This window comes from Hermetia illucens, chromosome 2 (genome assembly GCF_905115235.1).
Source record: "Hermetia illucens chromosome 2, iHerIll2.2.curated.20191125, whole genome shotgun sequence".
Classification (NCBI taxonomy): Eukaryota; Metazoa; Arthropoda; class Insecta; order Diptera; family Stratiomyidae; genus Hermetia; species Hermetia illucens.
In genome coordinates, this window is record NC_051850.1 from 135,098,779 (window position 1) to 135,223,674 (window position 124,896).

General features: G+C 41.7%; 2 protein-coding genes across 13 annotated transcripts; both read left to right on the plus strand.

Moving 5' to 3' along the window:
* Positions 1-48,313: 48,313 nt before the first annotated feature.
* LOC119649078 (signal recognition particle 9 kDa protein) lies at positions 48,314-48,816 on the plus strand. Its single transcript, XM_038051074.1, has 2 exons — positions 48,314-48,560; positions 48,629-48,816. Exons 1-2 carry the CDS (start codon positions 48,420-48,422, stop codon positions 48,719-48,721), a joined length of 234 nt encoding a protein of 77 aa, XP_037907002.1. The 5' UTR covers positions 48,314-48,419; the 3' UTR covers positions 48,722-48,816.
* A 147-nt stretch (positions 48,817-48,963) lies between these two features.
* Positions 48,964-113,573, plus strand: LOC119650443 (JNK-interacting protein 3). Of its 12 annotated transcripts, none has more exons than XM_038053291.1 (21): positions 48,964-49,550; positions 65,401-65,501; positions 79,168-79,408; positions 79,483-79,638; positions 79,905-80,062; positions 86,890-87,128; positions 87,313-87,414; positions 87,580-87,615; positions 87,970-87,987; positions 93,608-93,665; positions 93,734-93,912; positions 93,972-94,069; positions 94,317-94,450; positions 94,522-95,500; positions 95,562-95,816; positions 95,886-96,217; positions 104,621-104,781; positions 104,845-104,901; positions 104,975-105,178; positions 105,425-105,488; positions 112,766-113,573. In XM_038053291.1, exons 1-21 carry the CDS (start codon positions 49,455-49,457, stop codon positions 112,773-112,775), a joined length of 3,678 nt encoding a protein of 1,225 aa, XP_037909219.1. In that variant the 5' UTR covers positions 48,964-49,454; the 3' UTR covers positions 112,776-113,573. The 12 variants fall into 12 exon arrangements, with proteins under 12 accessions (XP_037909219.1, XP_037909220.1, XP_037909214.1 ...); XM_038053292.1 differs by having other exon boundaries at positions 105,428-105,488; XM_038053286.1 differs by lacking the exon at positions 105,425-105,488.
* Positions 113,574-124,896: the final 11,323 nt, after the last annotated feature.

A 124,896-nucleotide genomic window follows, 5' to 3' on the forward strand; every position in this document is an offset into this window, starting at 1 on the left:
GACTACAGGCTTGTCTGTCAGAACATTTTCCTCCGCCTCTATCAGGAAAAACGGGAGAAAGGAAAGCTGGTGATGTGGATGCAACTGGTTTAATTCCGGTATGTAGGTCTTTCAGCGGACGACAATGAAAGGCACTGCGAAAGAAGATGAAGCTTATTAGGAATGAGGATATGGTCGTTGTTACACCACCAAGTGTGGCGATATCCAAAGATATCAGACGCAAGAAAGCGGAAATTTCAGCGAAAGGTGAGGACAAGCTAATAACTCCGGTGAGATCCACACTGAACACAGCAGGCTTTCCAGTTAGCGGCGACTTTCATATTAGACTAAACTTATGTCTATAAACATAAGATTTAAACAAATGAACCTGCAGCATGCCAAAGCCTCTTTCAATCTACTGGCAGCAAGGCTGGCAAAGTTGCAGGACTGGTTCAAAAGCCAGGGGTTCGTTTTAACAAATTCTGTGATATTGGATCAGTCAAGGAGACTTGGACCTTATTCGATGAAAGCTTACTTACCCTATGATCCTTTGCGTCCTCCACCCTACGCAGGAAGGAGAGAAGCTGTTTGATTTTATCACTGCAGTTGGTCTGATGACATAGGGGCGTACCCTACGTTCGTGAGACCCACCCTACGCTTGTGAGACTAAGAAGAACGGAAGTAATTGACCTAACAATCTGCACTTCAATGTTGTTAGAGTTGATTAGAGACTATTGAGTGCTAGATGAAGTCTCACTCTCAGATCACCGTTACCTAGAATTTAGTCTGGATCAATGCAAAGATGGAATCCTAGGAAAACGGATTGGACAAAGCTCATTGAACTTCTTGGCAACAAAGTGGAGCTTCCTAGGCAACTAAGGACTGCTTTGGCGATAGAGGACCAATTGCCAATTCTGAATCGCACACTATTAGGATGCTTTGAAGAGGCTTGTCCTATTTCCCAAGGCCAACGGTTCCATGGTGGAACCGAGAACTGCAAAGATTCAAAGACGACTTCAAAATCGTGCTTGCAAAAGCAATAAGGATGAAGACTGGTTAAACCTTCCGGAACTCACAGCATGAATAGAAGAGGCTCGTAAGACCTTCGAAACGAGACTCCTTTAGGGCATACAGTGAGAAACTAGAAGGTGAAAGGGAGACTTCCAGGTTGTGCGGAGTTCTTAATAAGGATGACTCGACCAGGTTGGACTCTCTTAAAAAATCTGATGATACTTTCACTCTAGAGTTTAGTTTATACAGACTCTCTTGGAAGTACATCACCCGGGAGAACAGGTCTCAGAAGTGGGAGGAAGAGAAATGACGGTTTCTGCTAACCTTTCAACACGAAGGTGTTGCAAGGGGAATTGGGACATTGCGAGAGTTTTTGTTACCAATGAAAAGGCGAGAGGTGCTATACTATCATTTGAACACTTCAAAGCACCTGGCATGAATGGCATCTATCCAGCCATGATAAAGGAAGGTATAGAGCACTTAGAGCAATTTCTAAGAAATATTTTTGGAGGGTGTCTTACTCTGGGCTACGTGTCTTCCTCTTTGTAGAAGGTTAAGGTAGTCTTCATGCCTAAGTCTGGGAAAGATGACTATTCAAATCAAAAGAACTTGAAGCAATGGGGGTGTTCGTGAACACTGAAGGGGCGTTTGACTTACGTCTTTCAAAAAGCTCTGTGAAGCCTCCAGAGAGCGTGGTGTTGATGAAGCTTTAACTAAGTGAATCTATGCCATGCTAACGCGGAGATTGTTATGTGTTGAAGTGGGTGTCGATCGCTACCTAACAATGGAAGCAACGATAGGCTGCCTTCAATACACGCTCAATCTTATGCCGGCGACGTGGCTGTGTTATTTGTTGATCTCGGAACGGAAATTAACAACAAACTTTGAATAAATCCAAATAAAACCAGGATGGTATTATTTACAAAAAGGAATAAACTGAATGATCCTTGCCATTCAGAGATGATGTAGATGTAAAGATGAAACGAGCTCTCACAGCTTATGGGCTGTATAGGCGCCTCGACATGGGACTTAGACCTCAGGTAGTAATGTGGATATATATTGCTATCATTAGGCCGATGTTCGCTTATGCATCCATAGTATGGTGGCCTAAGGCGAAATAAAAGAATTTCCGCTGTAAACTAGCCACACTGCAAAGAACTGAGTATCTGGACATCACCGGTGTCATGAGCACGGCATCCGGCGCAACTCTGAATGCATTACTTAATTGCAGCCTTTGGATTTGTTTATTTAGAGCACTGCAATGAGAGCAGCTCGTAGACAAATTCGATTCAATCTATGGGGAAACAATTGTTTGGTAGAAGATATGATGTATCTTGAACCGGAGGAAAACTGAGATGCCAAGATATGCTGACGTTATCTACACGAATGGCTCGAAATCACAACAGGGTTCTGGAGCAGGAGTCTATCTCTTGAATAAAAATGGAAAATGGGCTTTTACCTTGGGAAAATATAATACGGTCTTTCAGGCTGAAGCATATAGCGCCGGTCGGCAGCCTGGATGATTAACGAACGGTTGAAATGTAGACGCATCGCAATCTGTAGCGATAGCCAAGCTGCATTGAGGGAGTTGGATAGTCCTTTGGTCACTTTAAAAATTGTTCAGGAATCGATTGAACTCTGTTTCTAGATTCAATGCAGTAGAACTACTCTGGTAACCGGGTCATTGTAATGTAGAGGGAAATGAAACCCTGGATGCTTTAGCAAAAAAGGGTTCAGTTTCACTCATACCCGGAACGGAACAACGAATTGGGGTGACAGTATCATTAGCTCATGCTGTTATCAAAAACTGGAAACAAGTTCCCCATAATGACAGGTGGCTGAGCCTTAATACTGTTAAACGCACCAGAGATCCTAACCGAGACCCTAAACTCTGTAGTGAAATTCCTCGGGTCGTATTTACACCATGTGCCAGCCAACCGTGAACATTTTATAGTATCCCAATCTATGCCAGAGCCTGTCCAGTTCTTCAAGCTGTTTATGGCTCGTTCGTTAACGTACACAAAATCCATGCCAGGGATAGTAGCATGCGAGGTGCCTTTGGCGATAATCCACTTAGCATGCTAGGAGAGAGTGATCCCCAAAATCCACCCTAATGTTTTTTCGCTTCTGTCACCAAAAGCTAAATTGTCTGAATTATGTACTGAGATTCATTGAGTGATCTGAAAAGGCTCCGCTGACAGACAGCTCCCGCAGACCTTAAATTTTTATTTCTCCGTACTTTATGGTGGTGCATTTTATACCTGACTGATAGGTGCCAGATGTCGTAATAACATCATCCGCGAGTAAGCTGCAACACCACAACGCCCTCGCCCGTTCCTCACCTACCCCATGGAGCGCGGTGGTCATACACAATGAAGCTATCTACCCCTGCTACTTTCACAAACGGACTTGAGTTCGGTTACAGCGGAGTTATTATTATTACAAATTATTCTTACAGAAAAGAAGAACGTAGTCGACTTTTGCTTACTTTCCTCTTTGAGCACTACGAAAAATGTCTTGATATTTATTTGTATTAGATATATAGATAGTAACCTGAATTTAAAAGAGATTTACTTCCTTACACAGAACAATGAAGTCCACATTTTTTGGTAAAAAATTTAAAATTTTTCATATTTTGTGGAAAATTAACTGTGTCAATTGATTGATTCGGGTGAGTCCAAGGACAGGTTTTTCAAAGGTATGCTGAGGTAAATAATACAAGATAACATTTCCCACCCTCCTTCTCCACCTGGACAGTTCAAAAAGTTGCCGGATATGACAATTCCCGGAACGATTTATCACAGATTCCTCAAATAAACAGAAATTATTCCCAAGTGTTGCACAGAAGCCATGAAAACCTGCAAAAATTTAATGGCATTTAATTAAAATTTCGCGGCGCCACATAGTAAAATCGCTGAATAAATTTGTGGAGCTCAAACACTGCGGATTACTTAGATCTACGGATAGAAGGCTGGGCGAGTGCTTTGCAGCTTCTCCAATGTACAGCCGCAATGATGGTAATGGCACCAATGATAGCAGGGAAGATTCGGAGACTAGCTTCCATTTGGTATGGCGTTGTAATCCACCGAGTAAACAAGGTTGAACCCACAACCGCGCTGCCACCGTTTTACGATTAATTTGCCTTCATTCGTTTGCCGTAGGCACCTCTAGCTTTTTGGCATTTAGGCTTTTTGGTGGAGCTCGTATTGTTTTGTATTTGCTAAGTTTATACTTGAGAAATGCGATACTAAAATAATGTCTAATACGTAAACACAGCATTGTTTTATGACCATTTCAGGTGGATCTCCAAATATGACTATGGAATTTTAATTAAAGGGTATTTCGGGAAGCTTCATTGCCTATTTAAGAAATTCTGATTTTCGAAAGCCGCTGAAAGCTGACGTAAATGACTTTTTGTGGGAAATTTTCGGGAGTTGAATATTTACTAATCGATTTACGAATTTCGTAATAAACTTCTGTTGGTAAATTTAAAATGAGGCTGATGAATAACAGACATATGTGATGCATTGATGTTAAGTTAGGTCTATTTTATGTTACGGGGTTTTATCGTATTGACAGCTAATGTTCCTCCTGGCATCGCTGAACATGCGATTTTTATGAATGCAAAAGCCTACATCTTTTTCGACTGCGCTTCGCCAATATAAATCTAGAGATATTTACTCATCAACTTTTCTTGAACAGTAGGTTTCAGTGTATGCCATAGCTAACTATAGAATTGACTTCCACTACCTTTCTGTATATTGGTATTTGTCCCGAATGATTCTTCGTCAAAAGTAATAAAAATTCGTTGAGTCAGAGTTCAAGGAAGATCAATCAGATAATCCACAGAACTTCTGCATGGTAGGTTTATTTATGTAAGTATATAAGCTCGGGTTAAGCTCTATTCATGCGAATTAGCAGCTAGCGTGTCCAGCACCTAACGTATCAAACACAAAAGAATTATTCCATACATTTACTATGAGAGTATTCACATAATCCAACAACAGCTGGAAGGTATTCCTCATGTCATTGATTTTGGCGGATGGGAGGGGGGAGGGGGAGAGTTGATAGGATGTGATTCTACTTCTACTAGTTGATAGGATGTGATTCTACTTCAAAACATTCCCCCGCGAAAAGACAAGTATCTAAGCAATCCACTTCCTCCACCACTGCACCCTTCATACCCAGAACCACAATTTCGAAACCATCCAAACTACTGGAAGAACATCCCGCCTATCTATTTTGTCACGCCGAACATAGTCACGGCATCAATCATGTCTAAAAACAAGAAAATCAGTGGGTCCCACCAAAATCCCTTCCTTCCCCCTTCCACCAAATCCCCTTCCTCAGCGCCGGTTGTTCCCGTTCATCGTCATCATCAACGACGCAACAACCGGTATCCGGTCTAGGCCTGCATTAATATGGAACTCCAGACATCCCGGTTTTGCGACGAGGTCCACCAATTCCATATCCCTAAAAGCTGTCTGACGTCCTGACCTACGCCATTGCTCCATCTAAAGCAAGGTCTGCCTCGTCTTCTTTTTCTACCATAGATATTGCCCTTATAGACTTTCCGGGCTGGATCATCCTCATCCATACGGATTAAAAGACCCACCCACCGTAACCTATTGAGCCGGATTTTATCCACAACCTGACGGTCATGGTATCGCTCATAGATTTCGTCATTGTGTAGGCTACGGAATCGTCCATCCTCATGTAGGGGCCAAAAATTCTTCGGAGGATTCTTCTCCCGAACGCGGCCAAGAGTTCGCAATTCTTCTTGCTAACAACCCAAGTCTCCGAGGAATACATGAGGACTGGCAAGATCATTGTCTTCTACAGTAAGAGCTTTGACCCTATGATGAGACGTTTCGAGCGGAACAGTCATTGTAAGCTGAAATTGGCTCTGTTGGCTGACAACAACCGTGCGCGGATTTCATCATCGTAGCTGTTATCGGTTGTGATTTTCGACCCTAGATAGGAGAAATTATCAACGGTCTCAAAGTTGTAGTCTCCTATCTTTATTCTTCCCGTTTGACGAGTACGGTTTGATGTTATTGGTTGGTTGGTTTTTGATGCTGACGTTGCCATCATATACTTTGTTTTGCCTTCATCGATATGCAGCCCAAGATCTCGCCCCTATTGTCGCCTGCTGGATCTGGATGAAGGCAGTTGGTACGTCTCGGGTCGTTCTTCCCATGATGTCAACATCGTCAGCGTAGGCCAGTAGTTGGGTGGACTTGAAGAGGATCGTACCTTTCGCATTTACCTCAGCATCACGGATCGCTTTCTCTAGGGCCAGGTTAAAGACGATGCATGATAGGGCACCCCCTTGTCGTAGACCGTTGTTGATGTCGAATGGTCTTGAGAGTGATCCTGCTGGTTTTATCTGGCCTCGCACATTGGTCAGGGTCAGCCTAGTCAGTCTTATCAATTTCGTCGGGATACCGAATTCTCTCATGACCGTATACAGTTTTACCATGGCTATGCTATCATAGGCGGCTTCAAAGTCGATGAGTAGATGGTCCAACTGATGTCTATATTCCAACAGTTTTTCCACTGCTTGCCGGAGGGAGAAAATCCAATGGTATTCTAGGCGTATGGAGCTATCCAGCTTAGCAAGATAGAGGAGAATATCTTATAGATGGTACTCAGCAACGTGATAACTCTATAATTGATGCACTGTGTGATATCTCCCTTTTTATGTATGAGGCAGATAATGCCTCTTTGCCAGTCATCAGGCATTGATTCGCTCTCCCATACCTTGAGCACAAGTTGATGAACCACTTGGTGTAATTAGCCGCCTCCATATCTAACCAAATCGACTGAAATTCCATCGGCTCCTGGCGACTTTTGCTTTTTAAGCCGATGAATTGCACGGATTGTTTCTTCTATACTTGGTGGTGGCAGTATTTGTCCGCCGTTTTTAGTTGGCGGAATCTCCAACTTGCCGATGTTTTGGTTGTTCAGTAGTTCATCAAAGTACTCAACCCATCGCTCCATTGTGCCCATTCTGTCGGAAATCAGATTTCCCTGTTTGTCTCACCAGGATGAACATCGAGGTATGTAAGGCTTCATCCTGCGGATTTGTTGGAAAAACTTCCGCGCTCGGTGCGGTTGCTGCCTGTACTTTTCGAGTTCACAGACCTGTTGGTTCTCCCAGGCTTCCTTTTTCCGTCTATGAAGTCGCTTCTCCGCTCGCCGGAGTTCGTAATAAGTCTCTGCGCGTGCCCGCGTCCTTTAAGAATGCGTTCTTCCGTTGCGTTGCTGGCTTACATTCATCGTCGAACCAGCCGTTGCGACTCCTTTTGCGGCTGGGGCCAAGTATGTTTGTGACCGTATTTATGATAACGTTTTTCAGGTGATTGTAAAGATCATTTGTTGATCCTTAATCTGCAGGATCTCTGTTGACTGCGATGCGGAGGGCTGATTGTCAGAGGGGATCGTAGGTGGTGTTGTTATTCGAGCTCCGAGCACCATGCCAACGAGGTAGTGATCCGAATCTATATTGGCCGCCCTATATGTTCTGACATTCATCAAGGCTGAGAGGTGGCGGCGTTCGATCAACACGTGGTCAATTTGGTTGAAAGTGGTCCCGTCTGGAGAGGCCCATGTATGTTTGTGGACCGCTTTCCGCACAAACCAGGTACTTCCAACAACCATTTCGTGTGACACTGCTAATTGAATAATCCGCAGTCCGTTATCATTTGTATTTTAATGTAAGCTATGAGAGCCAACGTAGCCTACTTGGCCGTTAAAATCCCCAAGTTTGATTTTGATACCATATCTGGGACAGGCTTCTAAGCTTCTACTGCCTCGTAGAAGGCATCCTTCTCCACTCTGCAGTCTCCTCTGTTGGGGCGTGAACGTTAATGAGGTTTATATTTCTAAATTTGCCTCGCAAGCTCAGAGTGCATAGCCGTTCGCTTATGTTTTCAAAGCCGATAACAGCAGGTTTCATTTTTTGGCTGACTAAGAAACCTACTCCGAGCACATGGTTTACTGGATGACCGCTATAATATATGGTGTAGCGGCTCTTCTCCAGGAAACCGGTCCATGTCCAACGCATCTCCTTTAACGCTGTTACATCAGCCCTATATTGGAACAGGGTATCGGCTAGCTGCTTAGAAGCTTCATATCTGTACAGGGATCGCACGTTCCTTGAGAAAATGCGCAAATCGTTATTCCTTTGTCGTTGCCGGGTTCGTTGTTGTGTAATCCGTCCAGTCCGAGGCTCCTGTTGTGGTTTCGTAACAAGTTGTTTTCCGTGTAGGGTTGTCAGCTCTACAGAACCCCCAATCTGGAGGACCAGTTGGTACAATTTGTTGTTTATTCCCATTCATAATCCTAAAAAGGTGTGCTCCAAGCATTTTCGCATTTCTTTCCTCAATTATTTACCACTATCAACTGAATACCCATTGTCCTTCCAATTGGTAAAACTGCTCATATAACATCCTTACGAAAAAGAAAGTGCTCTTGATCTTGATAGGTAATGGCCCATCTTCATCCTATCTTCCTCCGCCAAGATCTTCCACTGAATGATTAAGTATATTATCAACGGGCACTGTGACTTTTCTTGCACACTTCCCGATTTCCGCTTCACCAATCATCTTAAACATTCGGTGAAGGACGCGCTTGTTTTTCTTAAAACAGACATTTTTCTCGGTATCAATCGAAAGACTAGAATAATAGCCTGTCTCCTAGATAGCATAAAACATTTCTACTACGTATGGCAATAGGGACCCATTTTTAAGTTTTCTGAAATCCTTAACTTCTATCCACACTGCAAACTAGTCCTTAGCTTCCAAGGATCAGTCCTTTCAGCTACCCTATTTTCCCTGTTCAACGCTGACCTTCCCAAGCTGAATCCTAACCATGATCCTAATATGCAAATGATCTGATCCTTTACACCTCCACTAAAAACATTCCTCTCGACAATGCGGAGGAATACCACTATTGTTTCACTAAAAATCGACGGTACGTCTAAAATCTGGAAATGCCGTTATCTCAACACGAATATCAAGTTGAGATTGCGATAGTGTTCTTTCCGTGTTGCTATAGCACATGGAAAGTGAACCCCACTGTTACTCAAAAGTTCCAAAGTTTCATCAATACCTGTCTGCGCCGTGTCATCAGAGTACACTGGCCTGATACTATCACAAACGGAAAACTTGGTCGGCACACAGGCCTGGCACAAGAATGCACTGTGATCGGAAAGCGGAAGTGGCAGTAGATAGGTCACAAATTAAGGCGGGCAACAATTGTGTTGCTGACTACGCTATGCGGTGGAATCCAAGGGCAAAAGTAGTGCCAGCGTCTGGGGAAGTCGTAGGGGGAGCTGAAAGGCATTTCAGGTAATCGCAAACGATGGCTTAAAGGCGTTTAAAATTTTCGATAAGAAACGCCCGAAATTTCCTTATAAAAAAGCTATGTAGTTTTGTTTGAGTAACGGCTTTGGCCAACTCGGAAAATATAACTTCGAGGAAAACCTTTTCAAAGTTTCGTTATGTATCCGATAGGATTCAGAGAGGATATACCAAAATTCGAAATAAAAAGTATTAATATTTTCCCCACCTCAATCCTTTGAATATGTTATTCTTAGTGAACATTTTCTCAGTGTAAAAACAAAAGATCGATTTTTTGAAGTTTCTGCAGTGTGCGCTCCTTATGAATGCACAAAGGTGGTGTAAGAATGTTGTTCATTGAATATAGACATGCTGAGTAATAAATGAAAGATTTATATTAGTCCTTTCTGAAACAGGCCTTGGTTTTGGCATCAATTATAAGTTCATCGCCATGGAAACTTGCGGTAATGTAGACTCCGATATTGACCACCATTTTATAATAATAATCGTTGGCTCAACAATCCATATTGGATCAGGGCCTTGAAGTGTGTTAGAGCATTTCATTCAAGACCATAACGGTACACTAGAGTACACTGTAGGAGGCAATGTGGTCAGCATTGCACTCGCCCGAGATTATTACCCTGATTTGACTCAGGTACTCATTCACAGCTGAGTCGACTAGTATCCGACGTCAAATCACGATACAAAACCCACTGACACAAGTGAGATTTGAACCTCGACCTTCCGTATGACAGCCTAGTGCTCTAACCACCATTTTGGTTTGGTTAAAGGCCTAGTATTATTCACAAAAGTGTACTAAATCATAGTTGCCTGTTTTGAGTGAAATAACCGCATGTTAATGCCTAAAATGTCAGTACCATATTAAAGAGAGCAGTTCGGTGCACTGAATTAATATACATTACGAGCTCACATGTTGCATAATAAATCCACAAAACCTTGTATACCTATAACGCCGATCTTCCGGTTGTTTACTTGTTTTCTTTATACATTTAGTATTACAATGCTATCAACTTTTCTATGCTAGGGTGCAATTAGGTGCGTGTCTAGCAATCGGATCGATGCAGACAATGGGAACACATTTGGGTGTTTCATGTTTTGAAGCTGCGAATGCACGCGGCAACATTTGCAAAAGACAAAGGCACCCTGGGGTTTTGTTGTATGCGAGAGTGGCAATATTCTTTGTTTCGCATGATTGAATTAGAGGCGGCCGATAATGCAAATAAATGGTCTGCTTGTCGAGTCCCTCATTGGTAAACTTGATGCCAATGTCGGACATGGCTACGATGGTCTTCCAAACCTCCTTTTTCTCAAAACTGGTAAGTCCATTTCTGTTGCCCTATCTATTCTTTTCAACAAAGGCCTCGAAGAGAATCATTTTCCCGGCTTGTAGAAAGAGGCTCTCATCATCCACATACATAAATGTGGCGTTGGTACGCTTGCCGAAAATTACCAACCCATTTCCCTCCTCTCCTCCTGTTCCAAAATCCTGGAAGAATCTGCCAGCGACTGGTTGTTCGCTCACTTTGGCCGCTACATAGTGAAACACGGCTTTGTTAAGCGTAGGTCCACTGCTTCCAACTTGCTTGACTTTACCAACTTTGTCGCCAAATGTCTAAATTCACGGCAAGAAGTACATACCATTTATACTGATTTCGCTAAAGCCTTCGACACTGTAAATCGCAAGATAATAATAATAATCGTTGGCGCAACAACCCATATTGGATCAGGGCCTTGAAGTGTGTTAGCGCACTTCATTCAAGACCGTAATGGTACACTACAGTAACACTGTAGAAGACAATGTGGTTAGCATTGCGCTCGCCCGAGTTTATTACCCTGATTTGACTCACGTTCTCATTCACAGCTGAGCCGACTGGTGTGCAACGTCAAATCACTATACAAATCCTACTGACACCAGTGGGATTCGAACCGCGACCTTCCGTACGATAGCTTTGTGCTCTAACCACTCAGCTATCCGAAATCACAAGATACTTCTATTCAAACTCTCGCCTCAAAACGTTCCCATACCACTTGTTTTATGACTTTCCTCTTACCTTTCTTCCTGCCGTGTCTCTTTTGACGGTTGCGCTTCCCGCTCCTTCTTTCCCTCCTCTGGGGTCCCACAGGTATTTATTCTGGGCCCCCCCCCCACCGTTACTTGTCCCTGTTTGCTCTATGCCGATGACCTTAAGCTGTTTCCCACTACATTGTGTATCCCTTCAATATAACTTAGACACTTTGGTTCGTTGGTGCTCGACTAATGGTTTAGCGCTAAATGTCAGAAAGTGGCACTCTAGGTGCTACTCCCTAAAATCCTCACCCACTTCTTCCTTCTTCTCTCTTAACGGGCATTCCTTATCCTGCTTAAAATCCACTCAAGACCTCGGAGTCACTTTTGACAATAAGCTCCGCTTTGACATCCATTGCCTCGAAGTCACCAATCGAGCAGCAAAATTTTCAGGCTTTATACTTCGCCCCTCTTTTGATTTTGACTGGATACCCTCGAGTATTGCTCCGTGATCTGATCACCTTCCCGTAACTGTGATTATCTTGCCCTTGAAAATATGCAACGTAAATTCATACGTTCCCCCTTCTTTAAGAAAAGCTTCACTCGTGTGGGCTACCCCTCCCGCCTTCGCTTTCTGAACCTTTCCTTCCTACTACAGCGTAGATCCTATCTGGGTATATGCGCATTTTTTAAACTTTCCTCGGGTCTGATGGACTCCTCCGCCGCGGCATCACCTGCCGTCCTGCGTCTTATGACACGCGTAACGCAGACATTTTCAACGTGCCCTTATCAGAGTTTGAAGTCTACTTTCATTCCCCGATTCATAGGCTTGGCCGAAATTACAACATACAACAGCTTGGTCCTTTTAACTTCTCTACTTTAAGTAGTTTTAAGCATAAGATAAAATTATTGTTTTTCCTCCTCCAGACGACAGTAAGTAATTGGAGCTTACTCTGTTTGTTGTCCGTTAAATTAAATAAATAAATATATAAATATTTTTCGTGGGTGCTGCATAAAAAGGGGATTCTTCCAAAAACCTCACTATTTTTCTTTCCTTCGTGATTTTTTTTGTTGAAATTTTGAAGAGGCAAAAACGATCAAGGCAGTATTGGAATCAGGTATCAACGGCCGCTCCGCCAATTGCTGTAGGAATGGCAAGGGGGGCAGTATTCAGCGGGCTCAAATCTTCAGAGCCCACAGCGTTTTAAAGTTCCCCTTCAGCTCCCCAAAGAATTGTTTACCTAGTGTCTGCGGCCCGGCTCCCTAGTTAGAGCTAGCCTAAAAGTTCTCTCGGGCCTTGTTATAGGAGAGCCAAATCCTCCTTGACTATTCGCAAGTCGTGAACCTCCGCTATCTGAAATCAACTGGTAAACCAATATATTTTTTTCAGGCCTGGAAATGCCGAGGAGGCAGGATGGAAATTCAAGAAAGCCTTGCTTGAGAGGTTAAATGGCAGCTTATGATATATAGGAGATCGATCGTTCACTCTATTTTATTAATCTGTAGCGGCAAATAAGAGGGCACCCTATGTGATAGAATGCGAACTGGAGAGAGAATTACTAGTATCTGGTGGAGCAGCAGAATTTAGACATCCGAACAAATACCTGACGACTGGAGAAAAAGTCTAATTTGCCCACTGTACAAAAAGAGGGATCGCGAGAGAGTATACAGACAACATCATCGAGGAATACCAAGGTGGCTTCAGATTCGAACAATCGACAATGAGCCAGATATTCGGTGCAGGTGCTTCAAAGTGATGGGAATATGACATCGATGTGCACCAACTATTCGTAGACTTCCCTCAAGCGTACGAATTATGATCGAGCTAAAAATTCGACCAAAGCTAGTCCGGCTGGCGAAAGCCACAATTCACAACGAGGCCAGGTAAAAATCTAAAATGAACTGACACTAAGCTTTCCGGCAGTGTCAGGACTTAAAAAAGGGGATTGTCTTGCCCCACCCTCTTTAACTTGGTGCTCAAATAAGTCGTCAGGAAGGTGGCCTCAGTTGTTACCAAAGGTAAGTTGCTGGTAAAAAGGATGTTCTTGCCCGAGCCATGCTTTGTGCGAAGGAAATGTTTGAGTAGTTCGACTCAGGAGCGAGTGAAGTGGGGATCAAGGTTAATGAATTCAAAATGAAATACATAACCCAGAATAGATAGACGGGTGCTAATATGCAAACCATTGCAATGGGCAGACATAATTTAGAACAGATGAACCAATTCGTCTACTTAGGAGCCCTACTCTCAAAGGACGGAAACGAAAACCACGAACTCCAAAAATCGATAACGACTGCTCGTAAAGCATTTTATGCGGTCCTCCCCAAAACGCACTCGAGAATTGTACACAGATACAATAGACTACGCATCTTGAAGATATTAATTTGCCCCGGACTGCTGTATGGATGGGAGACGTTGACCTTGGCGCAAATGTCGAAAAAACAGATCGATATCTTTGAGAGAAAAGTCCTCCGAAAGATTTTCGGAGCAGTAAAGGAAGGTTGCCTGGCGAATCAAATACAATCTTGAATTGTATGAATTATTTGACAACCCACCAGCATCGACACTAATCAAATTCTGGAAATTGCAATGGGCTGGTCACATCGAACGAATGCAAAAGGAATGGATTCCAAAACAAACGCTGAAAGACAGAGTCGATAAGAGCTCAAAGTCAAAAGGAAATATTAGGAGGACGCAGTGGACAGAGATTGCAGATCAATTCTAGGATTTTCTAACTGAAGGTCGCGGTCTTTTGATGGAAATAATTGGAGGCGATACATCCGGTATTCCAAGGCTCGACTTTGGCTGTAGTGCCATCGAAGAAGTACCTGGTGCAAGAGGGCGAGCCAAGGCTACCATGGTACTATTAACTAGTAAACGTGCGCTTGATCGGCTGAGAACCATTAGACTACATAAGTCAGGACGCGTGTTGGGAACATCTGTCGGTAAGCTCCAAATACTTTGATGATTTGAACGTCCATAGCAGGAAAGAAATGGGGATAGAGCACAAAAGTATTACGCTAGATAAACGTAAGTAGTAAGGCCAATGATTACACATGAGGCGGTAATCAGGTAGATAGAACCAAACTCAGCACAATTGCCAGAAAGTTACACAAGCTTCAAAGACGGGCTTGTGTGTCACTGGGGCAATGAGGACGTGTCCAACGGCATCCTTGGAAGTTCAGATACAGGTAAGAAGGGAAATATTCAGAATGTTCTTGGGTATCAGCGAAGTGGGGAGCTGCTAAATCGGAGTATTGGAGTTAGAAGACAAGGAGGCAGTGGGTAAGCTGGCCAGGAAAGTAGCAGGAGCGCAGCTACACGGATCACAACCTCTTTGTGGAACCGAAAAAGGAAATGAATGGGAATGGTTGAGAGAACTATACTGGACGAGCTAGTCAGGAACGGAAGAGCCCAGGGTGATCACGTTGGTTAAAACCTTGTCAAGAAGAGCATAATAGGAATACTTGCGGATGACTGCAAACTAAATTGCCACCTGGGGAAGCTAGGATTATCTGCGAACACTATCTGCACATTCCGTGAAGAGAGTGATGAAACGTTCATACATATTCTGGGTCTTGTGGAAAGTAGGTTAAAACAGCCAATACCTAGAAGCAGAGATCATCTTAAAACTCCTGTCGGCCATGGATTTGACCGACATATTATACTATACTTATAAAGTACTACAACCATTAAAGAAGCACTATATCTTTTCTAAGACGCTGCATAACTTCCCTTAAGACTTATTTACTTATAATAGGTAGAATAGGTCATCCTCGTTAGGAAATTCTCTTCGTCATTGTAGTTATCTAGAAACATTGTAAAAAATAATGACCGTGTTTTATCCGTAAACATTAATTCGAATAGTAAAGTCATAATATGGTATGATCATTTCTAAAAATTGGAAACGAGATTACTCGCTGACAAAAATGAGGAAAGTTGATTTTCACCAAATCGGTATTTCTGAACAAATGACTTATGTATGTATGTCTTATCACAGCACCCTCTGCACCTTACATATTACCTTTTTATAAATTTTCAAAAAAATACCTCAAAATTATCGATCAATAGGCGATTAAGTTGTGATTTTGATATCGAACCACTGAGGATTAGTTCGATAATTAATTGCTAACATTATTTTCCACAGAAAGATAACTAAAGCTGTTTAACAGCAACATCACTTACTCACCTCATTACAAATAAATTCTTTGGTCCAATAAATCAAATTTCTGAAATTGTTCAGAAGCTAATTTTGCAATCAGAGTTCATAAGTCATTCAGTTTCTGCGTAAGTGATGTCACCTTCTGACTTTGAATTTTTGAAACGTTTCCAAATTATGTCATTTAACTTTAAAAAATAGCACCGATAACTGTAGTAATTACTTGTTGATTCAAGTCATGATTATTTCACTGGTAACGTTAATTGCAAACCATCAACCGATTTGCTCGATTTTTGACATATTTACAAAAAGATATCAACCTAATAATATCTCACATCGCTTATACTATATATAAATTGACGAAACCGTTCCTTTCTTTCTGAAAAATTGATTCCAAATCATGTTTTCTTCCCTGTCAGTGGCTGGACAACTCATACTTTATCGGTCATCTTGAGCTGATAACGTCCCAATTAGTAGACCCCATGCCCACTTTTGATGTAAACGAGCCTGGCGTGGCCCATTGAGAGGCCTCATAAAAGTCAAGCAGTCCCATTGAGCTGTAGTTTCCTCCCTGGCCTGCTGATTGTAAGATACATAAAATGTTCAAACTCGTATCCCATTTATCTTGGATTAACACGTACCTTGTTCCTGATAAAGCTCCCTTGTCAGCCTGTGACTTGTAAGTATACCAAGGCATTCCAGTACACGTTGATTTCGATCAAATCAATAATCAGAGATTTCTTTATTCCACCTTTTTTCTCTGGCAGAAATCGTTCCAAGTGATAAGAATTTAATAAAGTAGCGAATGATGATAAGGCTTTACTTCTAATTGACATTTGATTGGTAATAAACAATCAATTTCAATTCATCAAGAATGTTCCATTTATATCGTTTTTCCACTGCCCTGAGAGGTATTCGTGGCAGATAGTAAAGAACCGATTATTATATTTGCTCTGTGAGCAATGCCTTCATGTACATTTATTTCTACGCAGAAGTGTTTGATAAGAAAGTACATACACTGATGGTTCATAGGAAATTACTATGTCGACTGTTCGGAAAAGTCAACAAAATCCATTTTAACCTTTGAAGATTAGATTTCCTTCCCATTTAAAACAACAGTCACGTACTATAAAAGCAACAGGTAATTGGCATTGATTTGATGTTTGTAAGGGTCTTTGAGTGCCACTTGCTTTCCTACAACTTCAGATAACTCAAAAATTTTAGAAAACCATGAACAAGTGTTATATGATTCCCAATACTGTCCAAGATTTGTCTATGTACTTATTTTTGTTTCTACTGTCTGGAAGGTGAAATGCTTGATACACCATCAATTAAGTCATGACCTGGTCGGTGTGTTGGATCCCTTCCAACAATTTTACCTTCGTATTACTTCCCGGTGATTTCGCTTTAATACACCAATCATGCCTTTAACTTCTAATCGGACAAACGTATTTAAACATCAACTTAAAAATAGCAGAATTCAAAATAATAGGCAAAAATACTGTCATCGTCATCAGCAACAACCGGTGGTCAGTTTAGGCTTTCCTTAGTGAAGAACTCCAAAAATCCCGGTTTTACGCCGCGGTATATCAATTCGATATTCCTAAAAGCTCTCTCGCCATCGCTCCATCTCATGCAAAGTCTGCCACGTCTTTTACCATAGGTATCACCCTTATAGGCTTCCCGGGTTGGATCATTCTCATTTGGATTAAGCTCTATTCATATGATCCGATCACGCAGCAATTCAGCGTATAGTGTGTCCAATACTGCATATTTCAGGTACAAAGGTATTTTAAAAAAACAAAAGGTTGACTGACGGTTTCGTCCAGGGAAAAGGCAACTCATCAGACGCTGCCTCACCTCTGCTCTGGGAGCAGCGTGACAGAAAGTGGCGACATTTATTTATAATCGCCAATACGACACGAGTGCGAATTATATTGAAGTGAAATCGGTCGTATGTTATGACTTAAACTAGGCCGAAGTGAATTTTTTGTTGAGGATGCAGAGAGTCCTGAGTCCGCATTCACTTGTGTTTAGCTCAAAACGACGGGTCCGTGGAGTCCACGGCGTGGACCACAAGAGAGGAAGTAAGTTGCTTCCCAAGTGGTCCGTCATCAAGTGGATGTGGACTCAGGACTCCCTGCATCCTCAACAAAACAAAAGTATTGTTCCTTACATTTACTATGAGACTATTCATAAGATCCAACAGCAAGCAACTCAGAATTCTTACAAAGAATATTTTTCTCCGTGCTGGAAGGTGTGGAGGTGAGTGGGGAAATGAAAAGCTACTCCATTGCGCATGAGATTTTTTAAGAATTGTTCTGTCGGATCAATCAAAATGTATCTCTCAAGGATTTAAGCATAATTTTTGCAAATATAAAGTGGTTCCATGTATTAGATTGTTGCACATGAAATGACCGATTTGGTACTAAAATTTGAAACGACTGTAAAGCTTACAAAAATTTATTGAATTAATCAAAATAGGTGCCAGTCGATTCAAAATACTTCTCCCAGCGAGATACAAGACCATGTATGCCAGTAGACGTCCAATTTTCGGGTGTTGATAAACTCGTCGAAGGCAATTTTGACAACCTCTTCATTCCTAAATTGTTTTTTCCGCCAAAAAATGATCCAAATGCTTAAAAAAGTGATAGTCCGGTGAATATGGTCGATAAGGCAGAGTCTCATACTGCAATTCGTTCAACATGAGGTGGTGCATTGTCGTGAAGGAATATCACACCATCTCTGTTGACTAATCTCGGCGGTTGAATACTGAATTTGTGGTGCATTTCCTCGAGTGGTGCACAGTATTTCTGTGCATTTATCGTTTCTCCAGGTGCCAAAGAAAATAGTGGATAACTCCAGCTGTAGACCACCAAACAGTCACCATTACCTTCTTCGGATGGAGGCTCGGTTTCGGCATATGCTTCGGTGGCTCATCAGCATCTAGCCATTGTGCTGATCGTATACTATCCAGTTTTCGTATACTATCCACTTTTCATCACATGTCACTATTCTGTGCAAAAAGGGATCACTTCTGTTGCTGGAGAGTGAAGAACTGCAAATTTCCATCCGAAGCGCCATGTTTTGCTCCATAAGGGAATGCGGAACCCATTTGTCGAGTTTTTTCACCTTTCCAGGTTGTTGCAAGTGGCGGTTTCTCTGCAATGTCTCTCACATACTGACGTGTGTCGGATTCGACTAGCAAACGCAGCTCGTCCTTGTCAATCGATAGTCCTGGATGTCCACGTGGCTCACTTTGAAGGTAAACGTCTACGTCGCCTGGCCGGAATTTTTCGAACCACCGCCGTGTGGTTCGTTCGCTTACCGTATCAGCTCCAAATGCGCTGTAAATGTTCCTGGTTGACTCCGCTGCTTTGTGACCGAATTTGAACTCATGCATCTCCTTTTTATTCACTGTTATCACAACGGTGGTCAAAACTGAAATGACTCCTTGATTAAATTTAGGAGTATTTATACTTCATTATCCGACACCAACAGCGCCAACTGGTGGAAGTTTGATACAGCAAAATCGCAACTAACTTTACTTGATTCCCAAATCGGCCATTTCATGTGCAATAACCTAATATATTTGATGTGATCTGTAATTTCACGAAGATAGCAGTGTTGTGTCCAATTCGTTAATTTTCAGCCGTGTATTTATCATCAGCTTGGATAAACTAACGAATAATTACAATGGGATGCAGAAAGAACGGTAGTTGGATTTGTCAATATTAATTTTATATGCATTCAATCCTCATTAGCTTGCATTAATGAAATCATTGCTGAAAGAATGACACGCTCCTTGCTGGATCTGTAACGCCTGCTGCTAGAGCGCATGAATATTTACGTCTCTGCTATGCTAGACACGCTAGTTACTGGATCCTACGAATAGAGCTTCGGGTGGTCCACCCACCGTAGCCTATTGAACCGAATTTTATCCACAACCAGACGATAGTGGTATCACTCGGTCGCTGCGGAGTCGTTCATCCTCCTATAGAAGTTAAAAATTTTCTGGAAGATTCTCCTCTCGAACGCTGTAGTTTGCAGTTTTTTTTTACTAAAAGCCCAAGTCTACATCTGCTGGCTCCCAAAATAACGGTGCACGCATTTCATTGTCATAGCTGTTATCGGTTAATAGTTTCGAGAACATATTTCGCTTTATAGTTTCCAGCTGTCCAGTGCTATCTGATGTTGTTGGCGCTTTTGTTTTTAGTGCTGACATTGTCACCATGTATTGTGCAGCCAAAGATCTGGCGCCAATCACCGCCTGCTCGATCAGGATGTAGGCAGTTTGTACATCTCGGATTGTTCTTTCAGTTATGTCAATACTGTCAACATAGGATAGCGGGAACTGAAGACATCAGCATCACTGATCACTTTCTCCAGGGCCAGGTTAAAATAATAATCCCTCGAGAGACAATCCAATTGGATTTGGACCTTGAAGTGTGTTAGAACACTTCATTCAAAACTGTAACGATGCACTACAGAAAGTAAACTGTCCGAGCCAATGTGATCAGCATTGCTCTCGCCCCTGTATGTTACCCTGATTTGACCCAGGTACTCATTCACAGCTGAGTCCACTAGTATCCGATTTGAATCGCGACCTTCCGCTTCAACAGCGTAGCGCTCCAATCACTGAGGTGTCTGGACAGGGTTAAAAAGGATGCATAATAGAGCATACTCTTGCCTTAGACCGTTGTTGGTGTTGAAAGGCTTCGAAAGTGAATAGCCGTGTATAGTTTTATCCTGGTTATTCAAGGCCTTTAGAAGAAGAATTTTATTGTAATTTAGATGCGTGACGAACTTAAATGTATAAGAATCAAGTGAGTTATTTTCAAATCCTTTGAGAGAACCTCAGGATAACACTTAGATCTTGCGGAGAAGACCTCTAGTCACTTCAGAGTAGCATACGTACAGTACACATATAGAGCAAATTCTGAAGCTCACCCGGCATCAATACGTGATTGGGCAAGAAATCCAGCATCTCACTTCCAATTATTGGAAGGACTACTCGAAAAGGGAATAATACGCGACACGTCTGGCGTATGTGTGTATTAGGTGTGGTTAGGGCATAGCCTTTTAGCACTTAGTCCGTAGTTACCCATTGAATTCAACTCCCTGCCTATATGAAGTTTCCAGATACGTTTATGTCTTGCAAAATTTGATCAGGTAGTCTTGACAGACATCCTAAATGTGTAATTCAGGACATCCTAAATGTGTAACCAGGAGCCGTAGCCCTCTTCGTCCCTCTGTTTTTTTTTACTTTTGATGTTAACCCAAAAAGAGGAGTCCGTGGACCATAAAAAGTGAGAGCAAATTGCACTCCATTTGTTCCGGTCCGACATTAAATGAATGCGGACTTAGAATTCCTCGGCCCCGAAAAAAAAGTTCGCTTGGTTCTGACAACGAAAGTTTGGTGTGGCTCTGCCACCTGACATTATGCAGTTTTTGATAGCAGTATTATCCAATGCTACTGACACAACAACTCCTGGTACCGGTCCGGTGATGGATGAAATTGAACCCTCTTTTGCTAAGGCGCTGGAAATTGTATTTGCCTAGTGACTAAGCACCTAAAGTAGTTTCACGGTATTGAAGAGAACTTCAAATTCGTTTCGACATTCATGGACCACTTTCCAAGTAACCAAAGGACTACTCAATACCCTCAGCGCACGTTTACTATCGCTGCAGATTGCGATGCACTTATGCTTTAACTGCGCGCCAACCACCCAACCTGATGTCCTTAGCATCGCATTTATTTCACCCTGAAATGCCGTTGCATATTGTCCAAAAGAAAAAGACCACTCTACTTTTTTATTCGAAAGTTAGGGTAGGTAGGTAGGTATCAGTGGCCGCTCCGAGGAGCCCAATTAGGGCTTTGGTGCGCCGTTTTGATGCCACAAACTCCTAAGACCGTGACTGTTGTTATAGGAACAGGGGAGCGGAGTCCAGCTGGCTCGGATCTTCAGAGCCAGCCCGTAGCATTCACGAAGGAAAGCAGCTCTCCGACCGAAGTTAGACTTTGCCGATTTTTGAGTCATCGGTGTAGAAGAGACCTCAGTATATTCCCCCATGCATTGTTCTGGTTCATCCCAGTTTTCTTTATGCTTTACGGGCATTCATCTTCTATCATACAGATGTGTGGAGATCCCAGAAAAGGAAGGCATTACAAAAACTGAATTCAGGTCCTCCAACAACTTTTCTAATGCTCTGTGCTCTTCATGTCCGTTGTTTCCTCATAAATCTAAACGAATAAATCCTTCAGCTGCTCTTGTTGAATTGCTTTCAATATAGAAATCCAAGGACTGCAAATTAAGTGATACATCCAATGCGGAATCTTGGGTTTCAGTCATACTGCACACCTATACTCTTATATTATAAGCTACAAAAATGATTTTGTTTTTGTGAATAGATATAGCCCTTTCTGAGAAAAGTACTTTTGATTCAGACAGAACGAGTGGCCAGATCTCCCATCTTTCCGTTTGGACTGTGCATGGGGAAATGTTATTTCTGGTGCGGTGGCCAAAGTAGCTATGGAAAGGATAACCAAAACACTAAGCTACAAATAAAGACGAGAGGAGGAGAAAGCTTATGGTGCAAGGACTCTGAACCCCGGTACCGGCGGCTTTTGCGAATGAATAAGCAGGCTTGCAGCCATCGATATCTCTCTACCACATTGCTTCGTAACAAAGACGAAGAAAGAAGAGCTGAAAGCAGATCATTGGGCGACAACAACAATATTAATATCTATCGCATTTGTGCATTAAGATACAATCGAAGAAGGTACTCCCTGACCAGAAGGTGGATCCATTCAGGAGAAACTCGTCTACTCTGAGATCTCCGCCAATGCCAAAAGATAAAGTAAAGACAAGGTCGCCCTAAGTGGTGATGGACCATCGAGAATACTGCCCTTTTGCGGCACTACGTTTTTGTATCCTGGAAACCGAAGTGGTACTAGACGCGAGTTCAGTGTCGGACTGCTACTGAAGGCTAAAAAAAGGCACGCCCTTTTGACCCCGTTTCTGACAGGATCTTAACTGTAAGATTTCGGTTCAGGTAAGAAGCACCGCAGTTCTAAAGTCCTATGCAATAGTAGAGATTACTTACCGCAGCAAATAAAAACGATTTCACTATCGTATATCCACATAACGAAAAAGCTTGCAATTGGTCATAGGCCTTTCGATGGCTCTGTGCGGGACCTTAACGATAAGCTCCTCACCACTGATGAACAGCTGCAGAGGTGAAAAAGCACTCTACCACGATTCTTCGTATAGTATCTCGCGGATAATATGGCAAGCCACCATAACATCCGGAAACGGACTACTCCGAACTCAAACGTACTAAACCCGGACTAAGGACTGTCTTCCTGCGGAACTCTTCTCTTCTGCGAAGCTCCTTCTGTTACTGCGAAGCTGTTACTTCCATCCGTTTGTAAAAGCTGTGAAATCTTTCGCAACGAGAGAATGATCGTTCCGATTTCGAAGAAGAGCATCTGCCTTGATTACAAAAACTAGGTGGTGGGTGCTCGATAATTAGCGTGCTTCCTGCTGTCACAAAGATATTAGTTAGGATCATTCTGAAATGCATCAAATAACATCTAAAAAGCTTGATCAAAAGAGAGCAGGTTAGTTTCTGTTCTGAACGCTCCTACAGTGATCACATTAACACCTTTCGGATCATTGTGGAACAGTGTGCGAATCTTAGTCCACCATCGCACTGCTTTTCGTCGATTTCAAGTAAGCTTTTAGCAATGTAAACAAGGAATGTATCTGAAATGCTCTCTCTTTTACTCGGAGGGATTCTCTCTTTACTCTTTTACTCGGAGGGATTCAATAGACTATGTCATCTTTCCTCCATTTGGACTACATTGATGACATCTGTGTGCTCTTTCATCGAGTCAATAAGCCAGTGAACCATGGGTCTAAATTTGGAAAAGGAATCAAGCAACGTCGGATTGAAGATAAATACCTACGAAACCAAAGTTTTCAATCTGACTGGCAGTCGCACTCTTCCTATTTGCATTAATCGGCAGAACATGAAAGGCGTTTTTTAATTCGTATTCGTATTTAGAAAGCGTTGTTTCTGGTGACAGTGGCACCGAGGTTGATTTTACCCCGGACATTAACAGTGCTAAATCAGACTTTGTTTTTGTGTCCAAAATTTGGAAATGCAACTACCGCAACTTTTATATCAAGTTGAGGCTATCTCACCAGTGTTCTCTCTGTGCTATTACATAAGAGTAGTACATGGAAGGTGACCACCAATGTTACCCAAAAGCTCCAACCTTTCATCAATTCATGTTTGTGCCGTGTCAGTGGGATGTTCTGGACTAAGACGATAACTAACGAAGAATTTGGACGGTGAACGGACGACATGTCCGTGGACATATTGATCGGGAAGCGGAAGTGGTTTATTACCCTGATTTGACTCAGGTATTCACAGCTGATTCGACTGGTATCCGATATCTAGTCATGATACAAATCGCACTGCCACCAGCGAGATTTAAACCACGACTGTCTACCGCTCTGACTACCCCTACTACTGATCCATCCAGACACTGGTGCGAAAAAAATAATGTATATGGATGCAGCTGTTACGCCCCACCAAGTCCAACGTTGTCTGAATTTGAAGACAAACTTCTACACGACCTAAGGAGACGAATCTGAAGGTAGTTGGTGAATTCATATAGGTCCTTAATGGGCTCGAAGAAAAGCATATGTTACAGCGATTACCAGGAAATCGCTTTTTGAATTATGAAGGAAGTTACAGACCAGAAAACCAGTATGCCCGAAGAAGACGTCAGATTAGTCTGCAAAAGCTCGTCTCTCCCAGCTAAAGAAGGGCACTGATTTCTGAATATGACGTCAATAGCCGCAGTGAAAACAAAGCCCTGGACCTGAACCGCATACCGTACAAGACCCTTAAGCTCGCCTTGAAATTTAGACCGGACCAGTTCACTGAATTGTTCAAAGTATGCATATCCAAAGAGGTATTTCCGGCATCATGGAAACTGATTGCATCCACATGTAGACAAGAGATCTTTCAAATCGCCTGTACGGGATCCATAAAACCAGATCAGCCAAGATGCCAAGAGTACGTGGTCTCCGCGAGTGCTCCGCAAGGCTCCGTACTAGGTCCATTGCTGTGGAACGCCATATACAATGAAGTTCTTTACCTTTCGATTCCGAATGAAGCGAAAGTGGGTTTCGCCAACAACGTTGCACTGGTTGTAATTATGCGAAGCAATCAGTACTATTGAGACCTAATTAATGAGCTCTGGACGCACACATGCATGTAACAAAGCATTCTTGGCGGGTATACCTCAGGCAAAGATAATGCCAAATGTAGGAGGGCCGCAGTATATATATAAGCTGCTTGTAGCCGGTTTGATGAGCTCGATCTTGGTTCAGGACCATATCACACGATGCAGCATTCGTGAAGATCCATGCCACGGATAGGGTTTATATGATTCTTTCCTTATTTACTCTCATCTCATAGATACAATAGTAGGCCCTAGAAATAATGCGAATAACATATACTGCATATAAACATTCTTAAAAATTCTTGGCGCGAGAATCTAATTGGATTTGGAGCTTGAACTGGTCATTCAAGACCATAAGAGTACACTACAAGATTACAATACCATGTAGGAAGCAATTTGGTCAGCATTGCGCTCGCCCGAGGTAATTTTCCTGATTTAACTCAAGTAATCATTCGCAGCTGATTCGGCTGGTATCCGACATCCTGTCACAATGTAAACCCCTCTGCCACCAGTGAGATTTGAACCGCGACCTTAAGCTACGACAGTCTACCACTCCTACCACTGAGCCATCTACACACTTAACCATTATTACTATGCCAACTATAGACAGATTCATCATCACTCTGATCAGTTGCTGATTTGCCTAGAGTGAAGCCTCTTTGGTATGTGCCAATGATATTCTGGGCGTATGGGGCTATTCGCCCTAGCAAGGTAGCGGAGAATATCTTATAGATGGTAGCAACATGATTGTTGCACTGCGTGATATCCCCCTTTTTATGAATGGGACAGATAATGCCTAGTTGCCAGTCGTCAGGTATTGATTTGCTGTCCCACACCTTGAGCATCAGTTGATGAACCACTTGGTCACCTCCATATTTAATTAATTCGGTTGTAATCAGCTCCTGGCTAATTATGGTTTTTAAGCCGGTGGATTGCACGAACTGTTTCTTCTATACTTAGTGATGACAGCATTTGTCCGCCGTCTTCAGCTGGTGGGGCCTCTAACTCGCTGATATAGCAGTTCATCAAAATGCTCAACCCATCGCTCCAATATGCCCTCTTTGTCTCGGTTGGTTGAAAGTGGTCCCATATGGAGAGGCCCACATATGTTTGTGGCCCGCTTTCCACGCAAACCAGGTACTTACAACAACCATTTCGTGTGACACTGCTAACTGAATAATCCGCAGTCCGTTATCATTGGTATCCCTATGTAAGCTATGGGAACCGACATATCGCTTAAACACGGGCTCCGTCTCTACTTGACTACTGAAATCTCCAAGTATGATTTTGATATCATACTTGAGATAGGCTTCGAGGGTCCGTCAACAGCCTCGTAGAAGGTATCTTTCTCCGGCTCTGCAGTCCCCTCTGTAGGGTCGTGAACGATTATGAGGATTATGTTTTTTAATTTGCAGTGCATAGCATTTCGCTTATATTTCCAAAGCCCGAAACTAAAAACCTACTCCGAGCGAATGGTTGCCTAGATGGCCGCTATAATACATAGCAGCTCTTCTCAAGGAAACCGGTCCCTGTCCAGCATATCTCTTGCAACGCTGTTACATAGGCCTTATATTGGGACAGGGCATCGGCTAGCTGCTCAGCAGCATTCCGTTATCGTTGCCGGGTTTGTCGTTTTAAATTCCATCATGTCCGAGGCTCCTTCTAACGTTGGTTGTCCTTGTAGGGTTGTAAGCTTACCCAACCAACAACCTGGAGGACCAGTTGGTACGATTTGTCTCGTTTTTAGACGCTGGAGACTCCCTTCACCCCTCTCCGTCTGCAATTTTTCATTAAGAAAGGATTCCCAGCGATCACCACGTGGAGATGGAGATAAGATTCAGTAGTAGAGCTGTTGGTGTTGGTTCAGCAGGTGTTTCCCAGGTTTTATGCTATACATATATTGCCATCTACATCTTTAAAATTCATTATTCTGCATTCAAGAATATACGTAATATATGTATCTTTTCTGTGAGTAATGGTATAAACAATGGAATGATAACTTTCCAAAACACATTTTTCCCTTGTAATTCATTAATTCATTTACAGTCTTCTGGAGGTTTTATTTGGGTCAGGATGCATCTGCTAAGCTCATACACAAATCTCATCATTTAAAGAGATATGCTTTCCCCATGCAGCACACATGCATAATTCTTGCGGACATCCCCGCTGATAATAGCACATCAACCTAAATATTAGATAAAGAAAATTTACTTTTAACACTCTCCTGCAGAAACATCGAGTATATCTTTCGTTGATCCTTTTATCTACAAACATAGCCTAATAAGTATACACACATCTTCCTGACGAAATGTTGATTTATTGTTTGTTTATTTATGCGGTTAAAGTGTCATTAGGTACCTTAGCGGCGTTATCGATACTGTACAATCCTAAATAAACCTCCAGCCATGGATTTCTATCAAATGCAAACAAAAGATAAAGTGAAAATTTGCAATTGCATTTGAAAGTGGTTGATTAGCATATTCTTTCTATTTTAATAAATGTTATGCAAGCGGTGGTGATAACTATTCATCTTGTGTGCATAGATAAAAACATGAACTTAAGAGACGTATGTAACTGCATATGGGAATTGTAATTCAATGGGCAAGACCCGAAGATATTTCACATTATCTCCTACGATTAGAACTTTATCTATTTACTTTTACTGAAAACATTCAAATTATATGACAACGATTCGTCCAATACTGACGTGAATATTGATAAACCCATTGAATTAAAAGCGCATTTACTTCGAACTATTGATCATACTGAGAACTTGAGAGAACTTTGTTGATGAATGATAGGTTCGACGCGTCGAACACTTTGGCAGAATGATATACTTCTGCGTGGTTTGAACCAGATTATGGGAAAGCCCCCCAACCATACATTGTGCATCATTCTTCACCCTTTCTTTCAATGCCAGCTTTCTGTAAGCACGGGTGACCGTCACGCCGCAACGGATAGCTGCAATAGGCTGCCAGAAGCATTTCACATCTTAAAAGTGCATTGCGTTCGACTTCGAAATTCGGGAGTAGTAGTCCCTACCCGCCGCTGAACGCTCCTCAAATCCGTCTTCCTCCACGGTAATATTCCGACTATACAGTAGTGGTAAAAAAAGCCGAGGGCAACTTTTTTTGTGAATAAGTGGTTCTAAGGTGTTTTTCGTTAAAAAAACGTTATCTAGCGGGCCTTTTTAAAGTTTTGTTTAACAACGCTCAGCGATTGCATTTGCAGCCGTCTTCTTTGCCTCTCTCAACCTGCACTGAGTCCGCGCCACCATGTCGTTAACTGCATTTCAGTTTTTTTCCAACTATACTTTCCGGTGCTACTGTTCCTCTCAATTTCTCTAGATTCATCCTTTCCCCTGTGAATCTGGCACAATGTAAGAAAACATGGTCCAGGTCCTCCGGGTGAGCCATGTCCCGTGAGATCATACCGTGATGCTGGGAATCAATCTGTGGGTTCATCGACCACTTTCCGCCCCGTTCCTGACGTTGTTGCCACCTGCTTATCGATTCCTCGGCGTTTTTCACGTGCCGATCAGAGAATGAACTGGGTACATCATAGGTGCGGGTCATCTCATCGGCCAAAATGTCGATCGACATCATTCCGGCTACCGCAAAGTCGGCTTCGTCTGAGATGGTTCTAAAGCCACAGCAGACTCTTAAGGCGATTTTTCCATAACCTGCGCTCATGTGCCAAAATTGGCGCTACATAGAGCAGTATAGAGCTCACCCTCTAACTATAAGCAGCCTACGAGTGCATTGCGGCACCCCGACATTTGGCATCATCCTGCCTGATTTTGAAGCGATGGTGTGCTTCCCCATTCTGATATGAGCAGTGGTTTCCTTACGCCGCTTCATGATAAGCACCGCCTCTGATTTATCTTCTGCGAATGTAAGCCCTGCATCTTTCAACTTTTTCTTAATAGCAGTGATTGCTTCGGATGAATAAAATTCCACATCCGCCAGATGTTTTTGCAACAACAGTCACCGCGATGTCATCGGCGTAACCCACTACATATTATAGCCTCGCTGGCAAGTGGGATGTTGGGGACATTATTATACATGATGTTCCATAATAGTGCTCTCAAGACCAAGCCCTGTGGAATACTCGCGGAGACAATGTATTCTCTGGGTCCAAGAACTTTCTACCTGTTAAAAAGCTGTCGACTAGTGCAATTAAGTAACTGGGTACATCAATCACAGCACCATACTTGCTAGCGCCACCCAGGCCGTGCATCGCCTTTTCAGCTAAGTCAGTAACCAATTTGACGGCGCTGGCGGTTGATTTGACGATTCGCAAGCCATCTGATAAGCCTTCCGGACTCTCTACAGTCAGGAGCAATCTGTTGTAGATTATTCATTCTCCATTGTTATGGTTTCTAAATGGTTCGCTTATTATAGCCACTTTTATCTTTGATCCGTGCGTGGTTGATATTGATTTAGATCAACCTCAATTTTTCAATGCATTTAACACCTTTTCGAACTGTGGACACTTGCCGCTTCTGGCAATGTCGGCTGTCCAGACGCTCCTTTTCATCGGACAACATGCATTTGGGATCCTTAATATTATATATTCCCGGGCAATGTCATCCGTTTCCCTACAGCATCTGCATCAGTCAGACCGATCAACCGCACTTGCGCATGATCTCACCAAATGTCCGTAAAAAAGATGCATGAAGCATCTCTTCAAGGAGATTTGCTCTCTAAGGCGGCAGACTACCCAGCCAATACCGACCTTCCCGACATCTATAAGCTTGCGCGCTGCTTCTGCTGGTAGGCCGGATGGTTTCCGTCTATGTGCCTCGACACGCCTTTCTGAGACTTACGATTATTGCCTCATGCGAGCCCGTTCAGCTTCAACTGCTCTGCTAAGGTAGTCCAGATTCCCGCCCTAGAAGTGATCCTATCTAGGTCCTTGCATTCTACAGCGATCTCATGCTTTTGAGTACGCACGACACCACTTTAACCAAGCAAATCTTTACTTGGCCACCGATGCCTTCGATAACTTGCCCACTCCCAAATGTCGCCGGTACTGGAGTTTCAAGCCCTGCACCGTAAGTTGACACACCTTCACTTCACACGTATTGGTTTATTATTCGAGGTAACCTTCCTATTTTTGTTCACGGGTGATTGTTTTGCTCGGCGACCTGCACATAAACATGCCAATGAACGCACACTTCCGAATGCGTTCATATGCATCCGCCGAACATTCTTTTATCAGCACGAAGGGACGCGCCTGATGGGAGATCTGGCAACTCCTCACAAGGCTGTCACACTCACTTTTCTAAGAAACGGTTGTCTCGATTGACACCAAATTTGCAATGAGTTGCATCGTTCTATGTGAAACTTAAGGTCTCCATTCATACAAGAGGAGGCGTAAAATTTTTCCACCAAATATAGTCATGTGAAGTATCAGATGAAAGTTCTCGGTTAGTACTTTTCAATGTTCTGATATTTAATGCAACGAGGGGAAAGGGCAGGGAAATTTCCTTTACGGATTCCTTCGAAATACCCTGCATACCGATATCTGTTCAAATAAAGTTAATAATAGTTTATTACTATAATGTTTAGTAATTGACTCTAAACCCCCTTAAGTTTTGCGATAATGTGGAACATTTCAGCAGCTCAGCTGTAGAATGGTTAAGCTAAAAAGGGAAAAACGCATACTCGCAGGCATTTCCATGTTGGTAAACATGTTGGTTTTTGTTTAGTGGGTGCGGTGGTAATGCGTGCTTACGAATGTGACGCTGAATCAGTCTTTCCCAATATTTCAACAAGAATGATGTCAAACTGATTTGCTTGAACTTCTTTGGGTTTGAATACTCATTTTTCCCAGGTTTTAGTATGAAGACTACCTTAACCTTCCGCCAAGAGGTAAGCACGTAGTATTCTAGGCTAGACCCCCTCATCCTAAAAAAAATATTTTTTAGAAACTGGTTTAAGGGGGTCATCCCAGTCTAAGGCCGTTTCTCACCATATAGTTATTAATATCTTAAGCGTGAGTAATAATTTTTTCAGCCCGATAGCATAGTTCATTATTGAAATATAGAGCAATTTATAGACCCATCCCCAAAAAAAGGTGTTTTTCTGATGCCACGCTAGAGGGCGCTGCGATCATCTTAAAGAAAATAGTAAACGGCATTTTAACAATAAATAAATAAATGAATTTCGAATGTTGTTAACCCCGCTGCGCCACAGACTCAAAAAGCTCTAAAGAAGAACATAAGGTCGGTTAAACGATCATCATGGAGTCGCTTTTGCGAAAAGATCAACTCTCTTGAGGCAACCTCAAAGCTCCTTATCAAAGAACGTAGCCAGCAGTTGGGATATCTACGCATACAGAGCGGGAGATACACAGAAAACGATGAAGAAACTGCAAACCATTTGCTTGAAGTGAACTTCCGAGGCAGCATCCGAAATCTCATCTCGTGGCTGACCAATACATACAACCCTCAACCGGAAGATTGAACTCTAGCATGCAAAGTAGTTTCACTGGAACGGGTATTTAACTCGTTCCATAGATACAAGTCTGCGGGCCCGGATGCCCTGGGTCATCGGAATATATACCGTGTTTGCCTAGCACACGCTTATATTCCAACCAGCTGGTGTGATGTGAAGGTAATATTTATTCCCGAACCAGGGAAATCCCCCTACTCACACGCAAAAAGCTTCCGACCGGTCAACCTAACTTTCTTTCTGCTAAAAGAGCTGGAAAAACTAGTAGATCGGTTCATAAAAGATGCATATATCCCTACGTCAATGCTGACTACATTGCCTCCAGTAGGGTACTATAATCCTATGCTCTAACACACTTCAAACCCGTGATCCGATTGCATTGTTGCACCAACGATTATTATCCCCAGGTGGCCACTTCACTGTAGGGAACATGCCTACCAGAAAGGCAAATCTATGGAGACAGCACTCCATGAACTAACGGCAAAAATTGAGAAGGCGAAGTCCTATAAAGAATACGCTTTAAGCACATTCACGGACATCGGAGGCGCCTTCAATTATGCCTCGTTTGCGGCATGAAATCGATCCGGTGTTAATCAATTGGATCCTTCACATGCTAAATTGGAGAAAGATCCATATATTGATAGGACAGAAGTCTATTAAGGCAAGGTGTCTTAGGGTTACCCACAGGCAGGGGTTCTCTCTCCTCTGTTATGGCTCCTAGGTCTGGACACCTTGCTATGGCTCCTGGAGGACACAAAGGCCTTCGCACAAGCGTTTTCGGATGATCTAGCCGTAGTAATCATCGGCAAGTTTGCGGGTACAGTATGTGACCGCCTGAATGCAACACTGCATGTAATCCACAGTTGGTGCCCCCATAATGGTGAACGGTGAACGCTAGGGAGACTGGATTAGTTATGTTCACTAAGAACGTCAGGAGAGACAGCTACACGCTACCCACCTTAGCAGAGGTACAAACAATCTAATATTTAGGAATGCATTTCGAATCTAAGTTAACGTAGAAGCACCATATCCAGGAACAATACCAGAAATCCTGCAGATTGCTCTGGACTGCGATAGGTAAAACCTAGCGATTTCACCAAAACGGATTCATTGCATATATACATTCATAATAAGACCCAGGTATGCATGCATCGTCTGGGAGCCGAGACTGAACTTTGCTAATAACAGGAAGGTACTGACGCAGATTCAGAGGCACGGTTGCCAAAATATTACCGGAGCAATGGATACTACGCCGACTGCGGCACTCGAAGCTATTCTAAATTTACCCCCAATCCATTTGGAGGTTAAAAGGAAAGCAGCTAATGACGCATATAGGCTAGATACTATTAGCGCATGGAAAAGCAGCCAATCATACGGTCATGCGTCCATCTGGAAATTCCTTGGCAAACATCAGATAGCTCTGATGCCCACCGATCATATTCATGGAAATTCCATGGCAAACATCAGATAGCTCTGATGCCCACCGATCATATGGTTTCCAGATTCGTCTTCGAAAAGACATACTCCGTGGTAATAACCAAAAGAGAAGAATGGTCGATAGATGGTCACGAGCCTTTTGGGATTACAGACTTAATAATCTGCATCGACGGGTGAGTCATGGAAAACGGATCGGGTGCAGGGGTGCTCTCGGGAAATGGAGGGGTCGTATCATTCGAATCTGTTACGACAGTTGGGCAGCGTTATCAGCACTAAACAGCAACGATATACCAAGCCAGTTGGTGTGAAGTGGTCACCAATTGCAACTGAAGCTGAGGAGACTGGACGAAAAACTGCTAATGTGGGTGCTGACAGGCTGGTTCGCCAAGGTTCTGGATCCACAATGGTGGAGCCAGAACCAACTTTTGGCATCCGACCATCTACTGTCAAGTTTACCCTGAGGGGGGAAATTGCAAGGATTCACGTAGCCGAATCGAGAAATTTGAACTTCTGCTGGCAGGCAAAAATCTTTGTGAAAGAACCCGGAGTCGCTAGAGCGCCATTTTTGTTGTCATTTAAGAAGTGGGACATGAAAACCATAACAGGGCTTTTAACGGGACACTGCTCCTTAAACTACCATAGCCAATGTGAAGAGGAGGAGAGGCCCTGCACTTCGTATGCAGCTACCCGACCTCTTCAGACCTCAGATAAAGATAACTTGGTAAAGTTTTCTTTAACGAAGAGTCTGCGCATTTTCTATCTCTGGAGAATGTTCTCAGATTCGCGAAAGCCTACGAACGCCGTAGGCGGGAGGCCGATGAATAGGTGATCTCCGGGGATAATATAATGGCCTAACAAAAGTCTGAATGCTTGGAGCTGCAGCTCCCCCGGTAAACTGAACTAACTAATGTCATGTTTTTGGTTTCATAGATATACAAATAATTAAATAAATACAATATGTGGCAGCGAACAACACCCGGGAACAGCTTCTGGTCATTCTGCGTTGAGACAGCGTCTGTTCAGTTGCCTCTGACATGAGTGAAACAGTTAGTTCTCGTTCTACCCCAAAACTGCATAGGTAAGATAAGATGATAACGATTGTATATTTCTGGGGAAATCCTGGAGGGAGGAGGATAGCTGAGTGGTTAGAGCACAAGGCTGTTACGGAAGGTCGCGGTTCAAATCTCACTGGTGGCAGTGGAATTTGTATCGTGATTTGTCATTGGATACCAGTCGACTCAGCTGTGAATGAGTACCTGAGTCAAATCAGGATCATAATCTCGAACGAGTCCAATGCTGACATTGGCTCCTCCAGTGTTACTATAATGTACCGTTACGATCTTGCATGAAGTGCTCTAACACACTTCAGGGCCCTGATCCAATTAGATTGTTGCGCTAACGATTATTATTATTTCCAAAATTAACATTTCCACGAATATAGTTTCTTTAAAATTCAAATACAAAATTTCGTTAAACGCTATCATTTCGTGTTTGTCTTAGCTTTTCTATTCAAACGAACTTTCGTCCACAAAATGCAAATCGTTTTTCGATTGTTTATATTTTGTAATCGAACTAGTTCATTCTGACATTAACTAACAAACTCGTAAAATATTACGTTAAATATCAATTAGCAAACAATAAAATGTCAACATTTTCGGAAAAATCATATTTGTTTTGCCTCGATTACAATATAATTAAAAGTAAATTTTCAATCGATTAAAAATGTTTGGTGTATGTGCCACGCCTTTTCCACTAATCCACAGCAGAAACAGGCAACTCATTAAGAGCAACACAGTTGCCGAAATTGAATTCACCCCGTGAACGTTTATTAATTTCTCTTCCTCTGTTGGCTCACATTAGCACAAATGATTGGGGTCTCATTTATAAATTTGTTAACGCTCGTTAAATCCAAACTGTAAATTTCACGGATAATCCCCAATTTGTATTGAACGTGTCATAGTATTAATAATCGACTGTAATAATCGACTATAAATAACGACGGAAGTATGTCATCGTAACACTATGACTGCTTAGACGGTGGCATGATAAGTTAACAAGGGACTGAGTGTGGAGTGGTGTTCTTGACTCAGAGATAAAAATAGTACAGATATTCAACCATCTTTGTAAAAAAAGCCATTAGGAGTGGCTCACTTAAAATTTACAATAATGAACCTTTTTAGACGGCATTATGCTAAAGTGTTTTTCTTTGGGAGTAGGGTATGTGAATGCTTTTACGCACAGAGTATTGGACTCCCGCAACAGTACGCGGTCGGAATACCAACTAAACACCTGCCTGTCATCAGAGAACTAACCTGGAACCATTTGGCTTGGCCTCCCGCTCTCTCGAGTTTGGGAGCCTTCAGGTCAGGGAATTCCTTTCACCAACGGGAGGGGAGGAAGGGAGTTAGTTGTTAGTTCTTCACAATAAAAAGAACCCGAAGATAATGCGCAACACGACTCTAGCTGCCAGCGCTCTTCAGCATTTCTCTGAAAATGTTGTCTGGAGAGAGCTCCCCTTTATTTGCATAAAGCTACTGACGAAAGCCGCCCCACCTTTCACAAGAGAAGAAGGTGTGTTCAGGGTCATTCGCCACTCTATTGCAGAACACACAATCAGGGGATTGCGCCTTTCCAATCCTGTGCAGGTAAAATTGAAAAACTCCATGCCCGCTTAGAAGTTGGGTAAGGAAGTAATCAACCTCACGGTGCGTTCGGTTCAGCCCCGCGTCTAAACTGTAGATGAACCACGCAGTCCATTTGCCCCTTGGCTCATTTTGCCAAGAGAGTTGGCACTCCATAAGGTTGGGATGCAGGGTCGGGATTCTCTTTCTGGACAAGATAACTACTTCGGTTTTTTCCAGCGCAAGGCTCAAACCATGAACAGTTATCCATCCGCTTATTCGTCGCATCAATATGCCAAGCCTGCTTTGCGCCTGCTCAACAGTGAATCCGGCAACAAGTGCCGCAACGTTGTCTGCATAACCGACAAGGCGCGACTCTTCAGGCATATCGATTCTCAGCAAACTGTGCTACTTCCGACGTGGTTTCCATCCTCCTCTGGCCCTCTAGCGTCTCATAGAGCAGAGAGTGGTCTTTCAGATAATCCCTCAACGTCCGCAAGAGGTAGCTTGGCACATGAAATGAGTTTCCTAATATGCCTAGCATAGCTGCCCATCTTTCGAAATTGAACGCATTTCTGACATCAAGCGTTATGCGTCGAGATCGGCGGCTGTGTGCCTCGACTCGATAAACAGCATTTGCGATCTCCATAATGGCATCCCTGTTCTGAACCCGAACTGATTTGGAGATAAGTCCCCGTCAACGCGGATTACTTCAGTGAGTTCATTCCTGCTGAGCTTCTGGAGCACTTTCCCGGTCATGTCAAGCATACATAGCGGTCGGTATGCAGACGGGAGCTCCGGATCTCCTTTACGCTTGCTGATCAGCGCGAATCTGGCCACATTCCAAGGAAAAATTCCCTCCTTCAAGCAAGCGTTGAACGCCACAAGCAGCAAGTCTGACCGTTGTTGGAACACCAGTTTGTAAACTTCCGCCAGGATGCCATCAGAACCTCGCGTCTTCTTATTTTTCATAGTGAAAACCGCTTTTTCGAACTCTCTTATTGTGAAAAGGGAGCAATCTCCGTGGCTTTCCGCGCTATTGACACTAACCCATACAGGATGTCTGGGGAATAATACCCGTACAATGCGGTCCATTTGGTCGGTATTTAGTATGCAGGGCTTCCACAGAGCCCCGATTTTCCGGATAATAAGCTTATAGCCATTCACCTCGTTGACCAGGTTCTCCCGCGCTGCGATCTATACTGTGCCTCGTCGGCAATTTCTGCCGTCCACCAGTACAAAGAAGGTTTGTCGTGGCTTGAGCATGGCAGCCTCACACGCCGTCGTTGTCAGATTCTTCACTGAATTTACGACGGTTTCAGTTCCGAGGCTATCACCCTTGGGAGCGCGCTTCAGAGAGATTGTTGCGTTGGTACTCGCCAGCAAATAGCATTAACCCCTTCGAACGTGATGTACTGGTGGTCACTTGCCGAGAAGTCTTCCAGGACTCGCCAACCTTCCACCGATGATGCCGGAGATTCCGACGCAAAAGTGATGTCAGGAATGCTTCCTTCTCGGCCTGGGCGCCGAAACGTTAGCATGGATCCGGTGTTTAGAACTACGAGCCTAGTTCTCGCCGCCATTTCCAAAAACTGTTTCCCTCTGGAGTCCGGCATCAAGCCGCCGCCGAAAGTCCGATATCGTCTCATTCGGCGTCAGGTAAACGTTATCTCTAAACACCGAATCCAGACAAACCCATTCCCTCGGTCTTGGGTAAGAACACCAAGTCGAACGTCGTCCCGAACCCTGATGGCGGCGGTGCCCGATAAGTCAAGATGCCATGAAGTCGGATCCCTGTTTCGGTATTGCTCGCTCCGCACCGAACTGCACTAGCAACTGGTGAGGGGCTGCACTCCGGTGCATGTTCATTTACAAAATGCGGATTCATGCCATACGCGCCCTAGCCCTTTGCAGTTCCGCCCTAAAGATTAGACACCGCCCCAACCCGCAATGTGTGCGACGCTCTCACCAGACGCCCCACGATGCCTGTAGCTAAAGTGTGCAATACGTACTAACTGCCTTCATCCAGATCAAGCCGCACGAGATCTTGGGCTGCACATCAATGAAGGCAAGACAAAATATATGGTGGCAACGTTAGCGCCAAAAACTAACCAACCAACATCAAATCGCACTGGTCAAACGAGAATAATAAAGATAGGAAACCGCAACTTTGAGACCGTTGATTACTACGCGCATCTAAGGCCGAAAATTACAACCAATAACAGCTACGGCGATGAAATCTGCGTTTTCAGCCAACGGAGCCTATTTCAGCTTACAAAAAGTTTTCCTGTCGAAACGTCTCACCATGGGGTCAAAGCTCTTACCAGATAAGACAATGATCTTGCCAGTCCTCATGTATTCCGCGGAAACTTGGGTTCTTAGCAAGAAAAATTGCGAACTTTGGCCGCGTTCGAGAGAAGAATCCTCCGAAGAATTTTTGGCCCCTTACATAAGGATGGACGATTTCGTAGCCTACATAACGACGAAATCTATGAGCGATGCCATAGCTATCTGGTTGTGGATAAAATCCGGCTCAATAGGCTGTGGTGGGCGGGTCACTTAATCCGTATGGATGAGGATGATCCAGCCCGGCAGGTCCATAAGGGAAATATCTATGGTAGAATAAGGAGATGAGGCAGACCCTGCCTGAGATGGTGCGATGGCGTAAGCCGGGACGCCAGACAGCTTTTAGGGATATCGAATTGGTGGACCTCGTCGCAAAACCGGATTGTCTGGAGGCCTAGACCAACACCGTTCAAAAAGGTTAGCCCTAAAATACATTCTCTCTGCACAGCGACTTTCTCTTAACTTTTGCATAACTAATCAGAAGGAAAGAAATTTACCACATGATTCGCAATTCATGGTGTTATGACGGCTCTTCGAATTATACTACCTCATATTTTCACCAAAAATCCTGAGCTAATCCAGTGATAAGGAAAAATTTCCAGAAGTTCGATAATATCGAAATAATTAAGAGTGCCCACGAAATAATCAGCAGCTAACACCAAATTGCCTGATTAAATGCTCAACTGAAAGCTAATAATTGCCAACATGATTGCAATTATAAATTCCAACCAGCTTAGCCTCCAGCCAGAATCGAGAAATGTTAATCCGACTGGAATGGCACTTAAGCCTCCTGAAATCCGGGATTACCCAGCCATATAGATGTGCGAAAACTAATTCATTTAAGACAATGGAATTGAGCCCCACAACATGATAACTGGGATCGCCCGGAAAAACTATACAACAATAATTGGGAATAGCCGGAGACATCATCTACGCGTTGGACAAGTGAGGACTGTTGCCCCCTAAATCTTTTTAAAATAATAATTACCATTGGTGACATTGATTTCGATAATAATTTGTAATTCATAAATTGTGAGTCTAGTCATTATCTGTACCTTTATCTACGCTAGTATTCGCGAAATTGGGGATTGAGGGGCTTCGAAATTGGCAAAGCATCGCGATAGTGGTATTTTCCGCATTAAGTGTGAGATTAACTGTTTGCAATGAATGTGCAAAATTGCCACTTATAGCATTAGCACTGAGTCCGAATGTAAAAGATTATTGCCAAAATTGAATGATAATATACCATTTAAGGAACACGTTGGATTTCGATTATCGCCGTTTGGTAGCTCAATTAATCTGGATTTTGGGATGATCTTTGGACATTAATTTTTTATTCCGGCTAAATTTGACGCAAATTCTGTCTGCAATTCAAGTAATCCTCCAATACCGTGAAATGCATTAAATTTTAACCGAACGGGAATATCTGAACTTTAGGAGCTTAAAAAGGGTTACTCCTTTAATTCCTGTTGGCAAAATACTTATTGCACATAAAAGTGGTAGTAAATCATTCCCTGATATCGCCCTGTTTTCAGTTATTTACCCGGATTAGCAGTATCTCAACGAAGTGCCGACACCCGGCTTCATTATCTTGTAATCTCTTCGCCCCAAGGATAATACACTTGTTATTAAGGATGGTCTGAATTAGATCTTCCTCAACATATTTTTGCTTTAACTATCTTGTTAGAAGAGATATGTAAACAGAAGAGAAACGTCTCATCGACAAATTGTATCAAGTAAATCATGGTCAACGGGTAGTATAGGCCCAGGACGGAATCGTGCTTTCTTACCCACGATGGAACATAAAACCTGGGAAACGCCTGCTGAACCAACACCAAAAGCTGTATTACCAAACCCTATCTCGACCTTCACGTGGTGATCGCTGGGAGTTCTTTCTTACCGAAAAGCTACAGACAGAGAAGAATGAAGGTGAGTCTCCCACGCCTAAAATCGGGACAAATTATATCAAATGGTCTTTCAGGTTGGCAGTTGGGTAGGGCTGACAACACTACACGGAAAACAACTTGTTACGAAGCTACAAAAGGAGCCTCCGACTGGAAGGATTCTACAACGACGGACGAAAATGCATTTTCTCATGAAACATGCGCTGCCTGTACAGATTAAATGCTACCGAGCAGCTAGCCAATACCCTGTCCCAACATATGTTGAGCCTAACGTAACAGCGTTACAAAAGTTGCACTGAACAAAGACCGGTTTATTGAAGAGGAGCCACTATACCATATACTACAATGGCCATCCAGGAAACCATGTGCTTGGAGTAGGTGTTATTATCGGCTTTGAAAACATAAGCGAAAGTCTATGCACTCTGCGGTTGCGAGGCAAATTTCGGAATATAAGCCTCATTAGCGTACCCGCCCCTATAGAGGAGACTACAGAGTTGGTGAAGGATACTTTCTAGGAGGCAATGTCGCTCGGAATGGTTATTGTAAGTACCTGGTTTGCGCACTTTCGGTCACGCTGCTCCCAGGGCAGAGGTGAGGCAGCGTCTGATGAGTTGCCTCTGCCCTGGACGAAACCGTCAGTAATTTTTCGGTTTTTTAAGTTGCTCATATTCATCTTCTTCTTGATCTGCATAAAGTGTATAAGGTGCTGGACGTTACCGTGTGACAGTGTCCATAATTAAAACAAGGAAGGGTGGTTAGAAAGCCCTACCTTGATGAACACTGACAAATCCACGAAGCGGTTTTGATACACCTGCCACACTCCAACTTTATTTTTCGGGTCGTGGTTGAGCAATTTAACCCAGCGCACTAAGAGTTGTCGTAGATCATACCAAATGAGTTCGTGTGGCACGCGGTCAAACGATTTCTTCAGATCCATAAATGCAATGTAATGAAGACGGTGCTCCTCACAATGTTTCTCCATAAGTAACCGCGCAGCGTCAGTAGTTCCGCAATTCTTGATGACCCCCCTTGATTAATGGTTATTTGAATGATTTCCCGAATACGGTTGTCAAGAATGTATGGGACAACAACCGGATCCGACAATAATTTGAACATTTTGCTGGACTACCTTTCTTCTTCCATATTGGAACTGTAGGGCTTTCTTACCAATCAGATAGTGTTCTACCTTCCTCAATAAACCGATTAAAGAATTCACTTCGCTTTCTCTCTATAAAGGCTGAGCTCTCTCAGAGGCGATGTCGTCAGGTCCTGTTGCTTTCCTTGATATCATTCGCTTTACTGCGTCCTGAACTTCAGTGGCGCTGACAGTGTGTCCTCTACGGACACGGATTGATTTTGTGACCACAATCAGAGCCCCGCTGTGACAAGCAACAACGGTACCAGTCTATACCAAGTGCATGGCTTAGCATTCATACTGGTGGATGCAAGACCTACCTAAATCTCTACCGAACTAAGGAGTACGGCACCTGCGTTGAAACGCATAACCACGCCGAGGCCCGAAGGGCATAACCAACAACCCCCATGAAACTCCCACTAGGAGGCCAAGCGAAAATAACCGAGCTGCACTCACATACAACGGGAGTTCACCCGAAATATGAGAGTCCAGGGGCTATCTCGGTTCCCATGGTACCAGTATACCCCTGGTGAGGTTTCGTGACCAATTTGCCACTTAGATGAGTCCCCGCGCCGACTCGGGTCTGATCGCCCTGATTACGCCTTTGGAGCATTCGCCTACTGCATCACGGCTGGCAAGCCAAAGTGAGTACAACATCTCCTGGTGCCACCTCAATGGAGGTTTTCCTCAGCCACTTGGTTTTGGTTTGGCCGACAAGGTTGCCGCCCCCTCTTCCTCACCGCCACCTCTGAGCACCTGTGGCGCTGACAGGTGGAATTACTCCAAATGTCGACAATGCTTATGGAAGTGGAGAATGATCAAATTCGTTCGATATCCAGTATCCGTTGGTGTCGGCTTTATGACAATCGATACAGATCTCTCGCCATCCTGATTGTCCAATTCATCAAAAGATCTGGAATGATGGCTATTCGAGTATAGCAGAGATCGCCTTCTTTGCTTCCCGGTTTGCATTCTTGGAACTTTGCTAATTGGCCGGCGCTGCATCACCGAGGAACTTGTCGTAGAGGCGTTTCTTTTCATGGACCTTCATTTGAACATCGTCGTTCCAAACCTAAGCATCTCGATTGATGAACCGCTTAGCTGCCTTGCAGACCCCGGGGGATCGTATGTTTAACTTGATTGCATCATTCTTACACATTCGTAATGATTAGTAATCGCGTAAGTGAGATCATTTCTTTTTTCTTCTTTCGAAATCGCAACCATTTAATACGCGGCGGGCCAGTGGGCTCCTCACGCTGATTTATCGGTGACTTTATTCGTAAGACGGAAATCAACGGCCACTGTTGAGCTGTGATGGTCATATAGGGAACGGTTTTGCAGTCAGTGAGTATGGCAAAATGTCGGCGACTTACAAGAATGTAGTCGATTTCCCACTGTAAAATGTCGGAAGGTGAGACAATCGTTTGATTAACCATGTATTCACAAGTACAACGTCATGAGTATCAGCAAAATTGACATGCGATCGCCACCGTTATTGCGTGCTAGAATTCTGACCGCAAAATTTCAGCTTAAAAATTGTATTGTTTGTATGATTGTACACTACTATCCAGCAACGGGAATTTTCAATATAGTGGTGAAAGATGGTTTCTATAAACCAATATGGAGTTAAGAAGAAGCTTCTTAAATGTGACATTGTGAATGCCACGGTGACTCTAACAACACCTTGTAACATCTGATAGGGAAATACGGTCTTGGCGACCGTAACGATAATAATGCAAGGTTTTGTGGATTTCGGCAGCTTCAACTGTCCCATCATTGGTGGCGAATTTTTCATGAACAGAGTTTGCTATAAGGTCAGTTGGGTTTCAACGGACCGACAGTGTACGAAAAGAAATATTGACCGGGGATCATTATCCCTACCTTCGCTTGAGTGTGGCGTCCGCCATTTCTCGGTGGGTTGGAGAGCTACGAACCCTAAGTCCAACTTCGACTGCTTATGTGATCTAGCTGTCGCTTGGGTGAGAAAGCTATCTTATTGATCGGACTGCAAATACCCTATGTAAACTGCCTTAGAATTTCGATAAACTTTGGGTCGCCATAAAAAATGCTCTATTCTCGGGTGCTACGCAGGTTGTCGCCACATCCCGCAGGTGCGTCACACACACTGCGCAATCGTGGAAGCGGATCGTCGACAGGAAAGAATAATAGACTCTATTGACCGCCGCGAGCGATGACGGGGCATGTTCGAACTCTAAGCTATTTATCGCTGCACCTGCAATTACTGCAGATCTGCTACCTTCACTTGTACGGGAATCCGAGACCTTTCCAGAGAGTGGAAGAAGGTGATGATTTTTAAGATTCTTAAGAAGGGCAGCAGGCTGGTTTCCCCTCAGACTCCCTCTGCGTAGACCACATCAACTCCCTTTGGGTCATTTTAGAAAAGTGCGCGGAGTTCAGATCTTCACTTCACCTGCTCTTCATCGACAGCCTAAACAGGGAGTGTATCAGGTGTGGTCTACGCAGGAAGGGCATTCGGAGAAACTAAAATCTATTGTTGGAGCAACATACGTTTTCTTTTAGGAGTAGGGTGGGCGAATGCGTTTACGCACAGAGTGTTGGACTCCCACGAAAGTACACTGTCGGACTGTCAACTAAACACCTCCCTGTCATCAGAGAATTAGCCTGGGACCGTTTGACACATTACTTCTGGTTAGCCCTCCGCTCTCCCGGCTTTGGGAGCCTTCAAGTCAGGGAATTTCTTTCACCAACGGAAGGATAGGAGAGGAAGGGAGTTGTTAGTTCATCCGGTCCTTCCGCCGGAAGTAATGACACTCACCGTGCGTTCGTTTCAGCCACAGATCTTAATTGTCAATGAGCCACGCAGTCCATCTGCTTCTTGGCTCATTTTGCCAAAAGAGTTGACACCCGATAAGAAAGCGTTGACGTTCTTCACGGCAACCACCTTTCTTAAGTTTTTGCCTATCTGGCGGTAGATAGCTTTAGCTCCATGGCAAGCGATGCATCGGGGATCACTTACTTGATCTACATCACGCCGGCTCTGAGACATTCCGGTAAGCAGACGCCACTCGCAAAGCTCCCCGTCTCTGTACTTAGGCAAAACGCTTACGATGCACCTCTTTGTCAAAGGTATCAACCCATACCTTCACGCCATAGAGCAGAACGGACTGCGTTGCTCCCGTAAGAAGACGTCTCCTAATAGAAATAGGGCCCCCAACATTCCGTCAACAACATTCGCCATCAGCCGACTCAAGGCCGAGACTCCAGCTGCAGCCCTGTCCGTTGCTGCTTTGCTCGGAGAAGCTCATGTTCGAGACGAGCATTAAATCAAGGTATTTAACCGGCGGTGAAAGGGTAGTGTGGGTCCCAGGGCGAAACGTGGATTGGAACCCACGATGGAGCATTAAACCTGAGAAACCCCTGTTGAACCAACACCAACAGCTCTACTACCACACCCTATCCCCACCTCCACGTGGTGCAGGCTGGGCGTCCTTTCTTAATGGAAAACAGGACAGGGACCGGTTTCCTGGAGAAGAGCCACTACATCATATATTATTGCGGCTATCCAGTAAACCATGTGCTCGGAGTGGGTTTCTTAGTCAGCCAAAAAATGAAACCTGCTGTTATCGGCTTTGAAAATATAAACGAAAGGCTATGCAGGCAAATTTAGAAATATAAGCCTCATCAACGTTCACGCCTCTACAGAAATGACTGCAGAGTCGAAGAAGGATACCTTCTACTAGGCAGTTGAGCGGACCCTCGAAGCCTGTCCCAAGTATGATATTTTAACAGTCAAGCAGGGACGGAGCCCGTAATCAGGTGATACGTTGGATAACGGACGGTGAATTATTCAGTTAGCAGTATCGCACGAAACGATTGTTGGAAGTACCTGGTTTGCGGGCAATAGACCACTTTCAACCAAATTGACCACGTACTGATCGAACGCCGCCTTGATGAAGGTCAGAAAATATAGGGGAACCAATATAGACTCAGATCGCTATCTCGTTGCTCCGAGCTCGAATAAACCTACCACCCAAAATCCCCTCTGACAAACAGTTGAGAGTTAACACTGAAGACATCCGCAATACAGCCCTCCGCAACATCTATAAGAGTGAAATGGATGCCGCAATAACCGCAGCTAACAGATGCCCTGGAGATGAAGCATTAATAAATGATCTTCACAACCACCTGAAGGGCGTTATCATTGATACCGCCACAAATATACTTGGCCCCAGTCGCAAGAAAAGTCAGAACGGCTGGTTTCACGATAAATGTAAGCTAGCAATGGAACGGGAGAATGCTGCATACCGAGCAATGTGCATTCTCAAAGACGAAAGAAGAAAGCCTGGAAGAACCAACAGGTCTGTGAACTCGAAAAGTACAGGAAGCAACCGCACCAGGCGCGGAGGTTGTACCAACAAGTCAGCAGAATGAAACCTTATATATCTCGATGCTTATCCTACCGAGATAACGAGGGAAATCTGATTTCCGACAGAACGGGAATATTGGAGCGATAAGTTGAGTATTTTGATGAACTGCTCACCAACCAAGTTGGAGGTCCTGTAAACTGAAGACGACGGATAATTGCTGCCACCACCAAGCATAGAAGAAACTGTCCGTGCAATTCATCGGCTTAAAAATCATAAGACGCCAGGGGCCGATGGAATTACAGCCGAGTTTATTAAATATGGAGGCGACCAACTGCACCAAGTGGTTCATACTTATGGTGTGGGACAGCGAATCAATACCTGACGACTGACAGCAAGGCATTATCTGTCCCATACATGAAAAGGGGGATATCACACAGTGCAGCAATTATAGAGGTATCACGTTGCTGAGTACCTTCTATAAGATATTCTCCGCTATCTTGCTAGGTCATAGCCTCATACGCCCAGGACATCATTGGCCCATTCCAAAGAGGCTGCACTCCAGGCAAATCAGCAACAGATCAGATTTTCTCTCTGCGGCAAGCGATGAAAAAACTGTTGAAATATGGACAGCAGTCTCTTCATTGACTTTAAAACCGCCTATGACAGCATAGCCAGGGTAAAACTTTACACGGCCATGAGAGAATTCGGTATCCCGGCGAAATTAATAAAACTAACTAGGCTGACTCTAACCAATGTTCGAGGTTAGATAAAAACAGCAGGATTACTCTCGAGACCATTCAGCATCAACAACGGTCTAACACAAGGGGCTGCTCTATCATGCGTCCTCTTCAACCTGGCCCTGGAGAAAGTGATTCGTGATGCAAACGCACCATCCTCTTCAAGTCCACCCAACTACTGGCCTACTCTAATGATATTGACATTATGGGAAGAACAACCCGAGATGTACAGTCTACCTTCATCCAGACCGAGCAGGCGGCGCGTTATTTCGGGCTGCACATTAATGAAGACGAAGTACTTGGTGGCAACGTCAGCGCCAAAAACCAAAGAACCAACAACATCGAATCGCATTGATCAAACGAAAACAATAAAGATAGAAGACTACAACTTTGAGACCGTTGAAAATGTCTCCTATGTAGGCTCGAAAATCACAACCGATAACAGCTACGATGATGAAATCCGCGCACGGTTGTTGGCAGCCAACAGAGCCTATTTCAGCTTACAAAAACTGTTTCGCTCGAATCGCTGTACAATACTATGATCTTGCCAGTCTTTATGTATTCCTCGGAAAACTGGGTTTTTAGCAAGAAAAATTGAGAATTCTTGACCGCGTTCAAGAGAAGAATCCTCTAAAGAATTTTTGGCAACCTTCGCGAGGATGGACGATTCCATAGCTTACATAACGACGAAATCTATAAGCGATACCACGACCGTCTGGTTGTGGATGAAATCCGTCTCAATAGGTTGCGGTGGGCAATGAGGATGATCCAGTCTGGAAAGTCTATAAGGGCAATATCTATAGTAGAAAAAGAAGACGAAGCAGAGCCTGCCTGAGATGAAGTGATGGGTTAGGTCAGGACGCCAGACAGCTTCTAGGGATATCGAATTGGTGGACCTCGGCGCAAAACCGACGTGTCTGGACTTTTAACTTTATAGTCAACGCGAGGTCAGGATTCTCTTTCAGTTAAAGTTGAATACTTCGGTTTTTTTCCAGCACAAGGCTGAAACCATGAAGGGTCATCCATCCGCCAGTCAGGCATTTCTGACAGCAAGCGCCATGAGGAGTACTATCCGTCGAAATCGGCGGCTGTGCCCCGGCTCGATTAACCGCATCCACGACCTGCATAACAGCATCCACCGTGGATCTCTCTGTTCTGTTTTCGAGCACTTTCCCGGCCGTATCACCAGCTCCGAGTCTCCTTTCCAAATTTCTAGAGAGCATATAGGTTCTAAACTAGAAACAAGAGCTTTGTCCCCCAGTAACCCGTCGACCACTTCGCACAGCCGACAGTCTAGTCCTTTTTCGTTTCCTCGTCTTCACTGCTATTGGTCTTTGGTTTGAAGCCTCCTCGTCTTTTGGTAGTCGGGTCTCTGGCGACATAGCCAGTTGCTTCCTTTTACTCTTGTTCGCCTTCTTTTTTGGGTACTACTTTGAAAGAGTCTCCTTCAGACACGTCGTCTTCTTTCCGCTTTTTCCCCAACTCGCTTTGCAGTGGGCTATCTGCAATCCGTTTGGCGTAGTAGTGTTCTCGGCGGGAAGTGCGGCTGTTTCTGCTTTCCAACCCGCTGATGATCTCTGAGGAGAGAGCAATATATTTTGGTGCAGAATGTCACATGCTGCATCGAAGAGGAGTCAAGCAGGGTTGCATCGCTATTATTTCTTCTTGCTATCTTTGACGTTCTTCACGCTGTCTTGTCCGGAAGTGGTGAAGGAGTTCAATGGACCATGATACCTTTCCTCAAAAAACCACGACTACGCTGATGACATCCGCTTGCTCTCTCGCCAAATTATGGACTTGATTGCCTCTAGATTTGGGAAGGGAAGCAGTCTGACTGGCCATCATACTCTTTCTATTTGCATGGGGGTATAAACGGTGAAGCAAGATACTCCCTCCCTCTCTCTCTCTCAAACACCATTAAAAAATTGCGCCGGTCACTTCCCTTAAAAAGTTACCGCCGCAATTCCTTAAGGGGATTAAAAAGGGGGCCATCCTCTTTCTTTTACATATCCACCACCTCTCTCCCCCCTAAGTAGGAAAATTCAAACTCATAAACTTTTCACCCCCTCCGGGGATGAGGTTGAAAGTTCAACCTTTAAAGAAACTGCTGTGAGTCAATTTGGTCCGAAAATAAACAATGACCATTGCCAATCGAATTGGTGTACCTCAGCGCAAAACCTGTCCGTCTGTTGCGTCCTTAATGATCATGATCCCCAATTAACAACTTTACCCTGCGTATTCGACCCCAATGTCACTAAGAGTTTAGAATAGTTACAATAAGCCCACTACATTAACCATTTTAACACTACTTCATCCACTTTATCTTTATAAGCGGTAGACACAAAGGCAAAATTTAACAGGGGAATTTATTATGGTTTATTATCTCCACATCAAAAGCTTCCCCTTTAAAAAAAATGTGTAATTTTCGAATATTTGAATCGGGAAATCACCGATATACTAGAATACCTACGAACTCATGCCATTCTTGAAACACCACCTGCCACTACCACGTTACACCACGTCGCTTTCTCACCACTCGCGCAAACGTCAAATTGCGTTTGACACATGTCCAAGTGTTTATAGCGGAATTTGTTGACGTTTGCAGTTCATTTATCTCCAACTCCGTGTAATTGGCCGTGAAATCTTCAAAAAATGGTTTTCGTGAAAGACTGGGAGGACTTCGAGATCGCCGCGGAGGCAATGTACATGCAAAACCCCAAGACCTGCCGATATTCGATGAAATACATCCACTCCAAGGGAGCCGTCCTGCTTAAGGTTACCGACAATGTGAAGGTAATTTCCTGTGATTTCTCGAGCTGTTTTCTGGAGGAATAAACTAACGTGCATTAATCGCTTTCCAGTGCATACAGTACAAAGCAGAGATAATGCCTGATTTGAAGAAAATCGAAAAATTTACGGGAAACCTGATGGGGCACATGGCATCGAGGGAGTGATCTGTGAAATGTCAATTAAATTCGTTCTGTTGCTTTTAAGTTTGCATCTAAGAGTGTATATAGGAAACAAATTGAATAAAATGTCTTTTGAGAGATTTCCGAGTTTTAATCCTCGCCCGTATTTGCCAATTTGTGTTGCGCCCACTGCGTCGCATACCCGTCACGAGATGACTCTCCTCAAACGTCAGCCAGACACACACTTGGCCCCATTTCACCTACGTCGCACACACTCGAGTCTTTTCTTTAGTTGACGCAGAAAGTGTCAAATTTTCCTTTCGTGGTTTGACGTCTGACATCTTTTGTGCGAAAATTTGGTGCAAATTTCCGAGGAATCCCAGTTTTTCCACTTGTGATCGTTTGTCAAATTCCAGTTGGAACACCGAAATGTCGAATTAAGTGAAGGTTCAGGTCGAATCCGTGGCGAGGCCAAGATGCTACGAAAAATGCAGCATTGTCCGTGGAAAATCCACTCGTAAGGTGTCTCGCGTATGTCGTAAAAGTGGTCCCCCCTGTCTTTCTTGTCTTTTCTACGCGCGACGTGGAAATTTGCCCCCCATAGGAAAATCCGGGCAGTGGATCCCCCGCGCGGGGTCATCGTCGTTTCGGTCGCGTTCTGTGCACTAAATTCCCTTCAAGTGATCGCCAAAGAGTGGCTGCCTGAATCGTAGCAAACGGGCCGAAAATTTGCTTTTACCTTTTGCGACGATTGTTGGTCTATTTTTACGCATTCGTGATGGATAGTGAGGGGCTCGGTCGCCGTGGGCCAGACTCCGGGGCTGAAACTGTCTACGGGACCCACGAGGACAACACCATGGTCATGTCTGAAAAGGTAATTGCCCGCAAGTTTCCCGTAAGATGTTAGTTAGCGTTACGTAGCCTGTCTGGCGCTCAAAACACTCGCATATGGCTGGCGAGCGGCAGTGCAGGCCAAGGTGTTTCGTAAGCCCAAATAGGAAGCATGAATGGAACCGTCGTCTTCCGTCCAGTCATTTATGGGATGAATCACGCTGGTCGGGCCTTTCTCGGCAGCGCGGGCCTAAAAAGCGCGATTACAAAATAGCTGCAAGTGTTGTTGTTATGTAAATTCGTCACATGTATGTTCGCTCGCTTCCGCCTGGAAAACACCCTGCGACCATGACTCGTCGATTCAAGCTCAAATCCAATTTGCGGTGATTATTTCCAATGGGATCAATAGCGATTTCTGTCATGACTGCCACCGCCAATCGCCCGCTCACCTGTCAGCTGCTGCGCTGCCACATCTGCGACTATTTACATTTTTTCACGGTGCCGTGGTCGCGGAGTGCAACGCCTCCGCAATCTGCGCTCTACTCGTCCCGCTGTTGACCAGCTCCAACAGCTGATTTCCCAGCGTGGGCGCGGGGATGGCTGCGGAAATTCAAATCGGATCCCCTTATCGCAAGCATAAGCCCAACGCCAACTTGGCTGAAGTCAAGATCGGTCGCAATTACCTAAGATGAGTCGTGGGAGCCCAGGCAAAGTGGATTACCTTGGACTTACAGCTGTGATCTGCATGGAGCTGCTTACGATGCTAATGACGATCGTTTTATTACGATTTTGATTGCCTGCGAGATTTCATTTGAAGCGGAATCGAACTTTCACCGACGGCCAGGCAGCCTTCATGTGCGCGTCTGGTTATGCTCATGTCGAGTTGGCTGGGAAGCGTTTGCGTGAAAAACATTGCAAAGCGAAGAACATTTTCATGCAACCCGTTAGTGCTTCAATGCGTCGTGAAACATTGCTTTTACAAGAGTGATCGATGCGTCGTTTTCTTATTGTTTATGTGAAATAATCCCAAAATATACAAGGCAGCGACAGGGGAGGGAGGCAACTGATGCTAAAAAACGAACACAATGAACCGAAAAAAAAACAAAAGACTCAAAATGAAGTCGCAAAAAATAATAATTGTTGGCAATTGCTCATGTTCATTTTTACGAGCGTACAAGCGAATTTGGATCACTTTCTGTGGGCTGAAATCAACAGGGAAATTTCGGAGTCAATTCATTTCAACCATAAACTCTTTGCAGTGCACAATACTGTATAGGAGATAAGTGAATGCTTTCCGGACATTTATGCGCTTTGTCATATCGCCGAGGTTGCTAAGATTTCAGTCGGAAAAAAATTATCAATTTCATGCAGTGATGTCATGGCACTTCCAATCAATTCAGCCTTTAAATGTTTAAAGTGGGCCATTCGTAGACTCTCTTTGCCAGCTTCCGGCTATTTCTAGAAAAATCATTCCATTTAGATAGCGACCGGGTGGCTTGGTAGCAGCTTACCTTGCTATTTCAAGTTTGGAGTGCAACCTTAGATCTTTTAGAAAATTATCTCCCAGAAAAAAGGTCAACAGTTTGCTGGAATGATTTAACCGCTGTTAACTGATGTCTAAAAATAACTCATAAATATGGGTAACTATGGCAATTTGCATCTCCTCGAAGGCCAAGTGACATAACCGAAATGACTTATTACAATTGACTGGGTCTAATGAGAAAAAATTCCATTGTTGGAAGACTTACATAGTTAATTCCATCGCAGATCACTAAAGTTCCCTAGCTCAATTTTTGACAAAAACAATCGCTTGCCAGGGGTGTAAATATGACATGCTTTTCTGAAAAAAAGACGTGTATTGCGGAAAATGGTAAAACATGTTTCATTGGAAATAGTAGCCATCGCTAGCTACGTATGTTTCCTATCAGGTTGGCAGTTTGGGATTACTTTTCCTGTTTACAATAACGGACAGATCATCGAGGGCATCGAACAGTTTATATATCCAAACTGATTTTCGCCGGATGTACTAATAGCACTAAATCTGCCTTCGGCGTTTTGTTGAAAATCTGCAAATGATGTTATCTCAACACCAAGTTAAATTTGTGCTGCTCAAAGGTTCTCCCTGAGCTGCTACGTTGGAGTAGCAGATGCTGTAAGCTTTCATCAAATTCTGTCGTCGTTGTGTCATCGGAATACCCTTACCTGAGACTTACAAATAAAGATCTCCACCGGCGTAACGGTCAGATGCCGCTGGACGTATTGATGAGAAGGCGGAAATGGCAGTGAATAGGTAACAAGTTGATTATGAGTTGTATCATACTCAATTGGCCTAGCAATTTCCAGTTTCCAATCCCTTTCCCAAAAACTCCCACGCTTCCCTTCTATTCTCTTCTTTTATGACAATTGTAGTGCAATTTGTCACGGGCAGGAGCAGTTTTATCTGACCACTCCTTAATAGTCACCTCGAATAGCGAATAATTCACGATTCCCGTGTCCACTTCTTTTTTCGTTGTCGGCAAGCCTCAACAGAACTATGGCGATATCCTTTCACACACATGCATATGCGTCATAACTACCTCTTCTAATCAGAAGAGGTAGTTACGAGGTTCTATGGTTTAGCTATATATATTTACCTTTCACCCCTTGCTGGGATATAGCGCGTCACCTACTCGCCACCGCTCGCGGTTAGTTGAAATTCGCTTCAGCTCTCCTCACGACTTCCCGAGAAGTTCGGACTCCTCTACTATTCTGCGCCAAGTGCTCTTGGGGCGACCCACTAATCGGCTATCTTGGCATGGCGCAATGAAATTGCCACCCGTCCCTTAAAGTCTGACCTATCCATTCCCACTCCCATTTCAGATCACAGTGCGTACGAGTGCCAGGCCTGCACCCCGACCAAATTCTTCGTTTAATATACTGTGAGGTCAGCGTACTTCGATGATACCATGCAGGCAGATATCGATGAAAGCTTCAAGTTTTTGAGTAACAGTAAAGGTCAACACAGAAAGAACACTAGCACAGTACAGTCTCAACTTACTCTTATTGTTAAGATAAAATCATTTCCAGCTTTTAGACAAGGCAGTGAAAGCTAATCTAGCGCTGTTAATGCGTCGGGCAGCATCTAGTTCGGTTCCGCCGTTGGCAGAAACCACGCTTCCTAAATATACAAATTGATCGACACTTTCGGTACTCTGTCCATTAATGATCCTTGGTTTTGTTGGTGTTTGTTTTTAATCGAACTGTACTTCCAAATCCAGAGCCATTTGGTCAAGGACCATGGCCTGGTGAGAGAGCAAACAAATGTCATCAACGTAGTCAAGGTGTTTGAGGAATGATGTCATCGTCCATTGAATTCCTCCACAGGGCAGGAGCATGAAGAACATCACCAATAACAAGAAGAAATAATATTGGACCTCAAAATCCTCCGAGATTTTACTTCGGTGAGGCACGTGACATTTTGCGCCATCATATAGCTCTGATAATAGCTAGTTTCCCCGGATTGTCCCCTGTGTAGAGCACATCAGATAAACTACCTGCTCACGCTGTCAAAAGCTTTCTCTAAATCAGTGAAGACCAGGTGCAGCGAAGAAGATCTAAATTCCGCGCACTGCAGGATGTTGATGTGGCCAACGCAGGAGAACCCGAAGCGGAAACCAGCCGGCTCTCTGTCGATCAAGTTTTCGAGATGTTCCTTGATACGTTGCAGGATTTATTTTAGCTATTATCCTTGCTTGGAGGAACTGTCCGAATCCGCATGTTACGGCGACTAGACATTTCACCCACAAGAGGAGGAGCCTCACCAGATGTGATACGATTAAGGACCCTGGTGAAGTATTCTTTCCATCTCTTCAGTTGTTTTTCGTCGTGGATGAAAAGTCGATCGTTAACGTCCTTCACAAGACCATCGAAAGATTATGTAGGCGCAAGCTCTTTCGTGATGCGGTACACAGTTCTGAAATTCTGATCCCTTCTGCTTTGTTGATATTGATAACTTTCGAGGCCGACATCAGTCCCTTTTGTTACGCACATCCAGAAGACAACTCCTAAATCTACTGGTGATCGCGGTCGATCTGGTTGCTCGTACGGGGTCGTTCAGTTGAAACCCAACTGACCATCTCTATGGTCGAACAGTGGGCTGTGGGCCTCAAAAGCAACCCGACACACCCCACACACAAAAGCGCATTGTCATTAGTGCAGTAAGAGGGAGAGGAGTATTCTCCAGAATCCCACCATCTTACGCTCAAGTTGGAGAAAACGAACATTCTGAGGACCCGCGCTACCGTTGTCAAGGAAGGTGCGCACATTCCAGAAACCAATCGACAAACAGGGAAGCCTTTGGGTGTATTCTTAAGCCTCAACTCACAGAGCGCAGCCACTTGCTGCCTTGTTTAGCTGAATAAGCCCAGAAATTTCTTGGCTCTTGTACAATGTTGTATTCAATCTAACGCTAATTGGAAAATCAAAAATATTCCCTAATCACACATTTTGTACGCATTCTGATACCCTTTTGACGAGTTGATCGAATTAAAGGAAATGTGATCAGATCAGATTCCTAGGTAATTCCTAGGAAAAAAGGAGGATATCATGCAGTGCAGCATTGCTGAGTACCATCTATAAGATACGCCCAGAATATCATCGCAAGCAGCAGTCTTCACTTCTGGCAAAACACTGACAAATCAGATTTTCTCTCTGCGACAAGTGATGGAAAAACTGTTGGAATATGGTCATCAGTTGTACCATCTTTTCATCGACTTCAATACCGTCTATGATAGCATAACCAGGGTAAAACTGTGCACGGCCATGAGAGAATTTAGTATGCCGGGAAAATTCTTTAACTCAGCCCTGAAAAGGGCGATCCGCAATTCCGATGTCAATGCGAGAGGCATTTTCCTCTTCAAGTCCACCCAACTAATGGCCTATGCTGACAATATTGACATTATGGAATGAACAACCTGAGATATTCCTCCAGATCGAGCAAGCGGCGCGAGATCTCAGGCTGCTTATTAATGACGGCAAGACGAAGTATTATACATGATGGCAACGACAGTACCAAAAACCAAATAGCACTGATCAAACGAGAACAATAAAGACAGGAGACTGCAACTTTGAGACCGTTAATAATTTCTCCTATCCCCCCACCACGACCATCTGGTTGTGAATAAAATTTGGCTGAATAGGTTACGGTGGGCGGGTCATTTAATCCGTATATGTGAGGATGATCCAGCCCGGAAAGTCTACATCTATGGTTGAAAAAGAAGACGTGGCCGACCATACCTCAAGTGGCCAGACAACTTTTAGCGATATAAAATTGGTGGACCTCGGCGCAAAACTGGGATGTCTGGAGTTGCTGACTTAGGCAGGCCTAGACCGGATGCCGGATGTTGCACCGCTGATGATGAGGATTCAGCAAAACCATCTTGGCTCTAACCGCCGATCCTTCTTAATCACATTATTCAACACGATCTTAAATTTATCCTAGCCAACGTTTCTCGGATGGAGTAAAAACACATTGAATATTTTTTTGTATGTTTTTCATAGTCACTTATTTATTATATATCAAGGGCAAAGATGGATCAATATCCGTTTTGTTAGATATATTCTGTCGAATTTAGCATTTGTTTCCATGATAGGAGCTTAAGAAACCACAACACACTCCCAGCCCCATTATATTGAGAGCATAATCTCTCTTTGATGAAGTTTTGCTTTTGCGATACCAAAACCGTTTACGTTCCGCATTGTTATACGCACTGCACTTCTCATCACCAGTTATTATTGTTTTCAAAAAAGGATCATTTTCTTCACGTTTCAACAGCATATCGCGCCGTCGAATGAACTTCTATGAATTGAATGCATAAGGAATTCAAATGTGGAGCTTGCTTACGTATCTTAACTTCTTTAGGTGGAAGTGGGCGTTATTTCCATTGATCTTTAATGTTTCTACAGTCTCTTGTGACGTGTAACGTGCTTTTGACGTAATCAATATCACTATTTTGTCATCATCGACATCGGTGTTCCTTCCTGGTTGAGGAGTATTTAATATCAAACGGGCCTGCGCGGAATTTTTTGAACCAAATATAACACTGACGTCCTTGTAGAGCATTGTCGCCGTGAACTAAACGCAATTTTTCACAAGGCACGTTTTTCCCTTTACGAAAGTAGAACAGTAAAAAATAGCGAAAGTGAACAGTTTAATCTTCTATCTTCAACTTGTCAAGGCTGTCATACCAAAAGTCGCGGTTCAAATCTCACTGGTGGCAGTGGGATTTTGATCGTGATTTGATTTCGGGTTTGATTGAGTCTTGAGGTCGACTCAGCTGTGATTGAGTACCTGAGTCAAATCAGGGTGATAATCACAGGCGAGCACAATGCTGACCACATTACCTCCTACAGGACATTGTAATCCTCCAATTTACCGTCATGGTCTTGAACGAAGTGCTGTAACACACTTCAAGGTCCTGATCCAATTGGATTGTTGCACCAACAATTATTATTATTATTTTCAACTTGGTTAATTTCCAAAATTCAACTAAGTGGCTCAATTTTTGTTGAAAATGCGACAACTCTACTGACATCATCTTGCAATCGTGCTCAACCCCTTTTTGCCACTTTTCCAATTAAAGTCTTCCATTAATTAGGTAACATATTCATACAGGGTCATTTTGAGAATATAAAGGAAATATATTGCCCTTTTGATCGTATATGCCATGCTCATGGGCCTTCATACAAGAGTTTGTATACCACCGCAAAATTCCGCCCCCATAGAACCAGCCGCGTTTGATTAAATTGTGTGTGCGGCAGACAGATATCACGTTGAGTACCTGGTCCTAAAGCATCAACTCGCATTTTTTCGTATCTGGAGAAAATTTGGTTTCACAATCAGCCGCTTTTGATCGCCAAGCTGTCGAAGTGACAGTATATGAAGATCCCTGAATGATTCCGTTTGATTCAATACTCAACAATTATTATGTGGTAACCCAGTTGGAAAACGTAACAGCATAGTTTCCGCTTAAACAATAGCTTTATAATTTACTGGCAGCCTATTATACCCTGTATTTACCCTGAAATAGTTTTCACTGTACCCTGTATTTACCCTGCCGTAGTTTCTGCTTTAATCAAATTCCCCTACCATTTAGACGCCATCTCATCCCGCCTCATACATTCCTTTCTATATTGGAGTATTCTCTTATTCTATTCTTCACCGAGGTGCTCAAAAAATTCCTTGTTGTAATTTGTTTCAATTTTAGAAATGTGCCGCAACTAATCATTAGCTCAATATTTTCACTAACTTTAGCTCCCAAAGATTACTCTCAGTATAGGCGAATATACACAAACCTGAAAGTAGTAATTATCTAATTCCAGTATTTTTTGTGCACGCTACTCTAGGCTTTGCTGTAAATCGCGTTACTCTGTACGTGTTCATGCTTCGAGCAAAATAGGACAATGGGAATGTGATGTCCTTTGACCTGTTTTCACAAGCATTCGTGCTCCTGTTTGATTAATGTCATGTGATTTTTCTTGTCGGTTTCAGTAACGCAAATACTCGTGCTATTGCAACAATTATTCTTATAAATTAGTTTAAAACCGTATGCGAGAATTGAATTGCAGAATTAATTTATTTATGATTTGATTAATTTTTTTTGTGAATATTTATGAGACATTGACGAATGATGATTTTTATGAATATTTACTGAACGTTCAAATACAGTATTTCGGCAAATAATTGTTCATTTCCCTAACAGAATTTGTTCTGAAGTCTTAGGCTTTTTTAGAGGAAGTTTTTTTCTTCTCTTTAAGGCATTGTACCGTTCTTTAACGAAATTGGCTAGTTTGAATGAGCATTGTATCGTCTTCCAGTTAGGAGGTTATTTCGGATAGAGCCGTCCGGCTATCAGGTCGATGTTTAGCCTTTTATAAATCATTAATGCCTCAGGAAACCTTTAGGTTTTTTCCCACTAAAAGAGATGTTGAATAGGCCCACGTATTCAGTGTTTTAGTTTCTCATAATCAAGCGTGATGTTGCAGGTGCCCTGCGTGGTGTTTGAGTTAGACGTTTCTTTTCGTCTTTGTTTACCCTCAAACTGTCTTCTGCTGCTGACTCCATGCCTTGGTATGTTTTTCTACATCATAAGAGGACTTGATGATTGATATACTGGTAGGAGTGACAGAATATGATACTGCTGTTCTATTCTCACTTTATTCAAAACTTACAATGATGATTAACTCTTAAAACCTGATCAATTAAACTTTATATGAAACAAGATTGGTCGTCCACATTTTTAGATTTTTGTTTTTCGTCCTCCATCAGTGCGTCAGTGAGAATCGCAATTATCATCGTCATCATTACGTGACCGTCCATTCGCCTGCTTATGGGAACGCTTGAAGGGATTGATGAAGGTCACGATGAAGAATGTCACTATTGCTGGTGTTTGAGTTTAAGGCCTGCAAATTATTATCAGTTATCTATCCTGTCCATGGATAGTCTGTTCCACTCCATGTTGTATCAGCATCAATCGTTCAAGAAATTTATTTCGGCGCTTCCAATTCATGCACCGGATAAGAAATGAGGTTTTAATTTTTACCGCGGAGAGATGAAAAATGGTGGTATAATGTTTGCTCGAGCTGATATAGCCAATGCTATCGTCGCAAGCGTTACTCTTTCTATGGAAGAGATTTACTCAAACTACTTGAAAATTCAATGGTTCACAATTATATCTGTATTTTGTGTGGTGATAGGTCCGGTTTCGTCTATATATACATAGATCGTGGGTGATAGGCAAGTCACCTGTAAATGGTGTGTAAATCTATGAAACTTGTTGAGAATCACTTGATGGAAAGCTAAGGCTCGGACAAGGCTCGTAGATAGACAAATTATAGTTCTGTTTCAAAAATCTAGAAAGCCAACTCTCCAGCCATTTCTTGATTAACCAAGCACAGAGGAAGGCGATAAGTAATCACTGGCATATGTATATCTGCGGAAAATAAAAAACCAGTAAAACAAAACGAAAATGAATTTCAAGGTTTTGTTTGAAACGAAACCTTATCAAAATCGATTAAATGCCTGTCTGTCCGTCTGCCTATCTGTCTGTCTGTAGATTTACTCGGAAACGGCTGAACCAATTGTCACGAAATTTAGTGAAAAGGTGTGGTCTGTGGCTCCCCGTATATGCGAAAGTGGGGTGTAAATTATTTTCCACCGAATATGGTCACATGGGATATCAAATGAAAGGGCTCGATTAGTACTTTTCCAAATTGCTATTATTTCTGATATTGGGTGAAACATAGGAGAGTGAGGCCCAAAATGTGTGAACGAAAAAGTGTTCTCAGTGTTCTCAGAACCTATCCAGCCGAAAAATCTAAAAAAATCACAATGGTACGTCTGTACGAAATCTTGGCCTCATAATGCATCCCATTCCGATATCTGTTCAAATAAAGTTAATAATAGTATATTACTATATTTTAGAAATTTACGCAAAACCCCCTAATTTCATCCTAAAAGTACCAGATTTGGCATCGGTATAAGGGATAATATAAGACATAACTTTGGGAAGTTTAAATGAAATCCAACTATTACTAACCTTGAAATTTCTACATTTCATGAAAATTTACTGCACTCTAAGGTGTGTATGACGTCATTATCATATAAAGTGAGGGTATAAATGCAGACAATCATGAGTTAGTCCAGGATAACCCTGAGAGAAGAAGACCTTAAACTATGTTTAGTGGAATACAGGCACTTAGACGTCGTATTCATGATTAGAAAGATGGGGAAAAATGTATAGCTAGCAATGGCCTAAACTTGAATAAAAAATGTATTACCGTTTTCCTACAATGAACGTGTAATGATAATGTCTTACCGGTATAAATGTGCGCTTCTCTGGATGTAAATTCTACACAATATCCCAATACAATCCATATGAAATTGATACGGACATTGTTCATGATGTATAGTACACTTTACTTTTTGAGCATTCCCATGGTTTTAAAATTGTAAAAAAGCTTATAAGGCGCATCCAAATGATAGCTGTGAAATGCAGATCTGGCCAATCCAATTAGAAATAGATTATCCGTCATTGAAAACCGAAATGGCTAGTTTTGCGGTGGAAAATATGTCATCATCGGATGATATTACGATGAAAAGCCATTACCAGATCATTAAAGCGCTCCTCAATTTACTTATCCCCCAACGCCCCGCCAAAATGTGGTGGTGAAAAAATTTAAGTTTTTTTACATTATTTCTTCTATTTGAATTCAGTTTAGAACATATTTAGAAGGCGTAAAGGTGAAGGTAAACTATAGCTCTCCAGAAGATACAATAAACGACGGACTACTTTGAAACCATTTTATAAAGTTGCCAGGCGATTTAGCATGTTGCATCTACTCATCATCATCAACGGCGCAACAACCGGTATCCGGTCTAGGCTCGCCTTAACAAGGAACTCCATACATCTCGGTTTTGCGCCGAGGTCCACCAATTCGTTGCATCTACTACAAACAAAAAAAGAAGATACCACCATTCTTTCCTTTGAAGCTGATTCTTAGTGATGCGATATTTTAATAAAATCTGTCCACTCCTTCCATGTATCGATTATATTCCTTTCATATATTCGGGCAATTCACGGTAATTTTTGTTTGGTTTTTTTTCCAAAAAACCCTATCCTGTCGACCTTATGTATGCATGGTATCATTTTAAGGTTCTGTTTTTAAAATCAGTTTACTGTCTGTTCGTCCATCTGTCCGCTTGTCCGTCACATGCACTTTTCTCTGAAACGGTTACACCTATCAGCACAATTTGATAAAAAGTTTGGAACTGTGAATCCCTACATATCCGGTGAATTATATTGGTGCACGTTGAACTTAAAGGGGGTCCTCATACATGTAAAAAAAATTCACCGAAATAATCATGTGGGGCTTAAAGTCAAAGTGGTACTTTTCAAGGCAGTTATTAGTTTTGACACGGGCGAAGAGAACGAAGGTTAATTACTTCAAGGGCCTATCCTCAGAGACCACCCAACCGAAAAATATGAACAAATTATGGTGGTCCACGCACGTAGTATCTAGACCTCAAAATACTTTCCGTTGCAATATCTGCCCAAAAAAAATATTATATTTTACAATTTTACTGCCTCCCCCCCTTTAGTATATCCTAGATTCGTAAAATTTTGCAGTAATGTAGGTTTAAATATGAAGAATCGTACTGGAATTTAGTGGAAATCCTACTATCATTAACCAAGTTATAGTAGATTTAAGTTGCCTTTTTCGCGTCAAATTATTATGTTCTAAAAGATAAAATGTCAGTATCACGTCGATCTGAATACCTGGTATATTCAATGTAGGTATATACACTACGAAATATGTATAAATGGGACCATTGTGAACCCATTTTTACATAAAAAATCAACAAAACCGTTCACAGCTGAAACGCCGAGTTTCCAGCTTTCGACTTGTTCATCTTTGCGATAGATGTTCCGGGCTACTTCTCCTTGCGGTTGTCTCTGATTGTACTAGTAGCATCAAAGTTCTTTCTAGTCATAACCCGTATGGGGGGGGGGGGGGGGGTCCCAGTCAAGAATTTGTCGGAATAAAAGTTATCAGGCCTAACAGGTAGCCTTGATGACAATTCATTCTACTCCTTGATAAGGCTCAAACGATATCAGGTACCCATCTTTGGTTGCCATAGACCAGACTTTATATTCTTAACGAATCGGTTTTGCTCCATGGTATATCATATGCGTGTGTCTGTTACTCCGAGAGTATCCTGATATACTTTGTAGTGGAGCAGCCAGTCAGGAGAAGAATAGAGATGAATGCTTTCATCTCTTCTTGGGTCACATTTAGTGTTTCATTTCGTTTGAGCACATACAAATTGGCAAATTACGCAAGCATCTCAATCAAGTTTTAGGAAAACATTGTATGATGAGCAAATCTGGTCCTTGATAGTTAGTGGTGCGTTCAACCATTTCACCTCTCCCAGCTTTTTTGGTGAAAAAATTGTATGATCGAAAATTGTCATGCCAGCCTAAGAGCGATTGCTAGTGAACTTGGCATTGCACATGGAACCGGTCAACACATTATGTAGGCAATTTTTCGTATGAGACGTGTCGCTTTTCGGTTCGCCCCAAACCAACCTAAGTTTCAAGCAAAAACAACATCGAAAGACGGTTTCTGAGGACATGATTTCTGATGAAAATAATGGGCCAACTTTCATGAAACGCATAATTTCTGGTGATGAAACAATCCTCCGTATGGCCCTTCGAAGCCGAGAAAACAGAATGCGACAAGAGACCTAAAGGTCATCCTTTTGGCGGTCTACTAACGATGCATGGACGAGTGGGTGAAACACTGGTCTATGTTGATACAGATAAAATAAATGTGTCTGAAAATTAAGTTGTTTTTATTTTATTTTTAAATTCCTGGTACTTCTTGATCATAGGGTATAGTATTTCCTCTGCTTTGCTTCGTTTTTTTGAAACTCGCTTTCACAAGGAACGGAGGATCGTCGATGTCTTCTTCATTGATGTTGTCTGAATGCAGAAAATGGCTTAGATTTTCCCCAGAAATATCGACTTCAACTTCAATTTTTCACCATATATTTATTAATATCTTGAGCATGCGTAGTAACTTTTCCAACCTGATAGCATATTTCATTATTGAAATACAGAGCAACTTATACACCCATCTCCAAAAAAGCCGTTTTCCTGCGCTAGAGGGCGCTGTGATCACCTTAAAGAAAAAATGTAAACGGCATTTTAACGTGCAGACTTAACCAAAGTCCGAAAAAACTAGGATTATTAAAAAATATTGAAATTGAAATTTTTGGTGCTTTGTTAGACTTTTTTCTGTAAATTTTGGTGTTTTTTCAAGACTTCTTTAATGAATAAAAAACTACCGAATGAATCGCAATTATCCTAGTTTACGGACCGTGGAAATATGTTCTAAATAAGTCGTGAAAATTCCAAAGAATTCCGTTGGATAAATCTTGGGCTATGGTGGCAGCAGATTTACAACTTGCAGTTTCGAGAAAAACGCATTTAAAAAGTAGAATGCGATTTTTAACCATAAAATCTTAACTGGCCATTAATCTGCTATACCTAGTCTATAAACTTTAAGTTTTTTGAAGACACACATGTGAATCCTTGGCTTCTTATAATTTTAGCGAAGTCATTCGGACCGATAAGCACGAGCTTTATTATGGCGATCGACATAAACCTGACATGTGACATTTTACCTGTTTAACACTGTAATTTGTGAATGACTCCGAATATCAACAAATCACTTTGTCTATATATTCTACACTATATCTAGATACAATTGATGCCAAAAAAATTGGTTCTTCGGATCCGACACAAGGAATGACCCCCTTAACCTACATCAGCTAGTTCACATCGGACATTCAACATGTATCTGGTAAAGACAACTTAGTCGCAGTTCCCTATCTTTGGCTCAGATTCCTCTATCTACTGTAAGATATCTGGAAAAGGACCTAGACCATATATTATGGCCGCATTTCATAAGGAAATGTTCCGCTCGCTGCACGATCCTGCACACTCTGCAATTCGGATAACGAAACAACTAGTCTCTAAGCAGTATTTCTTGTCGTCCATGAACAAGGACATAAATTCTTGGACAGCATGCCAAAGGTGCAAAGTCACTAGACATACTAGGAGGGAAGCAGCTGTATTCCATAAGTCGACAAAGTGCTTCCTCACTATACATCTCGATATTATAGGCCCTTTGCGGTTATTGTCCAGATAGCTGAGTGGTTAGAGCACAAGGCTCTCGTAGGGAAGGTCGCGATTCAAATCCCACTGATGGCAGTGGAATTTATATCGTGATTTGATGTCGGATACCAGTCGACTCAGCTGTGAATGAGCACCTGAGTCAAATCAGGGTAATAATCTCGGGCGAGCGCAATGCTGACCAGATTGCCTCCTACAGGGTACTGTAGTGTACCGTTACGGTCTTGAATGAAGTCCTCTAACAAACTTCAAGGTCCTGATCCAATTGGATTGTTGCGCCAAAGATTATTATTATTTGCGGTAATCGCACGGCTATAAGTATTGCCTCATCATGCATTGGTTTACGCGGTGGCCTGAGGAAATACCCCTGAAAGACATAAGAGCACAGTCATATGCTGAGGCCCTCCGTCGCGAGTGGATCCCGCACTTTGGTATTCTCGCCGTAATCTTCACAGAGAAGTGAATGCAATTTATATCTACTCTAGCTCGGAAAGCTCCCGGGATTCAAACGTCAGCAAACAACTGCATACAGCTCACAGTACGATGAGATGCTAGAACGTTGGCATTGGACGCCGAAGGCAGTCATTTTGGTGCGCGACGGAAACCCCTATGGAACTCGAAGTTTGTACCCACGTTCTGATGAGGACTGATGGCTTCCCGAAGCCACTGTAGTCATATGAGGGCCCCTATGAGGTCCTTGTTCGGGTACTCCTTCCGCGTGGACGTCAGGAGGATCTCCTTGGGCAAACTGAAGTCTTTGTTCCAGGTAGCAGACGGCACTGGAAGGAGGGCGAGAGCGCTGCGTTCGTTTTGACGTCCGGCAGCCGAGTAGCCTCGCCACGGGTTCTCTCACGGAATGGAGGTTGGGTGGTTAAGATAATTACCACGATTCATAAAGTTGTAAAAGAGGTAGAGACTATTTTCCAAAGTTCTTCCTACTTTGGTTTCACTTAGAAAGGATAATTGAGACGCCTAGTGGCCATAGGAGTCAAAATGGATATAAAGGGATATTTTCAAAATTGCTCGATAACCATTCCAAAGAGGCCTTGTAAATTCTTAAACATCCTTCATTGCGATTCTAATGGGGATACAAATTTCATGATCGTTAAACTTACCAATAGTAGATACCTGTTTGATTTTGTAATACTATTTCAAGAGTCTATATGTGACATTGTTGCTAAATCATCAACAATTATATAAGGAACAATCTTGATGAGCTCACTTAGTCATAATTTCAAACTAAAATGCGAAATGATGGGCGATGAGTCAACAAAACATTTAAGAAGCAAGTTCTCCACAATCTTATCCCCGGAATGATGAAACAATTTCAGCTGCAACTCATGGATGCCTTCCGATCTAAAAAAATCGTCCATTTAACTATATTTAGAATACGTAAATAGGCATGGAGAAATGAACGATATACCATTGCCATGAACTTTCTACATTCGTTTCAATAAAAAGCGAACGTAACCATAAGAATTCCAACGTTGTAAAAGAAAAAAAGCACATTTTTCTCATTGCTAAATGAATTTCACAACCGCAGAAAAAAATATGTAGATAAACCACAACTTTAAACAACATTCATTTAAATTTTGTCTATATATTTCCTGAAAACATATTTTATCTCTTCGAATAAGCATTACAATCAAAATAGCAAAGAAGCTCTAATCTTTTTCTAAATTAAGAAAAATGCATTTGGATTTACTTTAAGTTTTGAATAGCATCTGCATCACATAATACGAGTAATGATATTAATAATTCATCAGGCCCAGATTTACATGTAATCGGATTGTTAATTATGTTAGAATGATTTTGCTGAATTTATTTTACATACATTACACACATAAGTATCTAACCAACAAATTTTGAATGTGAGTAATTACTTTTTCCTTAAAAAAACGGCAACATTTCGTATAATCCCTAACGCAAAGGTTGGATAATTAAAAGATTGTGACTAAAACTAGATAACAAAGTAGTGTTTCGATTGTGGTTTTGTGTCTCTACCCTATGCATACTCTTCATTGATATTTCTTCCATAATATCAAATGAAATCGATTCGAAATTAATTTTTTAAAATCCCTTAAGAAACTACCGAATATTATTATTTTTTCCTTTAATTTGATACGTATTTATTATTTCCCCTTTGTTTTTATTTAGACCAAACCACGCTTACCCAGGAAATTACCAATTCCTGACAAGTATGAATGGAAATGTACCTCTGAAGTAAGTCTATTCTTACTGGTATCTTCAAATACAAGATAAGTATGCCTAAATTAATTACATGGGCATTGATTCATTGATTGATAAGATATGTAAATACGTTCAATGATTTTTTGTAGTATTTTTGGAAAAGCACACTTACGAGGGAGAATTTCAAAGGTTTCACACTATCTTGCAAATTAGAAAGGTATACAATTTGTTTAGCAGATACTCTAAAGAAAATAAATAATGAAATACGACCGTAAATACATTTGCTAATATGAGATTGAAGACCTTTTTAATTTGAAATGCAATTTGATACAATCATGCATGTGAATGATGGAGATATGGTGCATAAGGTATTAGTATTGGGCTATTTTGGGCTTTAAAAAAATATCCAATTACACAATGGAAATTGTAAATCAGTAGAAAAACACTCTACACTATTCTCATGGGAAACGGACAATTTTATCTATAATAGCTGCTTATTCACATGATTTATAACTTTAGTACTTTGCCAGCCCCTTTGATATGAAGTTGTAATTTGGGAATTTCACAATTACATCAGAAATCAACTATAAATCAGTATTCTTAAAACGTCGGTGAAACAATTTTAACATCTTCAATTAAACCACTGTAAATAGATGTTTCCATACTGGGATAATTAGAGTAATGTTGCCTACCATACTTAGTAATACGAGAGCTAAATATTCCAAACCTAATGCAACTATAGACTCAAATGTGTGATTCGAAAAATAGTTTTCTCTGTAGTCTCAGAGAAACGCTTCTTTGAATTGTTATCTAATTCTTCATATTTTTCAATTAAGGTTTTGTTTTACAAAATCGGTTCAATGTCTATCTGTCCTTTTTTTTTGTTAGGTGGAAAGGTTCAAAATCTATCCCTGGCTCCTGCCATACGGTTATGTGAGACCATCTCCTTCTCTTTCGCTTACCCCGCGAGACTGCGATTTCGGTATTACGTCGCGGAGCAGGATCAGTTACGAATTGTGAGTCGTGTCGTTATATGCTATTTTCCTCCGAAGCTTCTCCTTTCTCCGCTGATTGTGGATCGCAGTCATTAATTTTTCCACCGCCCTCCAAGATGTTTCAGAGGTTAGTATGTGGTTCACGATAGTCTCGGATGACAATCGCACCCCGTCGTCAATCTCCACCTCTGCTCTCTGTACGGCGGACCTTAGGCAGTTAAAACACATTCTCCGGAATCACCACGCATGTCGGGCAATACGGTGAGTCGTCACGCCCAAAGTGGTAAAAGTATGCACGGTACCCTCCCTGCCTGCTTAGAAATTGAGTTAGGTCGCAATTAACTTCACCGTGCCTTCGTTTGATCCATTTTGAGACATCTAGAATAATTTTGTGAGTCCAGCGTCCTTTAGGTAAATCATCGCTAACATTTTTTTTCCATTCCAAAATAGGTACTTTTCGTGCTAATTGCCGACAATAAGTGCAGGACATACCGATTGCATATAATGGGTCATAGAGGCGTCGACCCTCGTTCGCCGAGATGTCGATGGGGACCAGGCCTGATATCACACATGGTGCTTCGTCTGATGTTGTACGGTAAGCGCACGGCGTTCGCAATACACTCAATTGGTATGGGGCTGCGATTTTTCTTCTATTTGCTTCTAGCTTCAATGAAGATGTCATTCTTGCCAACAATATAGCCACCTCGAAAGCTTTTGTTGCTCAATTCTCAAGATGGGACTTGAATTTCAGTCTTTAGTCAACCATGACTCCTAGACATTTAAACGTTGGCTGCGAATGTATGACGTGTTCGCCAATCCTAACCTTTATCGACGTTTGTTTCTTTCCCTTGGTGAATAAAACTACCTTCGTTTTATGCCCTGCGAACATCAGACCAGTTTCTTCTTCGGAAATTAACTCAATTATGAGTACCTCTATCTCATCAATATCTTGTCCGATGTCGTCTGCGAAGCCAATGTTTGTCACTCCTTTGGGCAGTTGCATCTTCAAAATTCCGTCAAACATTATCATCCGCAGAATATGACCGAGGACTGATCCTTGTTGAACTCCGCAGGTTGTTCTATATGTCTTGGGTTCATTGTCCAAATCGTAACACAATACCCTCTTCTGTAGAAATACCATGACTATGCGCACCAGGTATTTGGGAGCGCCTAATTTGACTAAACACGCACTTATTTAGCTCCATTTTGCAGCATTTAAGGCATTTTTCACATCGAGAGATGGTTAAGATTTATATGCCTCCATTGCTTTCTCCGCAATTTCCGTCGCCGTACTGATCGCATTGACAGTACATCTTCCCTTTCGGAATCCGAGCTGCTTATGAAAAAGGCCACCCCGGCTTTCTATGATTGGTACAAAACTATTGAATATGACCAATTCGAAAACTTTACTGTCGTTTAATAGGCATATGGGCCTCTAAGACGAAAGATCACTCAAAGGTTTATGTGGCTTCGGGATTAGCACAAGCTTCTGTTTCCTCCACTTTTCCTGGAAAATCCCTTCTTTAAGGCACATCGTAAATGTTTCAGCGAACCACCTTGGAACTGTTTTGACGGCCACTATCAGAGCCTTATTTGGAATGTGGTCTAAGCCTGGGGCCTTATGTTCGACAATATTCTTTTCGGCTTTCACAACTTCTCCAGTGATTACCTCGGGAATTTCATCGTGATCTATTTCGACAATAGATAGGTTCGATTCACTTGAAACTTGTGGGAAGAAAGCACTAACGATATCCCCCAGCAAATCAGGGTTGATAATCGGTGGAGCGCGCTTACCCTTGGTTGATGCCATTACTGGCTTGTATGCATCTCCCCATGGTTCGGAGTTCGCTTCCTTGCATAACCTCTTTAAGTATCCACTTTTACTTCTAGAGATGACCACTTGCAGTTTTTTCCTCGCCTTCTTATATCGGCTGTGCAACTCTTCAGAACCAAGTCGGTTCCTGCTGCGTTGGCTGTGTCTCCTGGCTTTAAGGCAAATTTTACGAAGTTCTTCAATATCGGCATTCTACCAGAAGTTGGGCATTCATTTCTTGAGTACAGTGCGGCGTTCCATGGAACCATCAAATGCTTTCTGTATCCTTTCAAGAACCTGCGTCACTTTTCCTTTTGCGTTTCCCATCGGCATCGCCTCGTGTAAAAGTATTTCCTCGAGCATTTGCTTACCAAGCTTTTTGATTGTCCAATTCGCTCCTGCAGTTTTGTTGTGATGTTTTGCGTCTGTCCTACGTTCCAGCTGGATGGTCGGTGTGCGTATATTTCTCGCTCACCTGCCATTGGAGATCCTTAGATAATGTGTCGCTAAAAAACATAAGGTCTGTCATCGATCTCATATCCCGCCTCAGAAAAGTATTGGCACCGCCAGTATTTTCCAGAACAACATTCAGATGTGAGAATGCTTCTTGCCTTTGTTTCGCGACTACACCAATCTTCGGCCCAAACGTTAACGTCGCCAACTATTATTATTGGGTTGTGACGGCTTGCTTCGGAAGCCATCATCCATGCGTGAGGCTTGGCGCAACGTAGCAACTGAGTATATGAATGCCGTCTATCTTAGTTCGCGTGAATTTGTCTTCTGGGCTATTGCTCGTGTTTTCGATTGCTCGGTTTCGCAAGTACAGACTGCCACTTTGCCACTTCTGTCTGATACAAAAACCAACACTGTAGAAAGCTTTGTAATATTCACATATAAAGACGACGTCAATTTCATTTTCAAGCACGCTTTGAGAGATCAGTATTCCAAACATAAATCTGGTTTAAGTTCAAACTATTGGCGCTTTGATATAATTCGCACCCTTGTCGTGTTTTGCGATTATATAAAGGAGCGTTTTCCACTTGTTGTCACTTTTGGTCACGCTGCTCCCAGGGCAGAGGTGAGGCAGCGTCTGATGAGTGGCCTCTGCCCTGAACAAAATCGTTAGTCTTTCTTTTTGTATATTTGGCCGCTACGCCCCAAACGAAGGGTTCGTGGATCATAAGTAAGTAGCTCTCCATTTTGTCCAGTATAACATCAAGTGGATGTGGACTGAGAATCCCTCATATTCCAATTTTTAAAAAAACTCCTAAGCTGCCTGGCAATGGTTTAAATTCAGCTGTAGGAACCTCATTTAATAATAATCGTTGGCGCCACAATCCATATCGGATCAGGGCCTTGAAGTGTGTTAGAGCACTTCATTGAAGACCGTAACGGTACACAACAGTACACTGTAGGAGGCAATTTGGTCGGCATTGTGCTCGTCTGAGATTATTACCCTGATTTGACTCAGGTACTCATTCACAGCTAAGTCGACTGGTATCCGACGTCAAGTCACGATACAACTCCCACTGCCACCAGCGAGATTTGAACCGCGGCCTTCCGGATTATAACCCAGTGCTCTATCCACGGAGCTATTCGGTGGTTCGAATAACAAAGCTATTGTGGCTGTCTGAGTGCCACCATATGCATTATGTAGCCTTATCACATTGGACTCAAAGATCGAAGCTAACCCGAGTTGAGTCTTTAGGGCCTCACAGATCTCTTCTTTTGTGGTGATTTCTTTTAGGACTTCGCTTTCGATTAGCATTGATTCCTGGCTCATCTCTATTTCCGCTGCTTTTTCCAGTGACGACTTGGATATTTTTATAGAGATCATTAGACTTGCTCTCCCCAGGCCTAAGTTCAAGGAGTAAATCGCTTTTCTGCATGGGTTTTATCCGATTCACTCAGGTCCAGGGGGAAAAGTGTGTTCACTTTCTACATGATTGCCGCGTATATCAGGTCATTTGTTGATTTTATAATCAGCGCACCCGGCCACGACCTCTTTTGCAGCCTTCCTTTTCTCTCTATTTTAGTCGAAGTAGAGTCATTGACGCGTGTCTCCTGATGGTTCGGTGTCTGTCTATCACTTCTCAGAAACTCAGAAATGGCTATACTGACTGGCATGAAATTTGATGAGAAGGTGGGAACTGTGAACGGCCACAGTAAGTTACATCTTTCTACGTTGAGTTAGGGAGCGGTCCTCACACATGTAAAGGGGGGTGTAAAATATTTTTCCACCGAATATAGTGTTATTGAGTATCAAAAGTCTCGATTAATACGTTTCAAAGCCAGTCTGAGTTTGGACATTTGTTAGGAAGGCGGGGAATACAGTGGTCGAATTGATGATTTCGGCCCCGTTCTCAAAAATTTCCCAACCGAAAAATCTGAAAACAAATCATGAAGCTGCCTCTATACGGTACCCAGGCCCCAAAATACTCTCCATATCGATATATATTCCAATTAACTTAATAATTGCATATCACCATGTTTTTGGGGAAATTAAGTAGAAAACCCCCCTCCCCCCCTTAAATTTATCCTAGAGTTATACAATACTGTTACTAATGAAAATACAGTAGCTCAGAGTTGCCTGTTACTTGTAAATTTACTGTAACTCAAAAAAAATCAATATCAATATTACATTAAAGTGAGTAGTTTGATGTGCTAAATATAAGTATATATTACGGGCTACGTATAAACAAACAAAACGTTTCCTACCTGAAGCACCGAGCTTGGGGTTCCCGACTTGTATATCCTTAGTACAACGCAATCGTTGAGGAGGTAGTATGTCAGCGTCTCCATTTCGTTGTTGTGGGTTCGGATCTCAGTCGAATAGAGAACACTATCAATGTTATGTACCTGTTGTCCCTTTTTGAAAGCGCTGATATATGTTTTATATTGTAAATATTGTAAACTGTTCTGGCCTCATATTCGCAACGTTCGCAAATTCCTTTCAGCATAATCTTCAATAACCTCTCGATAGAGAATTGTGATAATACCCTTGCTGAGAATTACTGTCCTATTTGACACCTCTCAAGGCTTTTAGAAGCCCTGAGAGATATGTCAACGACTGATTGATCACATATTTTGGTCACCTCATACCTAAAGAAAAACATGGTCTGTGGTCAACCTAGTTTTAGCAACTTGAGATTAGATTCAGATTTCTCGGTAGGAAGTGCACTTCACTTATATCGATTTTCCTAATGTCTTTGACTCGGTAAGTTGTAAAGTGTTTTATTCAATCAATCTAACTTTCCCCCCCCGATATTGAGACCAAGTATTTGGGAACTCGGCACAACAGTCAAGGAGTAACACAACTTCAACGATTGGATGATATATATCACTAGTGGGGATTTACTTCCAGGCAAGGAAGGTAATCTTCAGGATATCTGAGGATATCAACGACTTGGAAAGCTGTCTAAAAGAAAGAAAATGGATATTCTTTCTAGGCGGTATCCCAAATTACTGATACCGATGGATAACATATGAACTTCAAGAAGAAATTTGAAACACCATGGAACAATAGGGCATACTGGGGGAGCGTTGTAGTGACCTACGCCTTAAGCCGCAATTGATTACCTGGTACAGGGATGACTGGCAGTAGAGAGAGCAGGCACGCGAGTGGTTGATCCAACCAAAACGTACTTTGAACCAATGGATAAGTATATCAGTATATTTCAGGCGAAAGTATAATTGATAGATAAATGTGACCCATCGCATAGACAAGATAACTATCTAGGCACATCGACTTACCAATACATCAAAAACATGCGCAGAACCTACCCTACATAGTAGTTTTTTTGCGCGTGAAGCTAGGCAGCCAGTAGCTACCTCGTACCTAACCCGCATATTCGCGATCATATTGCGTTTCGCCTTAGAGACTCGAATTATTCCTCCTACATGTAGCAACGGATTTTTTAAACTCACTCAAAAAGAACCTTAGAATCGTAGTAGGAATAATCACTGTAGACTAAACTACCACCAGGGGAAGCTCTGCGAATTCTGCTGATTCTGCTGGAAGAATCATGGAGCTTTTTTACATATTCTGGGGCAATATCGGGCACTTGTGCAATGTAAGTTAATACCCTTGGGAGAATTCTTAATACTAGATGCTAAACTAAAACACCTAGAAGTACGAAACACCCTGAAATTCCCATCGGTTATAGGATTGATCGACATATTATAGTTATTAGTTACACTATAGCCAGAGCTACGCAATAGTTCTTTTAGAACGCAGTGCGACTATCTTTGATATCATCAGTATCATTCACCCCTCAATTATTACACCGCACGCCTCCTCTTTTTCTAACTGATCCTGCTTTTATCTTTTGATAATTGCATATTCTGTTTCTTTTCCTTTGGTCTGGGGTGCCACAGGGCTTTATTCAAGGCTCCTTATTGTAGCAATCTCTGCAGATTCCGTATTTTACCTAATACTAGCACTAAGTGCCAAGCATTTAGGGTCCTACCTATTTAAAGGTAAAAGCAATCTGGCGGTGGCTGCCAGTGGTAGGCTAATTGGAGAAGCAGTCGAGAACTCCCCGCAACTTCGAGCACGTATGCAGGATGGTGTATTTCTTTATGGTTTGAGCCGGACTGTTTGAGAGTTCCAGGATATCAAAGGAAGTCGTGAAGAATTTTAGGTACCCGAGGCGCCAAATTTCTTTGATTTCCCGAGCCAGTGACTCGTAGTTCACCTTCTTCTCCACATATTTCCGTTGAATGTTGCTATTATAGGAGATAGCAACATCAATAATATACGCGGAGCAACCCGTCACGTCAGGCTTGTTGTGCGCTTTATGACGATCAGTTAGAACTTGTCGGTGCCAGTACATGCTGTAAGCAAAACTATAGAGTATTGCCTGCGGTTCATATCTCTAAACTGGGCATTTACCGTGATCAGCCAATGTTAGTATGCAAGGTTTCAATGGATCACCTTACATACAGCATTATGCTTGTTCGTGTATTGCATAGGTGCCATAACAGTGCAACCAGAAATAAGATGGTTCAACGTCTCTGCCAGTCTGCTTACCCCATCCTCTTCTATACTCTGATGACTTTAAACTGTTTTCTTCTGACTTGTCTATTAAGAACTCCAATCTAACCTAGACACTTTATTGATCAAAATCTATTCCCGATTCCGAAGCAGATATTTTCGGGAAGTTCTTCGCGGAGCTGGAATTTTATTTCTACTCTCCAATTCTGCGACATGTGCCAAAGTCAGCTTTCCTCATACTTTATGGATAGGTTGAGTTTCTTATTTCCTTTTCTGCCTCCTTCTTTTTCTCTTTGTGGACAATATGTAATTTTAATTATTCTGTTTGTAAGTAAGAACTTACAAATAAATAAATTTAGTATCAACGAAAATGCCCTTTATTACGAACGCTCCGTGACAATAGGATAGATTTCTTAAATCTTTTGTATTTCAAGACCCTTGTTCACATAAAGGTGAACGCGTCTATTTTTCGTTCCACATGACTGTAGCTACAGTTATTTTTACATATTTTAGGACTTCCATCGCGACAATTGGATGAGAGCTATAGAAAAAGTTTTTTGTTTTTTCGAAAATTAAATTTTTCATTTTTTAGGAACACTTTGAAGTGAAAAACGCGATTTTCGCGGAGAAAAATCGGCTAATTTATTATTGCGAAATAAAAAATGTTAACAAATTTGAAAAAAAATCTCGAGAGTTACCTCGAAAATTGCGTAATTATATAGATTATGTACGGAGCTAGTGTTCAAAATTTTAAAAGAGTCAGTGGCTTGCATAAAGGTTAGCAAAGTAAGGAACCTTCTTTGAATCTTCCTTCCCTCCTTCTTGTAATCTCGACGATGACAGAGGTTTCACTCAAGTGCTTTGGTGAGATTTTCCGAATATGTTGGTTCGAAAAAAAACGGCCGATACATCGCTCCAGGAGGACATCTTTGCTCAGATCTTCATAATGGCGTTCAAAACACTATACATTTGTTTGAACGAATCCAATACATTAGCAGCTATAACTTTTTGTCATTCGAACCACGAGTCCATGTGTGAGATGTGGCTGCTTAAACCGCTGTAGCTTCCTTAGTTTTGCTACGATTCATCTCATTCATTTCTCATAATATTCCTGAAAGGTTCTCCATTCAGAAAATCAAAAAAAGTTTCAAAATGCTACCCCCTTAATGTAAGGCTCTGAGTTCATTTCAAAACTGATAAATTCCGCTCCTTCACTCGTCGTCCAACCGCCCAAGATAGCTTTTTTGGAAAACTTTTCTAATAATTTAGACTCATTTGATTGATTGAAGTAAGAAGTATCGCAACTAGGAGTTTCCTTCAGATAACCGTTAAACTCTTCATATGCTACCTCCACGTAGCGTCACGAATAACACTCTCGTAGTCAGTCGGTGCTTCACGGTGAACTAAGGGGGAAATTACTTTTGAACCTATACCTTGCGCAGATTTATAGCAAAGGCAAGAGGATACTGGTACCGGTTACAGGTCGGACAAAAAAGGGCGGGAGTGGGGTAATTTCTCCCGAGCTTGGATTTTTCTCGGGTGCCTCCCCAAGGGAACCGTAATAGTTATTTTATTCGAAATATTTTCCATCGCTTTCTACACATTTTGTCCACCTTTCTGGTAATTTTTGAATACCACGCCATTAGAATTGACTGTCTTTGGACCATTTCCACAAATTTTCGTAGGAGTCGAAGCGCTTCTCAGAATGTGCGTGGCCCAAAGAGGCAAAGAGGTGGTAATCCGATGGGGCCCGGTCTGGTGAGTAAGCCGCATGGTTAAGCACCTCCCGTTTAAGTTTTTCCAGCGTGTCGCGAACGGCTTTCGACTTATGTGATGGTGTATTGTCGTGGAGTAAAATCACCTTCTTCTGTCTTTCTTGATATTCTGGTCGGTTTTCCGCAATCGCTCGGCTCAAATCTCTCATTTGTTGTTTGTAGCGAACGGCGTTCACAGTTTCACCAGGTTTCAGCAGTTTAAAATAGATCACACCGGTCTGGTCGCACCACACACACAGCATGACCTTCCGACCATAACGATTTGGTCGTGCCGTCGATGTCGAGGCTTCACCTGGACTCACCCACGATTTGTTGCGTTTAAGGTCCTCCAAGGAAATCCACTTTTCGTCGCCCGAACAATATGATGGAAAAAAGACTTTCTTTTGTACCGTTGAAGCAGCATTTCACACGTCACTTTCCGGTTCTCTATTTGTCTCTCGGTCAGTTCATGCGGCACCCACTTTCCACACTTCTGAATTTTTCCCATGGCTCGCAGACGTTTCGAAATTGCTTGCTCTTGAACTCCCAACGTATCTGCAAGCTGTCGTTGTGTTTGCGTGTTGTCTTCATCCAATAATGCTTTCAATTCGGCGTCATCAAACGATTTTCGCTTGCCGGATCGTGCAGCGTCGTTCAGGTCGAAATTTCCATTTTTGAATTGTCGAAACCAGGTTTCACATGTTCGAAGTGTTAATGCACGATCGCCATAAACTTCCACAAGTGCACAGTGGCTCTCGGGCACTTTTTTCCTTGATTGGACATGAAAAGCAATGCATGGCGCATGTGCTCGATACGTACGCCGACATTTTTGACGCGCAATAAAAATTTGCTGGAGGAATTTTTTGGGGAGACGTCAACGCAGATTAGACACTCGACAACAACTAAACAAAATGACAGGTATCTGCGACCAACAGCGACACAAAACATAGAACGTCATCTATCGGAAAATCTGGAAATTAATTAGGAGTATACCTGATAATTCGACCTCAATTTTTGTCGTACACGGTTTGCATTCACAAACTAATTTCCAAGTGAACTCTACAGAAAGCTTCTTCGCTAGGATGCTCTCCAACGCCCGTTATTGTTGATAACCAGCAAAATGCAATCAAAAGGTAATTGATTGTTAGGTGTTGCGCACTAGGAGATGGTACCGGACAACGAAAGAGAAGTAAATGCGTACCGAAGAAGATGGCCTCGGGGCCTAACTAGCTAACATTCGTTAGCGCTGCGCTGAAGCCTAACATGTTTTAGCTCATTAAAATTATTTTCACAGCGACTACCAGAGTATTTTATTCTAAGCAGGTTATTTTGTTCTAGACAAGGTGGAAAAATTGGCGAACAAAACGATGGTCCAGTAAACTTTTTAGAGGTTCAGTTAAATCAGGAAAAAACTTTCTAAAGAATGGAATACGACGTTATGCCTAGACGATGCACATTCTCCAAAAGAAAACTGACTACTGCGAGAATGTTGAGCTGCCTAACCTTCGCTCGAGCTGTCATTACTCACAAGGAGGTAGATAAGACTTGCTAATAAAGAAAGACTAAGCTTTTAAAAAAGTCTGAAGAAACCTCTTATCAGAATTGTTTAGGGTAGTGATACGTGATACATTCACGCTGCTCCCAGGGCAGAGGTGAGGCAGCGTCTGATGGGTTGCCTCTGCCCTGGACGAAACCGTTAGTCCTTACTCTTACCAGAACTCTGCTAAGAGGCAAACTATATTTTGGTAGGTGTCTACAGAGTTGTGATAGGATCACTCAAAGATAATTCGAGAGATCACGTGCATTGATTTCATCATCATCCAAGGGTAATGGCTTCAGCAAGGGAAGGGTGCTGACCACCATACTATAAAAGACTTGGTTTGGATGTGTATGTGTGTGATATATGATGTAGTCGCCGTTTTCTTATTGTATCATGTATTTTTAAGCATTAGGAGGGAAGTCCTAGAGCTGGCAATAACTGCTTGAGGTAGTTGATGTCCTTTCAGATTAGCAGGCTCATTTCGGTGAAGTGATCTTAGTATTAAAACCATGAAAATGTGTGGATCTACGAAATGCTCTGAATTCCGTCAACTGGAACCAAATTGAAGTGTCTTCCGCGACAATTGATATTCTCAGTTATCTTCTTACTTTTATGAGCGACTACTTGGAGAAAAGATGGTTCCGGTGGGACAATGATAATGGACTTAAGGAGTAAATTGCCTCCGCGGGTATCCCGAGGCTCTGTATTTCGTCTACTATTATGGAACTTCATAATAACGATATATCCCATCTTCGATAAACTACGGTAATGGATAAGATAGCATTGATCTTGAAGATGTTGGGTTTCGCTTATTTGAAGACAAATTGGGAAGCATAAATCGAAAATAATACTCTTCATCACAAAGCCGAGAAGATAAGAAGGAGATTCTCCTCCTCCTTTTACAGTGAAACATTCAACAATGATAATAAGGAAAAAGAGGCAATGTGCATATCCTATTCTTCGCAAAAATGCAAAAAAGTGACATATTTACATTTACAGTCTGTTACATAAGAGCGTGGTCACTGTTACACGTAGATAAAAAATCAGAACGTCCTGTTTCTTTTTCTATGACATAGACGGCACCTCAGTCCTTCATGCTTTTTGTAAAAAGTCAGCTCTCTGTCAAATTTAGTCTTCAATTGAGTGGTTTTTCAAAATGAGTGCTGTTTACGCCTCTCGCTTTGAGGCAATTTTTCTATGTTTGCATGAAAAAGGACCCAAATTAACGCAAACTGCTGCTGCGAAATATATGGGAAAGTCGAAGCAGTTCGTTAGCAAGTGGATAAATCGCTATAAAAAGGTCGGTAACGTTGATGATTTTCCTGATCGCGGAAGTGCAAGCAAAGTCTCAAAAAAAGACGAAAAAAAGATTCTCGCATTGTTCTCGAAAGATCCAACTTTGACTTTACGTGGAGCTGCTGTGAAATTGAAAGCAAAAGGTGGTGACATATCTTACGGAACGATTCGCAGGCACCTGCTTGCCAATAAACTGAAATATCGCAGTACTTTGGAAAAACCAATGTTGAGTGCAAAACACGTTGAAAAACGAGTGGAATAGGCGAAGGAAAACTTGGACCGCGATTGGAGAAACGTAATTTTTTCTGATGAATCCTCCTTCTGGGCATTTCCGAGCATCAAACACGCCTGGACAACCTCCACCAGTAGGATGCTTCAACGGACTGTTAAACACCCCGTCAAGGTCCATGTTTGGGGGTGCTTCTCAAACAAAGATTTCGGTGCTTTGTTCTTATTTACCGAGAATTTAAATGCCGAAAAAATGAATAAAATATATCGAAAGGCTTTGTTACCATCTGCTAAACAATGGTATATCAAGAAAAATGAAAGCTGGATCCTTCAAGAGGACAACGATCCGAAACATGGGAGTCGAGCGTGTAGCGAGTGGAAGGCGCAAAACGGAGTTGTCACTTTAGATTGGCCATCTCAGTCACCGGATACAAATCCCATGGAAAATGTGTGGGCTCTGATGAAAATGCAGTTTCGCAGATGCAAGCCATGTAATTTAGATCAACTTTCTCAACAAATTCGGAAAATTTGGAGGTCTTTTCCGGTAGAATATGCAGAAAAACTAGTGGAAAGGAGATTGGACTTGCCACTGAGGTATTTGCATTGAGTATTGACGACCAAATTATCAATAAATTTGCGAATTTTCGAAAAATCAATTGTTGTTGTTATTTAACAGTGACCACGCTCTTATGTAACAGACTGTAGGTTTCAAAATCGAAGCCTTCCACGTAAAACTGTTGGCACTCTTAAAAGGACGGCAGACCGAATAGCGTACTGATACTTCTTGATTAGAGGAAGGGCTCAAAATCCTTAGCTAAAATTTTCAGTAGTAAAAGTTGTTAGCCGTTTCTAACTCATTTATAGTCAGAGCAAGGCCAGCTTTTGTTTTTAGAAATTAGTTGTACATTTAAGTAGATCCAATATAACAAAAACAAAATAGTGTCTATCTTCCGCTGCAATTGTATTGCATACTTTAGTTAGTTGTATGGTTGCGGGAATACAATAGTAATAAAGTTATCGGCATCTCCACAACACCTACACAATATTTTAAACATTAATTGACGTTAAAATAGTTTTACCAAATCTTTAATTTTTCGCTTTTCCTTCAATACGCAGGTTCAATCCCTTGCCGCCAGTATATATCAGGAATTCGAACGAATGATACAGCGCTACGACGAGGATGTTGTCAAAACATTAATGCCACTACTTGTTAACGTATTAGAATGCTTAGATGCTGCCTACCGAGCAAATCAGGAACAAGATGTTGAAGTGGAATTGCTTCGAGAAGACAATGAACAATTGGTCACACAATATGAGCGGGAAAAAAGTGCCCGGAAACTTGCTGAACAGAAGGTAATTGGGATTTTTTTCCAATACTTGATAGGAATGGTCGGTGGGAACGAAAATTTCAAAACCAATTATTGCAGCTCCTTGAAACTGAAGACGTTGCCGAAGCAGAAAATAAAGAGTTAGCTAGTCGTCTGGAATCTCTGGAGAGTATAGTACGAATGTTGGAATTAAAGCACAAAAATAGTTTAGAGCATGCTAGCAGATTGGAAGAACGAGAAGGAGAGCTGAAGAAAGTAAGTAATTAACTAATTTTGATTTATTTATTCAATTGTCCCATTTGATAATAATAATTTGCAATGGGATCAAGACTAACGTTTAAAATACAAACTTCTAAATTTATTATTTTTTGTAACACCCACTTTGTCATTTTGTTATCTATAAACATGAACAGCTCGTAACCGTCAATGTTGATCTTTAATTTAGGAAAATTAATCCCACATTTAGTTCTGAAACATTTCATCAGCTTCCTCACTGATAACATATCGCATATATTTTTCAGGAGTACAACAAATTGCACGAACGATACACCGAACTATTCAAAACACATGTTGATTACATGGAAAGAACGAAAATGTTGATGGGATCAACACATTCACAAATGAGTTCGGCATCCGAGCGTTTAGAAGTTAATAGAGCAAGGTTAAATCCAATTGTTCGGTAATGCGTTATTTTTAGTATTTTCTTTTTATTATTATTACAATAGTCATTTTTAAGTTTTCTTATCAAGTTATTCCTTTCTTGCAAACAAAGCAGTAAGGCTGATAAATTGTTTTGATAAAGATATGATAAATAGCCCGCCCATCAGTTAGTGTTGTTGACATAAACATAAATAGCTAGCGTTGTTACTTTTATCGAGACTTCAAATGGTAAAATTCCCTAGCTGACGTAATTTCACACGCAAATTTGCTAGCTTCCATCAATTTACATTTTTTATGTATCTTATGTTGTATGATTATCATGATCATATAAAATTGGTGAATTTAGGATGAAAATGCAAAGGGACACAAAAGTGGTTCCGGACCACTAAATCGAATGCCCAACTTAATTGTGCAGCAAAGTTTACCTATTCTGGATAGTTTTAATAAGTTGAAATTAATGTCCATGTTTTTTTACAGTTGATATATACGTTAAGAAAAGAACTAGGTGTATACTGTAAATATTTTTATTTTTCTTCCACATACAATTGTTGGGTGCTACCTTCTTCAATGCTAGTTAACCTATCTTAAAATACCCTTATTTATGTCGTAAATTTTTGGCACTACTAATTACGTTGTAGTTAATTTTCTGATCCTTCCCGTATTTCCCCCTACTTTTTTTTTATTACCTGCTGCATACCTTTTTCCCTAGGGTCGTTGCACAGTTTCCTTCATCGTGATTTAAGCTTACCTGCTTCCCTTCTTTGATGATATATATTTTTTCCGCTGCATCTAAAAGGTGGGGTTTCCGCACCCGCTTTATAACATCCACATTGTCCATCGTTAGGGTATGTCCCTCTTCCACCATATGCCTTGCTACCATTGACTTGATGTTTCGAGGGTCGTCCTTTTTCGTCTGTTGTACTATCTTATGTGTTCCTCGAATCTTGTGGTCACAAGCGTTTTAGTCTGACCAATGTATACTTTTTCAGATTCTGCCCTTATATATTCCACTCATCTCTTCTTTTTTCAATTTCTCTTGTTGAGCCTAGCTTAGTCCTCAGTTGTCTGTTAGCGCTTGTACTTACAATTTCAATGTTGTGTTTTGAAAGCGTATTCCTTATTTTGCTCGTTAACGATGAAAATGTAATACATCTAGACTCAAAGGAAATCGTTCGTAAAGAAGTGGAAAAACATACCGATATGACCCGATAGTTAAGAAATTACAAGAAAAGGATGTTTTCTACACGAAAGCCGACAAAGGAAACGCGGTTGTAATAATGTATAAGAACGAATACAACAGTGCCCTAGAAGAAAAACTGAAAAATGGGAATTTTTTCAAGTTGAGAAACAATCCTCTTCCCGAATCCAATTAGGAAAACACTAGGAAACATTGCAGACTTGAGAATGCCAAACCCGTCTTCACCGAGAATGAGGATCCAGCCAAAAATCCATAAGCAAGGTAATCAGACACGAGCAATCATAGCGGACACCAACCTCTCCAACCTATAAAATTGCAAAGTGGCTTATGAAAGAAATAAGCTCTATCGGAAATTATCACAGCAAGTATTCTGTAAAAAACAGTATGGAGCTAGTGGAGAAATTTGTTGCACACAAAAACCTGGAGTAAAACGACTGTCTGGTATCATTCGATGTAAAAGCCTTATATCCGAGCATACCAACCAAAGAAGCCGTTTGAAAACTCGAGGTTTGGCTAACGGAACAATGGGTGGAACTTAACGAAAGAAAAAAGGCGAAAGTCCACGCAAAATTAGCAGCTCTCTGCATGAATGAGAACTACTTCATCTGCAGAGACCAATTTTACAAAACTAACTCAGGAACTGCAATGGGGAACCCGTTATCCCTCTTGATAAGCGAAATCTTCATGAAAAGCATAGAAGAAGAAATTGAAAAACAGCGCATCATGCCAAAATTTTTGCCACGTTACGTAGACGACATATTGGTTATAATCCCAAACGAAGACATCGAGAAAACACTGGAAGCAATAAACAACATACACCGCAACATAACTTTCGCAATGGAAAAGGAAGATGACCAACGAATAGCCTATCATAATAAGAAACAACAATAAGCTCGAATTTGACATATTCAGAAAGAAAACTCACACACAACGTACCATACCGAGGATATCGAAACATACATCTGGGCAGGAAATGGCGGTTTACTATAGTATGATACATCGGCTGCTAGTGACACCATTGACGGAAGAGCGCTTCAAAAAGGAAATAACTTACATAAAAGACACAGCGGTGAAAAATGGATACAGTAGGGAGGAAATAGACAGAATATTACGTAAAAAACAAAATAAAATAAACAGGGACCAACTCACAACCCTCTACAAACAGCAAAAAAAGGGATAATGCTCCTATCAGAGCGAGCATTACATTTTCATCGTTAACGAGCAAAATAAGGAATACGCTTTCAAAATACAACATCGAAATAGTAAGTACAAGCGCTAACAGACAACTGAGGACTAAGCTAGGCTCAACAAGAGAAATTGAAAAAAGAAGAGATGAGTGGAATATATAAGGGCAGAATCTGAAAAAGTATACATTGGTCAGAATAAAACGCTAGTGACCACAAGATTCGAGGAACACATAAGATAGTACAACAGACGAAAAGGACGACCCTCGAAACATCAAGTCAATGGTAGCAAGGCATATGGTGGAAGAGGGGCATACCCTAACGATGGACAATGTGGATGTTATAAAGCGGGTGCGGAAACCCTACCTTTTAGATGCAGTGTAAAGCATATATATCATCGTGGTCGTGACCAAGGCACGGATTTTGGATTCCTCACCTAATTCATGTCCCCCCACGGAGAAATCTGTGGAAGACAGGCTCTCCACTTCAGTGGAAAACCTACACCCGGTGTCTACGACACGGTCAGCCAAAAAGGATAGTACAGCAACTCTCTTAATTAGAGCAACTGGAAATCTGATTACGGCCGGCCGGTCGGTGATATTGTTACCTAACTCTTCCAAAATACGGCTGAGGAAGGCTCGGCAAAGGAGAAGGGACTACAGGCTTGCTTGTCAGAACCTTATCCTCCGCCTGTACCCGGAAAACCGGAAGAAAACGAAGCTGGTAATGTGGATGCAACTGGTCTAACGCCGGTATGTGAAAATAGATCCATGCAGCCCGGACTCCGTGAACCTGGGAAGGCTTCTAGCCGACGACAACGGAAGACACTGCGAAAGAAGGCGAAGTTTCTTGCGAATGAGGACATGGACGTTGCTACCAATGTGGCGATATTCAGAGAAATCGGACACAAGAAAGCGGAACTTTCGGTGGAAGGTGAGGACAAGCTTGTAACCCTGGTGAGATCCACACTGAACGCAGTAGACTTTTCAGTTAGCGGCGGTTTCATATTAGACTGCACTTATGGCTACAAACATAAGAGTTAGTCAAATCAACCTGCAGCATGCCAAAGCTTCTTCCTATCTACTGGCGGCAAAGTAGCAGGACTGTCCTTATATATTTCTGGTTCAAGAACCATGGATTCGTTTTAACAGAATCTATGGCATTGGATCAGTCAAGGGGACCAAGATCTTCGATGAAAGATCCTTGAGACCAACTCGAGAGTTGAGTCTATACAGACTCTCTTGGAAGTACACCACCCGGGAGAACAAGTCTCAGAAGTGGCGGTTTCTGCAAACCGAAGGTGTTGCAAGGAGAATTAGGACACTGCGAGAGCGGTTGTTACCAATGAAAAAGCGGGAGCTGCTCTACTATCATTTGAACACTTCAAAACATCTGGTATGGATGCCATCTACCTAGCGATACTAAAGGAGTGTATAGAACACTTAGAGAAACTTCTAAGAAATATTTTTTGACGATGTCTTGCTCTGAGCTACGTGCCTTCCTCTTGGCAGAAGGTGAAGGTAGTGATGACTATTCTAATCCAAAGAACTTCAGATTAATCAGCCTAACATAATTTTCGCTGAAATGTCTGGAGAGACTGGTAGAGCGTCACATTCGCGAGAAGGCGCTACAGTCGCACCCCCCTAAATGAAAACCAACATGCTTACCAACGTGGAAAGTCCTGTGAGTCTGCTCTTAATTCTGTGGGTTCAAAAATAGAGGATGCAAGTACGCGATGGGGGTGTTCGTGAACATTGAAGGGGCTTTTGACTGTGCGCCCTTCCAAAAGCTCTATAATGCCGCCAGAGAGCATGGTGTTGACGAAATTCTAATAAAGTGAATCTACGCTCTGCTAACGCAGAGATTGTTGTGTGCTGAAGTGAGTGTTGATCGCTACTTAACAATGGAAGCGACGAAAGGTTGCCCTCAAGGAGATGTGCTATCGCCACTTCTGTCGAGTATGTTGATCAACTCACTACTATGCGAACTACAAAATCTGCCAATACACGGTCAAGCTTATGCGGATGACGTGGCTGTGCTGGCTGTTGGTCGAGATCTCGGAATGGTGAGTAGAAATACACCAATGATTTGATTGACAGTTGGTGTCTCAGGCATGGACTTTCAGTGAATCCAAATAAAACCACAATGGTATTATTTACAAAAGGATGAAACTGAATGGGCTTTGCCCTCCAGAGATGAAGGGTACAATCCTGCAACTCTCCGAAGAAGTGAAATATCTGGGAGTTATTCTAGACAAGAAGCTTCTTTGGAACAAATATGTAGAGGTAAAGATGAAACGAGCTCTTACAGCTTATGGGTTGTGTAGGCGGACCTTTGCCTCGACATGGGGACTTAAGCCTCAGGTAGTAATGCGAATATATATTGCTATCATTAGGCCGATGTTCGCTTTTGTGTCCTTAGTGTGGTGGGTTAAGGTAAAACAGAAGAGTTTTCGTTGTAAACTAGCCACACTGCAAAGAACTGTGTGTCTGGGTATCACCGGTGCCATGAGCACCACATTCGGCGCAGCTCTGAATGCATTACTCGATTTGCAGGCCTTGGATTTGTTGTTTCAGGGCACTGCAATGAGATTAGACCTATGGGAAAACAATGGACATGGGGGGCACAAAGCATTGAAAGAGTCATTGAGAGAACTGAATCTAGTTTTCGCGATGCCTTCCGATTCTCAGATCCCCATACATCTGTTTGGTAGAAGATACGATGTTATCTTGAAACGGAAAGAAAACTGGGACGAACCAGAAGAATGCGTGTCAGGATATACTGACGTCTTCTACACCGATGGCTCAAAGACAGAAAACGGTTCTGGAGCAGGAGTCTATCTCTCGAATAAAACCAAGAAGTGGGCTTTTCCTTTGAGACAATACACAACGGTCTTTCAGGCTGAAGTGTGTGCGACCCTAAAGGCTGAAACCTGGATGATTGACGAGCGGTTGAAGGGCAGGCGCATCGCAATCTGTAGCGATAGTCAAGCTGCATTGAGGGCATTGAGTAATACTTTGATTACTTCCAAAATCGTTCAGTAATGTAGAAACCGATTGAATTCTGTTTCCAGATTCAATAAGGTGGATTTACTCTTGGTACGTGCTCATTGTGGTGTGGAGGGAAATGAAATCTCGGATGCCTTAGCAAAAGAGGCTTCAACTTTCCCCATGTCCTAACCGGAACCAGGAATTAGGGTGTCGGTAGCATTGGCTGATGCTGCTATTAAAAACTGGGAACAAGCTTCCCACAATGACAGGTGACGAAGCCTTAATGCTGTTAGACAGAACAAACTCTTCCTGTCAGAACCAAACAAATATACTGCATCCTGTCGAAAAGCAGGAAGTGCAAAAGTATGGTGGGCATTCTGACTGGCCATAATTCACTAGCTGGGCATATGTTCAGAATAGGAATTATCCAAGATGATACGTGTCCATCCTGTAATGAGGAAGCGGAATCCACGGAACATTTTCTATGTGAGTACCCCGCCTAAGCTGATATGCTCCAACTGCAGCGGGTAGCATCACAGCCACTAACGGGAATCCAGCGATACATAAACGAATCTGGGATATTTTGTTAGACGGGGGAGTCGAGTACAATGGACCACTAAAGTCTGAGTGCTTCCCCACCTCAAACACACACATATATCATCAAAGAAGGGAGGCAGGTAACCTTAAATCACGATGAAGGAAACTGTGCAACGACCCTGGTAAAAAAGGTATGCAGCAGGTAATAAAAAAAAGCAGGGGAAAATATGGGAATGATCAGAAAATTAACTAAAATGTAATTAGTAGAGCCAAAAATTTACGAGATAAATAGTGGTAGTTTAAGATAGGTTAACTAAACTAATTAGGTACTAGCACTGAGGAAGGAGACACGTGGTCTTCGAAACAATTGTATGCGGGAGAAAAATAAACATATTTACAGTATAAGGAAAAACAGCTAGTTTTTTTCTTAACTTATAGTTTTAATATTTTCATAAAAATATTCTTGGTTACCTCATATTAAAAATGGAACTATATAGGACGACTTGGTTTCTTCGCGATATATCTATACTTAGGGATCAGGTTTTCATTTTGAAATATGAATCAGCAAAAACAATATACAAGTTTTAATTTTAGTTCATACTCGTTAGGACTCTAGGATATGGTATTTTAGAATTTCAGTCCTACTAAGTTTCTAGATAATTTTCTTCATTATTAGAGTAAACACTTCACATTCTATAAGTAGCGGTTATTTTTCTTTGATTTACCATTCTTACGATTGGGTATAAGTTATATTTTTCGATCGCATGTTTCTGTAGAAATACATAAACGAGGGCTTTTAATAGCATCTTTAGGAAATAACATGACATGGCTCGAAAAACGTTGCACCCTCAAATTAAAGTAGCATAAACCGATATGTATCATAGTCAAATGATTTGTTCAACTAATCCCTAATTATTCTACACTCTGACATAACTAGATCATCTGGTCCGGTATCATATGGTTTTGCATCATTGGAAAATTCTGCTATGCTCGACACTGAGACAATTTGTAGCGTTGGTAGTGGTTCGGATGATTCGGGGCCGCCTTCGTTACAAAATGAACTCGACAACGTGCAAACAATGGAACGTGCTGCCGAAACTGACACTCTACATCACATAAACCAAGCAACATCACCTCAAAGCGAAACAAGTCCCGTTGTGCCAAATCCTCCGATGGGTAAGAACTTTGAACTTCGATTGATTGGCTGGCATATTTGTTACTATATGTATTTTTTATATATGACCTCTTTCTTTGTCTTTATATATATAAAACTAAACTCTCTGCCTAACAACGTAAAAATTTCAAAAAACATCACATCATTTGCACTTCTTCATTGTTGAATATCCTAATGTTGCGATAGTTGGTCGTACAACAACTAAAAAGGAGCAACGCTCTGGTAATACATTATATCAAGAGCTTTCGTTTCAAGATAATGAAGAAAGTGAAGAGCATGAGGTTACAGGTAAATTTAATATTCACATTTTGTTATTGCAAAAATGGAAATATCAATATCTTAAAAATGTGTTTTTCTAATTGCATGTGGAATTTGCTTTATTGTTGATATAACTTTTTTGAATTTTGATTAAATTAATACAATTACATTCTCTAACAAATATCTTATGTTTAGGGAGCTGGGTGCATCCTGGTGAATATGCATCTTCAGGTATGTCCCACACATTTTTTAATAAAATTATCTTTTTTTTTTTTCAAAAATTGCAAGATTTACATTTGATTGTACAAACTGGCTTTTTCGCTTTTCACGAAACAAATTGCGGTTAAAAAGAACACGTGATTCATTTCATAATTCTGGTTTTAAAAATGTAGTCCAAATAAATAAGCTTGCTTTTCATAATACAGAATATCTTAATAAAGGGCTAGTTAACAATCAACACTAATCTTGCAATGAAATTAATTCCCATGAAATATTTGTGTGCTAACATCATAATACCAAATTTTTTATTAATTTTTTTACTGCCTTCATATATGGAAATTGATTAAAAACAAAAACAAAATTCAGCAAATGATAATTATTTCGGTAAGTAAACTTAAAATTGGCGCTCAATTTTCATTCGTGTCAGTCCAATTTCATTACAAGAAAAGTGTTGGTAGAAGAACTGAAAATATACTCTACTAGAAGTTGTTACCTCTTTCCTTCTTCTTCTTCGTCTGATTCGTTAGTGGGGTTTGAGATCGGGCTCATCATTTCTTGTGGTCCTGCTTCGAATAGAGACGAGTGATTTGTAGGTCGTTGTTTAGAATTTTTAAAAAATGTTATTTGGTGGAAGTGCAAATAAGGACAGTCACGACTCGGTGGTTTAACGTGAGTACCTGTCGAGTTAACTTAACTCCACGGTCTTCTTAAGTCTTAGTGATCAAATTAGAGCCCGCTGAGACAAGCACAATGGTATCAATCTATACTGAGTACCTGGCTGGGTTTATTTATACTGGTGGACGCAAGACCTACCTAAATATCTACCGAACTAAGGAGTATGACACCCGTGTTGAAACACAACACCATATTTGAGGCCCTAAGGCCCCTGTTCGCCTGAATGCAACCACAACCTCCGTGAAACTTCCACTAGGGAGTCAACCGCTGAACGCACATAAGGTAAGAATTCTTCTGAGACATGTGACGTCAGGTGTTATCCCGGTTGCTATGGTACCAGCGTACCCTTAATAAGCTTTCATCACCCAATGCCACTTTAAATTCGTCCCCGTGCCAACTTGTGTCTGTTCGGCCTAATTAGACCTTTGGAGCATTCGCCTACTGCATCCCGGCCGGCAAACCATAGTGAGTATAGCGTATCTCGGTACCACCACGTGGAAGTTCTCCTTGGCCACTTGGTTTTGGTTCGGACGACAGCATTGCTGCTCCGTCTTCCTTGTCGCCACCTCAGAGCACCTGCAAATAAGAAAAATCTTTTAACGAAAATAAAATTTATTGAAAAAAACAACTAATAATTGCGAACAAACGTATCTCCGAAACGTGTCTTGTCCTGTCGAAAGCTGAAGTCCTGTCGACACTGACGTCAATCCACACCAAGTTGACATATTCTGTTTTACGATTGACAGCAGCGCCAATAGCATAGGTAGTACTCCCCTGTTAGTAATAAAGTCACGTTGAAAATGAGGGTTAAATGGGTTTTACGTGGAACCCGCTTGGTACCGCTAAACAAGGCGCACTTTCCTGCCCGATTTTCCTGAACTTCCGAGATGATGAAAGCTGGAATAAGGCTATCGATAAATATCACCTTGTCTTCTCTTTCTATCTTGACAACGAAAATTTTGTCGTTTCGACTCAAAACAGTTTCTCATCGCACTGCGGCGTACCTATACAGAGTGGCCGTTTTCAGCTCCTTGAAAACGAATGTTGTTTTCTCCCCGGAACTTAGATGCTATTTGCCTCTGTTGAGTGAAATGAGAATGAATTTATCGAATCAATAACGATCGATTTTTGGGATGCTTTGATTTGATCAAAAACTCTTAGGGCAATCGCAGCAGTTCCCCGCAGATGAGTTTGGTGGAGGTAGCGTTTAAATTCTCGCACCAAGCGTGTACCGAGGAGGCCTATTGGGAAGGCATAAATCCATTGCGCGTGTTGGTGAGTCCTGATTGCTGCTGTCAGATGCCGGTATAAGCACTCTATACGATGATACGGTGATGCGATGTAGTGCGAAGTCACTTTGAACCTGTTAATTCGCTAAACGACTTGAACTAATTTGATTGATATTGTCTGCTTTAATCCGCGAGGCGTTCCAATTGGCAAATCCAACAATGATAGAAGGCCCGGGCGACGATCTACGCAGATGGCACAATAACGGTTTCTTTTGGAGCTGAACATTTCGATAATGTCGAGGTGCACATGTTCGAAATGCGAGGTAAAATCGGTCTTGATGAAGAGCCAGTAGGCTGCGTCACCGGTATGGCTGTAGCTTTTGCTCTAGGATATGCTAGCGAATGAATTTCAAAACTGTTTGAAGTAGTGAACCGAAGTGATCGTGAGCTTCAACGACGATCTTTGTTTCAAGAGCGCATTGAGTCAAAGAGCCTCGGCGACGACGTTGTTTTCACTAAGGAGGTGTCAGACATTCGGCGTAAATTGTCCGATAAATTAAGGTAGCCAGATGGTCGTCTATCAAAATCGAATATTCGCTCGCTTCCAAGCATGTGTTTAAAGTACCTTATGGTATAGTAAACGGCGGGTAGTTCTCGATGGCTCTGGGCCAATTTCCTTGAAAAAAAACTGAGGGTTGTCCTTGCTTCAAGCACACGCCCATGGCGAAGTGGTGCCTTGCCTTGCCGTCGTTGAAAGATAAAAGTTGGGCATACCAACGAGCATTTGGTTTGGCTTAGTGGTTAGAGCGGTGAACTATCCTAGTGGAACCCCGCGAATCAAGGTAATAATCACGAGTGATCACATTGCTGATCGCATTGCCTCCTACAGTTTATTGTAGTTTACCATTACGATCTTGAACGAAGTGCTCTAACACGCTCCAAGAACCTGATCTAATTGTAATATCGCGCCAACGACTACTATTATTATTATATGAACGCAACTTTGGCACCCTTGGGGTGTGGAAACTCGCCAACAACTTCTTCTTTTAGGATTAGTGGCAGTATATCATTTTTGTTGTCCCGGTAGCCCACAAATGGTACCCCTTATTCGCCGAATAAACATTTGGCCGGGTTCACAACCACTCCGACCTGTTTACTGCCTCAAAAAGTCGTTTCAAATATCTCTCGTCTTCTTTTTCGTCGCAATTCCTCGATGCGATGCCAAATCGACAGCCAATGTTCTCTTTTCGAAGTTATGCCACCGACATAGCGTAACGTCTTCGTCCCAAAAATCGCAAGAAGAAGTTCACTGGTTTTGGTGGCTGCCTAGTACTCGGAACAATAAGAGACAATTGAAGCCGCAGGTGGCAAGCTTTAAATTTTAAAATTCGTTGTTGTGTCCATAACACCCTCAAATCGATCATAAAAAACGTCAATTGCGGAGCTCCACTTTATCCACGTTGCGATAGTACGCGAGGTAATCTCATATCTTAGTTTACCATTGAGAGTACTAATTTGAAGTACTTAAAGCGCGCAGTTCCTGCGTGGAAAAATTATTTCAAATTTAGACGAGTTGCGCGAGTTCTACTTTATTGTAAGAGTACACGAAAACATTATTTATATACAGCACTTTGTAGCGTATCGCATTGTATTTCTCGTGTGGCATTATCTACGGCCGGCGTGGAATCCTTCTGTGCAGCTCCTGAAGTAAAGGGTATTTGCGTGCTTTTTACTGACGCAAAGATATTAGCTAGATTCATCCAGGAACATCTCAAAAGTTTGATCGATAGAGAAAACGCTGTTCTCTAGCTTCCGCTTTGAATCTTCCTGTACTGACCCCGTTAACACACTATCTACAGCATAAATGCCACGTGCTGCTTCGAGGTATATTTTCAAAAGAATTTGAAGTTCGAACCGGTGTCTTGTCACCATTGCTTCGCGTCTGGAGGACATGAAAGAATGGACTGTGTTATTTTTTCTCAAACACTTCAACTAGGCTGATAACATATGCTTACTCTTTCACTCATGAACATTAACCAAAAGACTCTGGATTAAGAGAAGGAAGCAGAGTCGGATTGAAGATCAACACCAACAAAGCCAAGATTCTCAGCTTGACTGGTCATTGCACTCTACTTATTTGCAACTATGGGCAGGACATCGAGAGTATTGAACATTTGTATACCTGAGTGGCGTTCTTATCTCTTTACCGATAAATTCGATACTCTTTCACTCTGCCTATTGCGAATCCCGCTATTGTCGAATTTCTCATCGACAGTGTTGATATCTTTCATATTTTAAAAAATATACAGCACATTTCTCTTTCCCTTTCGTTAATTTGCACCAAAAGTTTATCTGAAGATACCTTTCCAGACAAATGTAAGGATGCGCATATTATCCCCCTACACAAAAGCGACCCTTCATTGGTTGAGAAATGCCGGCCTATATTACTTCTTTGGTCAATGTCTAAAATTTTGAAGAGTAAAGTAACGAACCCATTGGAGTTTACTAACTTTGTCACGGCATTCGTGAATGAAAGGGAAGAGGTGCACGCTATTAACGCTGACTCCTCCAAAGCTTTTGATTCCTTTGATCGTACCTTGATCCTTAAGAAATGAGGTTCTTATAACTTTCCACCATTCGTTGAGGTCTTACTTAAGTGATAAGATAATTAGAGCCCCCTTTAAAAATTACCTCTCAACGCTTTTGTTCCCTCATGTAGGATTCTCCTGGGCTTCATCCCTGATCCAACCCAATCAATGATCTTCCTTCTTTATCTACTTGTCAAACGATTTGAAACCATTTTCTATTGTTGACTCAACGTATCTCTCTGCCATCAAATCGCGGCACTCTGTCTCGTTGGTGTCCACAAAATAAATCAACGGTTAATGTTAGTAAATGTTTCTCATTAGTTTTTCCCCTGCGTGCCAAAAATACTACAGGCATACAATCACTTGCAACTTCGTCCTTAGTCTTCATTCTTTTGATATTTTGATATTGCATGGCCTTCACATTCCACTTCGACCGACCTACTTTCTCAGATCAAGGGCAACTCCATTGCGAACTACGATTTTTAGTCTAATGGTCATATCTATACACCCCACTTTTATTTTCAATCATAACTTTTTCATTAAGTCCGTATCTGTGCAAACCGACATGAAGGAAATGAGGGTTTATTGTGATTACCTGCCATGTAGACATAATCCCAAGGTCCTCTTCAAACGCGGATTAATTTGGAGACAGGAATCAGAGTCTCGCCGTGACTAGCACCGCGGTGTTGGTTTATAATGAGTGCAGGCTCAGTATTCATCCCAATGGACGAGAGGCCTGTCTAATATATCCGCAGTAACTAAGGGGTGGGATACGGCGCCTGGGATGTATACCACAACGCCTCGCTTGACCCCGCATAGAGCTTTGCTTGCGATTTGGGCGCAACTACTCTGGAGGTCAACCGTAAATAACCCGGCCGCATGCCTCCAATGAGGCTTCCTGGCAAGAACGACTCCAGATAGGTCCCTCGCAGATTCGGGTCTGATCGACCTCTTTAAGTACGTGGGGACAGCACTCTCTATGCAAACCGGCATACGATGTCCCTTGTTTCCGATAGTCAAAAGCCTAGGTACACTCTTATTTGCAACTTGTTAGTCAATATGCCGGATTCGTACGAAGTGTCCATTTTCTCGCAATCTCACAAATAGTCGAATCGGAATTTTGTTCGATTAAACTGGATAGGGGATAGAAAGGGACTGGATAGCTTACTGTGAAATCTTGGCTTGAAGGTCAAAGCTCAAAGTGGACTACTTTATCATCGATTATTAAACAATCAAGTATGCATATTCTATAGCAAGTAAACGACATCAGAAAGCGTTGAAAACTTACTCTCGGTTAATGTTTAATGGTTTTGAAAAAATCCACTAAGGGTCACTAGTGAATCACCCTCTATTCGAAAATTGCCACGATGCATCAAATGCTGGTTACCCTACCGAAGTCAAACGCAAGATTCACTATACATGCCTTCATATAGATTCATTTATACTACTTAGCCGTTAATGTGCTACCTACGCCACTCAAAAATCATATCACGAAATTTTCAATCTTTACAGGAATGGGCAAGGAAGTCGAGAATCTAATAATGGAAAATAATGAGCTTCTAGCCACCAAGTAAATCTAAAACACCCTAAAAAATGTTACCTTATTTTCATTGATCGCTTTTTCCCTTCCAACTACAGGAACGCTCTCAACATTGTCAAAGACGATCTAATCGTGAAAGTTGATGAACTGACTGGGGAAATTGAAATATTACGCGAAGAGCTCAATGCCATGTCACAATCACGAAACAAATTGCGGCAAAAAGTTAGTGAATTAGAGGAAGAATTGAAAAAGACCAAAGAACAAGTGAAACAACAGAGTAATGTCACTTTTCCATTAAATCTGTTATTTTTTAAAAATAAACTTATCTAACTTTAGATGATTCAGAACAAGAAAATGAAAGTGATATACCAATGGCACAGCGAAAACGGTTTACACGTGTCGAAATGGCTATGGTGCTTATGGAAAGAAATCAGGTAAGTGGCCTTTCAGTCTGGGCTGTATGAGAACTGGTTCAATATCCCAAAATCCAATATACAAAGTCGTTTACAAAGTTTACAACTCCTGGAAATATATGGATCTGTGATTTCCTTAAACCGAAAATAACTAGAACATAAATCAATGTTTGTAGAAGCTATTTTGATGTAGTGTATTAAATTTCAAGCCCCAGATATATATATCATTTTTATTTTATTTCCTTTTACTTCATTTTATAATAAATAGTACAAAGAGCGCCTAATGGAACTTCAAGAAGCAGTTCGGCTAACTGAAATACTGCGCGCCACACGCACAGTTGAACTGGGAAAGAACTCAAAACAAGGAATGGGTATTTGGAAATATTTCAGTAAGCTTTTTAGGTAATTCCCAATGTACAGCATATTTTTCTGCACAATATCTTACAGTTAATTCTGTTCACTCCTTTATCTAGTTCATCGAATCCACAACGAGACCCATCAAACGCAACTCTCCGTTACACTGGCGCCGGAAATTACCATGGATCGCCAGTTCACTCCGAAGGACGTGCCAGTATTGCGAGTGGAAATTCAACCGGTACATCGAACGCTCTCGTATTGGCAAAAGATTACGGAGATGAATCGACATCGGAAAGAGTGAATGCACGCAGACGCGAACAGCTGCGACAACTTCGAGCTCATGTTCAGAAAGAGGACGGTCGATTACATGCATACGGTTGGAGCTTACCTGTAACGAAGGCAAGTCAAGAAAACCATCAGAAACATGCTGGAGGTGTTCCAGTCCCAGTGCCTGTTTTTTGTAATCCTCTAGCAGAAGGTAGCCCACACATGAAGGTATTCTGCGCAGCAGGAGTCAACCTACAAGGAGGCTATACAAAAGATGGAGAGTGTATATTTGGATCGAACATGTTTTATTCGAAACCTACAGCTAAGATTACCGAAATCATATCGCCCACGGGCGAGCAACCTGAATCCGATAATTTGGATCGACAAATTGTCATGCCATTGGATAGTCCCGATCCCGAGTCGGAACTAAGTTCATTAGTGTGGATATGTCGTAGTGCTCATGCCGCTAGTACAGTAACTGTAGTTGATGCAAATGAGGCTGCAACAATTCTTGATGCATTTCCTGTCTGTGAAACATATTTGCTTTGTGTAGCGTCTGTGATTGGTGCTTTAGAAAAAGACTATGCATTGCTGGAAAATAGCGAAGTTATAAAAGCAGGCGAAATGTTGGAGAAGCCTGGAGAAGGTCCAGATGATTTTGGAAAAGTTGAATATGTGAGATTGAGCAGTGGAAAGGATGTAAAGAAAGGTGACCTGAACGAAAACACAGAAACCAAAGAAAATGGCGGTCTGGATGCGCAAGCTGATGATACACCAAACGGAGTCCAGATTGCAGAGGAAACCAATGCAAATGAAAACGGAGAAGTGGTGAGCAAACTTAACTTTTCTTCATAAGAATTTTTTAGCAATCTAATATCTGTGATTTCAGCCTGCCACCGCTGAAGAAGTCAAAGTTGCCTCTAATTCGCCAACACGTTCATCGCCTCAAGGAAATCGAAACGCCAATAACAACACGTCTCAACACCTTGAATACACAAGATCAGTAAATCCAATCATGGGAACACGAAATCGTGTCAACGAACCACTGATGACATCTGTAGGTCCAACAATGTGGTTAGGTGCTCAAAGCGGTATGCTCTACGTGCATAGTGCAGTATCCAGGTGGCATGAATGTTTGCACAAGGTTTGTTTGGAATTCTTCGCCACATTTGCTTGTGTTATATATATTTTTCCGCCTTTACCTTCCCTTCAGGTTCACCTGCCAGAGCCAGTTCTATCAATAGTTCATGTTGAATCTCGTGTAGTAGTGGCTTTAGCAAATGCAAAACTAGCAGTATTTCGTCGGCAGACTGACGGTCAGTGGGACTTGAATAATTATCATTTAGTGACATTGGGCGAACCAAAGCACGCCATTCGATGCTTATGTGTAGTAGGAGATAAAATATGGGCGGCGTATCGTAATAAGATTTTCGTTGTTGATCCAATTTCGTTGAATATTGTCCATACGCTGGAGGCGCATCCAAGAAAGGAAAGCCAAGTAAAACAAATGGTCACCACTGGAGTGGGTGTTTGGGTATCGATAAGGTAAGTTGTTGTATGTAATATATGTACATTAGGGTTTGGCTTATTTACATGAAACAAAAAAAGGACCATAACTGAAGGTCTCAGGGTTCAAAAATTTCCATTTTAATATAAAACAAAGAAAAGCAAAAGGGTGATTCAAGGGATTCGTCCTCCTTGGGATTAAAAATTCAATTCTATTTTTGGGAATTAATTAAGAAGAAACCATCGAAGATAATTAAGTCTTTTTTTTCATTTTTATTGATAATTACTTCGTCTTTGAAAATAAAACCACCTCCCAAGTTGAAACGACCTTGACTTCTTCACTGCAGAAGTGCCACAAACGACTTAAGGTAAGAATTCGGTCAACCCACTTGTATTAAATCAAAAAATCTCTTTGCGGATCAAAATCGTTGATTCTAATTCGGTGTGAAATAAAAGCCTGCAATCGTGCTGGTTAAAGCGGCAAATCTGTCCTAAGTGGCAAGACGGATACTTTTGATTCTATCCAAACTTAAATCCAACATTTACGGATAGTTTTTGAGCGTGTAAGATTTTACTTGTAGTTAAATTTCTTGTTAGGTCAACACAAGGATAGAAAATATATTTTGCAGGACTGCTAACAATTGGAAAATCTTGAAGGTGTGGGGGCATCTTAAAAATTGTGTAATGTTAAAATCTGCAAGTTGGGCCTATGTAGATAATTAATTTTTAATTATCATAAAATGGAGTTGGATCTGCAGTCTGCGAAGCGTACTGGCTGAAAAGTTGAGGTTTTATCATTCTTTTTTCCTTTAAAAAGATTGGTGGTTCGCTTCTGAAAGAGGTGTCCATACCCTGAGAGGGTGAATTGACTAAAGCTTTCATGCGAATCGTCATAGTCCATTTCATAGTTATGGACATTACATCCATCATCACTTCTGAGTTCGAGGGTTGACACGCAGCCAATCCTTCAACTCGTTGCGCGATATAAACGGCCGCCCCCTTATATCGTACATGGACAGAATGATGGAGCCCACAGCATCGTTCCTCGTGAAATTGCAAACGGAAGGTGAATAACAATAAAAAGTTAATTTAAAAACGAGAATCAAGATACATTATCAAAAAGCAAATAGAAACGAGAAATTGGTTAGCAAATTCGAAAGCAGCTGAATGAATACATCTAACGCCCGGAAATTATTTAAAAGAACAAAAATACATAGATGAACCTAAATAAAATACAATACTATTGATTTTTTCCTGAAATGGGATATATTATTTATTTGTATATACGTATTTCGGGCACAAGTTGCGCCCTTCTTCAGTACCTGATCAACTAAAATAGCAATTTCTATTCTGCCCTATAAATATTAACTTTAACATTGGGATCTTATAATTGCTACCAGGTTACTTAATTAGAGATCGTGGGGACACTAATGTTGCCCGGTCTCACCCTTGCCACCTCTCTCAGACATATCGATTGCGCGTTGCCCGTGTCGTAGTTCAATATATTCCCTTTTGGTTCCCTTAGGATCGCTAAGTTCCCTTGCATGACCAACTTCTTCCTGTTCCTGCATTCTTTGATGACTTCTACGTTGTCCCATATGATGGCTATGTCTCTCATCAATCATGTGGCGTGCCATCATTAATTTCAGCGTTGTGCTCTACTTATTGTTTCTCCTGGCCATTTCCACTTCTCCCTTGTGCTCTCCCCAGCGTACCGTAGTTAGTCCTTTATTTTGTCCTAGGTAGCACTGCTCTCAATCTGAACATGTCACTTTATAAATCCCACGGGATTCATGTTTTATTTTGCGGTCCTTGGGGTCCTTGGGGGATATCAGCCTGCTTTTGAGTTTTTATAAGCTTCGACGAAGCTGCAGAATGTGTGACCCCTATTCTTTCCCTTCGAAGTTATTAACGAGGAATATAATTGTCCCGATTTCTCGCGGTTTCGCCTTTTTTCACATGAGTCCTTGAATAATCGACAGTAGGAAGCCGTTCTTCACTCCAGTGTCGATTATATATTTCTTTTCTTTCTTAAATCTTTCAGCACTAAGGGGCACAATAGCAATCGGTGGATCATGGAATGGAAAGGCCCTATTTTATGTGAATGGGAGTGGTTCGAATTATTTGGTATCGTTCGCTCTGCGTGTGTAAGCTTCCTGTAGATCTTCTTTTTCTTCAGCCTTTGTCCCGTTCACAAGCGGGGTCGGCTCGTCGTGATCGGCTTCGCCATTTGGCTCTATCGAATGCCTGATCTGGGTGCAATCTCGAGGCTTTCAAATCCCCATCCAGCGTATCAAGCCACCGTTGCTTAGGTCTGCCTTTTGGTCGTTTACCATCGACTTCGATGTTCAGACCAATCTGTGCAAGTGAATTCTCGTTTGCACGAATTGCGTGACCATACCATCGAAGACGCCTCTCACGCAACTTTTGCACGATCGGTGCAACCCCATAACGATCGCGGATATCCTCATTTCGGATGTGATCTAAACGTGTGACGCCACTAGTCCAACGTAGCATCTTCGTCTCCATTACCGCGAGACGCCGTTCATTGTCTTTTATGGTCGGCCAACACTCAGAACCATAGAGAGCGACTGGACGGACAACATTGCGGTAAATTTTAGATTTGAGACGTTCGTTGATACGTCGATCACAAAGGACACCAGTTGTGGAACGCCACTTCATCCAGGTTGCGTTAATGCGTGAAGCAATTTCATAACGCAGCTCTCCATTGGCTGATAGCGTTGACCCGAGGTATTTAAATCGCTCAGATCTGGGCAGATCACTGCCGCTGACAGTGATTGTGCCTGTTTCATGGGGATCGGTCGTCAAAAATTCAGTTTTGTTTAAATTCAATCTGAGACCGTGTTGCATGAGGCGATCATTCCATTTTTGAACAAGTTGCTCGAGATCATTTTTGCTATCAGATGCTAGGAAAACATCATCTGCATAAAGCAGTGTGTAGGGCGCTGGATGTTGGATATCCCGTGTGACGGTGTCCATAACAAGGACAAAGAAGAGTGGTGAGAGGGCACTTCCTTGATGAACTCCAACAGAGACACGAAGCGGTTTTGATACACCCGCCATACTTCGAACTTTACTTTTCGGATCGTGGTAGAGCAATTGAACCCAGCGCACGAGTTCTTCTGGCACGAAGTGTTGTCGTAAAGCATACCAGATGAGTTCGTGTGGCACACGGTCAAACGCTTTCTCTAGATCCAGAAAGGCAATGTAAAGAGGGCGATGCTTCTCACGGTGTTTCTCCATGAGTAACCGCGCAGCGTGTATTGCGTCAGTAGTTCCGCAGTTCTTGACAAATCCGGCTTGATTCACGGTTATTTCAACGATTTCGCGAATACGGTTGTCAAGAATGCGTTCAAAAATCTTCATGGTATGGGAAAGTAACCGGATCGGACGGTAATTTGAACATTCTGCTGGACTACCTTTCTTTTTCCATATTGGAACAGTGGTACTTTCTTGCCAGTCAGATGGTGTTCTTCCTTCCTGAATAACCCGGTTAAAGAATTCACTCAGCCACGGTGTTGGGTCCCAGCTCTTTGCTTTCCAGAGCTCAGATGCGATGTCGTCAGGTCCTGTTGCTTTCCCCGATTTCATTTGTTTTATTGCCTCCTCGACTTCAGTTGCGCTGACTGGTGGAACTGCTCCAAATGTCGGCAATGATTGTGGAAGTGGAGGATGAGCAAATTCTTGAGTTGAAATCTGCTCGAAGTATTCTCGCCATCTATCCGTCGCGGCTCGACGATCAGTAAGCAAAGTACCGTTCTTGTCATTAACACAACAGAAGTGTTCGATATCCTGTGTGCGTTCATCACGGCTTTTAGCAAGTCGGTACAGATCTCTCTCGGATAGCCCGAGTGTCCAGTTTATCGTAAAGATTTTTGAAATGGTTCGCTCGGGTGACAGCGACCGCTTTCTTTGCTTCCCGGTTGGCATTCTTATAAATTTGCCAATTAGCAGGCGTTTTATCGTCGAGAAATTTGTGGTAGAGGCGTTTCTTTTCACGGACCTTCATTTCAACATCATCATTCCAAAGCCAAGTATCTCGGTTGATGTACCGCTTACCCGGCTTGGTGACCCCGAGGGTTGCAGAGGCCGCTTTGTGGATCGTGTCTTTCATTTGGTTCCATGATTCTTCCACATTCGTAATGGTTGGCAATCGTATGAGTGAGACCGTTTCTTCGTTCTTCTCACCAAATCGCCACCATTTAATGCGCGGCGGGCCAATGCGTTCCTCACGCTGTTTTATCGGTGGCTTAATTCGCAGGACAGCAATCAACGGCCGATGTTGAGGTGCGATGGTCTCATAGGGAACGACTTTGCAATCAGTGACAGTGGTAAAATGTTGACGTCTTATGAGAATATAGTCGATTTGCGTTTTATTGTTCCCACTATAAAATGTGGGAAGATGAGACAATCGTTTGATGAACCATGTATTCATAAGTACAAGGTTATGGGTGTCCGCAAAATCGATTATACGCTCGCCACCTTCGTTGCGCGCTCCGAACCCCTTTCCCCCATGGCACCTGTTCCCGTCTGCCTTTTCACCCACATGACCATTAAGGCCGCCGGCAATGATTATGTAATCGTCAGCAGGCACGTGACAAGTCTTTTCATCGAGAAGTTGCCAGAAGGCATCTTTCTCGGCATCAGGTCGGCCTGTCTGTGGTGGTCTGGCTGATATAATGGTGAGCTTCATCAGCCGATCATCAAATCGTTCGACTTCTTTAATGGCATCACGGAAACCCTCTGAGATGGCAATGCCAACACCATATTGAGTGTGTGGGTTACCAAAATAGAGAAGTTTGTAGCCATTTTTACCGCGTTCGCGTTCAATGTCGCAGCTTTTGGAACCAGACCATCGGGTTTCTTGCAGAGCGCAGATGTCAATGCACCTTTTCCGAAGGGCTCTTGCGAGTTCCTCGGTCTTTCCAGTTAGGGTACCAACATTTAGCGTGCAGACACGTATTTGTTTTGTTCGTTGTGTGCGGACTAACTTGCTTACGTCCTGACGCCGTCCATGCGTCAAGAACCCTTGCCCATTTCTCAACAGGACCGGGGCCCGTCCTGCCGCGTCGACTGAGGTGGACGCCCTAACATTTCTCCGAGGCCTGTGACTTAATCCGATCATCATGTTTGTAACGACATTCTATGCATTTTCTTGGTCGACCTGTCGCGGGGCCTGTCACCAAGAGAGATCAGGTAGGATTTAGCATAGTAGAATAACTCCAACTATAATCTATTTATCTCTTTCCCTGATCTCAGCATTTTATTTTTGTTTTACTGAGGATAGTACAGAGTACGTTGCCTCAAACCCTCCTCCTTTACCTGGGCTTGGGACCAGCATACTATGTTAATAGCATGGCGGAGTTAGGTAAGCTTCCTGTAGATATCAAAATAGATCCCCTTTTTCCTTTCTAATAATTGTTAAATTAAGAAACAGGAGTTCTCCATTGTCCTCTACCTCCATTGTGAATCTAAGGTTCCGATGTACCTTATTCAGGATTTCCAGCATCTCCTCCACTTTGTCTTTATGCCATCTATATACCTTGAGCAAGCCTTTGGAATGTAGATCATTCTCATTCATGGTCATATGTCACTCAAAAAGGGTGAAAGGGGGTTATCCATTGCTACTCCCCTGCTTCTTTTGTAGAACTTCCCTCTCAATGTCAGGTAGATCTCCGACATGCATACCCCCGTAACTTTCATAAGCATCTCTTTTCCACGACAAGGATGTGTGATTTTTACTTAGTAGCCACTCCTTCACTGGGATGCTTGGAAAATAGGCCACCACGTCGAATGACACTAGTCGTTCATCTGGTGTCATAAATCGCACATTCTTTTTAGTTTCCTGATGAGGTCCTCTTTATTCCTGATGGCTTTTCGAACGGGTAGTCCCCCTAGCTCCTTGAACCCTGTTTGTGGCTGTTATAATTTCCCGGAATTAGTTGCCAGGTTTGTGGATCTTTGGTAGACCCTTCATTCTTGGCAGTACGGCGGTAAGGAACTTGACAAAACTGAAAACATACATGAAATCAAAAATAAAGCTAATTATCAACATAATCACGATATACATACTCCTGGTATAAAAAAATAATAATAAAACTTGAGGAATTCCCTTTCTCAAAGTTTCAACTCCACAAACAATCGTTTCACAGAATTCATACACAAAACAAGGAGCATTTTCCATTTTTTATGACCTGTAGGAAGCCAAGTAAAGGTGGAAACCCCAAAAGTCACGCCTCCTAAAAATCAGGAATTTGAAGGCGCTCCGAGGAGAAGGAGAGAATGCGATCCATAGTGGATATGAATGCTAAATCGTATCAAGGATGTTTTAGAAAAGGCTTCTCCACTATTGCAAGGCTTGGACAATTTCCGTGGACTTTCCTAGAAGCAAATGCGCCAATATCTAATGTATGGGTTTACTCCCCCCCTTTTGCAAATTAAATTCGATGTAGAATTATGTAACTCACTCTATGCATGAACGTTCACAGTTCCCACCTTTCCACCAAATTTGGTGTGAATCGTTACAATTCTCACAAAGAAAAATGCGTGCGACGGACAGATAGACAAACAGATACCAATGAGCGCCGAAAACATACCTCCAGTAACCACAGACGAAATCTTGGATGCAATGAAAAGGATCCGGGATACTGCAAACCCCGGCATTGATCGAATCTCCAATAAGGCGCTAAAACTGGCAATGAGAATGGCACCAAACATGTTCGCACGGGGATTTACAGACTGTCTAAAAGAAGGGCCCTTCCCCGCAGAGTGGAAAATACAAAAACTTGTATTGATCCCGAAGACAGGTAAGCCGATAGGTGAACCAACATGCTATAGACCTATCTGTCTTCTGAATACAATAGGCAAGGTCCTCGAGCGGGTAATCGATAACCGGCTATATCCAATAATTGATAGTGGCAGTTATTTATTAAATAGGCAGTTTGGCATCGGGAAGGCTCGGTCAGCGGTTGATGCTACCAAATACCTGATAGTAACATTCGACTCCAAGGTGAGCTTTAAACCCCACTTAAAGTTCACTGGGCAGAAAGCGGCGGCTATCAGCTCAACACTGGCAAGGCTTCCAAATGTAGGCGGCCCGAAACACAGTCGCGAGTCATCAAAAATCGGTGAAAATCGCAGACAGCTTCAAGTTGCATATCCGTTAAGCGCTCTCCGAACATGTTGCGCCGAACAACATCTTATGAGGCGGCATACGTGATTGCGAGGATGATGCCGGTGGATATTTTAACCGATGAGGCAAGTCGTCTGTACGAGAATCAGTAAGTGAGTCTAAAAAGGCATTGGCTACATGGCAAACAGCATAGGACCAGGCGGATAATGGCTAGTGAACACAGAGGCTTATCCCAGACATAAGTATGTGAACTATGCGGAACCACGGTGACACGAGTTACGATCTGGCTTAGTTCTTAACCGGATCCGATGGAAACAGGAATTACCTCTATAGGTTCGGTCTAGATGAATCGCCCGATTGTCCTACGTGTTAAGGTGCAGCCGAAAATGCAGAGCTCGACTTCTTCGTCTGTCCAAGATTTAAAAGCTCAAGGAGAAAGCTTGAAACAGAGCTAAATACTCATTTAATGCTGGAAAATCGGATAAGGTACATGGAACAATCAAATACAGCATGGAACGCGGTAGTTGCAATGGTGAAATGGATTGACTAGCAGCAGAAGCGCAGCGGAGAAATAGAAGTGATGCTACTGTAATTAATATCACGCAAAGCGGTAGCAGCTCGTTTAGAGTGAACAGCCCCGCGAAGCAATACCAGAACGGTGGTCGCGCGGGGAGAGTGTGGAGAAAATATAGGAGGTTTTACCCGGTAAGAGTCCGGCATGCGTGTCCTAGATTCCAGATACGTATCTATGATGGATTTCCGCCAGCCAAGAGACAGACAGTAAACCACAAGCAAAAAAAACGGTTCTAATTTAATTCTAACGCCCCACCCTAGGTAATGGAAAAACAAATGAAGGTGACAACATATTTTGATTTTTCCCACGATCAAAAACCCAGTGGTATATAGATACTGCATAAGTACGGGTAGGCTTGATCAAAGCATTACAGATGATTTGTTAATCGTAGAAAACTGAAGACTAATGAGAATGACAATTTTCTTAGGCATAAACCAATTTTCGCTGAAAAATCAACAAAAAGAGTTTTCGTCTCGAGCCGCCACTTATGGACGTTATCGGATCAGACTGAACATTTACATTTCTTTGTTTTACACCACAAAACATTTTAAGACCTTGAGACCTTTGCCTGTGTTAGTTTTATAAGTATACCGAAATCTAAAATATGCATGAGTATTCTTTTCGATGTGCCGAAAACGAAGTGTTCCAAAACAACATCGTGAAAATTCATCAACAAACCAATATTTAAAATTCACTATCAACATTTCATTTACAGACTGGATTCAACTCTCCGATTATACCACGCGAATACTTATGAACACATACAAGATGTGGATATTGAACCATATGTTTCAAAAATGCTTGGAACCGGGAAGCTAGGTTTCTCCTTTGTTCGGATTACAGCCTTGATGGTATCTTGTAACAGACTTTGGATTGGTAAGATCTTTTTACGCAAATTGATTATGGCGTTAATGATATACATAAAATATGACGTTGTAGGTACAGGGAACGGCGTGATAATATCTGTGCCATTAACCGATGCTTCCGGTGGTGCAGGTAAGAAGAAAAAACATATCTCCTTAAGAATGACCTCCATTCTAACATGGTATCGAATGTCTTTTTTTCGCAGTGAATCCAAATACATTCATACCACGTTGTTGTATGGCAAATGCTCAATTATCATTTCATGGTCATCGCGATGTAGTGAAATTTTTTGTATCAGTACCAATGTCACAACCGGGTCATCATCCACTTCAAATTCAAGTGCATAATAATAAGAAACGTGATATGCTAGTCATGTGTGGGGGCGAAGGATATATAGACTTTAGACTGGGTAAGTACTGCAATCCCTTTTGCTTCCTTGACTGACTGACACATTGGAGCTTCTTCTCTCTTATTTGCTTATCTAATCATTGGTGATCACATTTTACGTGCGTCTACATTCTACGTATTGAAATCAGTGCAATTATCTGTTTTATCTGTATTTGTTTACTATCTATAATCAATGCTATAATTCACTTTTTATTTAATATCGTTTTTTCCCGGATTTACATGTTTCGTTAATTTCATTTCCATTCAGAAGAGCATGCAGATGATGCGTGCGATGACGCGACACATTTGATAGTTTGGCGAAATTATCATGCGTAAGAAATCTGATATTTTTGTTTATTTCATATTGTATTTTTGTTGCTGTTGCAGTTCAAAATAATCTTTTACCTCAGAATATATCGAATAGTTTGAAAAATTGAGTTTTTTTCTAAAATGAAATAATCCAGTCGCATCATTTGGTATTCGGAAGCGCATCACATACATCTTCTCAACATTTTAACATTAATATTTTGTACATTCTGTATATTCTGAGAGTAGCTGTAATATTCGTAGATTAGTTACTATGTCATATCACTTCTACAAAAAGCACTTTACAAATATCGATCTTAACACTTATTTCGATTCAGTCATTTAACATAACAAATGCATCACATTTTTATAAAATAGTAAATTTAAGGTCAGGGCTTTTTGAAAGGTGTTTGTTAACAGGGGACTAACATGGTGATTGAATTAATCTTTGTTATCACGAAAATAACACAACGAAAACCTAAGAGTGTATTCCTGAAGAAACGGGGTAAATGTATCAGAATGATATGTAGAACTATAAAGGAATGAAACCAGGATTTTTACAGTATTTCTTGCAATTTTTCTACGAACTTTCCCTTCAATAATGGTCTGGATGGGTTAATAAATTGTGGTGACTAGATAAACCCCTAAAATTTCATAACAACAATAGCGCGAAAAAAATATCGGTTTCAAAATGCATCCCCACCAGAGTCCTCTTTGATCTTCAAATTCCTCTGAGATTTTACCTGAACGCCCAGGGTCCTCTCCATTGCTTGTGGGGTAGAGAGTCGTTGATAAAAAATAAAAATAATAAAGGGCTCAGAATAGATCAGGTGCAGCCTTGAAAAAAGACGCGGCAGGATCGGTTGATAAGGTAATAGGTTATTCATGTACCAAATGAAACGCAAATGCTTGGAAACGAAAGTTTGGACAGAAATATCTTGTGATTTACAGTATCGAAGGCTTGAGCAAATTCAATATATACAGTATGCATTTAGATTTTGGAACAGGAGGAGAGGAATGAAATGGGACGGTAATTCTTGGCAAGAGTGCGATTGCCATTTTTGTGAATGGGGATGATGAGTGCCTGTTTCCAGGGGCCAGAAAAATAGTTCTCTTCGAGGCTTTCGGTGTAAATAATGAGGAGGGGAGAGACTAACTAGTTTTGAGCAACTAAAGATTTGGAAGACCATCGTAGGCAGGGTCGTCATGGTCGTCAGACTTACCAATGAGGTACTCGATAAGGAGAGCGGTAAGGATAGGAATTCGGGGCAGGCTACATCCGCTAGCGGGACAAAAAAAGCAGTATCAACTATAGCCTCGAAAGCAGTGTCAGCTATAGCGACTAGTATCCATCCTAAGTGATTAATTGACGAAAATGCTATAAGCTTTCGGAGTGATGTTTGGTTTAGACCTCCTAAAGCTCCGACTAGGGCAGATGAAACAATAAAGAGCAAGGAGGGCAGAGAACATAGACTGGGGCAAAATAATGGCGGAGTAAATCGCAAGATAGTTGGGGGAATTTAGAAGAGGAGCAGGAACTTAGGAGAGGAGGGGACGTAATCGGGAGGAAGATCTGGTAAAATAGTGTGGAAGACGTTCAACATTTGGGCACACATTAATGAAGAGAAGAAGGGGGAGGGGGCAGTTAATTGTAGCCAGGGTTAAGTTCAGGCCTCCGAAGAAGACAGGAGTGTAGAGTCGGGAGATCTGAGTATCAAACTGAAGAGTAAGGAGCAACGTAAAAGGGAAGGTTAGAGAGGACAAGATCAAGAGTGCGATTTAGGTAAATTCTGAAGAGGTTAAATTAGAGGCTGGCCCCGAGATTAATAAATATCACTTGGGACCCGGTATCGCAAAATTAAGAATCGCGGTGAAGTGCTCTTTCCACTTCTTTGGTTGCTCATTATCGTAAATGGGAATGCTACCATTAATATCCTTCACAAGACCATCGAAGAGTTTACCACCATCTCGAAGCGAGACAGTGACGAAATCGTTATTTGCATCAGTTTCTCCTTCACTGACTAACGCCGTGGTAGAATTCGTTTTGTCACGGTAACAGAGCTTCAGTCCGCTGCACTCATTCCCGCTCGCCCCCGTCATCATCATAATGGAAATGACAAAACGGTTCTTCTTTTTCACTACTATTTTATGTCGATATTGCTGGAATCATTTGTTCCCTTCTTCAGTGTCATACGGTATATCGTTCCCGTAATATTGGTATATGCGTATTAAAATGATGATTATCAGTCACAGAAACCATAACGCATTGAATATTTTCGTCCGTAATGCTGAAAATACCCAAGATTGTCTCCATCCTATGAGTGTTATACACTTTCAGGCCGGCCTGTCAGTTACCCCTGAACAATCTGCAATTAACGAACACAGAAACGAGTATTCGACCACCCGGCTGATCGGAAAGAAGATCAGGCGTACCGTTACATATGTTGGTTGAGGCGTTAGAGCGATGATCGCTGAACAGACAATGTTCACAAACAAAAATGTCTCAACATCTCACGTCCGTTTTCAGTCCAAGAGGCAGCTGGATGGACAGCCCTAGTTGATCGTTTATGGCATGCTTTACATGTTCTATCAGAAATTATTGAAACTTTGAGCTAGAGACCTTATATGTGAATGCTGCATATGAAGAGTGAGGGTCAATCCCTTTAATACTTACCTGCAATCTTTAATCAGCGCCCCAATAGCCTTAACGTAAAGTGTGGAAAAACAACCTTTATGTAAGTATAACCACAATTCACCACCGCGTTTTGTTGTGAACCAAACAATTATTTCTCTCGAGTATTGCTTGTGAACACCTGATTACATTCTAAGGTGACAATTTCTCTTACAAATACCAAGGTTATGAAGGACAACAATCTGCATCTGTAATTTCATCCTTCAAAATTACTTACCCGCATAACATGTAAAGGTTAACTCATCCGTTGTTATCTTCATCAAACCAAAAAAAAACCCCTCTTGAAAATTTTAAGAAAGCTTGTTGCTACTATTCTTAAGAATATTATCGAAAATTGGTTCGAATCTCGGAAGTTGAATCTTTAACAAATGGATTATTTATAACCCTTCGTTACGATTGAGATATTTTAACGTAATTGCCGCTACACACAATATTCGACGGTGCGATAACCGAAGTGTTTAAGCATCAACCTTATGATATTACCCCGGATTCAAATCCCGGTTCGTCGGGATGGTTATTGATGATTTTTTGCTGTCCCGCTGCTGTAGACTTACCGGAGATTCAATCTTTCTCTTCATCTAGGACATTGACTTGGAAAAAGTAGCAAGAGAAATGTTCGAGTTATCCCCTCCGATGGTGTCACATCCATTGAAGGGGATGACAGAGCGTATGTTAACAAGCTTGCTTTTGAGTCTCTTTGGGCCTTATTTATATTAACATGCACGCAAAGTTCTTCTTCTTTTTGAGTTCTACCAACTTAACAATTTTACTACGCTTTCAGATTTCATGGTTAACGAAATTACCGCCCCGGCGTGAAATTATGCAAGTTGCTACCTCAAAATCAATCTAATTTTGTCCAAATCTTTATTCCCACCCCTCTTCAGAAGACTCTCCTCTCTCGACGAGCAAGCAACTTTAGGTGTTCTTCATTGAACAGAAGTATTTAAAGGCCATAGGCGGTTAGCAACAGCACTTTTACTTTTATATATGTGGAAGTCTCAAGAAAAATTTCAACAAATTTGCTTACATAGTGAAAACGTTCACGTTGCAAATACACTGCACATGTCGAAATTCTGCGAGTAATAGTTAGTTGGTAGAGTATTGATGGTCACTTGCTCTTCTGGTATAACTTTTCATCCTTGATGATCGCCACTAAGAATTTTGAATCCGAAGACACACTCGTTTGCTACGAGAGTCGGACTGAGACATTTCTAATTTGAGGGCCCATGATTTGTAATATCTTCTAAGGCTACTCGAAAAACACATGGAGTCATTTTCCTAACCAGGATCAGGAAGCAGAAGCTGTGAATGCCTTCAAATAATCTAGTCCATTTTTAATTCTTGATTTTCGAGGAGTAGCTCGCTTTTTCCTTGGGACGCGACCGAGTGCTAGTTTATGTTTTCTTAAGTTAAAAATATGCGGCAATTATCTCAAAGTTGGTTATATTTGGATAATTTTATATAATCGCCTGCTACATATTTTTTTGGTCTGGGAGACAATTCAATTTCTCAATTTTCATGTTCAAAGTGTTTCCTTGCCAGAAATTTGCGCGAAAATAGGATTAGGGAAGAGAGTAATGTGAAATGGAACAGAGAAATTTCAATCAAATTGGATTGATTTTTCGATTTCGGAGCGAGGCACACAATTCCTCCTCCCTTACTTTTTACATTAAGTGGCCCGTACTGTTCACTCGGAGTCCGGATATTCTCTCGACGTAAGGTTCATTTAAAATCAGATAAGGAAAAAAGAATATAATACGAAGAGAGGGAATGGGGTAGATACCCTTACTTCACAAAGAAGGTAACAAAATACAAGAAAGAATATTCCTGTTGTCTCTGTTACGTTCCTAAAGATTTGTCACCATGAGCCTATCATTTTTCACATTTCAGTCATAAATTCTGCTCAATTCATAATAGCATGTATGTTATCTACATTTTGAAGAGTTATACGATGCACTTCCGGAGGTTCTATTAAATATTTTACCATAGCCTGCCCTTCCTAGCTCTGTGAGTTGGTGTTTAAGAATACAGTTAAAGTCTTCCTTGCTTGTCATAAAGGAGAGAGAATTCTGTGGGCTAGCAACCTTCGAGTTTCGAAACTTTATTGCTACCAAAATGTCAACAATGCCTCGGATAGGCTCTGACTTCACGGCTACGACCTTTGGCTATTGAAAACGATAGCGAAAATTCTCGGAATGCTCGCTTTCTTCAACTCGAGTGAAAATTTCAATGATATAAACTGGATATTTTGGGCCCTATCGAAGTGAGATGGTGAAACTCTACAAGGTACTCCTCTCCCTCTTGCGGCAATGTGCTTTTATAGCCTTTAAAGCCCAGTGGTAACAGACGCGAATCCGCTGGTAGATTGTTTCTGACGACTACCGCAAAGCGACCTCCCTTGACCGGTATAGTGGAGAATAAGAATGCTTGCTACGAACATTTACATGCAGTTCAAGAAAGTCTTCCTGAAGGTGACATTCTGATCATAATGAGTGATCTGAGTGACAAGGTGGGCTCTGACAACACGGTCTTGGCACTGTAACGATAATCGTGGGAGGTTTTTAGATTTCTGCATCTTCAACCGTCTCATCATTCGTGACACATTGTTCGAATACAGAACTGTCCATAAAGTCGATTGGGGTGGCCTTTTCGATCAGCAGTAGATTTAGGAGTTGTCTTCTCGATGTGTGTAACATCCGCCACTTTTCGCAGGGTTAGAGTGCTGTCATCCACTAAGTTCAACATCGACCGCTTGCATAATCTAAATGCCATGGGGGAGCTATCTTGCTGATCGGAAGGCAGACATACTGAATAACCTGCCTGATAATATCTATGAGCAATGGGCCGCCATAAAAAATGCTCTTTTCTCGGGTGCTGTACAGGCCGTCGGCCACGTCCCGAAGTGGTGTCATAAGAGTGACATATGATCGCGCAAAATGTTATGTGTTACACCAAAGTAAAATCTCAAAGCAAACGGTGAAGTTCTTCATGTTGCCTCGTCCGGAGGGCTTGAAGCAGTTTAATGGACTGTGGCATCTTTCCTCAATCACTTCGACTACGCTGACGACATTTGTGTGCACCCTCAGGGTCAAGGGCCTTAGCTCCGTATTTGGAAATAGAGACAGGCTGAGGACTTAACCAACGATTCTCAGTCCGACGGGTTATCGTACGTTCCCTTTCTGCATTTATGGACAAAACATCGAAGGCGTCGATCACTTTGGAAGCGTGGTTTTTGCGGACGATGGCACTGAACTGGAAGTTTCGCTCTTGTGCCCAGAATCTGGAAATGCTCTTATCTCAACACCAAGATCAAATTGATATTGTTTCGTGTCAGTGCCCTTTCTGTGCTGCTATATGGAAGCGACATGGAAAGCGACAACCACTATCAATCGAAGGCTCCAAGCCTTTGTCAACACCTGTCTGTGTCGTATGGGCATACGATGGCCTGATATTATTACAAGTGAAAACCTTGGTCGGCGCAAAGGGCTGGCAGCCGCACGCGTTGTGCTCGGATGGCGGAAGTGGCAGTGAATAGGTTATACATTAAGGAGGAGCGACAATTGTATGGCTGGCTATGCCATGTAATCCCTCTCCCAAGATTGCCGCCGAGTGGGTCGCCTCAAGAGCACATGACGCAGAAGAGTATAGAAGGAATGCAAGCATCTCAAGAAGTCCTGGGGATAGCTGAGGTACATTTCAGGTAACCGCGAGCGATGGCGCATAGGTGCGGTTGACGCATAATACTCCATCAAGGCGTAAATTGCAACCACCATGACTTTTTGATCTACCTTCCAGTACAATACTGCGCAAGAACTGGTGCCAAGTCTACCCCTTCGTTAATAAAGAATTCCAAACATGCTGATTTCGCGTCGAAGACTACCAATTCGTTATCGCTAATAGATGTCTGGCGTCTTGGCCTACAAAATCGCTACTTCTGAGGCTGTATCAATAACACCTTCTGTTTCTACATAAATATTACCCCTACAGGTTTACTGGGCTGGATTGTCCTTACCCAGACAGATCAGATGACCTATTTGGAGATTCTCTTTTCTAACGCAGCTAAGAGTTCACAAATTTTTTTGCTAAGAACTCAAGTTTCCGAGGAAAACATGAGGATTGAATCATTGTTTTGTAGAGTAGGAACTTCGATCGTATCGGGCGACGTTTCGAGTGGAAGTTTTTGTAAGCTGAAGTCGACTCTGCTGGCTGCCAACAATCGTTATTGGTTGTGATTTTCGACCCCAGGATTGGAGGCATCTTGTATCCTCCTACCTTTATTGCTTTCAGTCCATTTGTGGCTTCGTAATTTAGTATTGACCAATATTTATGAGAATCGCTTCTACCTTTTTACTCTTTATTCAATTCAATTTCACGGAGAACCACTTTACAATGAGTTATTAATCAGCTGACAGTTTATAAAGGAGCAAGTATTTTTTGCGGGAACAAAAGCATGAACATGAATTTTAACATTATTACATTATTTTTTAAAGGAAATCTGCTGGGTTGCTCTGTGTACTAATTATATGTAAATAGTGATGTAAAAAATGCTAAAGCATGCGCAGTTCACCTAAACAAGGAACTTAATAACTACAATGAATCATTTGCTTTCAGGGGACAATGACATGGAACGCAGTATTCACCTAGAACCGAATCAAACTATCGAAAATCGTGGAGAGAAAAGTTACCTTATCGTTTGGCATGTTACTCAACCCTAGAATTTAAACACCAATGCAGAGGATCATCTTCTAATCAACCAATTAATTGGAATACTCTAATAAAAACACATACTCAAATATGGAGTACTTATAAATAATGCACACACAGACACGTAAATTTAACAGATAATAAACAAAGTGCTAAGTAAAACGCTTTTAAAATAGTTGCAAACCAGAATGGCAAACAAAAAATCCAATTAGAAGTGAGAATCTTTTTTGAACGAAAATTGAAATGAAACTGAATTGTAATAACTAATGTTGATATGTTAGTATCGCTTTAAACATAAACAATACCGGGGCAAACACAAAAATCCATAACACAACCAGACAAGCAGAATTACACTGAAACGAAAATAATATATTCTAATGATAGCAACCCAACCAGATAATTTATATTGTAAAGTGTAACGTATATAATGGAGAATAATTGTAGTGATAGGTGAAGCAAATCTTACTAAGTCGTATCCTTCCCTTAAGTTTAAAGAGTTATTTATTTTTTAGGCGAAAAGTGTTTTTTATTGTATATTATGTTTCAAAAGTCGGTATATATTTACCTTAGCTCGTTCCTCATACATACATATAATGTCTCCTCTCCTTGTTTTTATGTTTAAAACAAATTAGTGTTTTTTCATGTTTAGGTTTAAGCAAGTTCAAGACAAAACAACTAGAATTGAAATTATTTATTAAACAATTTTTATTTTAAATATTCAGTTGTTTTAATTTACATAATACCCTCAAATATTCATGGATAGGTCTTCTCTTAGTGTTGTACATTTACATTTCTATTTAGATACTTCACAACACGAAAGTGATCGCATTTTGGATAACTAAGAAGGACATGCTTGGACATTTTACAAAAATCGCATTGTTTATAATTTTACAGTTAGAAATTCTCTATGCATATTATGAATTGAAAATAAAAGTTTTGAGTAAAAATATTGAAATAATAACGATTTCCATAATTTATTATCGGTACACATATATTGCTACAGAACAGCTAATAAAAGGATATTTATGCTTGTACCTCTGTGGAGAAAAGTAAGTATTTTTTGTGCGACATTTGATTTAAATTTAAAGTTGTTAGCTTCAAGCGACTCACGAAGTGAGCATTGAAAGTGTTCCGCGCTTTTCATAGTCACATTGTGACCCAATGGAAAACATGATGCAGTTAACGGGACAGGCCTGTATCTTTTTTTCGAAAAACCAATTCGGCTCAAATTTTAAGGGATTGTTGTACATATACAGTTGCGAAAAAATAGCAGTATAGTGTCTACAGTCCCTGGCCAATTTATTAGACGCACTTTAAATACATAATTGTATATGTTGTACTGGATTATATGAGATATTATTTACATTTAACCTTACATATAAATATTTTTCTTTGAGAAATTTATATAATAATACAGTGTTACTTAATATTTTTTTTATGTGTCGCATTACAGTGACTCAAGAGCCCAAATAAGTATAAATTTGTTTCAGTTGCATTCTCGACTGCTTTAGGTACACACGGGGTGTTTTTTGTGGTTTTATACGATGTGTTAATTTATTTCACTGTTTTATACTACGCAACTATTTGTTTATTGTGTATGCAGGGAATTTAACAAATATAGATAATAAATTTGAGCATTTTAACCATGGGTAAAAAGGCGACCTTTCAGCGCGTAGAATAGCTAAAGTAAAGGCCCTCATTGATCTAAAAAAGTTTTCCAACCGCGTACGACGTATAAAGAAGAAAGTGGAGTCAGGTTATAAACTAAGCCCGAAACGAAGGAATAGATGCGGTAAGAAAACCCATTTTTACTAGCAGGTCAGAAAGATATCTAAGGAAAATTTGCCTAGAAAACAGATGTGCTACCACAAGACAGATAAAATCTCAACTGGAAGATGCTAATGTAACTGCGTCTGAACGCACTGTACGTAGAAAATTAAAGGATTTACATTTAAGGGCCTGCCGACCCGCCAAGAGGCCCAAGTTAACGGCTGCGATGAAAGCCAAGCGTCGGAAATGAGCCACACAGTAGCATGATAAAGATGTCAACTTCTGGAGATCGGTAAGTTGATATTAGATGCATAATTTACTATGAAATAATGAGAGATAATCACTGATACTTAGGATATTCATTTATTTTTTCTATTCTTGATAGGTCTACTTTAACGATGAAAGCACATTTGAAATTTTGCAGAATAGAACTCAGTTTGTGCACCGTCGTCCTGTAGAAAAATTTAATCCTGACTGCTTTGTTCAAACTATGAAGCACTTTACAAAGGTTATGATCTGGTCAGTTATCAGTGGCAAAAGTACTGGACGTTTGTGTGGCGCGGCAGGATTCGCGGCATTCGAAACCTATTTCGAATGTTGCGAATGCGAGCAAATAGATGGCGCGCCGAACTCTCCACTATTTAGAACTCACCACGGGTGTGGAGGACTAGCGGTGATAAGGTGCCGTTGGTTGGGACAGGAAAAGACCGCATGGAGATGGGCCGCTCTCTCCTGTCTTGACCGGCAAGTGCACACAGCACGTTTTCTTTTTGAACAAAGTTCATCGATTATTCACGGTATCCATGGTAAACGGCATTATGGGGCAAGATCACCATATAGAAGTCTTAAAAACTCGGTTGGTTCCCCAGCTCAGAGAGTGATTTCCGAATGGAGAGCCATTCATTTTCATGCAGAATGTCAGAAAGCGCGATCTATGAAAACTTATTTGCGAGAGCAGAATATTCCTCTATTGGATTGACCGGGTAATAGCCCCTATATGAACCCAACTGAAAATGTGTGGGAGCTGATGAAGCGGGAAGTGACTAAAGAGGTGATCACAATGAAAACTCAGCTCCTAGAAAAAATAAACCAGGTGTGGAACCATCATCCTCCATTGCAGGATACAGTACAATCTTGCATTGACAGCATTCCGCGCAGAGGTGAAGCTATCATAGCGGCAAAAGGTGGGTCAACAAAATATTAATATTTTATGGCATGCATTTCAAAGTTCTTGAGCACTTAATAAATATATATTTTTTCTAAAAAGATGATGATGATATATACAAATTACATAAATGTGTCTATTAATAAATTTTAAAGCTGAAAAACACCCTATAATTAAGATTTTGCATAGAATCTGCAGTGCGTCTAATAATATGGCCAGGGACTGTACTTTGTACACAGCTGAAAAGTGTAAGCAAACAATCAAACGGTTTCTACGAAATGGCACTTTAACTGGTTACGTTTGATTTCCCGGGCGAAGAAAATAATAGAGTGCTAAGGGTTTTCTGCAATCTAAATTTATATTTCGCTCACAAAATATATTTTTAATGAAAAAGTAAGAATGTTTTATTGATTTTGATTAGTTTTGAATAAAAAAATATTGTTATTATTACAATAGTGGGACGTGGAAACCACTGAATCCCGGAGATTAAGGAACGAAAAAAAGTACCAGAAAATCCAGCGTTCTTTGCAGTGTTCTGCAATCCCCAAGAAAGGTACTACAGATCTAATTCCATGCGGAGATTCCCGCAAACTTAATGCTGCCACAATATTTGACAAATACCCTATTAATAACCTTTAAAATGTTCCTAGAAATGTCTATGATTGCACCATTTTTTCTAAAATTGACCTCATAAGAGCTTACCATGAAACATCGGTGGCGCCTGAAGATATATACAAAGAACTAATCATTACTTCCTTCAGACTTTATGAATTCCTTCGCATGCCATTTGGAGTCAAAACATTCCAAAGATTTATAAACCAATCCCTTTCAACCCTCTACCTTTCCGTATATCGCATCAAGCGTTGGTGTGACGAAAGAGGGTTATTGTTGAAGCAGATGCAAGAGCATACAAATTTTCATATTTTAAGTCACTTACTGCTCACAAATCAACACGCAGAAAATGCATTTCGATAGTCCGGACACTTTTGGTAATCCGACATTTCTTTATTCCCATCATTGTCGGATTATCGAGAATATAAGGATTTCGGGTTTATATGTTTCATTGTTTGTATGAATTAGCATTTACTTTGCGTTTTGTATTTGGCTATGTTCGCATATCTAAGAAGTTAAGGTTGTTTTATAACCAATTAAAGACCATTCACTACCATGGCATTTGTTGGAAAAGGATTTGATATTTGCTCAAATAAAGTAAATAATAGTTTATTACTATAATTTTTAGTAATCGACGGCAAAACCCCCTTAAGTTCACGCTAGACTCATTCAGCAATGTAGGCTATAATATAGAGCCTCCTACCAAGTTTGGGGGAAATCGCACTATTACTAACAAAGTTATAATAGGTCAAAGCTATAGCTTCTATGCAAATTCAAGACTCTTGAATGATAATATCACGCGAAAGTGAATATTCTCACATAATATATGCATATATTATGTCCCATTTAGAACGGGACAAATGTCACTAAAATGTTTTTATAAACGGAACGGAACAAACCACTTTTTACCTTGGAAAAGACAAAACAACAAAATGGAGAAAAATAAGGGTTAATTCGCAGGTACATGTTGGTTGGCAGAATATTATAAAACTGTTTCTTGGACCAAAGGGCAACGCTCGAGGTGTAGTTTCCGAGATTGATTGTATAAAATTCTTCCTGACAATATTATTGAATGCATTCGAGCAAATTAATTTGACAGGAAGGAGGCAAGAGGTCGAAGGCCGGAGGTCTCGTAGAGAAAAGTTTTTCGGAAAAAGTAAGTAAAGAAAGGAAAAACTTAGAAAAATATAAATCGGAAAATGTTAATAAAAGTATCAGAAATTGAGGGAAGCAAAAACTGTTCCGAATTAAAAGTGAAAATAGAGTGCTGAAAAAGAACTAAAATGTCCAGGCGAAACAAGTGCATGTATATATAGAGGACGTTATAAATTTGGAGATTAAACGTGGGCCAAATAATTAATATTTTATGTTGTTGGCTATTAATAAATTGGTACCGAACTTGGAAAAAGTTTAGAAATTTAAAATTCTTGAAATAAATTGGAATGAATATATGAATGGCGGGACAGGCAATTGCAGGCGTTATAATATCGACATTTGATGGTGCAAGTTACACAAACTGCAAAGTAAAATGAATGGTTTTGCTAGAATATAAGAACTGTAGAGATCAGGTCTGATGATAAGCAAGACGAATGGAAGAAAAAAAAATTAAAAACGAGAGCAATTTTGATCAGTGCGGCTACAAACAAACAATTAGAATTTATTGGAGAGTGAACGACAGCTTATGTTACAAAAATTTGGTAAGACATATTTGACGCAATTGACGTCATTACAAGTAATATGCATAGGAAAACTAGAGTGTAAAATTTAATTTTGAAAATTTTCCTTGTAATGTTATGAATATTTTCTCTTCATCACAAAATCATCCACCACGCCGAGCTCGGAGTAATTAATATCAAATATTAAAGGGTAAGTTTTTCAAATTTTGGTTTGAAGTTAATTTTTTTTCTTTTTAAAGTTTTTTTTTGGGTTTGGAGTTAATTTGTTTTTTTCTTTTAATTTGTTTCTTGCTTTAATTTAGTTTAATTTTTGTTTTTATTATTATTTTTATAAATTTGTTTTTTTTGTGAACAAGTACACATTATGAGTAGTGAATAATTTTTGAATGATTTGAGGACTTCCTCCCTCTCTCTTCCTCCTTGTTCCCGCAAAACCTAGAAGGGACATCCTCAAAAAGACGAAATGGCCTGAGGATGTCAAGGAAGGGTAGGAACCTCAAGGGCCGCGCCGCATTCAAGATCTGAGGCAGAAGAGGCAATAATTAGGACTGTGATCGGTCGTGGATCTTTCCCCTCTTGATCGCGGCCCTCGGGTTCGGAGACTTACGGCTCCACGCGCGCCGTTGAGCCGTTTCTTTTTATTTTCCAATTTTAGCTCGCGTTCTGCTCGTTATTCCTTTCCATTGTCTATTTTGAAATCCGATGCGGACCCACGCATCGGTGTAGACACGTTGATTTTGTATTAATGACACGTGAGGGATCAAAGAGGTCAAAGGACCCCCCCCCCCCCCAACAATCCCCGAGCCTGGCCAGCACAGAGGCGTGCAAGTACATGTCGACCGAGCACTTTGATGGAGCTTCAATCTTTGCGGGCGGACCTTCACGGTCAATTCCGCCAACTTTTTAGGTTTCTGGGATAGCTCTGCTCTCTAAGTCATTGTCGGCCACTTAGGTTAATCGTTTTGATCATCCTACCCAAATAAATTCATTACACTTTATTGGAATTCTGTTTATAATTGGAACCTTGAGAAGTTCTACAAAAAAATACTCACAAAATTTAGGTTAATTCAAGAGGCAATGCCGTGGAATTATGTTAACTTGCAAGGAGATAAGTCGATAAATTTGCATCATCAGAGAAGCTTTTGAAATATTCGTGGCTAACTTCCAAAACAATTTTATTTCAAGTGAATTTTTGGCAATAGGTGAGCAGTTATTGGCTTTTAGAAGTCGATGTTCCTTTAAACATTACATACTTGAGAAGTCGACTAAATATGGATTAAAGATGTTTGCATTAATAGATGTAAAAACTGCTTACACATTTAATCTGGAACTCAGCTTAATGAACTGTACAAGCTTAGTAATTCTCTTGATGAAGTTATTATCCGATGGGTGCACCGTGTAGAAGGAACAAACTATATTATAACTGGTGACGACTGGTTTACCAGTGAACTACTTGTAAAAAAATTACGGGAATAGAAAGTGTTGACATATATTAGCACTATGCGGAAAATTCCGCTTGAGTTTTTTCCAAAAAAGGCCACATTGTGGATTTCAAGCAAAGTACACAATGGTTTCAGTTTACCAAAAAAATAAAACCGTCATCCTGATTTCCTCAATGCACCATGACATTTCGATTGACCAGGAAAGTGTAAATTCCCCATAATTAAGACCATTATTTTTACATGTTATTCGAAAGCTAACATATTAGGGCAACTTTCATCAACTTTACAAGTTTGTAAATTTAAAGTACAGATACAATATTGCATTTTGAAATTTCTTTAAAGTTTAAACGGTTATGTCTTCAACGATAATTGAAATCACATATGTAGTGCATATGCGGTGAAGAAATGAATCGTGCGATCTGCTGAGATAATAGTGAGCTTCATCATCCGGTCTTCAAATCGTTAGGCTTCTTTTATACCATCACGGAAACCTTAAGATATGGCAATACCGTAACCATTTGAGTGTGTAGGTTACCAAAGTAGAAAAGTTTATAACCATTGTAACCACGTTCTATGCATCCACCATTGGCACCACATCATCGAGTTTCTTGTAGAGCACAGATATCAATGCGTCTCTTTCGTAGGGGCTTTAGCAAGTTCCTCCCTCTTACCGGTGAGGATACCAATATTTAGCGTGCAAATAAGGATTTGCTCTACTCGTCGTCTATACTATTTGAGATTAGTGAATGGAAAGCGGCCACTACTGTTACTCAAAAGCTCCAAACCTTCGTCAACACTTATATGCGACGTATGGACAAGGTACGTTGGCCTGGTACCATTTCGAACAAAGAACTTGGTCGGTTATCCGTTGGCGATGTGATCAGACGGCGAAGTTGCAATGGATCGGTCATACATTAAGGAGGAGGGATAATTCCATTGCCAACAACAGATTCTATTGAAAAATATGGAGTTGTTCATTTTTTTCCGACGAGAAAAAATGGATGTAGATGGTGCAATTAGCTCGTGAAATTTCCACCATTTTCGGAAATATGAAGTGACTTTAAACAATATACTAATATACGGTTGCCATTTGCCCTATAGTGCTCCTCAACCACATCATCGTTCACGTTCCTTTGATGTGTGCTTCCAACTCCTTCCAGGACTTCCCGAGGACCCTATACTCCCTCTCGAGTTCGAAACGCTACGTCACTCACAATTTACAGAAAAATCCCTTAAAAACGTGCCGTGAGAGGAGAGAGATGCCACGACATGCACGGGCATACAGGTTCGGATCGCACGTAGAATATACCCAGAGTATTGTGAGTAGCGAAGTTTCATAGTCGTCCGGCCAGAAAAAAAGCCGTTCATTTCTAAAAATAATCGAAAAAATAACTTGCCTTTGCGAAAGAGCATACTATACACATCTTAGCCTTTTGGTGTTCAGTTATGTGGTCTGACAAAAGTAAATACAATCTGTTTGGGTTTGGCAGAAAGCAGTATGTCTATAAGTCTATAAGTCAATAAGGAGCTTAAAACTCAAGCATGATGGTGGTAATCAGTTCATTTGGCGCCTGAACGCGACCAGGGTAAGTAGATTGGTAGTTATTGACTAGAACATAAAAGGAAGATGTACTTTAATGGTTTATAGCTTAATTTGTTATAACACGCCAGCTTAGCAGCAGGCCAGTAAACTTGCTTCTAGGCACGAAAATGGTTACTGTATTACTTCGAACGCCGAATAAATATGTCTTTCCGAAAGCTGAGCTTTAACCTGATAGAATAATTGTAATAGAATAATTGAATAATTGAAAAAATGATTTCCAAGAGGCATTATAAGAACCTGAAAATAAAATTATCAACTATGTGACTGAACCCTTAGACTTCACACTGAGGTCTATCTGACCCCAATGTAAATGTATAAATAACTTTTTTCCATCAAAAAATATTAACGGGGGAAATTAGGTATTCTAAGTTGGCGTTACAGTTTCCCTGGCAATAGTGCAGTCACAGCATGTTTCCTAGAGGTAGCGGAATAGGCTACATATAAAGTTTATTTGGAACTGAACCCAGTGTAGGTTCCGTGTTAGTTTTTTGTGACTTAGTAGTCGTTCAGTTTTATAGTTCAACTCATTTCTTCGGGGAAAAAAGAAAATTATTCTCAGGAGGTACAGTTTCCGACAAAAAGCTTTCTGCGGAAAGTAAGGTGCGTAATAAGGTGCTCAGATGTGTTCTGCACACCTTCGCGTACACTGGTTTTCATTAGTCAGCCGTCCTTATCTGTGGAATAGTATTTGGTTGGAAGCACGTGTTTGTATACGTCATGGTCAAACAATCTATTTTCAAATTAAGTAGCAAATCGAGCGTATAATCCTGAAAAATAAAACGTGGCGACGAATGAATCCCTGTAACTTTCTTTTTCCTCTCTTATAAAAAATGAATGCTTTCAACAAATGTAGGTAATATCGTAATGTTACTTTGAGAACTTGCATTCAAATGTTCCACGTGAAAATAGAGACAAAAAGCATATACCCAAGCCAAGGTTTTTACCTCGCTTCAGTTTTTGTTTACCTATCCTGTGTAGACTCCTTGCTCGGAGGTCGGAGGGAAGCCTATTATCTTGGAGGCAGTTATTTTATAGGAACTTTAAATGGTAGACCTAATTATTCGGTATGCCAATAACAAGGCAAACGGTATCTATAAATAATACAATAAGGAAGGTTCCCAGCGAAAGCAACGGTTGCGGAAAAATTTAACGCTCTAAAAATTCTACGCGTACTTGCGGGTCCTTGTAGTGTCGAAATTCTCCCACTGACTATTCATCGGATATGTGGGAATCAAGTTCTGATTCGTCATATTGAGCTACTATGAACCCCAATCAATTTTGGAGTATAACAAGATTCTTTCGTTTGAAAATGCGAATATTCGCGAAGTTCGTATCAAAGAAGATGGGATCCCTCACAGCAGAGGAAGCGGGTGCCGGTGTTAATGGTCCAAGGAAAATATACTTGGAGCCAATGGGTAGGTACACTACCATATTCCAGGCGGAAATATACGCCATAGACAGATCTGCCTCCTTTAATCTCCAAAGCAATAGCTAGCTGCTATTCTCATCGACAGCCAAACAGCGATCAAGGCACTTAAGTCCAACCAGGTGAACTCTAAACTAGTATGAGGAATGCCTTAAGAGACTGGATACTCTGAGTTCCAGGCCCTGTTGGGTTGGAAGGCAATGAGCCAGCGGACGAACTAGCCACGAAGGCAAAAAGGAAGCCATTACACAGGCCAGAACCCTTCTGTGGAATCGGAAACCGTTTCATGGCTATGGCATTAAAAATGAAGAGGAACGATTGAGGGAGCAGTCCAGGGTGCCTATTGGTGGATACGAACCCATGCGCATACAGGATTGCTTAATCCTCACCAAAAAGAACCTCCGAATCACAGTGGGAATTATCACCGGTCACTGTCGGCTAAACTATCACTTGGGGAAGCTAGGGATATATACGGACACTGCCTACAGGAGGTGTGTGGAGGTGATGAAACCTTTATACATGTCGTGGGACAGTGTCCGGCATTTGCGCAAAGTAGGACCAGTCATCTGGAAGAACACTTAACACCAGATACAAAGTTGAAAGATCTGGAAGTAGGGAATATACTAAAGTTCCTGACGGTTATAGGCTTGCTTGAGATACTATTGTGGCGCGGCAGGATCCGCAGCATTTGAAATTTATTTGTGGTATATTCCTTATTCAAGAACGTCATGCAGTGAGAAATGTTGTCTCAGACTTAGCGGAGTTTCTATAAAAATCTCCGAAACCATGTTGGACTCGATATTTCGGAACCGAGCCGAAACTGCAGTTTTGAAGTTTGCCTGAAAGACAGTTCTTGAGTTCTTAATGAGAACTTCAGTCGGTTTTGATCATCACGGTTATCTACACCACGCTCCTGAAGTATTTTCTCATCCAAAAAATGGAATATACCTTGCATTGGTGACCCCGATTAAAAAACACGGCAACCAGCGATACCAGCACACGCCCTCGACGCCACAGTCATCGCCACCATCACCTGCGACGGCCGCTCGAAGTCGCACCCGCTGCAGGAGACCCAGCGCCGCCACCGAGAAAATGGTGACCCCAAGAGCACGCACAAAAGAAAATGACCTAAAAAAGTGAACATCAAAGTCGTCGTTTTTCATCTACGTCCGCTCGGAAATATTTGTACTTATACAATTCGTCGGTCGTCAACGGGAGGCCCATAGTACAGCAACAGTAACGAAAAAGAGAATCGAACAGCGGTAGCTGCAACATCAGCAGAATTCACAACATCAACCGACACCTTCATCGTATTATTGAATGAATTTGATACTTCATCGCATTATTGTAATTCATAATAATTAGAAAGTAATTCAAATATTTTGTTAATTATTTTCAGGAAAGAATTTGACATTTTTATATATGTAAATTAGTGAAAAAGAGCAACAATAAAAGTTATACCCGCTGCAGGAGACGGCGTGAAGTGTTTCAAGGTGTTATCTCATCGCGGGTTCTCCATTTTCTCGGCGAGTATTTATTTTCGGTCTGCGCTAGCGAGCGTCCGCTTCGGGCGTGTTATCCACTTTGTTCGTGCGGCCTGCCATGTCGAAGCAAATTCACCGCGTTTTCATTATAAACTCACTCCTACTTTTCGTTACTCAAGATGTCGTTCAACAGCAAAGACGCGGCCGGCCCATCGGACCCGCAAGTGACCGTCCTCGCCGTACGCGTTCCTCCGTTTTGGCGGCGGAACTCGGAGCTGTGGTTCGTACATTTGGAAGCGCAGTTCCAAATGTCCGGCATCACATCGGACGCGACCCGCTTCAACTACGCGGTGGTCGGCCTGGACGAAGAGTCTATTCTTCTGGTGTCCGACGTAGTGAAGTCGGCATCGTACTCGCAGCTCAAGAGTGAGTTGATCAGGCGCCTGTCGGCAAGCGAGTCGGCAAAATTAGACCACTTGCTGGCGGCTTTAACGTTGGGTGATCGAACTCCCAGCCAATTGCTTCGCGAAATGAGGCAATTGGGTGGGAGCAAGATTGGCGATGACCTGATCAAGTCGCTCTGGCTGCGACGGCTCCCGGAGGACACCCAGGCGATCCTAGCTTGCGTCTCCGGTTCTTTGGAGGAACGTATGATGTTTTGGTCGCTTCTTCCACTGAGTCTGAGCACTTAGCCCATCTCGAGTGCATTTTTCAACGTCTCCTTGAGGCCGGTTTAGTCCTAAACGTGGAGAAATGCAAATTCCTTCAACAACAGATGAGATTCCTCGGCCACTCCATTTCCTCTGAAGGAATACAGCCCGACCCAGACAAGGTGTAAGCAATTACAAGCTTCCCGCGTC

Excerpts from the sequence above, each read along its gene's own strand:
- LOC119649078 (XM_038051074.1), top strand. The coding sequence starts at position 48,420 with ATGGTTTTCGTGAAAGACTGGGAGGACTTCGAGATCGCCGCGGAGGCA. Across the intron at positions 48,561-48,628 it reads AGGTTACCGACAATGTGAAG|TGCATACAGTACAAAGCAGA; the intron begins GTAATTTCCTGT and ends ATCGCTTTCCAG.
- LOC119650443 (XM_038053286.1), top strand. The coding sequence starts at position 49,455 with ATGGATAGTGAGGGGCTCGGTCGCCGTGGGCCAGACTCCGGGGCTGAA. Across the intron at positions 79,409-79,482 it reads GGAAACTTGCTGAACAGAAG|CTCCTTGAAACTGAAGACGT; the intron begins GTAATTGGGATT and ends CAATTATTGCAG. Across the intron at positions 93,666-93,733 it reads AATGAGCTTCTAGCCACCAA|GAACGCTCTCAACATTGTCA; the intron begins GTAAATCTAAAA and ends TTCCAACTACAG.